Source organism: Tursiops truncatus, chromosome X (assembly GCF_011762595.2).
Source record: "Tursiops truncatus isolate mTurTru1 chromosome X, mTurTru1.mat.Y, whole genome shotgun sequence".
NCBI classification, from domain to species: domain Eukaryota; kingdom Metazoa; phylum Chordata; class Mammalia; order Artiodactyla; family Delphinidae; genus Tursiops; species Tursiops truncatus.
In genome coordinates, this window is record NC_047055.1 from 114,457,530 (window position 1) to 114,600,240 (window position 142,711).

General features: G+C 46.0%; 3 protein-coding genes and 2 long non-coding RNA genes across 23 annotated transcripts in view; 2 read left to right on the plus strand and 3 right to left on the minus strand.

Moving 5' to 3' along the window:
* Positions 1 to 24,626: 24,626 nt before the first annotated feature.
* Positions 24,627 to 84,952, plus strand: RAI2 (retinoic acid induced 2). 2 transcript variants are annotated; one of them, XM_073798766.1, is made up of 2 exons: positions 24,627 to 24,826; positions 82,990 to 84,952. In XM_073798766.1, the coding sequence occupies exon 2, from the start codon at positions 83,014 to 83,016 to the stop codon at positions 84,592 to 84,594; it is 1,581 nt and encodes a 526-aa protein (XP_073654867.1). In that variant the 5' UTR covers positions 24,627 to 24,826; positions 82,990 to 83,013; the 3' UTR covers positions 84,595 to 84,952. The 2 variants fall into 2 exon arrangements, with proteins under 2 accessions (XP_073654867.1, XP_033705673.1); XM_033849782.2 differs by lacking the exon at positions 24,627 to 24,826 and adding an exon at positions 25,020 to 25,421.
* An 11,058-nt stretch (positions 84,953 to 96,010) lies between these two features.
* On the minus strand, positions 96,011 to 97,673 carry LOC141277579 (uncharacterized). Its single transcript, XR_012329192.1, has 3 exons — positions 97,613 to 97,673; positions 96,817 to 97,409; positions 96,011 to 96,493 (listed from the first exon to the last, which is right to left on the minus strand). It is a non-coding gene; the product is annotated as an uncharacterized lncRNA (long non-coding RNA).
* Positions 97,674 to 108,761: 11,088 nt separating this feature from the next.
* Positions 108,762 to 121,851, minus strand: SCML1 (Scm polycomb group protein like 1). 13 transcript variants are annotated; one of them, XM_033849491.2, is made up of 8 exons: positions 121,722 to 121,851; positions 118,705 to 118,853; positions 117,626 to 117,706; positions 117,072 to 117,149; positions 113,836 to 113,940; positions 112,955 to 113,447; positions 111,523 to 111,674; positions 108,762 to 110,226 (listed from the first exon to the last, which is right to left on the minus strand). In XM_033849491.2, the coding sequence occupies exons 2-8, from the start codon at positions 118,732 to 118,734 to the stop codon at positions 110,074 to 110,076; spliced, it is 1,092 nt and encodes a 363-aa protein (XP_033705382.1). In that variant the 5' UTR covers positions 118,735 to 118,853; positions 121,722 to 121,851; the 3' UTR covers positions 108,762 to 110,073. The 13 variants fall into 13 exon arrangements, with proteins under 13 accessions (XP_033705382.1, XP_073655158.1, XP_073655162.1 ...); XM_073799057.1 differs by having other exon boundaries at positions 113,836 to 116,312; XM_073799061.1 differs by adding an exon at positions 115,842 to 116,312 and having other exon boundaries at positions 117,072 to 117,706.
* A 155-nt stretch (positions 121,852 to 122,006) lies between these two features.
* Positions 122,007 to 142,711, plus strand: part of LOC109548394 (uncharacterized) — a 111,857-nt gene continuing 91,152 nt past the window's right edge. For 3 of the 4 annotated variants that reach the window (XR_012329228.1, XR_002174473.3, XR_002174474.3), the window contains exons 1-3: positions 122,007 to 122,323; positions 122,547 to 122,635; positions 125,409 to 125,462. This is a non-coding gene — a long non-coding RNA (uncharacterized lncRNA). The remainder of the gene's footprint in view (positions 122,324 to 122,546; positions 122,636 to 125,408; positions 125,463 to 142,711) is intronic. The other variant, XR_012329229.1, reaches the window with a different exon arrangement.
* The window catches only part of NHS (NHS actin remodeling regulator), a 349,773-nt gene continuing 330,172 nt past the window's right edge, over positions 123,111 to 142,711 (minus strand). For all 3 annotated transcript variants that reach the window (XM_033849801.2, XM_019925649.3, XM_073799055.1), the window contains exons 4-9: positions 139,639 to 139,701; positions 137,444 to 137,636; positions 134,177 to 134,308; positions 130,195 to 133,179; positions 129,768 to 129,894; positions 123,111 to 127,195 (exon numbers count right to left, since the gene is read on the minus strand). In XM_033849801.2, coding sequence (XP_033705692.1) covers positions 126,586 to 127,195; positions 129,768 to 129,894; positions 130,195 to 133,179; positions 134,177 to 134,308; positions 137,444 to 137,636; positions 139,639 to 139,701 — 4,110 coding nt within the window. In that variant the 3' untranslated portion in view covers positions 123,111 to 126,585. The remainder of the gene's footprint in view (positions 127,196 to 129,767; positions 129,895 to 130,194; positions 133,180 to 134,176; positions 134,309 to 137,443; positions 137,637 to 139,638; positions 139,702 to 142,711) is intronic.

Consider the following 142,711-nt stretch of genomic DNA (forward strand, 5'->3'; position numbering starts at 1 on the left):
CCAAGTCTTCCCCCTTGTCTCCCATTTCCTCTTCCATCTACCTTTCCAAAGGTTCCCAACAGATGTTTCTCAGGTTCACTCATATTGATTTTGCTTCATGCAGAAATATGCCCGAGCATCTCTCTCAGAGCAGAGACCCGTCCAATGCTCAATGGTGTGTGTGTGTGTGTGTGTGTGTATCTCCTCAGAGCACAATTCTCTTGCTTAATTTAGTATCGGTGTCACACACATTGCATTTATCTTCACAGAGGAAAAAAAAGAAAATTTCAGCGTGATCTTATTATAAACCTTTTTTTTCCCGTTTTATTGACATAAATGACATATAGCATTTATAAGTTTAAGGTGTATAGCACAATGATATTTGACTTACATACATCACGAAATGATTATCACAATAAGTACAAACCATTTTTAAACACTGAAAATTCCCCCTTTGTGATGCACTCCCAGGGTGGGGCAAATTTGGACCTTTTTTGAGTCAAGACTATAAACAGAAAATTCCTCACTCCTGGGTTGAAGGCTACCACGGATCAACTTACTGCTTGAAAATCTGCAGATTCTCCCATCAAATTGGCTCAGGTTGAGAGCAGACTTGAAGATTTCCATGCTGTCACTTTTTAGGAAAACTTGAATAATGGAAGACCAAAGCTCCAATTTCATTTGTTTGCCTCTGTCTTCTTTTCTGAGAGGAATGCTGGCCCAAGCTTCTCACCAAACTTTAATTCCCCGAGAAGCACCTCTTTCCTCACCTCTGTTTGGAAAGAACACTATATAAAATAGACTTTTAAACAACTTAAATAAATTCACAAGCTCTTTCATGTACTTTCTGTGTTTATCTCTTCCTCTCCCCTGCTCCACACCATGGAATATCCTGCAACCAGATTAAATAGTCCTAAAATAAGGTTTCCATCATGTCCTGTCACCACTCAAACACATTCATTTACTCCCAGTTGCCTGCAGGATGAATTCCAAAATCTTCAGACAGACCTTTACATTCTTTTCTCCCAGTCTTCTTTTATACAATCTCTTCACTTCAGAATCCTCCTAAACACATCTTCCACTTTCCCAACCTTATTCCTCCTAACACTTCCTCATCTCAACCCTTGACATAGACCGTTGGTGTGTCAGCTACCAATGACGAAAGCAGGTCCCAGAAAACTCTTGATTTAGGAAAGTTTGTTGGCCCAGTTCTGGTTACTTAAGACAAAAGGTCTGTAAATGGTATCTCAGAAAGGTCAATCTGATCAACCACTAGGACCCAGTGCTCTTGCCCACCCCCATCCTACTCCCTGGGGAAGTGACCCTTCTCAACATGGAGGGCCTCATGGCCAAACATCATGAGAGGTAGCTCATCCTGTCTCAGAAGGTAAAGTGAGGGCCCCACCCTTTCAATACCATCTTCTTCTATAATTTTCTTCCCTTCTTGCCCACCATGAATCCTGCATTCTGATATTTTCATCTGCAAGACAACCTGCTCTTAAATTCCATGATGCCCAAAGAGAAGTTAACCAACTAAGTTGCGGGAGCTTTGTGAGAACAGAGGGAGAGAGTCCTTTGTAAGACACTTTGGGGCAAAAAAAAGGGGATTTATGATTTTTGTTCTGAGACTCTACTGTGGCCTGAGGTATTTCAACAGGATGTGTGGTTAGTGCTCATAAACCATTCTAAGATTCCAACCCCGCTTAGAGGAGTGAGCTCTGAAACTGTTTTGATCCAGGGCACCTGTATCAATAAAAATATTTTGTGCACGAACCGCCAATACAGACATATTTGTTTCTAAATTATATGTGTGTATTCCTGATCTAATGTACTATGTACGTAATAAGTCACATACACAAAAATATACTTTGAAAGAATGGGGAAAAGGTAATTGTGTTAGCTTCCTACTGTAATTTTCTAAAACGTCAAGAAATTATACACAGTCACAGAAAGGTTCGTTGTGGTTACAGGCACTGTCGGTGTCCAACCAAGATCCCCTTGGCCCTATCGGTCACCTGCAGAAGTTTCCTGTATAAGCAACAGCTTCCTGTGTCTCTCTTCATGAAAGCATTCTCTGACTATTAAAGCATGGTCAGTATGCACAGGAGAGGCTGGAAGTGCCAAGGACCTAACACACCCTAGGAATGACGCTTAACCAATGAGAGATGAGAGTCAATGGATAAATAGCCCAACTTCCTTAAACATCAGAGGGGCAATTTTGTTCCAAAAAGTCCCTCAGAGGGTCCCCAGTGGGACAGAGTCCTGGTTGCCCAAAGTCGTAATCCAGTCATCAACATATCCTTTAGTGGCTTTGCTGCCTTTTTTTTTTTTTTTTTTTTTTTTATAACAGCTGTGGCCTCTCCCGTTGCGGAGCACAGGCTCCGGACGCGCAGGCTCAGCGGCCATGGCTCACGGACCCAGCCGCTCCGCGGCATGCGGGATCCTCCCGGACCGGGGCACGAACCCGCATCCCCTGCATCGGCAGGCGGACTCTCAACCACTGCGCCACCAGGGAAGCCCCCTTTGCTGCCTTTTTATGTCACTTCCCCACTCCCTCACTGTACATCCTGGAATCACCTCCCAAGTAAGATACTTGCATCTAAATCCTGGTCTTAGAGTCTGTTTTGGGGGGACTCCAAATGAAGATAGTTGTTAATAACATATTTTTAAATGATCTCCTTGACAGTTTCTACTTTAAAGTGATCTGAAGGAATTTCCTGGCAGTCCTGTGGTTAGGACTCTGTGCTACCTCTGCAGGAGGCCAGGGTTTGATTCCTGGTCGGGGAACTAAGGTCTCTCAAGCCGTGAGTTGAGGCCTAAAAGCTAAATAAATAAAAACTCAAGTAATCTGATTAGAATTCCTTATTTTATGTAATATGCTGAGCTATTACTAGGATGGGAGGATTGGCAGCGCTGCCAATTTTCCTATACTTTTGTGAGCTTCAGTTAATGGTAGTATCTCGATCTATGGTTTCTTTGCAGGGATTTTTTAAAAGTTACTTGCCAGTTTTGAAAGAGTTATTAATTAAAACTGGATAGCATAATTTGTAATGCCGCCTGACCAGGAGCATGTAAACTGTAATACTTTGCAATATGCTGAAAGGCACAATCACGTGAGGGCTCCATTGTCAACCGTTCCCAGCGTGGAACATTCACTCCTTCCTCAGGACACCTTGTAAAACATGAAACATATGACCCTCTCATACAGACCAAGAGAGGGCACTGGTGACATTCTGTATATCAAATGGTGGTAAAACTGAGTCTGTCTGTCTATTCATGCTGACATTTGTTCCCTATACCGCAGTGTGTTATGTCACTCACTCCTGGGGTGTGATCACCCCATTTTGGAGACCACTGCTCTAGAGACTCTAAGGCCATGTCTAAACAGCCAAAGCGAAGTGGAGGACTGAGGCCAATGAAGAAGCCACTCTCTCACAGAGAATCGCCGCTCGGGGCACAGGGGGTATGGTAGAGTGGGCAGTATTTCTCTGAATTGATGTCCATGAGTCCTTGAGTTCTGTATCTGAAGGAAGAAAGAACAATTAGATGTATGAAGTGTGCAGGTAGAGAAGGGTGGAGAAATTAGAAATCAGTACAACAGATGAGAAGGCAAGATTTTTGTTCTTGCCTGGTTTGGTAGAGTGGTTTTGAGCCTTCATGGAGGAAGGTACTACTGAGATCCAACACGGAAGGAGCCATTTTCTGAGGCAGTCTGATGAGACTGAACACAGCGTCTTTGTTTGGGGCTCAGGTGACAAAGAATACCACACATGGACCATTTAGCGAGCATGGCAAGAGAGCACACTCGGTGAGGAAGTTGGAATTCTCACCAGCAGCAGCAGTAACACTGGGAAGAGATTCTCACTCCTCTTTTGAGCAAGTGAAACTGACACAGGGAAGCTGTGGCAGGAGAGGAGCAAAATTTGATCCTAGTGGATATGTGGGACTTGTAGCTGCCATACTGGTTCCTGAGCTCCCCGTGAAATCTCCCCAGGGACATCCCAGAATACTTGATTGGGAGGGGGCTTTTCCAGAAAGCAGTCTGTTTGGGCTGCTATAACAAAATATCATGCACTGGGTGGCTATGAACAATAGAAATTTATTTCCCACAGTTCTGGAGGCTGAGAAGTCCAATATTGGGGTGCCGACATGGTCAGGTTCTAGTGGAGGTCCACTTCTAGGTTGCAGACTGCTGACTCCTTGCTGTGTCCTCACATGGTGGAAGAGGTCAGGGAGCTCTCTGGGGTCTCTTTTATAAAGCACTAGTCCCAGTGATGAAAGCCCCGCCCTCATGGCCCATCACCTTCCAAAGGCTGCAGCTCCTAATGCCGTCAGCTTGGGGGCTAGGATTCAACATATGCATTTTGAGGGGGACAAAAATATTCAGACCTCAGCACTGGTGACTGAATTAGCAGGTGGAGTTAAGGGCCAGGAAGTTTGGATTAATTTGACCTCATTCATATCCCCCAGGAGACATTTGGTTCACAATAATAATTTGGGTTCTTTTTACTATCAAATAAGTAAATGATTATTTAACATCAAATAATCATTTCTTCACTTTGCTTTGGTACTGCAGAGCCAGCCACACTGCAGAGAAAATAACAGTGACTTTCTACCTGTTCACTTCACATGAGGGCAGTATTTGGTGCAGGAGAATATTGTGAAGCATCAGTTGATGATATGATATTGAAGAACAAATGAAGAAGAGAATTAATAATATTACTGCTTCATCCAAGCAGGTTTGCAAGGGCAGACTTGCTTCCTGCTGCCCTGAGTTGCAAAATTATAGGTGTAAGAACTTGCCCTATGAGTGAGTGTATCACTCCTCCTGGTGCACCACTTGTACATCATACGAGTGATATTTTGTGGCTCTGACCCTTAGATTCCTCCAGGTTGAGTAACAATTTATACTACTGGATGAATTGTTGCACCTGTAATTTATAAACTTGATCATTCTTACCCAGATCCTCGCCATCTCACCTCCTCATAGAGTCATGATTTAATAGCTCAGCTGTGAGGTAAGGTCTTAACAAAGCATTGTAACTTTTACCACAAATACTACAAGACATGCAGGAGGAAGTTAAGACCCCCCCAAATCAGTTACACCTCATATATAGGTGTCAGCTAACTGCATGTGGACACTTTGGGCAGCTCGGTTCACTTTGTGGGGATGCTGGGAAGCCATTTAATGCGCCAGAAGAAATTTGGGGGTGGGTGAGATGGCATCCTAACGTCTTAAAAGTTAAGAGATTTTCCAAACATACCTTAATCCATTTCCAGTGAGTAGTTTCCTGTGGCTCAGTATAACGAATACTCACACCCAGTCACACTGATCAAAATACATAAACCTGTTATACTGGGTAGTGAAGATCTAAATTTCATCCAGGATGCTATCTGCAGTTTGATTTCATTTGGAGGTAGTTTTCCTGGAGGATTTTGGGGGGAAGAAGGTCTCTTCTCTTGAGTTTCCTTTTTTTTTTTTAACATCTTTATTGGAGTATAATTGCTTTACAGTGGTGTGTTAGTTTCTGCCTTATAACAAAGTGAATCATTTATACATATACATATATCCCCATATCTCCTCCCTCTCGCGTCTCCCTCTCTCCCACCCTCCCTATCCCACCCCTCTAGGTGGTCACAAAGTACTGAGCTGATCTCCCTGTGCTATGCGGCTGCTTCCCACTAGCTATGTATTTTACATTTGGTAGTGTATATATGTCCATGCCAGTCTCTTACTTTGTCCCAGCTTACCCTTCTCCCTCCCCGTATCCTCAAGTCCATTCTCTAGTAGGTCTGTGTCTTTATTCCTGTCTTACCCCTAGGTTCTTCATGACCTTTTTTTTTTTCCTTAGATTCCATATATATGTGTTAGCATACGGGATTTGTTTTTCACTTTCTAACTTACTTCATTCTGTATGACAGACTCTAGGTCCATCCACCTCACTACAAATATCTAAATTTCATTTCTTTTTATGGCTGAGTAGTATTCCATTGTATATATGTGCCACATCTTCTTTACCCATTCATCCGATGATGGACACTTAGGTTGCTTCCATGTCCTGGCTATTGTAACTAGAGCTGCAGTGAACATTTTGGTACATGACTCTTTTTGAATTATGGTTTTCTCAGGGTATATGCCCAGTAGTGGGATTGCTGGGTCTTGAGTTTCTTTTAAAGACAATTTCTCTCTGGGAAAATCTAAATTTTATATATATAAAAATGTGTGTGAGTCTTTCATTAGATTTCTAAAAATTGACCCTGAAAAAGGCAGAAATATAGATACCATTATATAGAGAGAAAGACTCTAATGAAAGATCTAATGAAGCACATTTAATTGGGACATGGTCAGCTTTTATCTGAGATCCTGTATATACCATTGGGAACAAAGGTTTAGTTTATATGGAAGTGACCATGAGCAAATGAAACTCAGAAATGTGACATTTTAGAAGTTGTCAAGGATAAATTCTAGAAGTCAGAAGCTTAAAGAAGGATAAGATACAGTTTCACAAACTTATCCAAACGCCGATTATAATTTAATACTCTCCTTCTAGGAATAAGCACTCCATTGGTAATTATTATCTTGAAATGAATTCGTGAACATTAATTAAGCCCCCTCCAAGCAGGATGATTAAAAGACAGTTAATAAAAGACATTTAATACTTGTCAAATTTACTAAACATTTGTTGCTACTGAAATTTTGTGTTCTTTTGCCAGATAGGTAAAAGGTACTTGACTGTTGCCGTATATCTTCTAGCAAAGGTTATGTTTGGAGTTTGAAAGTGGCACCGTGGGAAACAGTGTGCTGTTACCATGGTCTTGGAATGTCATAATCCTGAATTCTGCAACCATCCTGTAGCCAAATGGCAGAGCAATTTGGGGCAAGCAACCTAATGCTTGAGCTCCTCTGGTTTCTAATCCCATAATAAAACAAATATAATAATAACCTCTCTCAGCTTCTTAACACTCTTTCTACCCTTGGCTTCAAGGCCCTTCTTCAAAACCTTTCTAATCTCTCCTTTTACTTTGCTCACTCTCAGTGGCAAAGCTAGTATATTTGACACCTGGACCAGATCATTTTTTTAAATGCCCTTTATTTCCATGCCAAAATTATTTCTGGTATCAGTCATATAATAATCACAATGATCATCTTCTTCCGTTATTCTTTGGTCTTAAAATAAACAATTAAAAGAAATTTTGGTCTGGGCAAGATGGCTCGGACCCATTTCTCCCTGATTCCCCCTGCTAAGTACAACTATAAACCCTGGAGAGAACTTAAAAGGCAACCAAAGGAGCACTCTGAAATGTGGAAAGAGGAGCTGTTTAGGGATCCCAGGAGAACAACACAGCAGCAGAATGTCTTACATCTGTACCTCCCCTCAATGGAAGAAGGCAACCCAGGCCTAGCATTTCTAGACTCCCAACCTAGTAACACAGGGTAGCCCAGGTAGGCTCATTCCTCCAGCAGATGAAATAGTAGGCCCTCTGACAACACCAGGTGAACCTGACAGCACGGGCAAGGGGGATGGGTCAGGAGCCCCACTAAAAACAAGCAGCTAAAGGAAGTGCTCCTTCCTTTTGCCAGACCCAAGACTCCTCTCTCTTGCTGAGAGACACCTAGTGACACACGTTGGCACTGGCAAGAGAGATTCTGCCACACACAACAAGCTGCCTGGCCCAGGAAACACGCGTCGTCCCTATGGGCCCCCTGACTCCCTTCCTCCACGTAGAGACATCAGATGACCCTGCCTGGAGCAACCCCTTTGGCCCTCTCAGGCAACACCGTCAGGGACCAGTGGGAGCCCCAGCAGCAGCAGATAAACCAAGCACGCCAAAAAAATACTGCAGGAGCTGTCATTCAAACCACAATCCACAAAAGTAGGTCAGAACCTGCATGCTAAACCTAAACAGGTGACTACCTGCTAAAATAAAAGATTTAAATAGGAGCTAGAGTCTTACAACATAACAGTAAAAATGTTTTTTAAATAAAATTTATTTATTTATTTACTTATTTTTGGCTGCGTTGGGTCTTCGTTGCTGCGTGCGGGCTTTCTCTAGCTGTGGTGAGCGGGGGCTACTCTTCTTTGCGGTGCACGGGCTTCTCATTGCGGTGGCTTCTCTTGTTGCGGAGCACGGGGTCTAGGTGCACAGGCTTCAGCAGTTGTGGCTCGTGGGTTCTAGAGCGCAGGCTCAGTAATTGTGGCGCACGGGCTTAGTTTCTCCATGGCATGTGGGATCTTCCCGGACCAGGGCTCGAACCCGTGTCCCCTGCATTGGCCGGTGGATTCTTAACCACTGCGCCACCTGGGAAGCCCCAGGATACTTTTGAAAATCACTCATCAGGGAATTTCCTGGTGGTCCAGTGGTTAGGACTCCGGCTTCCACTGCAGGGGGCACAGGTTCAATCCCTGGTCAGGCAACTAAGATCCCACATGCTGTGCGGTGCGGCCAGAAAAAAAAGAAAATCACCCATCATATCAAGAGCCAGGAAAATCACAATATGATGTTGGAATTATCTGACAAGGAGTTTAAAGTAGCCATAACAATAACAAAACAAAACTTCAACAAGCAATAACCAATTCTCTTGAAACAAATGAAAAAATAGAAAATCTCAGCAAAGAGCTATGTTATGGAAAAGAATTAAATGGAAATCTTCTAACTGAAAAATATACCAAAATTTTTAAAACTTGCTTGATGGGGTTTCCCTGGTGGCGCAGTGGTTAAGAATCCTCCTGCCAACTCAGGGGACATGGGTTCGAGCCCTGGTCCGGGAAGATCCCACATGCCACAGAGCAACTGAGCCCGTGCGCCACAACTACTGAGCCTGTGCTCTAGAGTCCACGAGCCACAAGTACTGAGCCTGCATGCCACAACTACTGAAGCCTGTGCGCCTAGAGCCCGTGCTCCACAACAAGAGAAGCCACTGCAATGAGAAGCCAACACACTGCAACGAAGAGTAGCTCCCACTCACCACAACTAGAGAAAGCCCACACGCAGCAGTGAAAACCCAATGCAGCCAAAAATAAATTAAAATAAATAAATTAAAAAAAAACTTGCTTGATGGACTCAATAGTAGAGTAAATATGCCAGCAGATATAATCAATGAACTTGAGGAAAAATTAATAAAATTTACCCAATCTGAAAAAGACAGAAAATAGATTAGAAAAAAATGAAGAGACTGTTGGGGACCTGTGGAACAATAAGAAAAGATCCAACATTCATGTCATTGGAGTCCCAGAAGAAGAGGAGAAAGAGAGTGGGGCTGAAAGAATATTAGAAGAAGTAATGATGTAAAACACCCCAAATTTAGCAAAAGAAAACATAAAGATACAAGAATCTGAGCAAACCCCAAACAAGATAAATTCAAAGAAATTCATATTCACACACCATAGTTAAACCTCTGAAAACTAAAGGCAAAGATAAAATCTTGAAAGCAGCCGGAGAGAAATGATGATTACCTATCATCAGGGAACACCAATTCGAATGACGGTGGATTTCTCATCTGAAACCATGGAGGACAGAAGGAAGAGGTACAATATATTTCAAATTCTGAAAGGAAGGAACTGCCAACCCAGAACATCCTTTAGGTGAGAAGGGGAATCAAGACATTCGAAGATGAAAAACATTAAGAGAATTTGTTGCTACCAGACCTACTCTTAAATATTGGCAAAAGGATGTCCTTCAAGCAGAAATGAGCTTATAAAAGAAGGAATCTTGAAGCATCAAGAAGGAAGAAAGTTCATTTTGTATGCTGAAACTTTACTGAATGTTTATTATTACTTCTAACAGTTTTTTTGTGGAGTGTGGGATTTTCTATATATAGGATTATGACATCTGCAAACAGAGACAATTATACTTCTTTTTTTCCAATGTAGATGCCTTTTATTTCTTTTTCTTGCCTAATTTCTCTGGCTAAGATTTCCAGTGCTTTCTTAAATAGAAGTGGTGAGAGTGGGCATCCTTTTCTTATTCCTGATCTTACAGGAATTGCATTTACCTTTTCACCCTTGAGTATGATGTTAGCTATGGGCTTGTCATATATGGTCTTTGTCATGTTGAGATACATTCCTTCTATACCTAATGTGTTGAGAGTTTTGATCATGAAAGGATGTTGAATTTTTTCAGATGCTTTCTCTATATACGTTGAGATGATGTGGTTTTTATCCTTCATTCTGTTATGTGATGTTTATCACACTTGTTGACTTGTGTGTGTTCAACTATCTTGTATCCAAGGGATAAACTCCACTTGATCGTGGTGAATGATCCTTTTAACATGCTGTTGAAGTCGGTTGCTAGTATTTTGTTGAAAACTTTTGCATTGTGTTCATCAAGAATATTGGCCTGTGATTTTCTTTTCTTGTAGTGTACTTGTCTGGCTTTGGTATCAGAGTAATGCTGGCATAATAAAATGAGTTTGGGAGTGTTCCTTCCTCCTCAACGTTTTGAAAGAGTTTAAGAAGGACTGACATAAATTCTTCTTTAAATGGTTGATAGAATTCACCAGTGAAGCCATCTGGTCCTGGGATTTTCTTTGTTGAGAAGTTTTTTTATTACTGATTCAAACACCTTAATCATTATTGGTCTGTTCAGATTTTCTATTCGTGATTCAGTCTTGGTAGGTTGTACGTTTCCAGAAACGTATCCATTTTTTTTCTAGGTTGTCCAATTCACTGGCACATAATTTTCATAGTAATCTCTTATGATCCTTTGTATTTCTGTGGTATCAGTTGTAATGTCTCCTCTTTCATTTATAATTTTGTTTGAGTCTTCTCTTTTTTTTCTTAGTCTAGGTAAAGGTTTTTCAATTTTACCTTCACAAAAAAACCTGTTTTATTGACCTTTTTATTGTTTTTTCTAGTCTTTATTTCATTTATTTCTGCTCTTATCTTTATTACTTACTTCCTTGAACAACAGAAAGAGCAGAATATGGGTGAATATGGATGAATACAATAGACTGTCCTCATGAATTTTATAAGTTATATTTTACAATTGAAACAAAAGTCATAACACCGTCTGATACTCAAGACAAAGATATTTGAAAGCAGTGAGAGTAAAAGGGACCTAATGGAAGTAAGATTTCCACACTTTACTTGAAGTGGCAAAATGCTGATCTTTGACAAAGAAGCAAACGCAATACAATGGAGTAAAGATAGTCTCTTCAACAAACGGTGCTGTCGCTATGCTTCCAGAGCCTAAACAGTGCCTGGCACATAATAGGTGCTCAACAAATATTTGTTAAATGAATAAATGAATGATTTAAAAAGTCAAAGAATGACCCTTACTCCAACGCCAGTGGACAATCCAGAACTCTAATGCCAGTCAGCAATCCAGTAGGCTTGAAAGATTATACTCCCTAATGGTGATTATTCTGTAATGAAATCATTTTTAAATTCTAAAGAAACCCCAAAAAACAAAAAAAACAAATGGTGCTGGAACAACTGAACATCACATGCAAAAAAAAAAAAAAAAATCACACAGACCTTACACCTTTCGCAAAAATTAACTTAAAATGGATCCTAGACCTAAATGTAAAATGCAAAACTATGAAACTCCCAGAAGATGACACAGGAGAAAACCTAGATGCCCTTGGAAATGGCAATGGCTTTTAGATACAACACCAAAGGCACGATTCATGAAAGAAATAATTGGTAAGCTTCATTATAAGTTAAAAGCTCTGCTTTGCAAAAGACAATGTCAGGAGAATTAGAAGATAAGCCACAGCCTGGGAGAAAAGGTCTACAAAAGGCACATCTGATAAAGGACAGTTATCCAAAATATACAAAGAACCCTTAAAATTCTACCATAAGAAAACAACCCAATTAAAAAATTGACCAAAGACCTTAACAGACACTTCACCAAAGAAGATATATAGATGGCAAATAAGCATATGAAAAGATGCTCCACATCGTATGTCATAAGGGAAATGAAAATTAGAACAACAATGAGATACCACTACACACCTATTAAAGTGGCCAAAATCTGGAACGCTAACAACACCAAATGCTGGTGAGGGTGTAGAACAACAGGAATTCTCATACACTGCTGGTGGGAATGCAACATGGTATAGCTACTTTGGAAGATAATTTGGTGGTTTCTTACAAAATTAAACATACTCTTACCATAGGATCCAGCAACCCTACTCCTTGGTATTTACCCAAAAGAGCTAAAAACTTATGTCTGCACAAAAACCTGCACATGGATGTTTATAGCAGCTTTATTCATAATTGCCCAAACTCTGAAGCAACCAAGATGCCCTTCAGTAGTTAAACAGATAAATAAACTGTGGTACATCCAAACAATGGAATATTATTCAGTGCTAAAATGAAGTGACCTGTAGGCCGTGAAAAGACATGGAGGAAACTTAAATGCCTATTATTAAGTGAAAGAAGCCAATCTGAAAAGGCTAAATATTGTATGATTCCAACTATATGACACTTTAGAAAAGGCAAAAACTATGGAGACGTTAAAAAAATCAGTGGTTGCCAAGAGGTGGGGGTCAGAGGAGAGATGAATGGGTGGAGCACAGAGGATTTTTAGGGCAGTGAGAATACTCGGTATGTTTATGACGATGGATACATGTCATTATACATTTGTCAAAATTCATAGAATGCACAACATCAAGAGTGAAATCTAAGGTAAATCATAGGCTTTGGGTGATTATGATATGTCAGTGTAGGTTCTCCAGTTGTAACAAATGGACCCCTCTTGTGGGTGATGTTGATAATGGCAGAGGCTACGCATGTGTGAGGGAAGGAGGTATATGGGAAATCTCTGTACCTTCCTCTCAATTTTGTTGTGAACCTAAAACTGCTCTTTAAAAAAGTAAGTCTTTTCACAGACCTACTAGAGAATGGACTTGAGGATACGGGGAGGGGGAAGGGTAAGCTGGGACGAAGTGAGAGTGGCATGGACATATATACACTACCAAACGTAAAATAGGTAGCTAGTGGGAAGCAGCCGCATGGCACAGGGAGATCAGCTCAGTGCTTTGTGACCTCCTGGAGGGGTGGGATAGGGAGAGTGGGAGGGAGGGAGACGCAAGAGGGAGGAGATATGGGGACATATGTATATGTATAACTGATTCACTTTGTTATAAAGCAGAAACTAACACACCACCGTAAAGCAATTATACTCCAATAAAGATGTTAAAAAAGTCTTTTAAAAAATAAATCAATGAAATCTATCATATCAATAGAATAAAGAAGAAAAACCAAATAATCAATATTAATTGATGGAGAAAATACATTTGACAAAATTTAATACTCATTCATGATACAAGCTCTCAGCTTTGTTCCTTCTCAAGATTGCTGTGGCTATTTGGGGTCTTTTGTGGTTCCATAAAATTTCAGAATTGTTTATTCCATTGCTGTGGAAAATGCCACCGGAATTTTGATGGGGATTGCATTGAATCTGTAGATCACTTTAGTTAGTGTGGACATTTTAACAATATCAATTCTTCCAATCCATGAACATGGGATATCTTTTCATTTATTTGTGTCTTCTTTAGTTTCTTTTCATCATTGTCTTATAGTTTCCCATATATAGATTGTTCACCTCCTTGGTTAAATTTATTCCTGGGAATTCCCAGGCGATCCAATGGTTAAGACTCCACATTTTCACTGATGAGGGCCCAGGTTTGGTCCTTGGTCGGAGAACTAAGATCCCACAAGCCTCGTGGCACAGCAAAAAAAAAAAAAAAATTATTCCTAAGTATTTTCTTCTTTTCGACTCTATTGTAACTGGGATTGTCTTCTTAATTTCTTTTTCAGATAGTTTGTTGTTAGTGTATAGAAACACAACTGATTTTTATACGTTGATTCTTTTATCTTGCAACTTTACTGAATTTATTAATTCTAACGGTGTTTTGGTGTAGTCTTTAGGGTTTGCTGTGTGTAAGGTCATGTTATCTGCAAACAGAGGCAATTTAATTTCTTCCTTTTGGATTTGGATGCCTTTTTTTTTTTACATCTTTATTGGAGTATAATTGCTTTACAATGGTGTGTTAGTTTCTGCTTTATAACAAAGTGAATCAGTTATACATATACATATGTTCCCATATCTCTTCCCTCTTGCGTCTCCCTCCCTCCCACCCTCCCTATCCCACCCCTCTAGGTGGTCACAAACCACCTAGCTGATCTCCCTGTGCTATGCGGCTGCTTCCCACTAGCTATCTGTTCTACGTTTGGTAGTGTATATATGTCCATGCCACTCTCTCACTTCGTCCCAGCTTACCCTCCCCCCTCCCCATATCCTCAAGTCCATGCTCTAGTAGGTCTGTGTCTTTATTCCCGTCTTACCCCTAGGTTCTTCATGACATTTTTTGGTTTTTTCTTAGATTCCATATATATGTGTTAGCATACGGTATTTGTCTTTCTCTTTCTGACTTACTTCACTCTGTATGACAGACTCTAGGTCCATTGGATGCCTTTTATTTCTTTTTCTTGTCTAATTGTTCTAGCTAGGACTTGCAGTACTATGTTAAATAGAAATAGTGAGAGTGGACACCGTTCTGTTATTCCTAATCTTAGAGGAAAAGCTTTTAGCTTTTCATTGTTGTGTATGATATTAACTGAAACACAGGGAAAAAGCTCCTTGACAGTGGTCTTGGCAGTGATTTTTTTTATATGACATCAAAAGCAAAAGCAATAAAAGCAAAAATAAACAAGCAGGAGTACATCAAACTAAAGAGCTTCTAGACAAAGGAAACAATCAACATAATGAAAAGGCAACCCGTGGAATGGGACAAAATATTTGCAAACCTTATATCTGAGGTATATAATATGAGAGGTTAATATCCAAAATATATAAGGATCTCACACAACTCAATAGCAAAAAAAAAAAAAAAAAAAAAACACAACCTGATTTAAAAATGGGCAAAGGATGTGAATAGACATTTTCCCAAGGAAGACATACAGATAGCCAACACATATATGAAATGATGCTCAACATCACTAATCGTCAGAGAAATGCACATCAAAACCACGAGATATTGCCTCACATCTGTTAAGACAGCTATGATAAAAAATACAGCAGGTAACAAATATAGGCAAGGGTGTGGAGACAAGGGAACCCTCGTGTACTGTTGGTGGGAATGGAAATTGGTGCAGCCATTATGGAGAACAGTATGGAGTTTCCTCAAAAAATTAAAAATAGAACTACCCTATGAACTCTCACTTCTGCGATTTGTTTGTCACTATTATGACATACATTTATTTTGTATTAAATAAAAGACACACACATAAATAAAATGCAAACATTATGATTTAATTAATAAGTGAGTGAAAGCAGTAAACTCACAATTCCCTTAGGTATACGAGGAGAGGGCACACAAATAAAAATGGCCCGTCTCCCTAGAATCAGTGAAATATAATTTAAAACAAAATGAGACAAATATTTTGGTGTAGCCCAGTGAGTACTCATAAGGCAAGTACTCTCAGAGCTCCTATTTGGGGTTGTAAGTGGAACATCCTTTTTTTTTTTTTTTTTTTTCTGTACGCGGGCCTCTCACTGTTGTGGCCTCTCCCGTTGCGGAGCACAGGCTCCGGACGCGCAGGCTCAGTGGCCATGGCTCACGGGCCCAGCGGCTCCGCGGCATGTGGGATCCTCCCAGACCGGGGCACGAACCCGTGTCCCCTGCATGGGCAGGCAGACTCTCAACCATTGCGCCACCAGGGGAGCCCTGGAACATCCTTTTTAAAATCAGTTTGGCAACATGTAAGTGTTTCTGTGTCTGCCCCAGAAATATTACAGCTGTGTTTTTATTCTGAGAAATAATTATTAATAGGAAACATTGATATACACAAAGATACTAATTGTAGGGTTCTTTACAACAGCAGAATTTGGAAATAACCTACACTTCCAAAGTAGGGCAAAAGCTAAGTATATGGTGATGAATCCACTTAATAAAATTATTCATTGAACCATTGAAAATGTTTATTTTGATTATGTAATATTATTAGAATGCTATTGGAAATACTTATTAGTTGAAGATATTAAGAGACAAAAGCAGGACTAAAATTATATACAATATTATTTCACTTGAGTAAGTGCTCTAAGGAGAAAAACTTGAAGGGAATATACAGATATTTGAGAGTGGGTGTGATTGAATGTTTATACTGAAGATAGAATAGCCTTTTACACTTATATTTAATTTTTAATGAATGTTATAATGAAAAATCGTTTTTAAAAGAATAAATTATATGTATTGTACAGTACTTCTACGTTAAACATGAATATTTTCTAAAGCAATAATGTATTTTTTAAAAGGTCGCCTCTATTTGCAAATAAAATGTTCGTTCTTCAAAAAAACAAAAACAACCACTATAAATCTCTAACGAGGACCCATCTAATAGGAGTGAAAGAGATAATCCAGGATGGTGGTAGTCTGCAATTTATGCAAATGCTCTTGTCATGTTTGGGGGCGGTCTCTTTAAGGCAGGATGTCAGTGAATGAGAAATCAGCTCTATCCTATACAGACAGCAATGTGGACCTCAGAGACTGATGGGGATGCTGGTGAGTGAGGTTTGGTGGTGGAGCTCCATTTCCCATGCAAGTCATGAGAGCTATGCAGAGAAACAGACCCAGAAGCCTAATCCTAGGGCTGGGGCCAATGTGGGGGAGGGTCGTGGAGAGGACGACCTGGTGAATGCTGTGACCTGGTGAATGTGGCTGAGCGATGCCTCAGGGGCACTGGGAGGAGCCAGCTTCATCTCAGATCCTCACACTGGTGGTCTGGCTCAGAAATGAGGCAGGGATAATCCTAGGAGTGAAGAGCATTGAGATTCACCTGGAGGGGCCAAGGTAGGCAGGGGCTGATGGAGAGTTATCTCGTGAGAGCACTTGGATGTTGACCCGGCAGAGAGGCCACAAATGCCAAGGACAGCGATGCAAACTGCTAGCCATCCTAGCCAGAGAGATTTTTACTCCTGCTCTCTTTGCCTCCTTCTATAAAATTGTTCTGTTCATAAAATTCTGTGATTTGAGAAATTTCCCAACTGAAGAAAAAAGAAATGATTGAAGTCCGTTCTGTATTATACATTGATGTCCTGTTCAAAATGAATGACCTTGCAACTCCTTTTACCCTTGAAATTATAGCAACAGAAACCTTGTCAGTTCTGTTGGAGAGACTTGCCACTCTTGAATCGGACAAACCTGACAGTCCATCCACACACTGGAGCTGCAGGAGGGTGCAGTGCATTTTGCGGCATAAACCATTTGTGAAATTGATGGCTGTGTTCTCGTTTGTTTATAAGCTGCGTGCTAGCTAGGTCAAATAGGGTGTATCTATGGGAGAGCTAGCTAATCACTCCCAACAGCCGATGGTTGGATGGCTGAGAAGGCCCTCAGTTACTCGAGACAACTGCAGAGATAGAATCTTGTCCTGACCACAGCCCCAGGCACAGGGGACTGTGGTTTTCAGTGACTGGGGATATTAAGGGGCCACTGTTTGTTGTCCCCTTTAACATGAACACTCATGCCTTGGAGTGTCTCAGCAGTTATTTTTTAGGATTGTTTTGGCTAATATTCTAATTGTCAGTGCTCAGTGACTCCAGGGTAACTTTGTCGATTTTTCCTTTCTTATTGGGAGATCAGTCTGGCTCATTTGTGAAAGGATCTTTAAGAAAGGAAAAGGTGAGTCTCACACCTGGAAAGAGAAGAGGAGTTGGCAGGTGTAAAGGGGTGTGTGTGTATGTGTGTAGTTCTCTGAGCATCATTTTCCCCATCGAAAGGCTGGGCGGTGTGGGACCATCTCTGAGCGAGCCTATCCTTGGTCCTTTGTGTGCCAGTGTTTCGACGACACTCATGTCATAGTTGGCATTGTTATCCCATCCAGCAAATTAAGTTGCCTCTCCAAAACCAAATCTGCGTCTGTTTTCCACTTAACCAAAATCCACTGCCTTATTGTTTCACGCCCCTGAGTCCAACTCTCTCTCCCAGCTCTAATTTTCGTTTCTGGTCCTTTCCTGGTGACGAATGTGCATGCTACTCTGTCTCATGCAACCTGGCTTCTCACTTGGCTTGTACAGGGCTCTCCGTTGATTTGGACAAACCCTGAAAGCCTCAGGTGATGATCACCTGGCTTCAACCCCCAAACTCACTCAGTCCACATCCTCCCACCACATGGAAAAAGAAAGTGCATTTGACAGTTGTAAGACTTGTACAAGATGGGGAATATTGATGCTCCTTAGTAATAAGACCAAAGCACTTACTGAGTGAGGGGAGATAATCATGGATTTAACCGTTACCTTTTTTTAGATTTATTTTTAATATATTTATTTTTATTGAAGTATACTTGATTTACAATGTTTCAGGTATACAGCAAAGTGATTCAGTTATACATATAACTATATTATATACACATAATATAACTATATATATATATTCTTTTCCAGATTCTTTTCCGTTGTAGGTTGTTACAAGATATTGAATATAGTTCCCTGTGCTATCCAGTAGTTCCTTATTTATTTTATACTTAGTAGCGTGTATCTGTTCATCCCAAACTCCTAGTTTATCCCTCCCCACCTTTCCCCTTTGGTAACTGTAAGTTTGTTTTCTGTGTGTCCGCGAGTCTATTTCTGTTTTGTAAATAAGCTCCTTTGTATCATTTTTTTAGATTCCACATATAAGTGATATCATATGGTATTTGTCTTTCTCTGACTTACTTCACTTAGTATGATCATCTCTAGGTCCATCCATGTTGCTGCAAATGGCATTATTTCATTCTTTTTTATGGCTGAGTAATATTCCATTGTATATATGTACCACATCTTCTTTATCCATTCCTCTGTCGATGGACGTTTAGGTTGCTTCCATGTCTTTAACAATTACTTGTCGAAGTCCTCCTACATAAAGAGAACTAAAGTAGGTTTTGTGGGAGATGTAAGCCATGGGTCCTCCCTTGATATTGACAGTCAAGTCAGAAAGACAAGACATAAGGGTGATAGCAGCTACTGCTGGTACAAGGGATCCAAGTCCAAAGAGAGAACCTTGCTGGCTCAAAGCCACTCAGAGCAGTGAGAGGACAGGAGATAGAAACAAATTCTCCTGACCCTGGGCGCAGGACTCTTAGCGCTCTGTCAGAGTCAGGAGAGTGCCTCCAAGATGCTGCTAGTGTGAGAGCCACCACGTGCACAGTGGGCTTCCAAATTCAGCAGAGCCATGTACTTCAACCACGTTCCAGTTCAGATCATTTTCTGCACTTGTCTTCAATCAAATTAAAATATCAATTACTGACCTACTTCCTCCCTCCACTTATTTTTGTTAGATCTCTTGATTTCAGAACAGCCCTTACCCCTTATCTGGGACTCAAGCAAAACAAAACAAAATAAAAACAATCCTGTAATCCTGCATGTACGTCTTATGACGCTTTCAGTTGCAAGCAGTAGAGACCTGACTCGAAGAAGAAGCTTTGAAGCAGTGTAATGATGTACGTAATAGGAAGTGCAAGTTCAGGTGGCCCCAGAGGTGGCTGGTTGTTCTAGCAAGTTCAGTAACATCCTCACAGTTCCAGGTTCTTTCTCTGTTTCTGTTGTGCTGCCTTGAGCATCAGCTCCCTCCTAGCATCATAGTGACCATCCATCCTGCTTTGCTGGGAAAACCCAGTTTATGCCTTTTGCCCTGACATAATTAGCAACAGCAACCCCTTTCATCCTCAGTAGTGTCCCTGTTTAGATGATCAATTATATGGTCACCTGCATCGTGTTCTTGCTGCCAGTTGCAACTATGGTTACATTGTCTTCACGTCCATTGGGAGAGGGTGGTACTCTCTCCTGGAATGGTAAGAACTTACCCATAAAGCCCCCAGCAGATCTCTCCTCTCATCTGTTTGGTCCAAGTTATAGCAGGAGGGATGCAATTAGCCTCAGATCAAACAGACCCCACCCTAAAGTTAGGATCAAATTTAAGCTACATGATTTCATAGGAGAGGGATGGATACCTGAACAGCATTAGGTTTCTGTTAGGAAAGAGGAATGGAGAATGCAGAATGGAGCAGCCACAAGCAATGCCCTTTCTAATAAGCCTCCTTCTTGCTCTTAACAATTTACCCAAATCCTCTGAAATCAAATGTCCCCTGATTGAGACTACACAGAGCTACAACTGGACTGTGAGAGACTTCAGTGCCTGGCAGGGACGGTACCTCATTACTCCGGGTATTGTAGCATGTAGCTTATTACTGTAAAGTAATAGCTGTTTGAGATACGCTTGTCGATTGCCTAACTGAAGGACCACTCACAAACCCTTTGATTCACTCTTTGCTAAAATTATCAAAGATTTCACATGGACTCTACTGTGGTCTTTGGATAAAATCAGAGCATAAGAAATTTCGTATGAAATCTCTGAATGAAGAATACTGAAGCCCCCATGCCGACCACATTAGAAGTCGCTGTTCTATCAAAATTGTCAAAGCCTTTCCCTTACCCTGTGGCTCTGTATATTCCTTAGGTTAAAATGTCATTGCAGCTGGACTGTCTCTCTCAATGCTCTTCGTCCTCTTTCCCGGAGCCTGGGTTGGATTTCAATCCTCTGTGATTTAATTACCCCTTGCATTTTTTTTACCAGTATTTGTCCCTTTTGCATTGTGACTATGTTTTCAAATGCCTGCCTCATTCAATCACTTAATCATCCAGTAAATATTCTTGACCACAGAAAAATTTTTAAAGAGTTTCAATTTTAAATACATTATTCAACTTCAGTAAAATATAGGCCCCTTAAGAATTTCTTTTAAGCAGTGGACCCTTTCCCCCAGTCACATTCATACCTATGAGCGTTAACTGACATCAACAACTTCATGGCTTCCAGGAACTCTTACAGAAATCCTCAACAGTGTTCATGCAGATCAGATCAAATCACGTTGGCATGGCCCAGGGTGATGGGCTCAGTCAACAACTCAAGTCACATGTGTCTTCTGCGGCGCTCGTCAACACCCACTGCTTCGACCAACACCCAGAGCCCAGTAACTCCCTAATCTAGGTCTGCAGCTTAGATTTTGAACTCCAAAATCTAGGCAAATGCCTGTTGGGCTTCTCTATGTGGCTACCCAACAAGTACTTCCAACTCAAGATGTCCTAACCAGAGCTCCCTGGAGCGCACACTGACCGTGCTCCAGCCCCCTCCCTGGGATGCTACCATTTTAACGTGCTTCACAGACGTCCAGCTGCCAGTATCTTCTCCCTGTACCCGAGAAGGACTCGCTGCCTACGCTGGGTAGCAGGTCAAAAGTGCCAGGAACTCAGCACCCCCTGGGCCCTTAACCAGCTTCCTCACCTCTTGATGGGACAATTCTGAAGTGAGTGTTTTTCATCGTGTCCAAGAGTTTGCCTGTGGGATTAAGCTGCAGCTGCCCATGGTAGAAATTGGCCTTGATAACATCCCCGCTATTGGCTGCCGCCCCTCTCTCTCCCTTCTCTACTCCCCTACCAGCGTTTCCTTCACTTTCACATTCAGGATCCGCTTCTGGGGGACCCTACAGCATTCATCATCTCCAGCCCCAAATCTGCCTCTCTTCCTAAGGACCTCTGTCTCAGTGATCACACCCTCACCCACTCTGTCACCCAATTCAGAAAGTCAGGCGTGAGTTACTCCAACTCCTGTTTCCTCCGGCACTAAGCCCCGTTGATTCTGTATCCCGAGCATCGCTTGACTCAAGTTCCGATCCTTCATCTCTGCTGGCACTGCTTTGACTCAAACTCCGATCATTGCTACAGTCTCTGTCACCTGGTCTCCCTGCTGCCAGTCTCACCCCCCTCCATTCAGCCCTTTACACTCAACACCAGAGTGATCATTCCTCAACCCACATCTTTCCTGGTCACTCCCTTGCTTAAAGTCCTTCAATGGCTCCCCACTGACTACAAGAAAAAGCTCCTTTACAGGACAGACCAGGGACCTCAACTGACCCCTAGCTTCCTCCACCCCTCTTTGCTGCTGTTCCTCACAGCCCCTGCTCCAGCCTCACAGAGTATTTGCAGCCTCCAGAACGTGCTTTGCATCCGAGCTTTGGTGCCTGCTGTTCACTTGTAATGACTTTTTCTTACTTTGAAAAACTCCCATTCATCTCTCACTGCTCTGCTCTTGTCACCATCTCTATGCCATCTTTTCTGACTGCCCTGCTCCATGCCACTCCCACACAGTGATGGGCCCACTCCTTCGGGGTTCGCCTAGCCCGTTTTACAACTCCTCATGTACATATAGTGTCGCACTGTATTGTTAATAGCTTATTTACTGGCCTGTGAGCTCCTTGAGCTCAGCAACGTATGTTGACCATCTCTCTCACCGCAGTCCTTAGCTCAGTGACTGGCATAGAGCAGATGCTTCATAGATGTCTATTGGACACGTGAATGAATCACTCGTCTGGCGAGTATGTGAAAACTAGATTATTAATAGATGCTGTATTAGAGAAGCAGGATATAGATCAAGAATCAGATCTGAAATGGGAACTTTCCTGAGTCCTTATTTAAAATCACCAAATATTTGAACTATAGATCTCAAAAATCACCCTGATCAACCCTGAAAGATTTTTTTGCTTCTTTCCTGCTGTTTGGGCATGTCCTTTCCTCCCTCCATTTTCTGTATGAATGCAGTTCTTCCATATTAATGTCCTATTTCTGTCCCCAAACATCTCCTCCCCGCAATCCAGACCCTCCTTTATGGACTCCTCTTTTCCCCTTCTCTCTGCAAGGGCAGCCACAGTGAAAATACAGAGGGGTGCCACTGCACATTTCTCTGGAAATGGGGGCCGTGATGCCTGTTTATTATGCATTAATCTGAATCAATATAGTCCTTCCTGAAAACACAAGCACCTCAAAGGGCAGCAAATATGAATCACAACTGCCAGTGAGGATCAAACATTAACCCAGGGCTGTGATGAGGCCAACAAAAGAAATAGGCTAGTAATTGCCTTCCAGGATATCAGTCCCTACCTTATACACACATACCCCCTCAACACACACAAAACCTTTATGGATCTTTCAGCCATGAACTTGCCCGATTATAATTGCCCGGCTGTGTCTTTAGTTGTATTCAGGCTCGGTCCTGGCAACCGAGACCTCACGCACCTGACCCAAAGACTCAGTTCTGAGATCTATAGAGGAAGTCTTTGGTTTCTGAAATGGTTGAAGACGAATTCACAGACAAATATTTCCACAGGTATCATTAATGACTTGGAGCTGACTTAAAACTCCCAGAGGCTGACTGAAACAAGTAGGAACTGGTACTTTTTGTTGATATTCATTTCTATCAGTTCTTAAGCTTGCATTGTGTGTCTTTCTGCCCTTAAGTCGATTGGGTACTCCTTAGTTGAACTCTTTTTTTTTTCAAAAGAGGAAATTCAGTATCAAGGAATGGTACCACCAGGGCTCACTTCTCCCTTAGGACCAGTAGGCACGGTGCCTGAGGCCCAAAATACTTTTCAGGGCCTCAGGGAAATGTTTTCATTTCTTTTAAAATCAGAAGAAAATGTGATCTTTGAGGTCGAAGAAGTTGTTTTAATATATGATATTAATTCATTCGTCTTCACACCAATGCAGTCGTAAAATGTAGTTTTTACTATTTTTTCTATGGAGGAAAGAGTCCACAAAGGCAAAGGGCCCACGAAAGGTATAACGTGGTCCTGGTTTCTACCACACTATGCTTGCAACACGACAGGGTTAGAGTAGAACCTTTCAAACACAAGTTCAGGTGCCCATACTAATCATGAACTTGCCAGACTGCTCTCTATGTACTGTACCCTCTGGCCACCCCAAATTCTACAAGAGGGAAGTCATAGCCACTACTCATGTGAGTGTTGAAACTCAAGGAGGTTTGAACACGCAAAGGACAGCTAGATTCAGACTGCTCTCAGCTCTGATTCAAGTAATTTCTTCTCTGCCCTTCTCTCTCAAATGTCTGCATCCTGTTTTGATTACCAGAAAAAAAATCTTTTCACCTTTCGGGATTAATTAAACCAGTGGAGTTGCTTCCTTTGCCCTCTTAAAACATTTATAGGATTTAGGTTTTTTACTTTGTTTTAAAATGATCAATACTGCTACTGACACCTATGATTTATTTACTGGTTAGCGACCACATAGTCATCATCTCTGTAACGCCAGTTCTTAGCCCAGTGTCTGGCAAACACTGGGTGCTTAATAAATGTTAACATTAACAGATGAATCACCTTAAAGGCAAGTATGCGGAAATGAGATTATGTCTGTAGGCTAATTTTGTCTTTAATAATCTCACCCCTTGTGAGAAGGATCTCCGACCTGTATCACAATTGGCATTTTAGGAGGTGGTCGCTGGGCCCTCACCACCTCTCCGGCCTCCATCCACCAGCCACTTCCTCCCTCCTGGGCTATGTTCTCTCTCCTCTGCATCCTGGGGTCTGAAATGGTCCCCAGCCCGCCGGGAGGCAGCAGGGTCCCCGCTCCGCCGGCTCTCCCCGGCGTCGGCCCCGCCCCCCGCGCCCCGGCACCCCTTCCACCCGCCACCCCGCGCCTCCGACAGCCACGCCCTCCCCGTGGGCGAGATCACCTGTCCCTCCTCCGCCGCCGCCTCCTCGGGTACCCTTTCGCCCCCCTCCTGCTCCCCCTCCTCCGCCACCTCCCCCAAGCCCTCCCCTTCCCCGCCTCCTCCCACCCCTCGGTGTATATAGTAAAGGCCGGGCGCCGCACGCAGACACACTCGTCTGGACACAGGCGCACACACGCTCACGCACGACCGGCAGCAGCGGCGGCGACAGCAGCTCGGTGACAGCGGCGACGGCAGCTCCCACCGCTGCGCACCCCCTTCAGGCGGCCGGCGGCGAGGCCAGACCGGAGAGTTCCCGCACCCGCGACCACCCCTTGGCTTCCTGGAGGCGGCGGCCGCGATTGCAAGGTAGCGGCCGCGACGCCCCCGTGCGGGCCGGGGTACCCCCCCCCCGTGCCCTCCCCGCGCGGACCTGCCACCGGGACGCAGGGGGCGCGCCGGGCTGGGCGCGCCTGGCGGGGCCCGGCGCCCGGGGAGGGGCCTGCTCCCGGAGGCAGGACGGCGCCCGGAGGCCGGGGCCAGCGGGGAGGGCCGGGCGGGGGCGGGGACGCGAGCCGAGGCCGCCACCCGCGCGGCGTCCCCGGGCCCCGCTCCTGCTCCCGGCGCCGCGCACTGGCTGGCGGGGCTGGGGCCGGCCGGGGAGGCGGCGCCGGGCGGCGGGGCGGGGGCCCCGAAGTGGGTTTCGGGCCGCCACCGGCGCTGGCACCGGGCGCAGAGGGCGGCGCGCGGCGGACTCCGCGCCCGGGCATCGCAGCCGGGCCGCCTTCGGCTCTGCCGCTCTGCCCTGGCCCGGAAAACCCGGCGCCTTCCAGGCCCTTCGAAAGATGGATTCTGTTGACGTATCTGGCGGCCCTGGCGAGCAGGGTGGAAAGTTGGGTTTTGCCAGATCTCACTGGGCTCGTCTTTGTGACGCTCGGCCAGCCCCGCATCCTTCCGGAGCTGGGTGAGTGTGCGTCGGCGCCCCGCGAGCCTTCGTGCCCCCCAATGCCCAGACCCGGGGTGGCCGCACCAGCTCGGGCTTTCTGCCATGTTAGGCACCGAGCAGCCTTCTCGCTGCATTTTTGCGTGCGTTTCAGCGGTGCCTTTTGCTGCGGAGGGAGTTCTTGCCTTCCTCCGCGTTGGCTTTTTCGGGGTTGGGGTTATGCTCTGTGTGTTTGCTTGTTTGCCGTTTAAAGCCCGACTATTGTTCAGGATAAGCTCCGCCTGGGTGGGGAAATGGCATCCCACCACAGTTGCCGGCGAGGGGGTAGAAATGTTGCCAAACAGCTGCTGCTTTGTTTTTCCCTGTCAGAAGTCCCTGGAGTGGGTTTGGGGCACGACGGATGGATGCAGAGAGGGATGGGGCACGGAAGAAGAAGGTGGCTGTGGAGGAGCGAATTGTCACCCACCCCAAGGCACGCAGTCAGCTTCCCTCTCTGCCTGCCAAACTTTTATGAATATTCCTTTTGTGATGGGGGAAGCTTAATGAATTCAGCCCAGTTTTCCAGGGAAAAGCAACCCGGCTTTAACAATGGTTTGAGAACTTAATCAATGAGAAAGGCAGGGGGAGGAGGAGGAGACGCTGACACCGTATCGGGGATGTGGCTGCTTCTTACAGAGTCAGGTAGGGGAGAGGTGGGCAGGGCAGGGCGCAGCGCCTGCGTGGCCGCGTTGCCGGAACTGTCAGCAGCTTTTACCTGTGCCCGCTGGAGCCACCCACCGTCGTTAGCCACCTCACGGTCTACCCAGAACTCGGCGACGGGGCTTGAGGGGCCGCTCGCGGCAGTGCGGGGGCGGCCCCCCTCATCTGGCGTTTTTAAGGATGTGTAAATATTTTGCTGAGGATAAGTGACATCAACAGAATGATATTCCGCAGAGCCCGGGTGTGCAGCGATGATAAATAGATACGGCCAAACAAAGTTTTGATAACCGCGGATTCTCAGGCTGGCTCTGTTTCATTTGGGTCTTTGTTTTTGTTGGTTTAGCATTATCTCTCATCCTCTAGTGCGAGCCCTTTATTTAGCTGATTCTTGGAAGCTGCTCTTTAGAACAGAGAGAAAAGCAGCCAGCAGGGAGAAAACAATTCTTAGCCTTGCGTGCATCGGGCAAGGTTTTGTGTGCTTTTCCCAAGGAATCTCCCACCGTTTTCTAGACGTCTCTCTTCCTCCTTTTGCGTCATCAGAATCGTTTGTTGATTGACCAAGAGACTTTTGATAACTTTGAAAATGTGTTGTGATATGCCTTTGTTCCAGTAGAGGGGTGGCAGCATGGGAGGAGGGCAGTGGGGCGCCTAGTGAATGGGAGCTGCTCACCCGAGCAGCATCATGTCCCTACCCACTGTTTTGTCCTCGGTGTTTTCTTCTCAAAGGGGAACACAGGGAGCTGTGCTACTTTCTGAAGGCGGGGTGGCTGGAAGGCTATAAGCCCGGTAGCATCCCGATTTCTCTGCCCCTTGGAAGCCCAGAGAAGCCACCTACCCCCCACCCCACACACAATATCCTGTGAATGGGCGCTTCCGCCTCATTCTGACAGATGCCCACTAGAGACGTCGACAAGGTGGCCAGGCACCACGAGCCAAGTCAGACTGGATCTTGGGGTACTGGCTGCTTTGGCACCAGCCCATGGTACCATTCGGCCCGCCAGAGAGGTCCTTTATCATGCAAAGAAGCCCCAGACCTCCACAGGTGAGTTTTGGCCCAGGAAAATCTGCCCGTCTCAGGAACAAATGAGAAAACAGCTTTCCAGGTGATGCCAATTGCCAATATGAGAACTCGGTTGATGGGCATTCTGGTCAAGAACTGTAAAATAAATGAATAAATGTCTTGTAGCCAGAAAACAGAGCCACCAAGACAGGACCCCTGAAATGGAAAAAAATAAGAAAAGAAAGAAAGAAAAAGGCTGGAAGGTGTGTGACGAGGTGTTGCTGGAAGCGCTATAGCACCAGAAGACCAATATAGCCCTAGCTATAATGACCTGAAAACTAGATAGGACTGGTCTTCCCAGAACCATCTGACCCAGAGTGGAGGTATTCTGTGTGTGCAGACATCCACACACAGTGTGCTCTGAATGTACAGGAAGAAAATAGCAAGTGTCTATTCTCTGGCTCCTCCTGTAACCTTAGATTCAGGGAAGGAGGGTAGTGGAGGGAAATAAGTCAAGAAGGAAATTAACATTTGTTGTTGCCCTCTGTCTGCCAGACACTTTACATGTGGGAAACCATGATGTAACAGAGGCATTATTTTACAGATAAGGAATCTGAGGCTCAGAGAAATTTCCAGTTGAGTGTCTGATTCCAGACTTCGGTGGTTATGACTTAAAGGGGCAACATGTTCCTCTACCCTTCCCCCAAGTCTCTTATTTATTTCTCCCGGAGACCGGAGTCCTCAGCCCCTACCAAATATAGTACCTAACTGGGGGAGGGGGGCACCAGTGAGGCAGCCCAGCCACCCAGGGTACATGCTTATGTGCCAAGTAGATAGACCCCAAATAGCCCTTAACTATTTCAGATGCAAAGACTGTGCCTTTTCGTCTTGGAATTCCCAACACCCAACCGTTGCTTAATGAATGAGCGTTGAGTGACTAAATGATGGAACTGATGGAGTGAATGGTGGTGGGAGGGAGCTGTAAGTTATTATCAAGGGAGACCAGCAGGGAGAAATCCAGAGATTTGTGTTTGGTTGGGGTCTCGGAGCGCCTGGTGTCATGCTGCAGTTCTAGCCCTGGGTAGTTCCAAGCCGACGAGCCCATGTGAGATGAGCGTTAGCGTTCCCACCTTATACACGAGGAAACTGAGGATGAGACAGATTAAGTAATTAGCCCGAGGTCTATGGTGGGCCCAGAGGGTAGGTAAGGTATTTCTGACTCTTAACCGTCTCAAATAAATAAACTCTAAATAAAGATAAGGTGGGTTCTTGCTCCGCAACTGCACCATCAAAGCAAGTCTTTTAGCCCCCTTCCAACCAGATGGTGGCCTTTAACCCCCTAGAAATTCTGGGGCCACTGGGAGAGCCAGGATTTGAATCCACATATGAGGTGTTTCTGACTCTGCTGCCTCCATGATCAGAATGTGAGGGGGACCTCAGAGAATGAGGCTCTTGAGGAAGGGGAAAGATGGCTAATTGCGCTCTCCCGTGCACAAAAGCCTGCGTGGGACCCTGAATTAAGCTTGATTTGGGGATCAGGGTGACATCCTTGCTGCAGAGTTGGCAGCGCTTGTCTCTGGAGAATGCCTCTGATTGCCGCTTCTCCCTCCCACCTGACCGTCTGCCCGGATGCCCATCATCTCATTTTTACCAGACTCAAGGCGTCTCCTTTGTGGCTCGCGATTTCTGATGAGCCTTTCAAGGCTGCCGCTCTGCTGTGTTCTGACGGCAGCTGCTGAGGAGGTGATTTGGGCGGCCACGTTAGTACTTCTGGATTTCGCACATGACCCTCCTTCTCTCTCCAGCCAAGAACACTCATAGGAACACACATGCACGCGCAGACGCAGGCGCACGTAATTGGATCATGTTTCTGTATCTGCTTCACCAAATTAGATTGCAAACCCAGAATTGTTATTGAAAGAACATACGTGACTTTGGTGATCTTCTGTCCCAGCCCCTGCCTTAAAGAGATCCGAAGAGCTAAGATACAGGCTGCTCAAGCAGCAGATGCCTTAAGTAATGATTGTACTCGCCGGCCTTGGGCAGCCCGCAGCCCCGCACCATGTCGGCATGGGCCCTGGGCCTTTCGTAAGAGCCCATTTTAATCTCCGCTTAGAGGTAGGGCTGGGCTCCTAGAACATCCCAATCCTTGCAGTTCCCATTTCTGCTGTAATTCTTATCGCCCATCCTGCTCTCACACGTCACTGTTCTTTCCACAGCTTTTTTGGTCTTTCAGCCCAGCACTGTCTAATAGAACTTTCTATGATGACGGAAATATACTATACCTGCACCATCCCGTATAGTGGCCACTAGTCTCATGTGGCTTTTCAGCAGGTGGAAAGGTGGCTAGTCCAAAGCAGGGTATGCTATGACGATAACATACGCACAGGATTTCCAAGACTTAGTACAAAGAAGGAATGCAAAATAGCTCATTAATAATTTGTATATTGATGACATGTTAAAATGATAATATTTTGAATATATTTGTTAAATAAGCTAGCGTTAAAATTAATGTCACCTGTTCCTTTTAATCTTTTTAACGGGCCCACTAGAAAGTTTAAAATTGCATACGTATTTCTATTAGGCAGCTCTGCTCTACCAGCCTGTGCCTTCAGCCTCATAGCACCTCCAGAAGTTTTGGGGGGCATAAACGCCCTCCATCCCCGTGGCAGGTGGGAGGCATGGGACTGACTCAAGAGCCACAACAGTCTGGCATCAGGCGACTTTGATTATCAGTAGCTAAGGTGCCATTTTGCGTGTTTGCTCAGTCACCTTCCGTGAGGAACGTGGGCTCCTGAAACTGAATGGAGATGAGAGAGCAAGACAGGGGTGGGGTGGGCAGGGCTGGCCGTCCTTTCCTCCAGCCCAGGCCAGTGTCCTTGCCCCCTGGAGAGCTGTCTCCCTCCTGAGCGACTGATTTCCTTGACACCTGCTCTAATAATATCCTTCCCGGGGATGTGTGTTTGGAGAACAGTGTCCCCAGTAGGCAGCCTTGTGCTGAGCGTGGGTTATTTGGGTCTGGGGCCAGTCTTAAAGATGAGAAAGGAAAAGAGGGGGACGCACATAGTCATTTCCTGACAGCTTGATGAAAACAAGAGCAAGGGAATAAATGCAGTTTCTGCGAGAGAGACAGGATGAACACCAGGAAGGCCAGTTTTACACACATGTGGTACCACCGATGAGGAGCCCTGAGCAAGGGGCAGCTCAGGAGGGCGGGGGAAGGCTCACAGCAGGCACTGCGGTCTTCCTGGGCCCTACCCTGGGCCCTGGGCATGGCCCGAGGAAACAGAAAGAGCTGGAATAATGAACTTGGGGCTTCGGTGATTTATAGGTCAGGCGCCTGTGGCTCTGGCTCCTGAGGGGGCTGCCCCCACAGGGGACCCTTGGCTGACCTCCTGGAGCTCCTCGGAAGGAGCTGGTTTTGTTTCCCATGGCAGAAGCAGACTGTTTACTGGAGCACAGGAAGAATCCGACATTCTGGCGAAAAATAATTCATTAACAGCCAGGGTATTACCAGTTCCCTGGAAAAGCTCCTCCAGCTGCACTGTAGCAACTGTTCTTTCTCAGCAGCGGAATTGGGCCTCACTGGCAGCCAAGGCTGGGTATGCTTTGGCGTTTTTGTCATTGCTGTTATTTTTGCCTTTGTGTGTTTGCCTACTTTGGCCTTATAATTCACGGAAAGGAACGGTGGCCTGGAAGGGTCGAAATGCTATAGCTGTCAGCCATTCTTCCCTCCACGGTTTTAGCCTGGAAGCTCTAGGCCAACTCTAGGAACACGCTTTTTTTCCTGCCCGAAGCCCATCCTCATGCTGGGGACACCACACAGCCACACAGAATGTTCTAGAACTAAAGGAATTTTAGAGAATCTCAGCACCTGCTCTTAAGACTTTATGGAAACAATTGACTGAAGGACTCCCACACCCACCTCACACACACACGCGCGTGCACACACACACACGCGCACACGCACACACACACACACACAGTGGGGCCACAAAGTGTGTGATTCATCATCCCAGTTTTGAGGGTATTTGGAAAGCCGTGCAGGCATAACCAACAGAATGGGCTGCATGTTTTGTTCACTAAAGAATGATTGAATCTATAGTAAATAAAATAGAATGATTCAGAAAGCTTTTTATGCTCTGGAAAAATCTGCTTAAAAAAAAGGGGGGCTTTGTCTGCTTGTTTGCTTTTTAATGCCTCATGCTCAGAAATGTGTACCCAGCTAGCAAGAAATGGGAAAGAATGGCATTTCCTTGGTTTAGTTCTTTAAAACACTAATTGCAGGTTAAGTAAGATGCAGTGTATTGATTTTGGTTTTGTATGGAATGTAACTAGATAATCATTTTATTTTATGAGATATTAATTTCCATCCATTTAGACTGATGAAATATGCATTTAAAATGCACCCTGCCTAGCTCCACCATCATCACAGTATTTCTTTAATGTTCCCAGATTCAGATTGAGAACCTGTTTCATTTATTTGGAAAGGAGTAAATATGTCCTTAGTAAACATATATGTAAGCCAACCTTAGATTTCAAGGAAAATGGGATTTTCCTCCTTTGATGACTGCCAAAGATACAAATATCGAAGGCCAAGCGTATTTGCCTTTATCTAGAGCATGGTTTCTCCACCTTGGCCCTGTTGACATTTTAGGCCAGGTCACTCTGCTGCGGGGCTGCCGTGTGCCCTGTAGGCTGTTTAGCAGTATCCCTGGCCTCCACCCACCAGATGCCAGAAGTGTTGCCCCCCTCCCCACCCCAGTTGTGGCAGCCAAAAATGTCTCCAGATCTTGCCAGATGTCCCCTCTGGGGCAAAATGGACCCTGGTTGAGAACCACTGGTCTAGACCAAGATTTAATAGGTAATTTGTGGCTTTTGGAAATTTTCAGTTTGAAATAATAAAAGACACAATTTCCCCCTCTGAATTACATGTACAATTCATGGGGGTGATTAATTAACAGTTGGAAGTGGGTCATGTGCCTGATTTAATTTTAAAGAGGGTGGAAGGGTCTATGAGATTGTATAAGAGATTATACAGAGATTTTTTTTTTTTTTTGCGGTACGTGGGCCTCTCACTGCTGTGGCCTCTCCCGTTGCGGAGCACAGGCTCCGGATGCGCAGGCTCAGCGGCCACGGCTCACGGGCCCAGCCGCTCCGCGGCATGTGGGATCTTCCCGGACCGGGGCATGAACCCGCGTCCCCTGCATCGGCAGGCGGACTCTCAACCACTGCGTCACCGGGGAAGCCCCAGAGATTTCTTTTTAAGTCAGGTGATCAAATAAGTCATAGGTAATTGGGGGGCACATTGTAACAACTAACAGCTTCTCTGTTTCTTCATGAAGAGAACAGGTTTATTTCTCCCCAATTTCTTTTTCATACGCACCTGATTCCAGGCATGCCTTCAAAGCCACCAGGCATCTTCCTCTACCCCACCCCCTCCCCCCACTGTCATTTCTCCTGTAGCATCTTAAGCCTGAGCCAATTAATTTAGCCCTTTAGTGTACTTGGGAGAGCTCTGCTCATAACACTGTAATAGACTCATTTCAGATCGTAGCAGCGCTTTACCCACCACTCATTTGTGTGTTTTCCAGCACTGTTGAGAGAGAAAGTCAATGGTGAGGAGATGGAGAATTTTTCAAAATTATTGGACGTTCAAATTCAGGTGGGCCTCACCACCCCTTCCGGTTTTCCCCCCTCTTACACACATTTATTTCCCTGCAGCAGTTCTGCTTGGGAAAGAGAACGGCAGCAGGGCTCCTTCAGCCAGCTCGGTCCTGGTAATGCCTGCAGTCAACAGTAACAGATGGAATGCTGCCGCTGGTTGAGCCCTCGGCCATCTTCTTACTGGTGGTCCCTGGAAAGGCTAGAAGGGGGGTGGTCACGCCTTCACGGGGAAGGTGTCATGGGGTTGAACCATTCCCTGCCCATCCGTGGAAATGGGATGGGCGTTTGGGGGACAGAGAGAGAACAGAGAGGTGGATTGCTCGTTCCACAGGACAGTGTCCCAGGACCAAGGCTGCCCTGACAGTCGTTGGAGGGGGATGGGTGTTGGCGGGTGCTCAAGGGTATGGCCAGGTGCTCAGTGCAGACATCACTGGGGGCCACTTCATTTTGCAGCCATCCAAGGCAGGCCGACCTTTTCTAAAGAGTGTCCGAAGGAGTTCCAAGTGTCGATTGTAGAGGGATTCCTTTGCAGGCGTAGCCAGTGAGGAAAGATGGAAAGGTGTGCATGGAGGGGTTGGCCAAGCCAGCAGTTAGACCCTCAGTGGTGAGTTCTAGCCTCCCTCGAAGAGTAGTTTGACTCTTCCTTGTCAGCGTGAAGGAAGAGGCAATGCGCTGGCAGACATCCACCGAGTGCTGGGTCCAGGCAGATAAATAATTGATATGCAGCACGTGACTCTTGGTCATTCTGAATTGCCCAGCCCTTGCAGGGTAGGATTTGGGTGATGGCTGCAACAGTGGGAGAGGAAGCAGGATCATAAATCTGGGCTTTGGAGGCCAGTTTTGTGGTGCAGAGCCCACTGGGGCCACCACTGTGTGCTGCAGAAGCCAACAGACAGGTCCGAGTGGTATGTTGTTCCTCAAAATAATGGCAATGGAAATGGCTGTGAAAAACATTTAGACCCTTGTCATAAAAATGCAAACAGTCTTCCTGCTATAGGGAAAAGCTAAATAAACTCTATTGCAGCTGTATTAAGTAGAAACAGATTTGAAAATCGGGTGTTTTTTTTTTTCCTGAGACACTTATTTATAGCAGGTTGGGCAAAGGCTGCCACTATCTTTCGCGACTCCGGAAGAGTGTTTTCCAGATGGTCCTTGCTGTTTTTCTCTTTATTAAGCTTAGCTGAACACAGCCTCTCTTGGAAAGGTTCAGAGAAACTGGTGTTATTTTTTTCAGATTACAGTGGCCGTTGATTGGCCAACAAATCAATGGATGGGGATGGATTGAGCCTGTGCCGATGAATTTCCTTTTGCATTTAAAAATAAGAAAAATGTCAAGGAAAGCTCAAAATAGAGGCGCTATTTCCACTGTGTACATTGAAGCTTTGAAAACCATTCAGGACTGCATTTTCTATTAATTTACATTTGCATTTTTTCTCAAATAATGCCCTCCTCTTTGCTAAAACTCTGCAGTGTTACCGTTTCCTTTCCAACATCTAAACAATGTCCAGATACATTTCAGATTGAGCAATTAGCTCTGGCTGCAATTTCCTTTTGTGAAAAAAAGAAATCACTAACCCGCTAGACTAAATATGAAATTATTGAATGTGAAAATATCAATATTTGTTCTAGGATCCTTTGTGGCTTACTTGCATTTTAAGAAGGCTAGAAGAGGCTGATTCTGCCTGGCCTTTCCATGTCAGACACACCCGCGCCAGAAACCTTAAGCCTTGTTTCTGCTCTTAGGAGCTGGGCAGTTGGGTTTGGGGTCATCAAGCCTGATTCTTACAGCCCAAACTGCACAGGGAACCGTTTTGGAAAGTCACATAAACCCGTGATCCCTACAGACCGGGCTTGAGGACTACCACGCCATGTGGGACAAAATTTCTACCCATGCACAGTTAAATGGAAGAAGAGTGAAAATGTACTCAGTCTCTTTTTTAAAGCTAAACCTTTTCCATTTTACAGAGCTTCCCTTTATTCTAAAATGGCCTTTCCCACTTTTCTTAGTGTTAAAGTCTCTTTTATGAATGATGACATTTGTAGTTTAACATCTTTTTTTGACAAAGTCGGAAGTTGTCCAACTCATGTTGGAGCCTCCTTTTTTTTTAATGTTACTCATCCAGAACATTAGAAAGTCTGGGATTCACCCAGGAGGCCTGAGTAGATCAGGAAAGGGAGGCTTTGTTATGATTTCTAAGCCAGAGAACCCAACCTGAGCAAGGGTCCTGCTGCCAGTCCCTTACCTGACTCTTCTGACCCATTACCCACAGAGCTGGCTTTGTCCAGAGTCCATGTGAAGAATGGAAATGCTTCTCCAGAGGAGTTGTTTTTCATTTTTTTTTTTTTTTTTGGCCACACTGCGCCGCTTGCAGGATTTTAGTTCCATGACCAGGGATCGAACCCGGGCTCCCTGCAGTGGAAGCGCAAAGTCCTAACCACTGGACTGCCAGGGAAGTCCCTCCAAAGGAGTTTGAAGGGGAAAACTGGCCTCTTGGACATGATGTCTGAGCATGCAGCCTCAATGCCGGGAGCCTGGACCCTTTATCCCTGGCTCCCCATGTCAACTCTGCTGCCAGTTCACATAGGCTCGACCCACCGTCCTCCTCTCCTCAGCCCTGCCCACCGCTGTCGGGAGCACAGGCCTCAGCATGGCTCACCTGGCAGGATCCTCAGTCTCCTTACTACTCTGCCCCACTCCTGTCTTGCTCCCCCAGCTGCTCTTCCTCTCGCTAAAGCAACCCTCTAACTTTGTCACTCTAGCTCAAGAACATTCAGTGACTCCCTATTTCCTAATTAGAATAAAACCCCATATGAAGTACTATTCCCATTTTCCCAGCCCATTCTCTCCCTCATGACTGCTCTTCAGCACAGAGGATGTTTCCGGGTTGTACAGTTGCTCTTCGCTGTGTGTGTGTGTGTGTGTGTGTGTGTGTGTGTGTGTGTTTTATTGAAGGATAGTTGATTTACAATGTTGTGTTAGTTTCAGGTGTACAGCAAAGTGATTCAGTTGTATATATATATTCTTTTTCAGATTCTTTTCCATTATAGATAATTACAAGATATTGAATATAGTTCCCTGTGCTATACGGTACGGCCTTGTTGTTTATCTGTTTTATATACAGTAGTATGTATCTGTTCATCCCAAACTCCTAATTTATCCCTCCTCCCCCTTTCCGCTTTGGTAATCATAAGTTTGTTTCCTATGTCTGGGAGTCTATTTCTGTTTTGCAAATAAGCTCCTTGTATCATTTTTTTAGATTCCACATATAAGTGATACCTTATGATACCTGTTTTTCTCTGGCTTACTTCACTTAGTGTGATAATCTCTGGGTCCATCCATGTTGCTGCAAATGGCATTATTTCATTCTTTTTTATGGCTGAGTAGTATTCCATTTTATATATATATATATGTGTGTGTGTGTGTGTGTGCGCGTGCGTGCATGTGTGTGTGTGTGTATGCATGACACATCTTTATCCGTTCATCTGTCGATGGACATTTAGGCTGTTTTCATGTCCTGGCTATTGGCAGTAGTGCTGCTGTGAACACAGGGGTGCATGTATGTTTTCAAATTATAGTTTTGTCTGAGTATGTGCCCAGGAATGGGATTACTGAGTCATATGGTAATTCTCTTTTTAGTTTTTTGAGGAACCTCCATACTGTTCTCCATAGTGGCTGTATCAATTTACATTCCCACCAACAGTGTAGGAGGGTTCCCTTTTCTCCACACCCTCTCCAGCTTTTATTATTTGTAGACTTTTTGATGATATCTCGGCTGTGTTTTGTTTGCTTTCTTTATGGGGGGAGGTTTGCAAGAAGGTTACAAGATCTCTCGGGCATCTTTCTAGATGAAGAACACTGAAGCCTTGAGTCTAATGTAATGGCCCCTTTCCATGGATTGTGACATTAGTGGTTTAAAAGGAAAAAGGAAAAATCTCCACACAAAATGAGGCTCTCCGACTTCAAGAATTGTAGCCTTCCTACAAGTCTTCTTCAGTGCTGCTTCTGGATTAGAATGCCCCATTTTTTGACCTGCCAGCAAATGGGTATTGCTTCAGGATGGCACTGCTGGCTTGTCCTGCTGAAAACAGAGCCACTCCCACAAGCTTCGAAATTTGCAGTCAAAACGTAGTGAAAGGAGTCCATCTTAGCCAATGCAGATTGTCCATTCTATTAGAAAATGTCTCTGATGGTTGCTTATAAAATCATAGTAGCAAGAGTATTACCTATTATTTATCAAGCTCCTGCTATAGCCTGGACAGTTGTACCAGGCGATTTACATTTATTATTTTAGTTCCAGCTCCATAGCGGCCATATGAGGTAGGTGGATGTTATGAGCTTTATTTCATAAAGGAGGAATCGGGGGCTCAGAGACGGTTAGTAACTTACACAAGGTCACACAGCTCAAAGGAGGTGGAACTGGGATTCTCTACAGTGTGGTTCAATAGAACTTTCTGCGATGATGGACATGTCCTACGCTGTCCGATATGGTAGCCACTAGCCGTAAGTCGCTATTGAGCACTAGAAATGTGACTGGTGTGGCTGAGGCCTGACTTTTTAATCTTTTTCTTAACCATTTTTAACTGTACAGTTCAGTGGTGTTAACTACATCCATACTATTGTGCAGCAATAACTACCATCCATCTCCAGAACCCTGAGTCTCTGTCCTCATTAAACACTAACTCGCTATTCACCCTCCTCCCAACAACCCCTGGCAACCATCCTTCTATTTTCTTTTTTCTTTCTTTCTTTTTCAGTCTCCCCTTTTCCCTCACATCCCAGCCTCTGGTAACCACCATTCTACTCTATGTTACTATAAATGTGGTTTTGTGGTTTTTTTCAAAATATTCTACATTTAAGTGAGATCATGCAATATTTGTCTTTCTGTTTTAAATGTAAATTACCACTTGTGGCTAGTGGCTACCATACTGGACAGCGCAGCTCTAGAGCGTGCCTGCTTCCCTGTGCCATTCTGCCCCTCTGCTCTCGCTTACGTGCACCTCTCCTGTAACACCCAGCCGCTTTGCGCCTCTCTTCCTCCCTCCCAGCCCGGCACAGCTCCTCCCTTTCTTGGAGGCCCGTAGACCAGTGGTTCTCAAGCTTTAGCGTGCATTAGAATCATCTGGAGGGCTTGTTAAAACACAGATTCCTAGGACCCGCTCCCCGTGCAGGCCTGGAGTGGGGCCCAAGAATTTGCATTTCTGACAAGTTCCCAGGTGCTCCGGGGCTGCTGGTGCTAGGATCTTTGGATGAACATTATCTATCGGGGCTTAAGGACTAATTCCTGCTTCTTAAAGTGGTGTGGCCTGGGGCTTAGCTGTTACCTCCCGGTCCCGCAAGGAGCAGTGGTTGCTGGCTCACATCAGCTGGGAGAATCCGCCTTCCTGCTCCTGTCCTGAGGACCTGGCCCTCTGTCAGTCCCAACTTTACTTGTACCACTGTTAGCTTGGGTCACTCCCTTGTCAGCTGTTCTGGAGTGCCTTCATTTTAACTAGGGGCTCCTTGGGAGGGGCTGGAAAGCCTGGCAGGGGGAAGGAAGAAGTATAATCTCTAGGAATTGCCTAACCACGTAGGGCAGGCCTGGTCGGAGAGGCCCATTTACTGGCCGAGCTGCTGTTCTCTGCAATTAAACGGTGGCAGAAAACTTAAACAGGAAAGAAAAAAAAAAAAGTGAAGCAGGTAAGGCAGACAGGTGACAAAGCTGAGTCCCCCATCCTTGTATCTTCACCCTAATTAAGGTCTTTGTCCATTTTGGAGGGCAAAGGACAAATGCCCTGGGGCAGGATTGGAGGTGAAGTGGTGGGAATGGCCAGGGGGCCAAGAGAGGTCCCTGGAAAGGGTGCTGTCGTGTTGGCCACCTTGATTCTTTTTTTTTTAAATATAAATTTATTTATTTATTTATTTTTGGCTGCATTGGGTCTTCACTGATGCACGCGGGCTTTCTCTAGTTGCCGAGAGCTGGGGCTGCTCTTCGTTGTGGTGCACAGGCTCCTTCTCACTGCGGTGGCTTCTCTTGTTGTGGAGCGCGGGCTCAGTAGTTGTGTCTCGTGGGCTCTAGAGCGCAGGCTCGGTAGCTGTGTCTCGCGGGCTCTAGAGCGCAGGCTCAGTAGTTGTGGCGCACGGGCTTAGTTGCTCCGCAGCATGTGGGATCTTCCCGGCCCAGGGCTCGAACCCGTGTCCTATGCATTGGCAGGCGAATTCTTAACCACTGTGCCACCGGGGAAGCCCTGGCCACCTTAATTCTTGATCTAGCTTTCATCGGTGCTGAGAATGTTGTTCTTGTTAAAAATAAATACACATGTAAAGAAGTAGCTGCTAGGCTGTTCTTCTTATGAATATTTGTAGAATAAAAAAATCATTTTTTTCCTAAGTGTACACATATCCATATTTTCTCCCACAGAACCTGAGCTTTTTTTCTTTTCTTTCTCTGTTTCCCCCTCTTTGTTTTGTTTTGTGTTTTGAGAGCAGGAATCATGTGTCTTTTTTTTTTTTTTTTTTTTTTTTGTGGCTTGGTCTCAAACCAGCATTCATTCTCTTGAGCCGGGCAGCACTTCCTAAAGTTCATTTTAATCACCATCTAGGACAACCAACCCTCCGTGGCTCCTGGCAGTATGCTCCGTAGTACTTAGATGCTGATAATATGTTTAATTAAAAAAAATTACAGCTAGGCAACTTTCCCCGTTTGTCCGTTTCCGAAAGCAAGTCTTCAAAGGCATGAACTCAAAGCCTCATTTCTCTTATTTACAGGGGTCTGTTCCCGTTAATCGGTGGTGAAATGTCAAATTGTTGTGCTTTCAGTACTTCCCTCTTGTTTTTAATCACCACCACTCATCCCACCTTCCTCTATTCAACTGGACCCACTCTCAGCTCCATCTCGGACGCTTGGAACACAAAGCTCTTAATCCCCCGACTGTATGGAAAGCTTCTTCCCTTCCTTCAGATCTGTTGCTTTCCCCCCTCTCTGGGATGGCCAGTGCCAAGTGCTCCATTCCTTTTTCCACTTCTGTGGGTGCGGTGGAGATTCCAAGTTCTCCAAACCCATGATGGAGCTGACAGGACAGCATCTGGACAGGAATTTAATTTACATGCTCTCACTTAAACTGCACAGTAATATTTAGAAACAGCTGTTTTCATTTGCAGATGAGGAAACTGAGGCGGCAGAAGGGCAGGTTACGGACGACGAGCAGAAAAGGTGGGCGGGGTCCGGATCATAATGGGTCTTGTAAGCCTTGGTAAAGAACTTGGACTTTATCCTAAGCAGTTTCACAGAAGCCAGTGACATTATTTACTTTACATGTTTTGTTTTTCTCCCTAGTGGAGAATGAACTGGGGCGGGAGGGAAGGTAGACCAAAAAGGCTCCTTTGCAGAAATCCAGGGAGACCAATGGCCTTGACCTTGAGCTGAAGCGGCATGGTGGCTGTGAATGGGGAAGCAAGTGGCGGGATTCCAGAAGCATCTAGGAGGCTGACTCTGTGAGACTTGGCAATGGCTGGTAGAGTAAATTGTGACAACAGCCTGGTTTCTCTCGTTTAGGCCCCTTGATGGGCCAGGAGCGGGGGGAGTTTGGGTACCTGGCTCCCACCCTCCCTTTGTAGCCAGGGATGGGGCGGCCCAGATATAGGCGAGTGGTCAGAAAACCTTGGCCCTGGCCCACGTAATCATATGAGCACCCAGTTCTGAAGGGAATATGATGAAAAGAGTGAATGAACCAGAAAATGGGGGAAGAAGGGAGACCTGACAGACACAGTCAACAGCAAGGAGCACCTTCAGTCAGCAGCTTTAAATACACTTTCCAAGTTCATATGCTTTAAATAGGTCAGAATTTGTAAGCACTGGGGGACATGGGTAATCCTGCTGGTTCAGGCTTTGACTGGGCCCAGCTGGTAGAGAGGAGTTTGGCTGGTGGCCTGCCACCAAGGTGACCAACTGTTCTGGTTGGCCTGGGATTGAGGGGGTTCCTGGGACATGGGACTTTCAGCTTTAAAACCCGGCAGTCCTGGGCAAACTGGGACAAGTTGGTCACCCCACCTGCCGGGGGAGGAGTTGCAGTCTGGACAGCCAGGCTGATCAGGGCCAAAGCAGTGGAGACTCAGTTCAGCCTGGGGACTCGGTATGGGGATGCCACCACAGAGCAGAAAGGGAGCTTGGGAATGGAAAAGGCAAGAACATATCCCGAGCCCTTTCAGATAGCTTCTCTGGGTCTGCATGAAAACGCTTCTCTTAAAATAGGAGGCTGAGCGCTCCATTCTGCTTTCCTGGAAACTAGCCTGTGCCTCGTGCTCCTTAAAATCCTGCCCATGTGGGGATTCAGCCGGGCATTTCCAGTGAACGTTAGGTGAGTGAACAAATTCTCTGGTCCTGCTGGCATCCTGGACTTGCAAGTCCTTAACCAGACGTGGGAAGAGTTAAACTGGGTCCTGGGTGAGCAGAACACTTTCTTTACATAATGTGTTCCTATGTCCAATATAGTTAGAAAGGCCTTTTTATGTTTTTAAAAGCAGCAAAATGCAGAATCATTTGTAGCAGTAGAACATTCAGATCTTCATTTGCAAAGCGACCATAGCCCTCCATTATTCATAACCCTTTTGAAACCAAATGACAATTTTTTTGTCCTCAAAACTTCCCTTCCCCACCCCCATCCCAACTATTTCTCTTCCAAAATAAACCTCAGTAAATAAGCCGACTGAGTGTCCCAAATGGTAGGACAGAGGAGCGCTTGGAATAGGAAACTAACGAAACAGCTCTTTCCTTTGAAGGCCTGGCCTGACACAAGCCTTCCACTCCATTCAGAAATGCAGAGAGAAATGGAGGGTGAGGTGACACTCATCTGCGGACACCAGTGATACCAGGGAAAGGTATCAGAGTCCATTCTTGTGGTGGACAGCAGCAGCAGGAATAAGGAGAAATTCCGTGCGGGGAAATAAAAGAGAAAGAGAAAAATAGAGGAAGATGTGAAAAAAGTAAGGATGAGATTCCTCAGGCCACAAGGCTCAGATAGCATAGGAGCGAGAAAGGACGCAAATGGGACGTGGGTCTGTGGAAGGAGCCTCCAACAATAGCCTGTCTTAAAATGAGTCGGAGAGTGAAAATGAGCTTTGTCGTTTCCCTGTGCCCTTCTGGATCACTTTCTGAGGAGTGGATATTAGTTGTAGCAAAATTGCCTACAGTATATTCTTTCCCAAGCATAAAGGACTTGGTGGGTAAAAGCTGAAATGATAGTATCAGCATTTTAAAAAGGTTTTCTATTTCACATACACTTTAAATAGGTCAGAATTTTTAAGCAGTGAGGGGATAGGGTTTATTCTTTTATTAGCAAAGTTTGACTTCTAAAGCCACTTAGGTGGATGGGAGAAGTCCTAAAAGTTATCCATCACAGATTTTTATTTTCAGATTTTCATCTGAACTCCTAACATACATACAGGAAAGTGCATGTATTATTAAGAGCAGTGCTTGAAGACTTTTCACAAACAGCACACTCACATCACCAGCATCCTGGTGGAGACAGGGGACCACACCAGCTCCCCAAAGCCCCCTGTGCCGTCTTCGTTACCCCTCACCAACAGTAACCACCATCTTCCCACAGCACAGGTGAGTTTTGTCTCACACAAGACTTTTTCAAGCAGAGCTTTGTGTATGAGTACCAAAAAAAAACCAAAACAAAAAAAAAAACCCAAAACTCCCCGTAATTTTTTTAGGGAGGAGGGCAGAAATTCTGTAACAGTTTCCTTTCTCTAGCTGCTCTGAGTTAGGCCTGTTAAACAGGAAGTTTCTGAGCTGGGGCCCTGATAGCGCAGGGCTTGGGGCAGACTGGTCTCTGCTGCCCAGAACGATGACCAGGCTGCAAGCCAGTTGCCTGCCCTTGGCACCACCTCTGCCAGAGGCAGCCACCGAGCTTGCCTTATCTGCCTCCTTAAAGCCTCTGTCAGATCTTGCCGTGACACGTGTCTGGAGGCACTGGGGACAGCACAGCAAAATGGCCGAAAGTTCCCCGAGCGTGTTGGCCTTCTGGAAAGGAAGGCCAGGCACCACTGAAACAGCTTACCCAACAGGCTCATTTTTCTCCGACTTCCAAATGAGAGTGTGATTGATTAATTTCGCTTCCTGGTAGGTTTCGATGTGCTTTCTGCCTCCTTTTCTTGTTGCTGCAGGAAGCAAACAGGATGAATGCAGGAATAAAGCTATGGAACATACATCGTAATGTTTCTGGAGCGGCATCAGAAAAGGACTTATTTGTTCTCCTGGGTTGTGTAGTGCCGAGTGATTGAATGCTCGCCAAGCTGTCAGTTTTATGAAACAAATTCCCTAACCCCCTTGGCCCAGAGCTTTGCTCAGCCTGAGATGGAAAAGAAATAACTTTTAATAGAAAACTCATTGCTAAAATCTAAGATAAGATTTCAGAGTTACTTCTCTCCTAAGAATAAAATGAAATATTGAAGAAAGCATTTGATGGGGGACTCTTAGGGAACGTTACTTCTCAGTTCTTGGTTAACAAACTATGTTAATAAAAATATTTAGAGCTTCGTGATGCATAATGCATATTTATTCCTAGTGAGCTGGCCTGTTTGTATACACAGATGTTTCCTGTGGTCCTTCTATCATTGCTTCTACTTTTTCTGAAACAATATTTCTAGCAGGAAACAGAATCTTATGTTAAGATCCTAAGTCCCTCACAGACCCTGTTAGTTCGAGCGAGGATATTTCCATTTCCATATTTGATATTGGTGGGGGAGGGGCGGTAGGAATCTTCTTTTATTCGAAAAACATGGAAGATAATGCATCGAATCTACCGTATTGAGACATTATTAGACAATTATTCCTTGGCTTCTAAATTAGACCTGGCCGATTTATCCGGGCACGTTCATTGCTGAAGGGCTGGATGGCTTTTCGGTCTCCGTTCTCACTGTCAGAGGCACCGTGAGTAATGCCTACCCTTTCATACAAACCTTAGGTGTGTTTGACTGGGTTTTGCAGATTTTCCAAGGCATTGTTCTCACAGAGCTGCAGTTTCCTTTCCAGCACCACGAATACTGTGGCAACACAGCTCACCAGCCCAGTTTCTCTGCCAGTCTACGCAGCACTTGGAAATCAATTAAAAATAAAATCCATAGGCCAGCGTGCTGAGGAAGAAAATGAGACTTTACACATCAGCACTTCTCAAAAAAAAAAAAAAAAAAAAGATGAACCTGTCTTAATAGAAAAATGGCACAATGCCCTAATGAAAAATTAAGCTTCAGGACTCAGTCCCTAATATCTCAGTGCTGAGCGTGTATTTCCTCCTGTGGCTGCCCCTGCGAGTGAATTCTGAAATAATCAGGCAGTGTGTTGAAATAAGATATCATTCCGCGTGACTATAGCGGTGAAGCATCAGCCTGTCTGGCTGACTTGTCAGTTACTGCCTGGATGCTCGCAGAGGAAGGTTCTGGTTCTTGTGAAGTTTATTTTTCTTTAACATTTTAGTAAATGTGTTTCTCTATGATTATAAAAGTAATAATACTTATTTTAGAAAAGTTACAAGTATAGAAAGGTGACAAGAAAAGAATAAGTATGATTGTTTTTGGTTCTTGTCCTTAAGAGTCTTTTTTTCCTGTGTGTATGTCCTTTATCTCCTCCAGGAGTTTGGAAGATATATTCCGCAATTCAAAGTGTTCTTGTGCTTGAATCGATTCCCACCCCCACCCCAAAACTCTGTTAACATACATTTCTCTAATTATCAATATTAAGAATGAAAAGCCATCTGTTTATTACCCCTCATGTGTGACAAAAAAATTTGGCCTTTTTACTCCCCGCTCTTCCACTGTCCCTTCCCACCTCACTTGTTCACTGCCGTATCCCAGCACCTAGAACAGCGCCTGGCACCTAGCCAGCTGTTGCCTGATAAATTTGTTGAATCAAATCAGTGAATGAGTGGTGAGAGTTTATCCTCACATTACTTCCAGGAGGTGAGCACTGACTCCTGAGGCTGACCTCCTTCCCCTCCTTCCTTTGCTGCCTCTCCCGACCAGTACACTTAAGCCATGGGTCCCACGGCTGTCTGTTGGGTCTGCTTTCCCTGGTCATCCACGTGGGGAGGCAGTGAGGGGTGGCAGTGAAAAGTGCCCAGCCTGTGGAGTCAAACAGACCAAATCCCCAGGTCTGCAGATTGCTACATAATGGGGCAAGAGTCTTAATCTCTGTGGGCCTCAGAGATGCCATCTGTAAAATAGGCAGTGATAATACTTTCCTGACAAAATCAGTGACAGGTATGCGTGATATTTGGTACCCAGGCTCCAAAATCTCTAGCTCCTCGGATTGTTCCCACTTCTTTTTCCAATGACAGCAGAAATAAAGAGCCCATGCGCCCCAGAACACTGCCTTTCTCCTTGCTTTTCCAGTCATTTCATCTAATGAGCATAGGAGACTTTCTGATGAGTTACCTTTTGCTTCTGTGCCAAGTAAATCGTCAATGGCAAAGAATCAAGTGGGCTTTCTGAGAATCTGTGCTTCCCCTGCAGCACGTGTCTTGGCGTGTTGTTATTGTGTGTCTACCTAGCTGACTCCCTCACTAGACAGTAGATGGGTGGGCCTTCCATCCTGGTATCCTCAACCTAGGACCCACAGTGCTGTAACTGAGGAATCACTCAATATGTATTTATTAAGTGAATGAATGAATGAATGACTAGTATCACGTTGTACACATCTTGCCATATCTCAACCACACCTGTGGGCTTTCTATAATCTCCTGGATGACAAAAGTAAACCGAACTATACAATTAAGTTTCTAGCCCTCTGGATCTCTAGTGTAAGCTTCTGACAGACAGACGCAATACTTACTGGTTCTGCAGAGAGCCAGCTTAAGGAAAAAAATTCTAGTTCCTCTTAGTTCCCGTGATTAAGTCCATGGATTCGCTGGCTGGCGTGGAATTCCTTTCGAAGAGGAGAGATGATACCGTGTGCACGGTAAAGCTCATGTCTGTAGCTTTTAGTTTGAGTTATGTGTGTTGGCATCTCCTTCACACGGAATCTGATGAGTTGGCATTTATTTTTGACAGCATCTCAAATCTTGTGAAAGTCAGAGCTGGGGGCTGATGATGTTTTTTAGTAATATCTCAGATGGTGGCAGAACAATCTTGATAATAAAAAAGAGACGTTTAAAAAGATATCCCCTTAGAGTTCTTCCGGAAAACTAAAAGTTCAGCAAAGAGCTTTGGAACTTTCCAGAACAAAGGCTTCCTGAGCATTGGAATTTTGCAGACTGGACACAAACACACACACACACACACACACACACACACACACACAGTCTCTGAGGTGTGTTTCCTCTAATTCACTGTGACAGCACTTGCTGGTTAGTCCCCCAAACGTGTTTTGTTCATCTTCCCAGGCACCCAACTAGACTACATTTCCCAGCCTCCCTTGCAGGTTTATGTGTGGCCATGTGACTAAGTTCTGACCAATAGGATGTGAGTGAAAATGATGTGTGCACCTCTAGTCCAATCATCAAAGCTTTCCAAGTTTTCCTCCGTACTCTTTTCTCATCCACTGGCTGTCTGGGATGGAGCAAAGTCCCAGGGTAACCGTGGAAGGAAGGTAGCTGAGCCTCCTCTGCCTGGAGAGGATCACTGTGTGAAATGGAAGTGCTTGAGCCAGAGCCCTCACCCTAGACTGTTCCATAAACAAGAAATAAGCTTCCGTTCGTGAGCCACTGCAAGTGTGGAGCGATTTGTCAGGCAGTTTATCCTACCTTAACTAAGTCATACTCTATGGATATTAAAAAAAAAAAGAATAGCCAGCAGTGTTCCAAGGCCTTTTATTTGCCAGGAATTGTTTACGTTAATAATAATCCTTTCATCAGGCTTGCAACGTTACCCTCATTTTACAGCCATAGGTACAACTCCAAGTGGGAAGGGGGTGAGGATTTTGTCCACAACGATGGTCCTCAGAGCTGGCACAGCAGGTGGCATTGAGTAGGCTCTCAGTGAGGCTTGTTGATGATGGAGGAAAAGAAGGCTCAGCGAGGCGGAGTCACACGCCCAGGGTGCACATCTGGAAAATGCTGGACTCACTATTTTATCCTGGTGTGCCTGGCTTCAAGGTCCAGCTCCCTCTGAGTATCTGTAACCCAAGACTTTAAAAAGAATGGGTGGGGAGCCAGCGATGGGCCCTTAGAAGAAAGGTTTTAGTCTCTCATCTTGTATTTCGGATGGGAAAAAGTAACATATTTTAAAAAAGAAAATATTATAGACATCTAAAACAAAGAAAGGAACACCCTCTTTAATCTTACCAGAGAAAACTGGTACAAGCTTGGTTTTATTCTTTACGTTCTGAACGTATACACACATTTAACAAAAGGAAATCCAGGTTCTCTCCCGCCACGTGACCTTTTCCCTTATTTTCCCCTTAAATAATTTCTTGGCCATTATTTCCATATCAGGACATACCAATCTGTATCATAGTTTGCAATGACTGGTAGTACTCTGTATTACCAGCAACAATCTGCGATAGTTAACCAGTTCCCTCTTGGTTATCATTTAGGTTGTTTCAGTCTTTATAACACAAAGGAGCTGTGACCAACATGCTTGTGCGTATCTCTCGGGTAGAATCCTAAGAGGGGAGTTGTGGGTACACCGACAGGCACGTCTCATTGCCTTCTGTGCGTGGAGACCTATTTCTGCAGAAGGTCCAGATGGTCAACAGATACTGAAATGGACTCGATGGGTTTAGTTCTTCAAGTGAAGGTAACAAAGAACAGTGGAAGAAAGGGTTTCTAGCATCTCAGAATGTGGCAGGTATGCTCCAAGCCCGTGACAGAGATTAACAGTGAGGAGGCCCTGGCATCCCATCTACCCATCTAGAGGCGGTGGCCCCTGCTGGGCATTGGCTGCTTTCCCTGCCACCTTCTGGCAATGAGGTCAGCATTGTCTGCAAGGCCAGGGCTGATCTGGGCCCCAGGGAAGATACTACCCTGCACAAAAGTGAAGCAAGGCTTCCTTTTGGGGGAGGGGGCAGTGGCCAGTAGGCCAGGGAGAAAGGGAGGAGGAGGGTGTATAGACATCGCCGCAAGGTTCCTGCCGGGGCTGAAGCTGGAGGTGACAGGACACTCATTCCTCAGGACCAGACGTAAACCTGATGTGCCTGGACAGCTTTCGGGGCGAGCAGGCAGCTCCAGGCAGATGTCTTTGTGGGCACAGCTGTGTATGCGCTGAGACGTCCTGTCCGTGAGGGATGTTCCCGGAACGATGGTGATGATGATAATGATGATGACAGTGGCCTTGGTTGGCAGCAGGAGGAGGAAGATGATTACCCGGACGGCGCTGGGGCCTTCAGAGCTGGACCTCTGAGAAGGGCTCCTCCCCTCTGTGTGTGTGTGTGTGTGTGTGTGTGTGTGATCCCGTGTGCTGTGAGCATCTGCTGTGTGTTGGGGGGGGGGGGTCTGTGCAGTGTGTTGTGTATGTGAGTGTGACGTGTATGTGTGATGTGTGCGGTGCTCTGGGTGTGTGTGACCGTGTGGGCTATGTGGGGTGTCCCAGTGGTCGTGTGTGAGTGGGCTGTGTGTTTGAGGGGGTGCCCATTAAGTCCCCCGAGGCATTAGTGTGGCCTACTGGAGACTCCACGCTTCTCACTTTGAGTTTTTCCTCCCGTCTCCCCTGTTTCCTGTGGCAAAGATGCCAGCTTCCCCCAAGAGAACCCTCTTGACCTTTCTGTCCCTTGGGAGGCCAAGCTCTAGGGAAGCACTAGTTCCTGCTCTTCCTGCTGGTCATTGCATCACCTGACAGAGTTAGAGAAAGGGACACAGTGTCCTCTAGAGCCGTCTCATTTTATTCTTTTTTGTACTTACTGTTCTCTTTTACCTCTTCACTGAGGTACATATAACATATAAAGTGCACAGAGTGCACAAATCTGATGGCTGTTTACATGTGTAGCCACCCCTCAGATCAAAACAGAATCCACCTCCAGCACCTCCTAAAGTCCCCTTGTGCCCTTTCCCAGTCAGTATCACCCAAAGGCAACCATGATTCTAACTCCTGTCTCCATAGATCCGTTTCATCTGTTCTAGAACCCCGTGGTGTTTTGTGCTTGGCCGCCTTCAGTTCACACAGTGCTCTTGAGACCCGTCCGTGCTGCCGCGTGCATCAGCGTTCACATCTTTTTATTGCCTTGTAGCATCTCATTGTATGGATGTATCACAGTTTGTTTATCTGTTCTCCTGCTGACGGACATCTGGGCGGTTTCCAGTTTGGGGCTATTGCAAATAAAGCTGCTACGAACATTCTTGAACATGTCTTTTGGTGGCCATATGTAGAGCTGTCTTAATGTTGCCTGTGAGAGCATTTGACAAAGATAGAGCTTGCAGAAATCAAACAACAACAACGAAAGCCCCAACTTACTCCAGCAGGTTTCCCAGGAAAAAGGAAGCAGTCGACTTGCTGGCCTTGACTCGGACCACTCCTCCGCCTTCGGGAGAGCGGCAGGCCGTCTGGGCTCAGACTCTGCTGCAAAACAGGATCACCTCTGAGGACAGCACTATTTCCGCAGCCGGGTTTCCCAGTGTAAAAGTTACTCCTTAGGGGTAGCTTGGGTAAACTTGGGTCTTTGAACGGGCCAATGGCTGCTGCAGGTTCTGTGGGCTGTGATTTGGGCTCCAACGCCAGGATTTTCCTACTGGGAGCCCTGTAAGGCTGGGTCCACACAACTTTGAACGATGCCCCAACTCACTCCGAGGGAGCTGGGACCTGGGCAGCAGCCGGCCTGCTGCCTGACCCCGGGGCACAGGGAGGGACTTCAGGGAGCGAAGAAAGGAACCAACCGGCCTGCACCTGCCCAGTGGCCCTTTCCGACGCTCTGGTTTCTGCAGCACCTACACTCTAGCCACGCTCTCCAATGGAAGCTCTGGGGTGACCCCTGCGTCCCTGGCACTCCATCCACCTGCCTGTCTGCACACCGCCACGCCCTTCCCCCAGGGCTCTCCGCAGCACACTTCAGGGGCCCCGGGAGCATGCTTGGCCCAGAGGCAGAGCAAGCAAGAGGTGCTGGAGTTTATGTCCCCAGGGGCAGCCCCCAACCAGTGGCACAGTGGAATTGGGAGGCAGACCCTATGGCTTCCCCATCTCAGCGGGGATGGCCCTGAGGTGAAATTAACTCCCAGAGGGACTGAGCCCCGCAGCCCACGGCGGGACCTGCTCATCAGAGCGCCTGGGACCAGCTGCATGCCTGCCCCAACTCCCCGCCCTGGGGCTACCTGGGACCCTTCCCACATCAGCTCTCTGCCCTTGAGTCTCTGTCTCAGGGTCTGCTCCGGGGGATCCCAAGCGAAGCAGTGCCTTTCCCCAAACCAAACACGCTCTCTGGCACATACATTCATTTTGTCTGGGGATTTTGCAAATTCCATGGTGCCTTTTGACCACCCACTCTGGGATTCAGCCAAGCCAGTGCCAGTTACCTTTGCTGTGGAGAAGGTTGAGATAGGTGGCTGACCCAGGGGAGAACAGCGATCAGTAGTATTTCATTTTCAAGCTACAGTGAAGACGGACAACCCTTCTTCCCATTACTCCCCATCAGTGTTGCTCCCAGTACTGTGCATGATGGGTGTGACATTGTGGAAAGTTGCGGTGAAATGAAATCATTTAAGACACCCACGGGGGGTGTGGGGAATACGGAGGTGTGAGGAGTAGGATGGGGGATGGGCGTTGCTATTTAAGGAGATTCCAAGCCACTCTGTAGCCCCCGAGGAAAACGGCTTATCATGAAACAGAGCGAGAAAGAAACGCCGAAAATTGTCTCTGCCACGATAGGTTGTTTCCTTAAAAATGAAAACAAAATCAAATGGTTTCGAGCTGTTGGGGGCATAAGACTCCTGAATGAATTTTTCCTTTTGTTTTTGTTTTTCCAAAATGCGGTTGTAATGTAGGTGTGAACATCTTCAAAGAATTCTAAGATGAATTGTTTGGGGGAGAAAAATCATAATGCACAAAGCAGCAGTTTCTTTCTAATGTTTTCTTGGAGAGGTATTCTTCCACATAACTGAAGAAGGGAAACAGAGGAGGAAGGTGGCGTTGGGGGCAGAGAGGTATAATTAGATAGAGCATTCGATGATTTGAGTTTGAGTTTGCCGTTCTGAAAGGATAAACACGCAGACCTCTCCTTGGGGCCGGGGTGATCGGTGGTCTGCAGCACTGAGGGAGGGCAGGGTGTGACGTTGCAGATACAGACGATAGTCCCTCTGTGTGGAGGGCACAGATAAACTCACCCTACAGGGACCAGGAGAGGGGCGGGTGTGTTCTGGGTTCTGAAGAACTCCCTTTGGCTTGGTTCTTTCTCCTCACCACCCGGGCATATTCAAATCCTTTTTTTTTTTTTTTTTTTTTTTTTTTGGCGGTACGCGGGCCTCTCACTGTTGTGGCCTCTCCCGTTGCGGAGCACAGGCTCCGGACGCGCAGGCTCAGCGGCCATGGCTCATGGGCCCAGCCGCTCCGCGGCATGTGGGACCTTCCCGGACCGGGGCACGAACCCGCGTCCCCAGCATCGTCAGGCGGATTCTCAACCACTGTACCACCGGGGAAGCCCACCCGGGCACATTTAGAAGCACGCAAGCCGTTGAAGCTACATTCTATTAACCTTTCCCCAGGGCTGTATTTGCCCGCGTTGATCCAGCACACCGCCACACACATTTCCTAAACGTTCTGCTGTTTCACTGATTGTGGAATTAGAAGCCTCCCCTGCCTGGTAAAAGTAGGTCAGGGAAGTTCCTGACTTTGGGATGCTGCTAATAGATTTCTGAATGGCAGCGTAAGGGCGCCTGGATGTGACATTTGAGCAGAGCAATGGTGATCACACACTGACGATTTTGAGCTTGAGTCACTTGTTTCTCCAAAGCAAATGGAGAAACCCACACAGGAGCACATGTGGGTGAGGTCCCACAGATTGCAGGTGCTGCTGAGAAGTAAACTGGCCCTGGACTGTTCATTTAGAAGCGAATAAGTGCTTTTATCTGCGCCTTATCTCTCCATGTCGCCTCTTCTGGGGGCTCTCTGCCATTTCCCTTTCCCATCAGCACTCCCCGCCCCGAACCACGGCCACAGGATCCTTTTCTGTAACTCTTCATCTGGGGTAGCGGTAGCCTCGTGCAGGATCCCACGCTATCGGCCCTCCGTCCCATCCTGTAAGCTCCCATGGCTTGGCCATCTCCCCTCTCTTACCTGGCCTTCTCCAGAGCTTCCTTCTTCTCTTGGTGTTTTATTCTCTTCTGATATTATCCTAGCTTTAGGATACTGTTGGCCACGCAGAACCCATAGAAAATGGCACTGCGTAGCCTTATGATACAATAGCTAAAAGCCTTTAGGTTGCCCTCAGGAAAAAAGTAAATTGAATCAAATTATTAAGACCTAGACATTGTCAAATTCACCATCTGGGCATTTCTACTGTGAAGTAATTATTTAGACAGGGCTTGCTGTGGGTGTCTCTCTCGCTTGCTCTCTCTCCTTCTTTTTAATTTTTAATGCGAACATTTTTTGTTTAAACCACTTCTTTCTTCTAGTAGACAACGGCGATCATAATCGTGTCCAGCTAAAACGTATTGCTCGTGTGTGTTCATGTTTAATTTGAAAAATGACAACAGTGATTTCTTTGAAGTCTAATACTCACCCAGAGCTAGCCCGCCATTGGTTGCTTTAGGATCCAGAATTTCCTAGAGGAGGAGAAAGAATAAATCAACATAAAATGATGTAATAAAATCCTCTTAAATAACAACCAGGTAGTAAATTAACATATACACGACCTTTGAAATGATCATGTACAGGGAAGTCAAATGCAGCAAACAGCTGGCTGGGTGCCTGTCCTTGACTAACAGGTTGAGAGATATAGCTGCCGGAAGGATTTTTTGAGAGTGAGTTCTAAATGCAGAAAGCTGTCTTTTATAAAAAAAAAAAATAGAAAAAATCAGATCTTTCATTTGACAGACCCTAATTTCATTGAGATTGACAGCACTGCCTTTGTCGAGCGTACATTTAACAAATGAGATTGAACAACCACACCACTCAGTTTCATCTAATTTAATTTGACAACCAAAGCAGGTAGGTAGAATAATGTACTTACGGGGGGGGTGAGAAAGCTTCCTGGGGTTCAATGACAGGGCTTGCTGGATCAGGCTGAAAGTGGAGAGCTCCTCCGTCGCTTTTGTATTTTTGTTGTTTTTGTTTCCCTTTACTTCTTTAATTGATGTATAAAAAGTACATCAAGTGAGTTTATCTTAAAGGTACAACTTAATAAATGTTTGTCAATGTGTACGTTTACATAGCCACCATCCAAATTAAGATATAGATCATGTCCATCCCTGCAAAAAGCTCACTTCCCAATCAATCTAACCCCTCTTGCTGCCCGCAAGGTAACCACTACCCTGACTTCTAACAGTTTCTCAAAACAGTCGCCTGTTTTTGAACTTCACATAAAGTGTATCAGGCAGTAATGTCCTTTTGTGTCTGTTTTCTTTCACTCAGTGTGAAATTCATCCACGTTGTTGTGCGTGTCAGTAATTCACTCCCTGCTGTTGCTCTGTAATATTCTGTTATGTGAATATAGCAGCGGAGTTTATGTATTATTGATGGACATTCGGGTTATTTCCAGTTTCCCCCTTGCCTTCAGGTTTAGCTTATTTTTCTAGATAGTCTATAGAAGGGCATCCAGAAATAAGCAAGCATGATATGCCCATGGGTGAACTTGTTGCAAACTGGTAGCAAAATCTACTCACCACCCCATAAGCAAGTGTCCTGTCTCCTGAATGAAAGGACAGTCTTGGGTTATCTTCCTCCTAAGAATCAAGCCAGCTTCACGTTCTCTCATCCCATCCCCCACAGAATTGTGGGGCGAGGAGGCTGCTTCATCGCCTTGCCTCCGTTATCCCTGAGATGGAGGAAGGGGAGGTGAGCAGGGCCTGCGGCCAGTTATGACGAGACAGCTTAGCAAACAGATGGGAGGGTGGGCCTTGGGGTGGGTTTGAAAGCAGCGAGGAAGGGAGAGGAGCAGCTTCTCATCTGGAGTGCCTGTGTATCTGGCACCATGCCCACCTTTGGGCAGACTCGGGGACGCAGCTTAAATTTGGGCATCCTTCCTGATCATTCTGACACCTTCCCATTCTCTGAATCTGGGAAATAAAGAAACCATTCTCATCTCTCATAAAGAAAGCGATCAGGGACTTCCCTGGTGGTGCAGTGGATAAGAATCCGCCTGCCAACACAGGGGACACGGGTTCAAGCCCTGGTCCAGGAAGATCCCACATGCCGCGGAGGAACTGAACCTGTGAGCCGCAACTGCTGAAGCCCGGTCACCTAGAGCCCGTGCTCCGCAACAAGAGAAGCCACCACAATGAGAAGCCCGCACACTGCAACGAAGAGTAGCCCCCGCTCAACGCAGCTCGAGACAAGCCTACGCGCAGCAATGAAGACCCAACGCAGCCTTAAATAAATAATTTAAAAAGGAAAAAAAAAGAAGAAGAAGAAGAAAGTGACCAGGCAGTAGGGCTAGGGTAGGCATTTGTCATTGGGCGGAAATGGAGCACAAAGGGTTGTCATCTTAGAAGGCCGCCCCCACCCTCCAGCTGATGGGTAAGGCCAGCAACTGTATATACAGGTGCGGCAGGGCCGGGACCTTCTGGGCAGGGCAGCTTTGCCAGCTGGACCTGGTGATGTGGAAACGAAGGGAAAGGGTAAGCCGTTTAACAGTCTCTTTTGCCTGGGCCTGTCTCAGGGTGAGCGCCGAAAATCCCAGGTCCTGAGAAGTCCCTCAGTCCAGGATGGTTGGTCGCCCTAAAAGAGGAAGACCTTTTCACTCACTTTTCTATGCATTCAGTTAACTAATAATATTGAACTTTTAGGACAGACCATGCACCTTGCAAGGTTTGGGGGTAGAGTGCTAATCAACAAGGCAGTAGTGATGCCGGCCCCCCTTCCAGAGTACTTCCTCTAGAGGGAAAGGTGGGATTTAAAGAAGTGATTACAATCCGGTGCAGTGCTTGCTCTGATAGGGATAATAAGGCAATACTTTTAATTGGGAAAATCCTGGACGCTACGGAAGCAGGTGGGGAAGACGGTGCACCACTGATCCTTTAGCTCCTTTGCATATCCACAAAGTTCTTGAGCTGCTCAGAAAAGCAATTTACAGCAAACCGATGCGTTCAGAATGGCCGTGGAGCAAAAAAAGGTGGGGCCGGGGGTTGACAAGGAAGTAGACTGATTTAGGTCTGCTTTGTGATCCTCCGAACCGCTCAGACCCCCAGGTGTGCCTCCCTGCATTTCTCCCGCTCAGAGGGCGCCTGTTGGGCGGTGCAGAGCAGGCAGTTGTGTGGCGAGATCTTGGAGTTGTCCATGCGCGTGAATCCACACTGATGAGCATGGCCTGGTAAACCTGCTGCCATCTTTTTGGGTCGTGTTGATAAAATATTGTGGGGAGGGGAGGGGGCAGGGATGATGTACTGGGGTTAATAATTCAGTATGTTTGGAAACAGGGCTCTAGGAGTGAAAAGTTAGTGCCAGAACAGAACAGCATGTACTTCTAAGTATGTAAAACTAATAGACATGTGTTCTTGCCTAAGAGGCCCAGTTATTGTTGGTTTAAAAAGAAAAACAGTTTAATGCATTGGAAATATATGGCAGCTGTTGTAAGATCTGAAAGGCTAGCCCAATGCAGGTTTGTTCATTTTCCATTCATTTCACAGATATCTATTGACATATATGCCCCTGAATATTTTACTTTCCACCCAGCCATCACGTAGCATCAACAAAAAAATCCCCCAGGGCTTCCCTGGTGGCGCAGTGGTTGAGAGTCCGCCTGCCGATGCAGGGGACACGGGTTCGTGCCCCGGTCCGGGAAGATCCCACATGCTGCGGAGCCTGCGCGTCCGGAGCCTGCGCTCCGCAACGGGAGAGGCCACGGCAGTGAGAGGCCCGCGTACCGAAAAAAAAAAAAAAAAAAAAAAAAAAATCCCCCAGACGAAAGCCCTTATCTCCATGAGAAGGTCCAAACATTTAGTCCATTGTCAAAGACATAGCCAAGCAGGATGGGTCTTGAATCTTAGAGTCTCTTTCTTATATTTCTCAGCCTAGACGGTGTCAGTGGTGTTTCTGTAAGGTGTGTCCTTTTATTGGTGTCTCTAGAAAAGATAGGGGTGGAGGATTTTTTCTAGAGGGGAACTTTCATCGTGTGTTAGCACAGATCTGTTGGGTGAGGGTTTGTTTTTTTCTTTTGTTTCATTTGTTTCACTTCTTGCCCTGCCTTTGCCACTGTGCAGTTAAAACAAGTCCTTCCAAACGATTTTTCTTTTCTATCACGTGGGAAGCAGTGTACCAGCCACCTGCTCTGAGTAGTGACCCTTGGGGGTTCCCAGTTATCATGCAGCCCTTTCCAGTCGAGCTGTGGCGGGTTAGGGAGGGACCATGACACCCTCCCCTAGATGACCTCCGAGCTTTCCTTCGAAAGGAAGCAATAATGGAGACTTAGCCATGAGGAACGAAGCGCCTCTTCCCTTTACAGTTTGACGATGCCTTCCTTTGTAGCTAGTTCAGCACACTTGTCCTGATTTATGAGTTTTTGCCATCTGGTTTATTTCTCTTGTTGTTTTGTATTGTTTTAAATACGCCCAAGGCCATCTTTGAGTCTTTTCTTTAAAAAATACAAATTGAAAAAGCAAATCATAGGAGTGTCATTTGAAGGTTAGGGATGAAAGAGAAGTTTAAATAGGACTCAGATCTTCCCTGTGAAGTTCAGTAGCTAAAAATAAAGTTCTTTTTACTTTGTTGATTATGTAATAGAACACATTCTCAGATGTGAACGCTATGGAATGTCTCAGTTGTTCAGAGAATTCTTGTCTCGCTTTTCTTAAACAGAGGTGCAAGAGTTCTATTAAACAATTGAATTCATTCACTTAGTGCTTGAGCACCTATTGGGTGGAAGCCACTGTCGAGGATCACTTTGTGATGCTGATGAGTTTTAACCAGAGGCAGGACTTGGTTTCTGCTTGGTCTAACCTCAGTTTTCATTCTCTTGAACTAGGTTACTCTCTCTAAAGAAAAACTTGTTCCAGGAGGGAGTAAGGAGGTAGACCTTTTGTAAGAGGAAAGGGTGCGATTGGGTGGGGGCCGTCTTCATTTTTAACAGAGGAGGTTCTCTGGGTGCTGTGTGCTGCGTTTTGGGGTGACCTGGATAACTATGTTTAAACCATGTTATTATTAAAAACAGCAGTTCTGGCTTTCCCAGACAAAGAAATTCTGAGACAATTTTGGAAATACATTCACAAGAGCAGAATTCATAAGTGGAACTGTACGGCCGTCAGCTGCACTGTTTAGACATAAAGTTGGATGAGCAAAGGGGGAATTTTACAAGTATGGATTCAAAGCTTTTAAATGAACTTGCCTAATTGGTAGTAGTGATGTAGAGCATCTTGCTGGAAGGAAAACAAATCCCGTATCTAAAAATGTTCTCTTTGATGTAAAAGCAAACGCGGCTTCAAACAATGCTTGGGAAGTATCTTGGTTAAGGATTTTGAAAGTGATTTAAGGATCATGGTTTGATGCCTGGCAGTCGGTCAGTTGCCTCACACCATTTAGAAACCTCATCAAGAGGTTCCTAAATCCAGTCGACTGACCTTAGAATCACCTGGCGGGAGTTTGGGACCTGCACGTTTCCGGACCCCGTCGGATGTATCGGGCCAGGCACTTGAGGGTCACATAGAGAATCCGTATGCTCAGATTTTGATGATTAGCCCAATTTGAGAACTGCTGGCCTAGTCCATTCCTCTGGACAGGATCCTATCCGTACCATCCCAGACAATTTTTTGCCACACAACTGGCCATGAAATAGCATCTCTGCAAATGCCATTGACCCTGGATTATACGTTTATTCATTAGCTGAAGCCCAATTTTAAAATCCAATGAACTATATGATTCCTTTAAATGACTTTGAATCAAGCCCCATACAGTGCTTCTCAAGGTTTATTTTTGTTTGTTATTATTCTGCTGAGTACTCAGGACATCTGACTGCTCCTGGGTTGGTGGGCTAGAGATATAAATGGCTTTTGGATCCCTCGGGTGTCGGGATGGTTAAAAGGATAAATGGTGATAGTTGGCGAGGGAGCGAACAAACGTTTGACGAGGCTCTACTCTCATCTGCATAGTGTGAGGCCCTTTACAGCATCCCCTGCTGACCCTCACAGCATCTTTCCGGGGATGTCGGGAACCCCACTTCACAAGGGGTTGAGGTGGAGTGATGATCCAGCGCTCAGGGGAACCGACGGCATTGAAGCCAGGCCTTCGGGATTTACCCCGACCTAGTTCCGCCCACTCTCTCCAAGCCCAAGTCTGCCGCTGCACTTTCTTCTTGCTGTCATCTATAAAGAGCATTTTAAGTAATCTGTGGTTCTGCCCCGGGGTCCAGCTTGGAGATCTTGTTCAGCCCCAGCTGGGCTCCTGAAGGTCCACTGGCTTCTCAAGAGACCGTCATCATTTCTTTGGAGGAACGGCACGTTCTGTTCTGATTTGGCATGTTTGAGAGCCATCGGGGGTAGGACTGTTCGTTTCTGAATTATACATAGGCTGCCCTTCAGCTCTAGAATGTAATTAAGAAAAAGGGCTCGAGGAATACCAGGTTCCAAGCCAAGAGTCTTACGAAGCTGCCAAAGGAAGTAGATATTAGCAGCCTCTGCTGTGTGCCGGGTGGGCCGGGCTGCTCTCAGCTTCTCAGCAGGAGGGAGCGGCTGCGGGGCCAGGAGACAGCAGAGAGGAGGGCCGGGGGGAGGTGCTGGCCTTCTGCCCTTCAGACTCGGTAGAGGTGAAGCAGGACCCAGGCGGCATTTCTCAGGGATTCCCAGACGGGCCTCCCCTTGCTGGCCTTGCCACCGTGTTCGTGAGTTTTCTGAAGGGTGGTCTCTGGATCGGCAGGGTTACTCCCCCTTGGCGCTGTGGCCATGGAGCAGGTCTGTCTTTGTCGTAGGGGCCCCGCCCCGTGCGCTGTAGGATGTTTTGGCAGCATCCGTGGCCTCCACTCCCCAGATGCCTTAGCGCCCTCCTCTCACAAGTTGTGACAACAGAAAATGTCTCCAGACATTGCCAGATGTCCCCTTGGCAGCAGGGACAGAATCACACCAGGTTGAGAATCGCTGGCCGAGACCTAGAGCAGAAATAGGAAAGGAGGAAGAGATCTGCTGTGGGGGGCAGGGGGCCCCCAAATTCCATCTCCCCACCTTCCCTCAGGCATATAAACCCTGCACCACCCAGGTTCCCTTAAGGGGTAGGTAAGCCTCCAACTTTCCCACTTCCCCTTTCTCCTTGCTGCCCTCCCTCCCACCTGTCCTTGGTACACAGTGCTGTGGCCCTAGTTCAAATCCCAGCTCTGCCACTGAGTAGCAAGTCCCCTGTTCTCTTCATGCCACTGTTTCCTCATCCCTAGTGATAATAACAGCGTCTCCCTTGTGGGGTTGTTGGTGAGGATTGGATACTTATAAGCATTTAGAAGAGTACCAGCACATAATGACCACTTTGTGTAAGTGTTCTGTAAATAAAACATAAATAATCTGGATGCAGAACCTCTGTTAAACACAGCCATTCAACATATGTTTATTCGGTGTTGAACAAGGCCCCACCCCTACCTTCCAGGTGCTCAGAGTTTGGCCATGAGCCAACAGTAACTTAGGTGTGTTAAGTCAGTAAGTAAATTAGTAAGAAGCACCGCCCTGGCCATGCTCTCCTATATAGTCCCCAAGGAAAGCCCTCAATATCCCAGTGGACACACCATCCGGCCTTAGCACCCCACGCGGTGCTTCTTGTTTATCATAAGTGGAACCCTACTTCACCTTGCCGTCGGCTCAACACTCCGTTTGACAGCGACTCAACTCTGTATAGCTTCAGCTACAGCCAAAATACATGGAACCCACTCTTCAAAATTTAGCGGCACCTCTCTGAAGAATTTGAGGTATTCCAGTCGTTAGGTGCGCTAGTTGGGAACACTGTCCTCCCTCCCTCCCTCTCTCCTTTCCTCTTTCTTCCCCTCCCTTCCTTCCTCCAAGTAGTCACTGAGCACTGTCTACAGACGGAGTGTTAGTCCACGTGCTGGGGATACTGCGATGAACGTGGCAGATGAGGAGCTCACCTTCCAGATGGAATGGAGGAGACAGACTATAAATAGTAAATCAAGGGGAAAAAAGATAACTTGCAAATGCTGAAGGAGAGACACATAGAAGTTGATGTGAGACAGAACAGCTGGGATGAAGTTGGGGGCTTACAGATGGTCATAGAATCTTCTCTAACGAGACTGGTTTTCAGACTTAAAGCCTGACCAGGAACCAGCTGTGAGAAGGACATTCCAAGCCGAGGAAATGGCCAGTGCAAAGGCCCTGAGGCAGGAAAGAGTGTGGTAGTTCTAAGAAGAGAAGTATTCTGATGGAGGAGGAAAGTGATAGGAGCGGAGGTTGGAAAGGGGTAAAGTGGGGCCAGTCTGATAGGGCTTTGTAAGACTCGGCTTTTCGTTTAAAGTCCAGCGAGAAGCCAGTGAGCTGAGTAAAGCACTCTGATCTATGTTTGAAAAGAAGGAAGGAATGGCCAACCGTGTGGAACGCTATAGAGATGAGTAACATGAGGGCTGACTCAGTGGATCTGGCCACGTGGTCAACATGACGTAATAAGAGCAATTGCAGCGGAGAAGTAGACAGCAGGTGCGCCCTCTGTCTTTTGGGTTTAGAACATACAGTCTCACCAAGGAATAGGCATTTGCATTGCAAGGCATCAATAATTTGATAACAGTCCTTAACACTGCTTTGGTCAGCTTTCACGGAGTTAATCTGGCTTCAACTCTCTCAACTAACAGCAATGGTCACAATGATGTTGGTGGTGGTGATGTCATCCTTGGTGTCCATGACATCACCAAGTGCCTGCCGTCAACCTCTTTGGTGTTTCCAGTTGCGGGACAGTGCAAGCCCAGCCACAAACAGCCTCTGGGCCTCTGGGCGATCCGTGACCCAAGTTCATTGCAGAATGGCTGCCCGAGGCTGGGGGCTGCCTGTGACATGGGAGAACTACGCAGGCCCCTCCTAGGTGGGCCACTCAGGGCTCAGAGTGGTGGCCTGAGCCTCCAGTGCCATGTTCTGACGGCTGTCCTCTGTACGGCCTTTCACTTCTAAAGTCCACCCACCTCTGTAACCTTGCCTGAACTTTTAAGCCCAAGAATTGTAGGAAATCCCTCAGGATAAGTCCTTAAAGAGGCATTTGAGAAAGCATATATAAACTTACACTTGCTGAAAAGTGACTGTAGAAAAAAGTATGTTTAGCCCAAGCTTAAATATGACCGTGCTTTTTCTGCGGTCTCCCGCAGCATTTTGGAACCCTGACATTTTTCCTGACTGATCGTTCCCTTTGATTTTTTTTTTTTTCCTCCACTGCTTTGATTTTGTAACACAAGAATAATATTTTTTCTGGACTAAACTTCTTATAAGTGGTCTTACCCGGGGAATGTTTTTAAATTTAAAGATGATTCTATTTTTTCTTAAGTACCAAGAAGTACATACACATACAAACACATTTAATGGCTTCAGATGGGATGGTTTGACTTTTTAAAGGCATATTTGCAGGAGTTCTTCTTGATTCCAGCTCCTAATTCACAGTTTCATTATTTTAATGTGTGTGTAGGAGATCCTGCGTGTATAGAAGATCCCTCATCACCTGCCCGGTACAGGTTCCGTCCTGAGGGGCAGACCTTGGTTCTGGACAAACGGATTCACCCTCATGTATAGCGCCTTCAAGACGAACTCAAAGGCGAACCCATCCTGTCTTCGGAGGGGGAAGGTTTTTGACTTCCTCAAGGCCAATACCCATCTTCACCTTTGTCCTTACCGCCTGGCAGGACTGGGGCCCGTCAGTAACCACTTGGGGGCACATTTTGTAGTTAACCCGTCCTGGGGTTGGGGAGGGGCTGAGAGGGGGCCGCTCTGCTCACAGTCTAACATTGGGCCCTGCCTTCCTGTGATTTTTTGTTTTTAATAGCCTAGGTGACTAGCTGCTGGGTTTCTGTAATCTCTCTCCTATCTGGGAGAACCTCTCTTGTGCTTACTCCTCTGAGCTCTGGGGGTCTAGGCTGAGTTCTTATCTGAAAGTCTGTGCAAATCTCAATCCCTCATGAAAGTAAAACAAACATTGGCCTTGCCCGAGGATGCCCTTTTCCCACCTTCCCACGGAAGTGGAATTTCAAGAGCATGGGCACCCTGCACTCTCCACTCTTCCTGGTCTGTTGCCCACGGATCTCTCTTTAATCAGAACTGCAGGCCCTTGGGAGAAAATCCAGCCAGGGCCTTCGTTGCCTTGGGGTGATGCCAAGAAGTAGATTTTCTGGGTCAGTGGGTATGAATGCTTTTAAATTGCCCTCCAGAAAGGTTTTAACCAAGATTTCTTCCATATCAGCAGACATTTGCTATGGTGCAGTATTCACTCATTCATTCATTCATCCATCCATGTGTCTGTTCACTCAGGGATTCCGCACCAAGACGGTGTCCCAGGCACTGTGGACTCATACACAAATACTAATCGGCTCCTGCCCTGGACGGGCTGGTGGGTTTTCTCTGTCTCTGTGATGAGAATTGAGACTGTGTGTCTGGGCCTCCTGAGGACTGACCAGGAAAAGCGCTCGTTCATGTTGGGGCGTGGGTGGGCAGCCCTGAAGGTGGGGTCCTCGCCCCTGACTGCACATTCTCATCACCTAAGGGACTCTAACAGATCCTGACACCCGGGCCGACCGTGGAAGATACTGATTTCATTGGTCTGGGATGTGGCCTGGGTATCCGGATCTTTCAAAGCTCCCCAGCCGAGCCTCGTGTGCAGCCCGAGTCGATTCCTCCTCCACACTCTTCATCCCGGAGAGTCTGGCCTAACGAAAGCCCTCCGTCAGGTCCCTACTGCCTCTGCTCTTGACCTTGCACTTGTCACTTCAGACTTAACGGCAGTTACCGTTCCCTTGCACACCTTGCCCACCGTGGCCAGCGCCATGCCAGGCTTAAAACTGCCGAGAAGCAAAATCGCCTTCTTTTCATCTCATTTATTGCTTACTTATAGTTTAACACGAAATTCTCACCTCATTTATTTAGTGTTCCACGGTGAGGGTCCTTTGGCTCCCTGTCCTTATTATAATAATAGCTCCCCCCTATTGAGCGCTCACTGTGTGCCAGGAACTGTTCTAAGTGTTTTGCATGGTAACCCGCTCACTCCCTTTCACAACCCTGCAACACAGGTACTGCTCTGACCCCCATTGTACAGATGAGTACACTGAGGCGTAGAGAGGCTCAGGAACCTGCTGCTGTACCCACAGCCGGTCTGTGGCTGAGCTGGGCATCCCAACCCATTTCATTAAGTGAGGCTCTTCTCTGCCAGTCGGAAGGGATTGTCTTGGATTACTTATGCTTCAGCATTGTATTTTCTTTCTCCAGTTGGAGCTTCGGGGTGTGAGTGAGGGTACACCTGTGAGGTCTCCTAGCGTCCCGATTCTTCCACAGTGGCAAAGAGTGGCTTAGCACAGAGAGCTTAGCAAGGGAATCATTCAACAGCTTCTCAGCCAAAAGTCTGAGTCACTTTAGTTGCGTCCACCCTGGAGACACAGCTTAAGTAACTAAAAGCAGACGGTCCTTACCTGCGCCAAAAGATGTCAGGCCCTTCTGCCATTAGCGCCCTCACATCTGTGTACTTTCAGGATCGTCCTCACAAGAAAAATGAGAGGCAGAGAAAAGCCTGGGCATGATTCCGAAACAGGCTGAATTTGTCTCTTTGAAAATACGTAGCGCTTCTCATCTGCTTATTCTCCCGGGAGAAGTCAGAGGCTCTCGGAAGTCAGTAATTGTGATCTCTTGAGTCATAATTTCTGCAGTTGTATTGGAGCTCAGTGTGGGGACACAGGATGGAAACAGCACGTGGGTCTGTTGCCACAGATGAGTCGCAGAGTGGAGGGGCTGAAATCTCCTCCTAGAAGGGAGGGATTAGCGGGTCAACGAGGAAAACAGATTTGAGAAATCCATTTACCCTGAAGCTTTAATAGGGAATGCAGGTCAGACTGACTCCAGTGTCTTTAGTCACGGCGCTCCGTCCCGGTTTTATCTTGTACCCGGCTCCGACTTTCAAAAGAAAAGGGTAGGTGAGCCTTTAAACCCTCTGACCTTAATATTACCATCCATATTTTAGGAGTAAGAATTTTTATGTGTTGAACTGAAGGGATGGCATTAAAACACATGTAAAAGTATTAATCGACTACTTGTATATTTCTCACTTATTTGTAGATTATTAAGAAAAATTCTTTGTCCTGCTTATGTGGTCATAGCACCCACCTCAAATTTCAAAGAACATCACCAGCGTATCCTTGATTTTTCCCTTGAGAATATCACCCATGATAAGAAAATACCTTGGAAATATTCACATGGATTTTGACATGGCCCTAAGGCCATTAAAAAATGTCAGAATCCTAATAATCGTTTTTGCAATAAAGAACTTCTGGTTGGAAGAACACCATTTCAATATGCTACTTGTCAGCTCATTACCTGAAAGCCGCTTGGAGGCATTTGAGGGCCCAGAGGAACAGTGCGTTGCCAGGAACATCTTGCCAGGAACCATCGCCTTGAACAGAGGGGACTTTGAATTCGAGCCATAATCTTGTCCCCGGATGTGTGGCCTGGGGCAAGTCACCTTTTCTCTACCTTTGTTTCCTCATCTGCAAAATGGCTTATACTAGGTAGTCTTTGTGAAATGAAAAGTAGGTGGCCAGGCATGATCTAGTCCCTTGCCTTTCTTTTCTATCACTCGGGAACTTGCTCACTCCCCTCCTCTGTCTCCCTATCTCTGTCTGTCTCTGTCTCTCTGTGTCTCCCTCTCTCCTCTCTCTCCCCCACCCCATTCCCCTGTGTCACTAACCCTGATTTACTTTCTTCTTAGCACTAAGCCCCATCAGAAAGTATAATAAGACACTCTGGTGCTGGTGCAGGGGTAAACAAAGGAACTGAGAGAATAAAAAGTCCAGAAACAGACCCACATGTTGTTGAGTGGACCATGCCTTCATGAGTGTTTATTTTGTTATTTTAAATGTCATAATATTAAAAATAAAACAAATGAAAAAAAAGGGAAGCCGTGCATGGAACAGTGTTATGAACCAAAGACCATGACTGCACAAATTCTGTGCACCTGCGGTCCAGAGATTTAAAAATGAATGCTAATTCGTCTGGAGGAGGTCTCTACTCCAGTCGAGAGTTTGGCAGAGATGACCGGGAAAGACCTTTGGAGCCCAGACACAATTCTACATTGAGCAATTACTGGGCACCAGGCAATTTCTACCTCACCAGCAGTAGGCGTTATTTTCCCCATTTCACAGGCAGGGAAACTGCAGCTCAGAGAGGCTGAGTCACTTGCCCAAGGCCACACAGTTCTGAAGCGGCAGAGCCAGAGGTCGGCTGGCAGGCCTGATTCACAAGCTCATGCCTGTGCCAGTGTGTCAAAAAGCCGCCCTGGGCTATTTGAGGGCTGAACACCACGGTGAATGGGCGAGACTGCTGTGGTCTCTTACTAGGGAAATAGAAGATGCCTCTCCCCCATGCAAAATAGATCTTTGCCCTTAATGAACTTCCGACTTTACCGCTCCTGCCCAGGATTTTCTGGGTGCCCCACCCCAGAGACCCTTGGAGGCGATCTCGGTAGCAGCACTTTGAAGCTTCTCCCACAGGGCCCCTCAGTCGCGCAGCAGTTGTTGTGCAAAGACCAACACGTTTTGGCTTTTGCTTGCCTTAATACTCCCTCCCTTTCCCAAACACAAAAATATTGGCATTTCCTGGAAAGTGGTTTTGGCTCAAAGCCTGATAGCTATCCCACACTCTTGGGCCAGCTTCCTTCGGGGCCTCTGTTCTTTTATTTCATTGAGCATTTGTTTGGAGGCCGAGGCTGCCTCCTTCGATTGTACCTGGGATAAAGGGCCCCTGGCAGGTGCCCTGGGGGTAACCTACTCTCCCTTACTAGCAGAATCCCCTGCTCCATCTTACCTCCCTCCACTATGCTCACAATTGGTCAAAACTCACCATGTGCGCACACAGAACCATTTTGGGTGGTTTTTTTCTTTTTTGCAGTTTGATAGTATTTTCGGTGTCTAGTTTCTTAAATCAAGGGACAATTAACATAAAATCAGATGATTCTCAAGTGGTCAGATACATCAGTGTTGACTATTGTGTGCATCTGTGTAACCACCGCCTGAAAAAGGCTATAAAAATTTCCATCACCCCAGAAAAGTCCTTCCCCCTCCCCCCTCCCCAGAGCAACCACTTTCTGATTCCTATCACGATACATCTTTTGGCTTGCTTTTGAATCGTGTCAATGAAATCTTATAGCATGTACACTTTTGTATCTGGCTTCTTTTGCTCAACACGGTGTTTTCGAAACACCGATGTCATTGCTCGTGGCAGGAGTTCTCTGCTTTTTATTGCCAAGTAGAGGTCCACCGTGTGGGTGTTGCCCATTGTGTTTATCCATTCACCTGTTGACAGACATCTGGGTTGTTTCCAGTTTGTGGCTCTTATGGCCAGACTGCTATGAACATCTGTACACAAGTCTCTTGTGAATATATGTTTTCATTTCTCTTGGGAGGAGACCTCAGGGTGGAATTGCTCAGCCTGAGGACGGGCAGCTGTTTAACCTCATTAGAAACTGCCGGACAGTTCTCCACAGTGGCTGTGCCGTCTTACCAGCAGTGTAGGAGCGTTCCGGTTGCTCCATGTCCTTACCAACTTTTGGTGTTACAGTCTTTCTCATTTTAGTCATTCTAATGGATGTGATATGATCCTTTAGGTTTTTCTTTTAAAGGACATTTTTAAGAATTTTCAAGCATGTCAGTCAGTGCCAGCTCAGACACTGAAAAGGTCCTGTGGAGGGGAAGCGAAGTGTTACATTTTTATGGTGCAGAGGTTTCTGCTTATCATCCCTGTCCGTGAAGCGGAGTCTTTCCAGCCCTGAGGGCTGTCTACAGACTGCCGCAGGGCAAGCTCAAGGCCAGAGCCCCGGGGGGGGGGGGGGGGGGGGGAGGCAGGCCAGGAGTCAGAGTGGAGGAGGGAGGGGCTCCCGCGAGGGGAGCTCAGAATGCCACCATGACAACCGCAGGGGGACAGATCGTGCCCCACGCGCGCACTCACACAGACGCTGAGAATCTAAGCCTTAAGTAGCCAGCAGGCCCAGGCCAGTTCACAATCCTGCTGTCCCTTCAGCTTCTGTGATCACACATGGTATGAAAGCTCCACGCAACGGGGATATGACATTTCCAATTTCTTACCTTGTAGTTGGCCTGGGCAACTGGAAATCCTCCAAAACCGGTTGCCAGGCATGGGACCACTTAGGTGGCGAGCGTCGGAACCATCCCTGTGGGTGCTGGCTACAGCCTTCCTGACTTCTCCAACCCTACGAGGGTGGGGAGCGCCTCTCAAACACTTTAGTTAATCTGTGTATCTTGACTATCACTAATGTTACCCATTTCTAACACTCATCACGCTAATTAGCAAGCCACCCATTTTACCACCAAAAGAACATTTCTAATATCCCCTGTGCTCTGCTAGCCAAGCTTCGAGTATTGCTAGAGACGAAGGGATAGCTAGAACTCCGGTAGCAGCCCAGGGTTGGGCCTCCCTGGTCTGAACTTGAGCTGACACCTCCCCACAACCCGGGGGGAGTGTGTTGATGACAACGCTGGCTGACTGACTGCGTTAGGGCTTCACTTCAGTTAAGTCACGGGCAGGAAATGTCCCAGTGTAGGTGAGGGTGCCCGTACTGTGTAGAAAGTTTGCTCCAGTGTGGCAATGTCCCAGAGGCTTTAGACGGATGCGTACTTTGGAGAGAAACCCAGAAAGAGGGCAGTAATGTCAAACATCACACGAGAGCTTGCGAGTAGTGAAACGTCAGTGTTTGGTGGAGGGGAGGGCACTTTCGAAAGGGCAGCCTTTGCCTGGACAATCAGTGATGTAGGGAACCAAGGGCAAGCTGGCCGAGCCCCTTGAAGCGTGGATGGTGGACCCGCCCGAAAGGAAAATCCCCAGGGACCTTTCCTAGAATGAATCCCGTGTGGCTGGGGAAAGGGCAGAAGTCCCAGGCCTCCCTGCTCTTCAAACCAGCAAAGCATCAAAGGGTACAAAGAGAGAAGGGGGTGTTGTGGTCCTAGCAGCTTCCTCTGGCCAAATGCCGGGCCCGCCAGCTTCCTGGGTCTGTGTGTCTGCGTTGAGCCAGGGCCCCGCTGCTTCTCCCTCCCACACCCCTACCCACTCGCACGGGTGGGCCCCTGGGGGTCTCCAGGCGGAAGGATGCTAAAAGTCTGGCCTTCTCTGCTCTCTGATGGCAGCTCCACTCCCCCTGCCTCTCCCGACCCCGCCGGCTCTGTGAATGCCAAGGAAATGGACCCTTTCAGTGGAGACTTATGCAGGAACCAAGCAAAGAATGGTCCCGAACCCATGTTCATAAATCGATTGAAGTCAGGAAGAACAGCCACGGGAGTCGGTGCTTTCAGTGCAGGAACGTTTGCACGTGGAGGCTCCGAACTGGGCTCTGAGCACTTGGGCGGCTCCGGCCGTTCTGGTTTGCAGCCAGTGGGGCTCGAGTTGCTTGGAGGCTGCAAGTCCGCCTGCCCCCAGCACCCGCTGTGTACAGAGCCGTCCCGGGAAGCGCAGTGTCGGGAAAGGTGACGCTAGCTGCCGTGCTGAACAAGTCGAATGTGTATTGCGGCTCAAGTGCAGCAGAAGTTTGTTCCTTCCTCACATAAAGCCCGAAGTGGGTGTTCCCAATGGCCGGTCGCCCTCCACCGAGCCGTGAGTCGGGTGTGCAGATTCCACCTTGTGGCTCCACTGTCTCCGTCAGGTGGCTTCCAGGAGGTCCCTGTGCATCAAGCTGAGGGGAGGAGAGAGAGGTTGGAGCATCGTGTATGGAAGGTTTGTAGGAGCCAGTCCTGGAAGTGCTGTACATCACTTCCACCCACATTCTGTTTGCTAGAACTCAGGTGCGTGGCCACACCAAACTACCAGGGAGGCTGGGAAGCGTAGTCCAGGCAGATGAAGAGAGGGGTATGGCGAACAGCTGGCCAGTTGGCCGCAGATGACATCCTTTTCTGGGAAGGGTGGGAATGAACCCTTACCTGGGATTCGTTGAGGTTTAGGAAGAGAGAGCTGTCCTTCAGGGGCCAGGGGTGGCTGGTGAGGGGCAGTGGTGGAGCGGGGAGCTCAGGTTGAGGCCTGCTGCAGGGGCAGAAGCAGGCCCGGGAGTTCTAAGCTCTGGTCAGAGGCAAGAAGACACTCCCCCTTCGCCACCCTCAGCAGCCCCCCCACATGGGGCCCTCTCCTCCCCTCTCCCATCCCCCAGACCTACCTTCCCTGCAATGTGTCCTTCACATTCTTGGAAAGCTCTGTCCCTTCCTCCCATCGGAACAACCATTCCCTGGGGCTTCACAGCTCAGTTTGTGGGGGAAAAAGAAAAGGGAACAAACCAATTCAAACCAAGGTGGTACTGATGTGCTGGGGCTGCTGAGAAAGCGGACGAGAAAATGAATGTGAAATGCCTAGCAGGGCACCTGGCACATAATAAGCGAATGCTTAGTAAATAGCTTATTATTCTCATCTTGTGAGTGTGAGTGTGTGTATGGGCGGGGGGGAGAGCTAGCCAAGTCCCGCAAATTAATCTACTCACTCTTTTCCTCCCTATCTAATGGTCTCATGACTGAATCATGACCTTCTGTTCAGCAGGGCCTGTGGAAACATCAAAATTGTGTTGGTTGAGTCAGCAATCCTTTGGCGCATGGGTTCATTTCCGAAGGGCAACTTTTAACCCCCTTTGGAGGAGCCAGACACGCCTCTCATGTTCACAGCACCCTGTCTCTCCCTCAGGCCCTCCCCAGGCCCGGGCCCCGGGCTCCACACCTTTCCTCTGGTGCCTTTCCTCCTGCTTCTGGACCGCCTGCCCCGCTCATTCCACCATCTCCTCTACTGAAATCCTGCCCCGTGGCAAGACCCGGTTCACATTGTCACTTCTGGGAGTAAAGGTTGAGTGACTGGAACTCAGGGGTGGAGCAGGTGAGGACAAAGGAGAATTAGCACGGATCCTGGGTTTGGGGACCACCTTGAGTGTTAGAGGGACGACAGGCGGACTCATTCGAATCTGCTTGCCCACCGTGGGGTGTATGCATGTGTGTATGTGTGAACGCACATTCCAGAACTCTTCCCTGGAAGAAAATAGGAAATAACACCTATAATCTTCATCGTCGACTAGCCAGATGTTACACTGCAGCTTCTCCTCCCCATACAGTACCCTTGCATTGTTTATGCTATAGCTGCAACCACGAGACTTGCTTTAAGATAAATATAGTGCATTTCTAGAATTTCCAAAGACTCACCACCCCAAAGATTCTGCAGTGTCTTGTTCTGTTCTTGAGAGAGCTTGACTCCGGACAGAGGGGTGCTTCTGACAAAACAGAATTCCAGAAAGAAGGCTCCCTGTTGAAAAGACGAGCACTCTCCGCCCTCTTCCTGCATTGTCTGTGTACTTCTCGGGTCGAGGTTGCTATATTATTATTTTGAGGCGGTGCGCAGCTGATGAAGTGAAGTGGTATTTGTTTATTTATTGTTTTTTGGGCCCCGAGTTGGAACACAAGATCACTAGAAGAGAAACTCCCTCTATGACTCATCCCAGGAACATCTTGCGTTCCAGCCAGCACAAATATGATTAAAAGAACCTTCTTGAGGGCCCAAATTATATTCTAGCGAAGGAGCACATTAGCCAAGCTGAGCATCTCTGGAACATTTTGCTTTTGGAAAGGGAGCTGTCTCTGGCCTCGTCATGTGCCTGACTCTTTATGAGATCTCAAGGCACACTTCTAGCAGATCCCTCTGTGGCTTGGAGATTGTTACCATAACAGAGTGTCTTCTTCACAGGGGTCACAGAAAGCGCCAGCAGTTGGGGAAACACCTGGTCGTGGTGGCCTGAGTTGGTGACATTTGAGTCGTCACATAATAAGCACTAGAACTTTCCAGGGCATGGCTGGTGTAGCAGACATGGTTGACATCCTGTCCCCATGCCCTCTCAGAGTGACCCCTGTACTCCAAAGGCTGCTCGCTGAAAATACCTGTGGTTTTCCCTCAGGCTTTTTTCCCTTAGTCTCAGGAGTGCCCTAGGCCCGCGTGCTGGGCTGGCTGGAAGTGCCAAGGAATTAACACATCGCCCAGGAGCAGCCCTTGACGTCTGGTGGTTGGGGCTTGGTGAATAAGTGCCCCACCGCCCAGGCAGGTGTTCTCCACTGTCTCCCAGTGTTACCTGTGCAGCTGAGCCCCAGTCGCCCGCGGTGGTAACTAACTTGATAAGTTGGCTTCTTTCCTTTCCCAGTCTCACTGCTTCACTTCTCTGCTGGTGTTTTCTAGATCTTCTGCCAAAGAAACTTCTTGCAGTCAAGCCAGTCTGTGGAGGAGCCCAAACTAAGATAAGGAGCCAGTTGGGATCATCAAAACCCAACAGCTTTCCCCCCACCCCCCCGCCGCTTACCGTGTCTGCCACAGTTGGTCGTTAGGCTTCCACCGTGGCTGTGACATTGCAGTAGCATGTGTGCGTGGGGGTGCAGTCCTTTGAGACCCCTAACCTCTGCAGAGAAACCTGGTGAGACAGAGACCAGAGCTGGAGGAGGTAGCCAGTTCAGTAACAGGGCCCTGTGAAGACAGTTCCAGATATTGCTAAAACCTCTGGACCTGGGAGCCACATACTCATGTGGTTCTTGGTATGTGAACAGCAAGTGTTTGTTGATTGAGTCTAGGAAGGAATGAAGAATTGACTCGCATTCACTTCCTCTGTAAGCTCTGAAGGCTTAAAGGTTGAGGCCATGTCCCATCCCCTTTTTGCACGTCAAGTGCCTTTTAATGGAGCCAGCAAACTTGGTCGTAGCTGTAGGCTCTCGTCTCTGTGGAGGGATTTCAAGATAAGTAAGATTCCTCCCTTTGGTTGGTATCTGAAATCGCTCAGTTAGGATTTCATTTCTTCGTCCATAACATTATCACTGACTGAATTCAGTTTATTATACCAATAAAGGAAACATAATTCTTGAACCTATTAGTCATAGAGCTCATTGAGAATGAGTTTATCAGCTCCATTCTGGAACACCCAATTCTGATAGAGGAAACCCAATTCTGACTGCCCAAGGAGGGGCTGAGAGGTAAGCAAAGACAAAGGTCAGGCACCAAAAGAAGACTAATCTATGTTGTTTTCTACGACTGCCAAGTCAAGTCATAAGTGAATGTGCTTGGTGGTTTTAAAAGCATGGGAGAAGCTTTCCCCGAATTCGGATCACCTTTCTCGTGTACCTCTAGTGCTGGTGAACAATTTCCTATTTTCCCTCATTCTGCTGGGAAGCTCCACTCCCGCCTCTCCCTCCACCACCCTGCACAGCAACCATGTGGTTGTAGCTCAACAGCGATCCCTTTTGGGCAGCTGAGTAAAGGTCATTCAGCGCTTTTCTCACCGCTTTCCTCAGTTTCTGGGTTTTCTCTCTTCCAGCCGAGCAACCTTCTTTCCTTCAACTCTTGCCCAGTTATCTCAGAAAATTCTTCTGCTTTCTCTCTCCCTCCTGTCCTTACCCAGTTCCTCTCCTCTTCCACCCCTCCCTTGTTTTTGAGAAAATGCCCCTAATCTTGCAGCTAGGCAGGAGAGGAGAGAGCTATTTAGGCCCTTCTGTCACGGAGAAAGAAAACTGTAGGATCTGAAGTGAAATGACGCATCACAGCCAATCAGCTATAACTTTGGAACTTTACAAATGCTCATGAGTCCATATTCCAGATACAAAAGGCTCTGGCCACCTCTTCTTTCTCCCCCAGCCTCCCAGCCTGAATGAGAAGTAGATTTTTGTATTTATTGAATTGTTTTCCCATTGTCTTTCATTTCCTGTAGGGCAACAGTGTTGTTTTCTATTTTCACCGCAAATGTTCAATATTTCAGCTATGCTGGGGGTTAAGTGAGTTTTTGTGGAAACCTCACCATCAGATGTAATATTAATTCTATGGTAAATGCCTTCCCAGTTCCTAGCAGCTGATTTTAAAACGAACCTCTGAACAAACAGGGGTTTAACTCAGAAACTGAATGTACAAACCCATTGGGAGCGTTTGTAATGCTACTTAAGACACTGAGAGGAAATATAGGCAGTGGATCTGATAATGATGACAGTGATGCTAGTGACAAGGTGACAGTAATGATGGTGATGATGTGATGGCTATGACAGTGAGACTGATGATGAAGCTGAAGACAGTGACAGTGGTGACGACGATGGTGACAGTAGTGGTGATGATGATGTTAGCCATGTTATTTTCAACATTATCACCAACTTTTTTTTTTTGTGGCTGCGTTGGGTCTTCGTTGCTGCACGCAGGCTTTCTCTAGTTGCGGTGAGCGGGCTTCTCATTGCGGTGGCTTCTCTTGTTGCGGAGCACGGGCTCTAGATGTGCGGGCTCAGTAGTTGTGGCTCGTGGGCTCTAGAGCACAGGCTCGGTAGTTGTGGCGCACAGGCTCAGTTGCTCCGCGGCATGTGGCATCTTCCCGGCCCGGGGCTCGAACCCGTGTCCCCTGCATCGGCAGGTGGATTCTTAACCGCTGCACCACCAGGGAAGCAGCCCTAGCCATGTTTTATCGGGAACTTTCTAAGTGCCGGGCCCTGTGCCAGCTACTTGACACTGATTATTTCCTTTCATCCTTACAACAGTCCAGCTCTTCCCCCCACCCCAGGTCTCTTTTAACCTCCATTTTGCACAGAGGGAAACTGAGGCTTAGAAGTAACTTGCCCAAGGTCACACAGGTAGCAAAGTTAGGCAGAGCTGAAATTTGAACCTAGGCCTGTCTGAGTTCGAAGCCTGTACTTCTGACCCCTCTCGGGAGTGGGGGGCAGGGGGCAGTGCCCAGGTGAGGCTGGCACAGTTTTCATGCCGAGAGTTGGTGAGCGGCTCATGTGCGTTAGGATAAAGGGAAAATCGGAACTCCAGTCCTTTGCGCCTCGCAGATCTGCACCCCTTCCTTCCAGTGACCCCTCGGAGGGCCTATTTCTGGCACACCAGTCTCTGGAAAATGTCCTGCTAATGACACGGGATTATAAACAGTCCTTTTCCCAGAACAAAAATTTAACCTTTGTATCTCAATCTAATTAGAAGTATTTTCTCTTCCAGGAGCAGGTTTTTTTCCCTCTTTGTTCCTTATTTAAGAGGTTTCTTTATTGCCAGAAAAATCTCCAAACACCATAGCTTTTTAAGATGATAGACCCTGGCCAGAGATCTTGAACATGACCTGTGCTCCTGCACGAGATGGCCACTCCGGCACCGGCACCCGAGGGTGTTCGGGTGCTGTGTGTCCGGCTTAAGGCTCTGGGACCTTGGCCGAGTGCAGGGGTGGACACTCCTGGGCTCTCACAGCCCACATCCAGGTGGGTGTCCCCTGCCACCAGCAGCAGTTCTTTATGATTTTCTCTGGTGATTCTGATCTGTGTCTCTCCCCTTCCCCTGGGCTCACCAAGACTTGAGGAGGGTGCTTCCTTCCTCTTAGTTTCAGGGGCAACCCTCCCTGAACAGTAAGCATTTCTCCTCTACCTTAGAGGGGTCCCCGCACTGACATCTCTTCCCATTGCTGTCTAGGGACTGGCATCCTTTTAGAGACTTACTCCTTTACCTCTGCAAGAACTGTGCACCTTGAGGGAGCCCTGTTAGAAGCAGGTCGCCCTGGGAGAGTATCAGTTGGTGAATCCTTGGGGAATTGAGCTGAGAGAGAAGGCAATGAGCATGTGGAGAAAACAGCATCAGGGTGGAGGGCTAGGAGATGCACGCCTGGCATGCAGTGAAGGCACTCAGGTAGTTTTTGAAAGAATACATACATGAGTGGACGTGAACCTAGTTCTCTATTCCGGCCCCGCACCCAGGCCTGCAGCCCGAGGGCCGCCATAGGTCCTCTGTGGGCAGGCTGGAGGTACCTGGGAGTCTAAAATGAGATCGGAAATGCAAAGACATCTGACAGTCTCTTCCTGGGCCAGAAAGGAACCAGGGCCACTGCGTGGCACCCTCCACAGCCAGACCCCAGATCCCTCCTGTGCTCTGGTGGAATCCTACCACGTCGTAGGGACGTTTGGCACATCGTGGGTTCCCGACTGCGCTGTGATGTCTTCACCCCACAGACCCTGCCCTGCTCTGGAAGTGGAGTCCCAAGAGAGATAAGCCATGCTCTGACTGGAGCCAAAGGGTCTTCTTACCTTCTCCCCTCCTTTTGGCCTTCTCTTCTCCCCTGGCCTGGTTTAAAGATGAACCAGAACTCCCAAAAGAGCCTGCCTCCTTTCTCTAACCTTTCCCTCTTCACCATTCCTGGTCCCTCCCTCCAAGCTGCTCCCCTCACCCACGCTGTGGGCTTTGGAGTTGGGAGGATAGGGACTGGCGTCTTCTCTTCTCGGGGGTCATGGGCGTGGCCCAGAAAGACCCGCCCCCATTCTGCCCTTCCCCCACCCCCTTGTGCCCTTTCCCTCTTCCATCCAAGTCTCTTGAATTCCCACACGTCCCCATTCCTCAGGACCCGCAGCAATTCCTAGAAGGCCGGGTTTGACTCCTTCCCGCAGACACCACTCACTCGTGGGAGGCCTGAGTTAACTTTCCACCCCACCATGAGAGGGGGGCAGTACCCCACGTTACAGAAGAGGAAACTGGGTCCCAGGGACACAAAATGACTTTACCCCAGTCACAAAGAGCTCGTGTGTGTGTGTGTGTGTGTGTGTGTGTGTGTGTGTCTTGAATCTCATCTTTTACTTCTATTTCAATTTCTTATCCATTAGATACCATGCACTCGAGGGTGTATTTCATCTTTTTTTTATCAAGCTCCTCACCCATCAGACTCTGTTTGACAGTCTGATGGTTGAATCAGACCATCCCACATACTTTGGTGTTGGACTCTGGTTAAGGATACAGACGTAGCAGGGGACAGACCCCTTTGACTCAAGTGAAATTTGAACCCAAGGCAATGGCTGAGGAACTGCTTTTGAAGGAGCACGGGTCTGAGTCTTGCACGCTACAACCTCTGAGCCTCACTCAACCAGTGAACCTCAGCTTCCTGCTCTGCAGAATGTGAGGGGTGGCCTGGGCCAGTGACCCCAAGACTCGTTCAGGCAGGGGCGGACCCTTGGAAGTCTCGCTGGGCCTTGGAAGCTCTGTCTCTCCTGCCGAGTTCCACCTTTTTCATGCTTGCACTCCTACCAGAAACAAAAGAAAGAATTGAACACCCCCTCAGCACATACACATTGTTAAATTATATATGTCTTCCTGTATTTATTTATTACATTTGCCATAAAATAGGAAAATGGGAATAAAAAGGATGAGACGGTAAAATGACGACTTTACCCTGCTCCCGGGAGGCCTGGGGGTGCCCTGGCGTCAGTGGCCAGTCTACTGTGCTCAGGCTCGCGGCTTCCTCCTGCCCGACGGTCTCACAGCTCCCATCTTTCACCGATATCACATCACATCACAGCTAAGATCTGCACTCAGTCCTCTCTGGCAGAACTCCCCACGGCCGCTGCCCACCTTCACGAAGGTGAGACTCGTCACGAGCTGCATGGCCACCACCGTTTTAATAAATGAAGCAACGTGTTGGGGACTCGTTCCCAAAGCTAGCTTGGGTTGTCCTAGTCCTTTCGGAGGGCCGTGGAGATCTCTGCGTGGAAAAGGCAATCGGCTGTAAGCCAGGTGACTATTTCGTGTACTCGCCGTATCGTAGCCAATTTGGGAATCCATTCATGTGATAATTATGTTCACAGCTTCAGTAGAAACGCCCTGTGCTGATGTCTGAAGCTCAGAAAATTTAATCACTGGGGCAAGTAATTGACAATCATTACGCCCTATGGGGAGAGCAAAACCATTTTTTACCCAGTTGGAATTACTTCTTAGATATTTAGTGCATATCAGGTCCTGAATGGTGAAACCATATCTACGTTGTATTAAAGGATGCGAGTCATGCTTTGCTCGTTTCACTCATAGTAAGTGGCTGGTGACTTTTATACACCATTAGGTTGATCATTGAGGCCGTAGTTTTAAGTGCTGGATCGAAAGCAAGAAATAGATTTAGAATAAGGTGCAGTTGGGAGGGGGAGGATACTTACAGAGGTCTCTGGGAAGTCAGCCTTGCAAGAAGGAGTGACACCTCACTTTTTCCCGGGGGCGGGGGCACATGGGAAGACTCTGTGACGGCCAGGGTGGAAGTTGAGGGAATTCCGGACTTGATGGCTTTAGTCTTTTCTGTGAAGTAAGAAGCAAGATCAGCCACTAAGAAGAAGGTTGGCTGACCAGGTGCCTTGTTCTCTGGCCTTTGGATTAAGGCCATTCTGACTGCACAGTAGAGCCACCTGGGGTATTTTTCACAACCCCAATGCCCCGGCTGTACCCCAGACCAATTAAGTCAGAGTCTTGGTGGTGGGACCCAGGCATCAGTATTTTTTAAAGCTTCCGGGTGATTCTAACGTGTAGCCAAGTTGAGAACCGGAGCTAAGCCAGCACCTGTCAGATGTGAACGTGCGCGCAGATCATCCCGGGAGCTTGTCGAGATGCAGGTGCTGATTCAGGTGGTCTGGGGTGGGGCTCGAGACTCTGCATTTTTAGCAGGCTCTCAGGTAGTGCTGCTGCTCCACGGACATGGACGATCCAATTCTGACCTGAAAAAATGATGGCTGCCCACAGGCTCCATAAAGACCAAAGCTGTTGATATTTTACAGTTGGAAAACACGTAGTATCGGGATATATTTTTAGAAAATGAATGTCTTTTTTAAAATAAATTTATTTATTTTTATTTATTTATTTTTGGCTGCATTGGGTCTTCGTTGCTGCGCGTGGGCTTTCTCTAGTTGCGGCGAGCGGGGGCTGCTCTTCGTTGCGGTGCGCGGGCTTCTCGTTGCGGTGGCTTCTCTCGTTGCGGAGCTCGGGCTCTAGGCACACGGGCTTCAGTAGTTATGGCTCATGGGCTCAGGAGTTGTGGCTCGCGGGCTCTAGAGCGCAGGCTCAGTAGTTGTGGAGCACCGTCTCTAGGCACGAGGGCTCAGTAGTTATGGCTCACGGGCTCAGTAGTTGTGGCTCACGGGCTCAGTAGTTATGGCTCACAGGCTCAGTAGTTGTGGTGCACGGGCTTAGTTGCCCCGCGGCATGTGGGGTCTTCCCAGACCAGGGCTCGAACGCGTGTCTCCTGTGTTGGCAGGCGGATTCTTAACCACTGCGCCACCAGGGAAGTCCTGAAAATGAATGTCTTAAAGGAAGAAATTTATCTTGATAAAATATCTAGGTGAGGCTGACTTCAGGGGAAGAGGAGGGCAGGTCACATCTGCAGGTTGTTCGGGCTGAAGGGGGTGTCCCCAGGATCGGGACCAGGGGACTCCAGAATGGCCCGCCCTAGATCATCCAGGTCCTGGAGGTGGAATCTACCCAGATCACTAAGACTGCTTCCCGTGAGGCTGAGCTCACTTCCACGTGACCTCACTCCAGTGGTCCCAGGGTCCTCACAGGGCTCCCAGGCAGCCAGTGGCCCCTGGCTTGCGTTACCACGAGGTGACCCTGCCCACCAGACCTAGGAACCCAGTCCTCAAGCATTTCCTCAGGGGCGCTTGGTGCTGCAGACCAGGAGCCTTGCGGTCGTCTTGATAGTTGTTTCTGTGGTGAAAATGCTCTCAATTCACGGTACAAAATCAGGCCCCTCTCTAGAAGGTGATATAGGGCTCCTGGCATGCCCACAGGGCTTTTGTCCAAATTCCCAGCTCAGAAATCAAGCTCTGCGTGAGGCGGTCTCGGGGATCCTGTCCTGGGTTAGAGTGGGGTTCACAGTCACATTCTGAACTTCCTTCAGTTGGAGTCGGTGCAGGCTCCTCAGGGGGTCCCCATGGGATCATTTAGGATGTAGCTGAGGGTATTAAGTTGAGTGTGTGAGTGTGTGTGTGTGTGTGTGTGTGTGTGTGTGTGGAGAGAGAGAGAGAGAGAGGGAGAGAGAGATTAGGTGTTAAATGCCCACAACAGGGAAATAGATGGACTCTACGACCTAGAGAGTAGTCTAAATTATCTGAGTGGTCAACTGTTTTCACTTTTGAAATTAAGCTATAAATGAATCCTTGTCAAAAAAATGTCAACCTGTCTGGAAGCCTGTAAGGTAAATTGAGTCCTTTGTGCGATGCTCTGGAGGCAGGAGGCCTGAGAGGCAGGCTCGGCTTGCAGGGCGCCCGGTGGGGTGCAGATGTGGGGCGGGTCACTGACCTACCGCCTGGGAGTTGGGCCCCAGGTTGGCTTCTTCACGAATGTAACTCCTTATCAGGAAAACGGCACACGTGTCGCTTTGCTTTGGTTTTCTTTGTCCGTGTGTGTCAGAGAAACACGGGACCCTAGGATGAATCCATTCACAGGTCACCGTGTCAGACTCTTCACTGTCCACAAAGTGCTTTCGCATCTACTGTCTCGTCATTGGAGTCTCCCCCTGGCTGGTGAAGGTGGGTGACTGCCATGTTCCCCTCCGTGGCACCTGTGGGCCTGACCCTCTGCTCTCTCCACACCAAGAGCAGGGTGACCTCTGTGATAACTGGCCTCTGGCGAGTTTTATTTAGCCTTTCTGGGTCACGGTTTCCTCATCTGTAAAAAAGATCGGGAAGAGGACAGAGATGTAAGCTTTAATGTCCCTGCCAGTCTTGATATGCCATGATTCTATAAATGTGACAAGACGCTGGGTATGAGAACGCCAGGCTGCGAAAGGCCTAGATACTCATTCATGCCCTCCTTTCTGAAAGGATTCACCAGCTACGGTTATAAAGATGAGCGGGTGAGAAAGTGGTTTCTCATACTGGCAATGCCAGTATGAGGGGGAGGTTCAGGACTTGCCAAGGTAAGTTGGGGTCCTGTGGGAGCTCAGTGGGGTTGGGGGAGATCTCAGAGGATGAGAGTCCAGCGTCTGACAGGTGAGCAGGAGTTGGCTGGGTGAAGGTCAAGGCCCGAGAGGACTCCAAGCTGAGGGGCAGATCCTGGGGACAACGTGCCTCTGGTATCCTTAGATCTTCGTGATACTTAGACAAGGGGTTCAGGTGGCAATTTTGTGACCCCACAGGTCTCTGAGCCCAATTACTGCCCCAGACAGTCCTTCCTCACCTCCCCAGCTGCTCTGTGCCCTGAGGCTTCTCCGCAGGGTCTCCATCTGGGGGGCGCGTAGGCAACTGGCCACGCGCCAAGAGAGCGAGGGTCTCCAGCACCCGCGGATCCAGATCGCCCACTTCCCTCCCTTTACGCCCCGCCCCATACCCCCGGGGGTAATGGGTGCAGGCCGAATGATGGCCGATCTCATTTAAATCCATTTAATATTTTGAAAAACCCAAACGAAAGGCTCCCAGCCACCTCTGAAGAAACGGCACTCCCTCAGCATGAGCATTACGGGGTTTCTGTGACACGACCTCTCCAGTCGGCATCTGGCTTCTGGCTTGTCCTCAGGGACACAGACTTGCGCTGTGAACCCTCATCTCAGGAGCTGGTTGTTTTCCTCAGGGCATCCCTGGGGCTTCCAGCACTGGCTCCTACCACAGTGACAGCCGCTCCGGCCCCCCAGCTGCTGACCCAGAGTCGGGGGGCGTGCTGTCAGGGTGAATGAGGGGAGGAGGAGCGGGGCGGAAGAGGGGAAGAGCCCCCTGGGAGGCGGGAGGGTGCTTGACGAAGGCAGTGTAGCCCTGGGCCCCGCGTGCTACGCGACGCGGAGCGGGTGCTCAGTGCCCGGTGGGGAGCGGCGGGCGTCGTCTCAGCAGGCCTCTAGGTGAGCGACTGCGGCTGCTCCCCGGGCCTGCTTGGCTCAGTCATCAGGCAGGTGCAAAGCTGTCACGTGGGAGGAGGCAGGGGTGGCAGCCCCGCCCTTGGCCCCCCGAGATGCCGCACACTGCCACCTGCATCCTGGCCCGTCCCGCAGCGCATCTGGCCCCGGCCCTGTCCCCAGAGGCTTGAGGCCCCGGCAAGGGGCCCGATGGCGAGAGTTTAAAGGCACTGAGCGCCCCCTGTGGGCGGCACCCTCACCTCTGGCAGGACGGCCTCGTACTCTGAGCGGGAAGGTTCTGGAGGCTTAGCAGTCCTAGGGCCAGGGCCAGGCCGGGAGAGGAGTGAGGCTGCGCGGGGAGAGATGCGAGCCGCCGCCGGAGCCGAAGGTATGTGCCGGGAGCCGGTCGGGGAGGCGCCGAGAACGTGTAGCCTGTCATGAGAAAGCAGCCTCACAGCCGGGTAGTCCCGAGGCCGCGGGAAACACGGGCCGGACGGGTGGCCGCGGTACCTCCTCTGACCGCTGCTGTCCTTGTCCGCACCAGCCCCGCGCAAGCTTCCCTTCAGCCTTCTGCCACCCCGCCCTGAGCTCTGGCCACTGTGAGGGACAGGGTGGCCCTTCTGGAGGAGGCCTTCGAAGGGCTGTCCGTGAGTGGCCGACAGAGCTCTGTCCCGCCGAGGCTGATGCCCCTCCTGGCTTCACGCTGCCGCCTTCTCATGCTAGCCAGTCTCTGTCCGATCAACGGCGTGCAGCCCCGGTAGACTCTAATCCCCATGAAAGCAGGAGCATCTGCAAGATCATGACAGCATCTCCGGCCCCCAGCAAAGCGCTGGGCAGGCAGTAGGCGCTCGGCAAATTGATTGGTTGGGTGGGTGAATGAATGCATGGAAGAATGAATGAATGGTGTACTGGAGGCACGGCATTTTCTGGGCTGAATCAGGGAGCACTCCTCTCAGGAAAAACCAGGCCCTTCAGCTGGGGCAAGCCCCCTCAGGCTCCCTGGGGACGGGCTTCCTCAGAGGCTCCGCAGTGTGCCCTGCCGAGGGCGTCACTCACCATTCCTTCTCCATAGGATTCTCTGCACAGCATCCTTCCCCTTGTCCTCCCCTCCTCCTGCTTCAGAGAAACTCCTTGTTCTGTGCACTTGACACGTTGTGGTTGTCTGGAAATATCACAAAGTTGTTCATTTCTTAAAGCTGCCTTCCTGTAGTGAGGCCTCGTTTGTTCACTTCTATTCCCATGGTGTGCTGGGCCGCCTCTCTTGTTTTGGAGGTTGTGTTGGTAATTTCGGGGTGAGGAGAGAAGGACAAGTTGACCCCAGGACGAAAGTCTAGACCGCTCAGACAGGTGAGGTCAAGAATCGGAGTTGCCCAAGGCCTGCCCGGCAAGACTGAGGATTATTGAATTATTATTGAGCCCAACCAGACTCCAGGGCTGCACAGATCCCCAAGTTAGACATGGTGCCTGCCTTCTCCATGGTAACAAGGCTAAATATGGACGCGTTTCCATGGAGAGCCATATCGCAGCTGCAGCCCTGCTTCCTCCAGGAAGCACCAGCGCTGGGCTTCTTTGGCTTCTCAGGAGGTGGCCAGTGGTGCCGCGGACATCAAGAAAGTATATCTCACCTCTGAGGATGTTTATTTCCAACAAGGGTTCCGTTTCCCCGGCCCTAGATTCGTCAACATCTGTTCCTCTTGACAGCTAGAAGTTAGGAGAGAGAGGTCACAGGTCAGACAGACGGAATGGGGACAGTGACGCTGGACCCAATGAGCATTCGTGCAAGTTATCCTGTCTTCACTCCTTGGAGTGGCTTTTCCTATTACTGGAGGAAAGGGGGTGTCACTGGTTGGAGGGAGACAGCTGTAATGAGCCTCGTATAAATACACTGCTGTTCCTCTCATCAAGCCTCTTTTGGAAGAATTATTGCTGCTACAAAGAGTTTTTTAAATGCTTTCCATAACTGGGATGGCCCCCTTCCAATTTCATACAATATTCTAACGTGACAGGGTTCTATTTTTTTTCTTAAAGGAAAGTAAGTCTTTGCTGCATATTTGAATTTGAACAAGTCCAATCCCCGCATATCTTAACTGTCCGATAGAACGATGTGGAATGAAACTTTGTGTTTGTCGCAGGCTAAACGTATAAGCTGAGGGAGTGTTCGGCCTCACAATACTCTGTTTAACCGCACTTGGCTATTTAGTCATTACATCATCTGTGTTTATAGTTTAATCGTCTGTTAAATTGGGGCTGTCCACGCACAGCTGATCGTATGGGTGTGTTCGTATATGTTAGGAAATATCTGTAACATGTATGTATACACAGAGAGATGGGTGTGCTCCCCGGTTAACTAAGATGTGGAAACTTTTAAAAGATGTAGAGAGAGCTCTCAAGGCAATTATAGTCTCAGAAGGAAGATTCATATGGTGTGTTCTGTGTTGCAGGCCGAGTGGCATCAGAGCTGAGTGATGGACGATCTGCAGTCCCAGAACCTCTCCATGGACATGACCGACTCCTCCCCTGCCTTGGCCAATAACAGACTGGAGAACGGCATGGCCCAGCTGATCACCACTGAGGCCTGGAACATCAACTCCACCGACCTGGTAAAGAAGGCCCTGGTGACCGTGCCGGCCCCGTCCATTCTGAACCCCCCGGCTGAGTCCCAGAGCGGCATGGCTCTGAAGGTAGCGGCCACCGTGCTTCAGCCCCTGTGCCTCGGGGAGAGCCCGGTGGTGATGCCCATTCACATGCAGGTGGAGGGCAGCCCCGCGCCTGAGCTCAACCCTAACGGCAACGCCACTTACGTCATGACCACACAGGGCCCCGTGCAGCTGCCGGTGGTGCTGGAGCAGCACGTCTTCCAGCACCTCAACTCCCCTCTGGTCCTGCCACAGGAGGCCCCGTGCTCCTCCAGCGCCATCCACAGCAACCTCTTCCAGGGAGCCGAGGACCCCGAGGCCCAGCCCCAGCTCCTGGACCTCAGGATCCCCAGCCAGCCGCAGGAGCCCACGTTGCCCTTCGAAGCCGTGCTCCAGAATTTGTTTCCTTCGCAGGGCGCTCTCGGCCCTCCACCCTGTCAGCCTCCGCCGGGATACGCCCCTGTGCCCCCCCAGCCCTTTAACTCCCCCTTGTCCCCCCTGGTCCCGCCAGCCACCCTCTTGGTTCCCTACCCTGTGATCGTCCCCTTGCCTGTGCCGGTCCCCATTCCCATCCCCATCCCAGTGCCTCAGAGTTCTGAATCCAAGTTCAGCCCCAGCTTCCGAAAGCCGCCATCTTCCTTCGGCCTACACCCGTTTAAAGGCACCCAGACCCCTCTCCAGAAGGAGGAACTGAAGCCCTTCGACCTCCTCCCGCCGAGGGAGTACTTCCAGCTCGGCCGCCACACCGTCATCAAGATGGGGAGTGAGAACGAGGCCCTGGATCTCTCCATGAAGTCGGTGCCCTGGCTCAAGGCTGGCGAAGTCAGTCCCCCGATGTGCCAGGAAGATGCAGCCCTAGACCTGTCACTGGCAGCCCACCGGAAATCTGAGCCCCCCCCTGAGACATTGTATGACAGCAGCGGGTCAGCGGACAGCCCAGGTCACACTGTGATGGAGAAACTTCCCAGTGGCACGGAAGTGCCCTTTGCCCCTGCCACGCCCCACGAGGCCTCAGCCGCGATGGATAGTCACATGGGCAGCAGCGTTGCCGCCGAGCCACCCAGCCAGCCCAGCAGTGAGGTCAAGGCTGAAAATAACATTGAGATTGTGAGCGAGTCCCAGGCGGCCAAGGTGATCGTCTCCGTGGAAGACACTGTGCCTACCATCTTCTGTGGCAAGATCAAAGGCCTCTCGGGGGTGTCCACCAAAAACTTCTCCTTCAAAAGAGAAGACTCCATGCTTCAGGGCTATGACATCAACAGCCCAGGAGAAGAGTCCATGGGAAACGCGGAGCCCCTTAGGAAACCCGTCAAAAACCGGAGCATAAAGTTAAAGAAAGTGAACTCCCAGGAAATACACATGCTCCCAATCAAAAAACAACGGCTGGCCACCTTTTTTCCAAGGAAGTAAATAACGGCTTTTTAAAATTTTTATGATTATAATATGGGGAAAGGTGCATTGGTTTTATAAAAAGGCATTTAAAACAAATTATCTTTGTTAATTATTTTGGGGAGTAGCTGGGAAGCGGGAAGGCAAATTGGCTCTAAGCAAGTTTCATTTTCTTTTTTAATTTTTGACTTTTCACAAATGAGTAAATAAGAGCAACCTATTTTTCAAGCAGATTGCACATTTTTTTGCAGCTTTAATGGAGTATTGGGTGAATCAGAGGGGTAAAAAAGCTATTTTCATTGCCACAAAGTGCTTTGATGATGTAATACCTAATAAAGGGTAGGATGAATATTTCACAATAAATGTTTGTTTGCACTAACTGGTTGCAGTATTCTATCATTTATAAAATCTGCATTCCTGAACTGGCAGGGTTTGGCCAAAGCTGTCGCTTGTGAAGCACTGCAAGCTATCCGTGTTTAGAGACCGAAGCTCTTCGGGCATATTGGGCAAAGAAGGATCATATTGGCCTATGTCCTCAGAAAAGGAGGATTAGGGGCAGGACAGGAATAAAGATGCAGACGTAGAGAATGGACTTGAGGACACGGGGAGGGGGAAGGGTAAGCTGGGACGAAATGAGAGAGTGGCATGGACATATATATACACGCGACCAAATGTAAAATAGCTAGCTAGTGGGAAGCAGCCGCATAGCACAGGGAGATCACCTCGGCGCTTTGTGTCCATCCACCTAGAGGGGTGGGACAGGGAGGGGGGGAGGGAGGCGCAAAAGGGAGGGGATGTGGGGATGTATGTATATGTATAGCTGATTCACTTTGTTATATACAGCAGCAACTAACACACCATTGTAAAGCAATTATACTCCAATAAAGATGTTTAAAAAAAAAAAGAAAAGGAGGATTAGGAATATGTATGACCTTGAGCAAGTCATTTCCCCTTCTGGCCCCTTTCTTCATTTGTAGAAATGTGGCAAAGGCAGGGGGTGGGGAGGTGAGTTTCAAGTACCCAATCCCCCCTCTCATGTTCACAGAGACCCTGGATGTGCAGAATTCTGTCTGAAACCTTCCATAGACTAAAACAGACAAATGTCTCTAAAGGGAAATTTACCTGCTTCTTTTCCTCCCTCCTCCCAAAATTTAGCTGAAAGGACTTTCTCTTCAAGGGTAGTAGGAGCACTGTTCTGAATGACTAATAGTCTTGCAAGTCAAAAGTATTACCGAAGGCCACTCAGAACAAGAGGGCAGTCCAGTGGATTAGGAGGTGTCTCACGCAAGTTCCCGGCCCTGGGTAGAGATGTTTGGGAGTGGGGTCGAGGAGGGAAGAGAAAGCCGTTCCTTATTAGTTTATCTCAGTGATTCCCAACTGGGGGTGATCATGCCCTCCAGGGAACATCTGGCAATGCCTGGAGACGCTTTTGGTTGCCATGGCTTGGGGCTGGGGGGTGCTCCTGGCACCTGGTGGGCAGAGACCCGGATGCTAAGCATCCCACAGGGCGGCCCCCAGGGCAGAGAGTGATCCAATCCCCATGTCCACAGCACTGAGGCTGAGAACCCGCCGTTAAACCACCTCTCGACGGACAGAAGTGATGCACCTGGAAGGAGAGAACAGCACGAAGCCATCCATACCAACGAGGAACCGTGAGTGTGCGTTTAAAATAGACCTGCTAGGCGGCGCAGCACACTTGGGTCTGAAATTGTGCTGGTGAGAGACTGATTGCAGCATGCCTGCTTTTAAAGCTCAGCCTCTTTCTTTCACTTCTTGCAATTAGTATGTATCCAGCTGTTACTGTGAACACGAACAGGAGGGAAAGCAGTTGCGAGTCTGTTCTTTTATTACCAGGCCCTCCGTGTATAGGGTTACAGTTGTAGCTGGTCCTGTATCATACCCCTATAATGGATTTTCTTTTTCCTGCTCTCTGCCTGTGTTGTTAAAATTTCTCTTTCAAAGTGTGACACGATGAGAAATAACCAAATAGTTGCTTCTCGTGAGGCTGACTAGTCCCGTTCTCTTACGCCAGCCAGACTCCATCCTTTAAGCTTCTGCATGGAGCCATGTTTTCCAGTTTTACTCCCATTGTGGGCTTCTGGCCATGCTTCCTGAGCATGGCGTGCGCATTCCAGTTTCATATACAACCAACAGAGATGTGCCTAGGCACTAGCGTTTCCCATTCACCTGCTGGCCTTTTCTCACCATGTTTGTGGTAGTTTCTGTTGCCCCTGCAGTGCTAGGCGGCCTTTCTGCACCAGCCAGCAGGGCCCCTGTCTTCACAATGTACTGGGAAAAGCTGCGCTCATCTGTCTCTGAGGGAACAGAATTCTCAATTTGCCCTTTAGAAGCAAGTGTTTAAAGCTGACTGAGTGACATCTAGGTGGAAAGGAAGGCATCTGTAACCTGTAATCACGTTATAAACATGAGGCTGCGAATTCCTCTTTGTTGTATCTGGAGATGCCCGTTTCTCTTCAGATGTCAGCTCTGGTTGGGTGAGAAATGCTGGCTTCACCGCCAACCGTGGGTGTTGAGCCAGCGTGGGCCATCCCCCAGCCCTGGAACAGGCCTCTGCTCCCACCCCAGCCGTGCCCATCCATGGGCCTTGCCAGTCATTACTGGGGTCTTTGGAGAGAGGCCTTTGTGGTGGGGATTGGCTGTCGAGTTGGGAGACCTGCTCAATGAGATCTGTGAACCCTAGACACAAGAGTGTTGTGTTGGGACCAGGGTTGTGCTACAGGGGCCGTGACACCCTCTGCCTGCCCCCCTCTCAGCCTTTGGTGGAAACCAGAATCTTCTTCGCTAGGGAATCAAGAGAAGGGCGAAGGGCCTGCTGTCGCACCGGAGTGAGCCTACGGTTCATCCCTGGTGGCTCAATTCCACTCTCCCTTCCTAGTCAGAAGTTTGCAGCCTTCCACACAAACCTTAAGTAAGAACCATCATCCTGGACCCATGCTTCCTGGTCTGAGACATGTGATTCCCACAGGGCGCATAGAGGAGGCCACTGGCAAAATCAGGCCCCATCATGGTTCTTCTTGATTTGGCCAGCTATGGTCACTCTAAGTGCCCCACGCCTCACAACCGTCTCCAGCTAACCTACTTTCAGGTTTCAGCCATGCAGGATTTCCATCAGGGTTTTTCTCATGACTTAATTTCCCATCTCTTCTCAAAAAAATGTTTTGGCCAACTAGCCTAAAGAACAGCTTTTCAGAGTCTTTCAGGAAACATGATTAGTCCCCAGGAATGTTGACATTTGCTCAGACTTGTCAAGATGGCTTCAGTTGGCTTCAGTTCAGAAATGAAAAAAAATTGGAACAAGTTACTAACATTCATATTTGGTGGTAGTGATCCTCCTGGTAAAGTAAAAACTAGTTGATCTAGAGGGAAAAAAAAAGAAAGATTTAAAGAGGATACAGTTACTATCCTAACCAAGGAAGTCCTTGACAGTGAGTAGAGAATTCGAAAGTGAGGTCAAACATTTGTTTAGATTCAAAGGCAAAACTCTCACACTTTAAGCATGAAAACAATATGTCTGCAATGGTAAAAACTCCCAAGTCCAAGAAGAAGGAAGGGAGGAAGAAGGTTGCCGATTACTGAGAGAGTATGTCAGTTTAGTCATTATCTTTTTAAATAGCCTAATTAATAAAGCAGGAAAGGATTTAGATTTCATTTTACAAGTGAGAAAATTGAGGCTCAGAAGAGCCTCCTGCCTCAGTTGTTAAGCATCACCGACTGAAAACTACGTACTTTGCAATGATTCTTAAATATTGGGTTTGAAGCCCCATGAACCCACAGGAATTTGGATCCTTTGGGGGCAAAAACCAGTATGAATTAATGACGAGTCTGAATTACAGATTTTTTTTCAATTATTTTCAAGACCATTCCAGTTAACTGGAACGCCCAGAGCACTTGGCACAACGGTAAAGGGGAGATTTCAAGCTGAAGGGTGCGGATGCCAAGCCTCTAGAGGCCACACTCAAAAGCTGCTAAGCTGAAAACTTTACCGGGGGTGGGGGGGGGGGGGAGCGTTAGAGGTCGTTCTGGCCGACTTTACTCCTCATTAAATAGAAAAGGCAATTTTCCAGAACAGCCCACTACCTGCCACCAGGTCAAATAACTGACCTCCCACATCAGTGAAACAAAATAGGGTGTATTTGAGGTCTTCAGGGTGCCGTTTTAATAAATTGAGATTTTATTTTAATTACCATATTGGGTATTTGATAGTAAGTAGTATGAATGAGCACTTGAAAGAACTAGTTCCAAAATATTGCAAATAATCCATCTGCAGCTGTTATTAGGCCAGGGGGTTTTTCAGCAAAGTGAGATTTTAGCCGTGCTCTGCCAAAATTATGAACAAGTTCAAGTTAAAGGGGGTGAACTGTTGAGGTTTACTACGTTAACGCAACGTGTAGCTTATTTTCCATCCAACTGTATTCTGTATAGACACTCAAAAGCATAGGCTCGTGCTGCTGGTAACGATGGTAGAGGCCACCTGGATCCTGTCCTCCCTCTGCGAAATCATTTTTTAAAATCTAAGGTTTGATAACCCAGTCCATTGGTAAGAATGCGATGAGCCCTTTTACATTGATAGTACCATGCTGTCAGTCCCCAATGGTGTCAGGAATTCAGTTTTATTTCTAACTCTTCAAATAAGGAACTTGAAGAGTTTCTTCAGTGCAGAAATTTTCATTAGGACACACTTCAAGCCATATTAAGAAGCACCACAACGAACAGACCAAATTCTTTGCAAGCGGGGACCGAAGCTTATGTATCTCAAGGTTTCTCCACCTCGGCACCTTTGGCATCTGAGACTGGATGGTTCTCTGTCGTGAGGCTGTCCTGCGGGATGTTTGCAGCACCTCTGGTCTCTAGCCACGAGCTACCCATATCACCCCTCCCCCTGCCCCAACTGTGACAACACCAACATCTGCAGACATTGGCACAAGTACCCTGGGGGCGAAGTCACCCCTGGTTGAGAACCACTCTAGGATCTGTCTAACACCTGGCCCACAGCAGGAGCTCAAAAATTCTTTGAAGAATGAATTTAATCAGGAGACAAGCAGAAAGAGAGATCTGTAGCTCCAATCTCTGGGGCCCCGTTCATATTTTCTGGTTTACTACCTCAGGGCTGATCTGACCAGGAAACTGTTATTGGGAACTTCCATTCATCCATCCAAAGGGCCATCACTCATCCAGCATGTAACACGGTCCTCTAGAAGCTTCTCCCTAGTCAACGGGGTTCAGCAAGACTACTCCCTGTCACAAAAAGGGCAGGCACTCACTCAGCCGGTTCTGAAGGGATGCCTCATTACTTTACCAACACCGTGAAACTGCAAGGACTCCGTGATGGCTGTTCCTCAGTCTTGTTTCCAAGGGCAGCATAACCCAGGAATTTACAAACATTGCCAGGAAGCTGGGTGTGTTTTTTTCCCCTTAGGTTTTACCTAAATCCTTCTTGCTGTGATCCAGCCAGTTTTTTGTTTGTCCTTAATGGAAACAAAGGCCAAATCTCCTCCTTTGAGTAGTTTCCTATTTAAACACCAGATCTTTTCTCAGCGTCCTTCCCTTGAACTCAGAAGTCCCATTTCCTCTCACACTCCCTGAGCTCCAACTTCATACTCCTTTTGTCGTCTTGGTTGCTCTTTCCCCAATTTCTCCATCTACTTTGTAGAGTCAGAACTCCAAGTAGGTGGTGAAAACGTTCTAAAATTGATTGTGGTGATGACTGCACGAGTCTGTGAATATGCTAAAAAAACAGAACAAAACATTGAATTGTACACTTTTAATGCTGGAATTGTATGGCATGTGAATTCTATCTCAATAAAGCTGTTATCTTTTTTCAAATAGTAAAAGAACCCCAGATAGAGATTGGGAAGTGCCTGTGGGTCGCAGCAAAGCCTCCTAGAACTGAATGGTTACTGCCCATCTTTGATCAGTTATATGCCTGTAATACGTCCTCACTTCCCTTTGGGTCCCACCCAGCTGACTTTCCCAGGTTTTGCTTTACAGTCAGAACTTTGCTGGAACGTCATCCACCATGTCTCATTTCTTGAAATCTGGAATCCCTTCCTCCACGTGGTCCGCCTGGAGCAGGCCTTCCCGGTCCTTTAGTTTGGTCCTCACCATTTCTCTACCAGGGTTCAAACTATATTTGGCCACAGACCTCTTACTTCAGAGGAAATCACATGTAGAAGACCTGTGTATTAAAAAATCACAGAGCAGGGCTTCCCTGGTGGCGCAGTGGTTGAGGGTCCGCCTGCCGATGCAGGGGACACAGGTTCGTGCCCCGGTCCGGGAAGATCCCACATGCCGCGGAGCGGCTGGTCTGATGAGCCATGGCCGCTGGGCCTGCGCGTCCGGAGCCTGTGCTCCGCAAAGGGAGAGAACATAACAGTGAGAGGCCCACGTACCGCAAAAAAAAAAAAAAAAAAAAAAATCACAGAGCAGCAGCTGTGCTGGTCTGGGGTCCCACCTGACTGGCCCTGGCCCTGCAGGGCCTGCCCACGTGGCTGAGGAAAACTGCTACGCGATGGCGGAGCCGGCGTGCCCTGGTGCGGCAGCTTTCCCATCCCCCTCAGCACCTGCTCCATCGGGACTCGAGATACATCCTGTAATCACGGGGTGAGTTTTTGTTTTGCAAGGACAGCACCTGGATCCTTGGGTACTTGCCTGTTTCTCTGGTCTGGAACCCAGCTCCCCTTCCAGGGCAGGGAATGATGGCTGGGAACCTGGTCCCTGCCCTGGAAGGGGAGCTGGGTTCCAGACCAGAGAAACAGGCAAGTATCCAAGGATCCAGGTGCTGTCCTTGCAAACCAAAAACTCACCCCGTGCTTACAGGATGTCGGCAGGTGTCAGCCCCCAAGGTGGCCACACGCTGGAGACAACCAAAATGCCCTCAGGAATTCAGTCTTCCTTGAGGCAAGGCCAGCACTTGGAGTTAATGGTTTTTTGATAACAAGTGATTTTTTTTTTATGCAGCTTTATGACTGCAAGTACTGCACGAATGCAAACCAGCTAACAAGGTCTTGCCTGGCAGAAGTCCTTGGGGGGATCATCTTAACACAGGGATAACATTATTTGTAAAGAGGGTATCAACTCTCTGTAAGTGAATGGTGCTCCTAAGGTACTTGAGAGTGGGTGCGAGCTGTCTGTTTTCTTTGTGTGGCTGGGGAATGCCACTAGCAGGCAGTGGGCGAGCCAGATAATGAAGGGCTAATTCTTTAAGCTCTGAGACTTTTTATTGCAACTGTTTTCAATGGGAATCTTTTCAAAATGCATCAAGTATCTGTCAGAGGAAGGCCTTCCTTGACTCAGTCATTGTTCTGCCCTTGGTGCCTGGCCTGGGCTGGAAGGCCACGATGCCCTCCAGGGAAGGGAGGCTGTTTGTCTCCAACAGCGTTGGCCCCCCTGTCCCCAGTGCCCGCTCCACACTGGTGCCTCTCTTCTTTTTCATTAAAAAAAAATCTCTTCCAATTGTGTCCCTTCTCAGCGTCCAGGACAGCAGAGCATGCCTGGACAACTGCTGCTGGCCAACTGGCTCTCGTCCACAAGCTGACCCACAGCATGAAACGGTCCCCACTCTCCAGGCAAGTGTCTCCTCACCGCCCTGCAAGGCCTGGCCCCAGTGCTACCTCTGGGAACATCTTCCCCAGCTCCTTTCTTCGCATGCTTCTCTGAGACCCACTGCGGGGGACTGACACTGCTGGGGAAGGCCTCTCCCGCCTTACCTAGCGAGTCTCCAGGCCTCAGGCCGCAGGCTCCCTGAGACAGGCTCTTGACATGGAAACGATCGCTGGGTCCTCAGCTTCTGGCCCACAGTGCAGAGTAGCTGGGAAAGCCTCCACAATTGCTTTTTGAAGTGAAACACAGAGTGCCTTCTTTACTTTCTTATTTATCACTTGATGGCTCTACTGGCCCCTGCCCTGGGCTTGGCCACTGTCAGGCCCTTCTGCTTTGGGCCTGTTCTGGATCTTGATCAAGGACAGTCAGTGCAAGCACCAGACAGACAGGACACTGTGTTTTAGACACTCCCCTTACAGCCCACCTGTCCTATTTGTTTACTCTTTAGACCCTTCCCTTGTTGCCACCATGAAGGTTAAAATCCAGTAGAGCCCACTTGAGACATTGCAAATTTCTAAATTAATAAAGTTTGAATTAGTGTTTTACTGAAGCTCCTTCTTTCTCCCCTTCCTTCCCTCCTTCCTCCTTCCCTCTCCCTCTTTTCTTCTTTCCTTCTTTCCTCCCTCCTTCCCTCTCTCTCTCTTTTCTTTCTTTCTCCTTCCCTCTCTCTCTCTTTTTCTTTCTTTCTCCTTCCCTCTCTTTCTTTATTTCCCTTTTTAAAATAACGCCCAGAAGTGCTGCTTCTGTTGAATTTTACAAGCGACAGTAATTACCCAGGGACCCCCTAGTTGCCTCTCAGGTCTCATCTTCCTGACCCTTAAGAGGTATGGGATGCTCTTACCCCTCTCTCCCTCCTTAGCTTTCCAGGCACATCTCTCTCTGCATCTTCTCGCCTCTCTGATTGTCTCTTCCTTTGGCCTCTCCTCGTCTTTCTCTTTCTCCCTCCATCGCAGGCTCTGTCCCGGGCCCACAGCTCCCATTCCCGTGCTCTCCTACGGGGACCTCATCCGCTCCCCTAGTCATTTCTAACATCTTTATTGTGTTTATTCCTCCCTATCTCTAGTCTAGCCCTGACTTCTCCCTCCTTCTACCCCTTTCTCATCCTCTCTCCCTCTCTCTCCCTCTCTCTCTCTCTCTCTCTCTCCAGATTCAAATACCCAAGGTCCAACCCACCATCTTCACAGGGTGGTCCTAGAGGTACCTCAGACTCATCATCCCTAAAACTTAACTCAGCTTCTGTCTTTCCCGCCCCGGCCCAGATCCCAGCGCATCGCCTGTGCTCTGCTGCCGCCCCCTTCCTGGTGCCCAAGTGGGAAACACGGCAGCCTCCTCCACGGCTGCTCTTTCGCTTTACCTCCCATACGCCCTGTCGTGCTGACTTCGCCTCCTTGATGCTCCTCAGGCCCATCATTCCTTTCCTCTACACTTCCTGTCCTTGACTCAACCCACATGATCCTCTGACCAGATGAAACTTAGGCAAAGGCCATTTTGAAATGGCCTCCGAACTGGGTGGGCCTTTGCCTCCATTTTTAGCCCCCCCAAAATCTCCTATACCTTCACCAGAATAGTTTTGGTAAAAAACAATACTCACCATATCATTCTGCTGCCTAAAAGCGTTTGCTGTTAGATGCACCCTCATACCCCGCAGAGGCCTCCCGCGCCAGGCCTCCTGAGAGCAGGCCCCAGACCACCTACCTCTGTGGCTGGAGCTCCCCGCGTGCCCCCTCCCCCACGTATAAGCTCCAAGAACACAGGGGGTTGACAGTTCCCAGCACAGGCCTCTGTAGTTCTACTCTTGAGTGGCCTGACACTCCCTCCCCACCTTCTTACTCTGTCTAATCCTTCAAGATTTAGCTCCAAACAACACCTCCTCCCGAAAACTTGCCAGGGCTTAGGCTCCAGCTCCCCGCAGCACCGTGTGCGTGCTTGCATCGTCTTGTCCACCTCGTTGCACTGAAAGCATGTCTCTGTCCACCCCGCTACACCATAAACTCCTCTAGGGCCAAGGTCAAGTACCCTGTATCTCACATGCCTAGCGCAGTGCTTGGCATGTAGGGGGCCCTCAATAAATGTGTGTGGACTGAACTGAACCCACAGGGATAGCACAAGTATGCCCTTCTGAACTAGCATGTGGAAATCCAGGCATACAACATAGAAATATCTGGAATCTGTAATTCACTTTGCAAAAAAAAGATGTACTGATTGATTCTTTTAAATCATCTGGTTCACTATGCTTCAAAACAAGGTGGCTTCTTCAAACGTGCTTTCTACACTCTTCTAGAAATATATTTAGAACATAACGCGAGCCATTGTCAGAATCTCATCAGTGGTGTACAAAGAAAACGTTTCGGCATTCACCTCCTCAGAGTTTGTGTATTTACTTATAAGTTACAGGCAGGGACTACAAATGCATGGATTATAAAATAGGGGCAAAAATAAAAATTTTGAGAGAATGAAACACGTATAAGGAGGTTCAATATTTTCTTTCTGTGCCCCAGTTCATCATCTTATGTACCCCCCTGGGTTACAATATAATGAGAATATTCTAAATCTTTCAACTGAATGAGTGAAGCTTTAAATCCAGGCATCACTCTGTCTTGAAATGTGGAAAATACCCAAGCACAAGATGTTTCTGTATCAGCACCGGGAACAGTTTGTGTCACTACACCTAAGCGACAGGGTGGCTGAGGACCCTGGGCGGAAGTTAGGAGTACTAGCTTTAGAGCTACGGAGTCTGGATTCAGTTCCCACCTCCACTGTCTCCTAGCTGTGTGACTTTGGGCAAGTCACTTAACCTCTCTGCCCCCATTTCCCAGTCTGTCAAATGGGAGTAATACAATATCTGCAAGCACCCAGGTTAGCACTTTCGGGGCACCAAGGACAGAGTGCCCAATGAGTTCCTATTATACTTGTTTACGGATAGTAACAGAGAGCAAGGCCATCAAAGGTCATGGAAATGCCTAATTTTACAAAGACTTGCATTGCAGCTGTCATATTTTTAAGTTCCCCTTTGCTCCACAGAGGGGGGTCTCTAGCCAGGCACTTTCATGCCTTCCTCCAGAATACGGACTAATAGTTGAAACAGCATAAATGTCATCTCATTGTCCTTCCTTTGGGTTTGAGAGAGGGGTTGATCACTTGGCCATCAGCAGGAAAATGGATTAGTTAGAAAAGGAGAAAAAGAGACACGGGCTGGGAGAGAAAATCTCAAGGGCAAGACTGGCCACAGAGTCAGTGGTTTGTGTTCTCAGGCCTCACTCTGCTTTGGGTTCCTCGTCTGTAAAACCATGACTCGGCTGCCTTTCGCGTGGTGATTGACGACATAAGGCACAGGCCTGTAAGTAGGAGGCGCACACGGGCCACCTTTCCGTTCCTCTTCCTCAGCGGATAGGCCCCCAGGGTGGGAATGGGGCTCAGGGAAGGGTGTGGGGAGGGTGCAAGGACAGGCCCAGGGACTGTCCAGGGGAGGGTGCCGCCTGAGGGGCGTCGCTCTGCACTCCACGTGGTGCTGGCACAGGATCCTTGCCCAGCTTCTGTTCTCTTTGTAAAGCCAGGAAGGGGAGGGTGCCGCCCAGCCCCAGGGCCCATTGAAGGCCATGCCCCAGGGGCAGCTCCGTAGTGGCCCCATGGGACTGTGCAGCCCCCCAAAGCCTGCAGGCCTGGTGAGCAGGGCGATGGGACCTTCCCCCAGGTAAACATACAGAGCTGTACTCCCTTTTATCAACCCCTCCCTATAAATTTCTGATGTCTCAGAGAAGAGAAATCTTTTATTTGAATTAGAAATACAAATTTACAAGAGATAACAGAAGTTTCTTTTTTCAGTGAGAGAGCTTTCTTGAGTGCCCTTTAAGCACAGTCTAGCGGGGCAACCTCTCACCAGACAAATTTGGGGCAACTGTATTTGAAATAACTACAGAAAAGCGTTTGTGAGGTGAGTATAGAAACGGAATCCCTTGCTCATCCTGTGTAAGAGCTGCTGATCTCTCCGCCACAGGAAGAGGAGCCTTTGCAGCAAAGGAACTGTCAAAAAGTCAGAACAGCGGCTGCTTCTCTGCGGGCCTGCTGGGGAGAAACCCCCGGTCCCCACTCCGCCGGCGCTGGGAGGACAGCGCCCTCTGCCGGCAGCCGCGGCGACAACCACGGGGCCCCGCCGCGCAGAAGTGGTCCTGACACAGGCACCAGGCTAGCGACCTGGGTCCTCTGGAGGAAGCTGGTCTGGGGGCATCCGAGGACATCCGTGGGAAGGATCCAGACTGAAAGTCCTCGACGGCTCAGGTTTTCAGGAAGGAGGCTCCTCACCCTTTAGTAACGGAAAGCTGTGTTCCAGCCAAGCCAGCGAGAGAGGCTCGCGGGCCCTACAGGCGAAAATACAAGCTGAGGGACGCCGCCCGCTGCACAGTGTATGGAGCTGAAGCCACGACCTCAGCGTTTGCGGGGGTGCGAAAAATAGAGCAGGGAAAGGTCGGCGGGGCTCTTGGGATGCAACAGAGAGGAGGACGGAAAGCATGGTCCCCAAGGGAGCTGGAGAAGCAACGGTGGGCGACCTGGGGAGCACGGGGCCCAGACTCCAGCCCTTGCTCCCAAGGGAGGGCAGCCAGCACACTGGTCACCGTCCTCACTCACTGTTCCCGACGCTGGCTGCGCCCGGCATCGTCAGGGGATCTGTAACAACTCCTGAGGGGCGTCGCTCTGCAATCCCTGTGGTGCCGGCACAGGATCCTTGCCCAGCTTCTGTTCTCTTTGTAGAGACAGGGAAAGGCCCAGAAGCGGCACAGAGCACGGCCTGCGTCCCAGCGGTTGTGAAACTGCATCCCATTGGGTCATTAACGCCGAGATGTGTGTGTGTGCGCATGCGTATACGTGCACGTCGGGGGGGGATGTGCGTGAGAGAGATTGGGGGGAAGATGGGGCTACGATGGGGGCTGAGAATAGGAGACTCTCGAGGGAGGACACAGGGGTAAATAAGAGCCAACCCCACTGCTGTGTGACCTACAAAGAGGTGGTGGCGTCGGGCGAGGAAAGTGTGACAACAGCTTGTGTGCCTCCCAGGCTGAGCCTGGGCCTGGGACCCCGGCTCCGGGCAGCAGTGTGGCGCACCCCCCTCCCCCGCCCCAGGTGGCGGCACAGGACTCGGGACCTCTCCTCACGTGCCTTCTTTCTGGCGGCGACTCGAGCCCCACGTGGCTTCCTGGCCGCAGTGCGTGGCTCCTGGGCGCCTGGGTGGGGTGGGGAGACCCGTCCACACCCCATCACACTTTCGTGCCAAGAAGCGGCCGCAGCGCCCGCCGCCCTCCCCGTCGGGCCCGGAACTTTCTGCTCCTGAGGGTGGTGCGTCCGGGTCGGCTGCGTGGAACCCAGCTGGCCGGCGGTCGAGGCTTCTGGTTGCCTTCCTGGGTTCTTCCCCGACCCAAAAGCTCACCTAAGACCCCTGCTACAAGCTGGCCTTCCCAGACCTCGGGCGTTCTGGAAAGTAACTGCAAGTATCATTTGAAAGGAAAAGGTGGTTGGGCTGGACCGTCTGCGGGCTGTGCTGAACCCAACAAACAACTCGGGCCGCCCTCAGAGGGACGCCTACGCCTCTGAGAAGAGCTCAGAAAAGGTGGAATGAAATCGCTGGAGTCGCCCCCAAGGACAATACGTGGATGGGATGACATGGAGGGCACAGCGCACCGTGGACGATCAGTTCCCTTTGCTGAGAGCTCTCCTCCCTGCCCCCGAGAGCTGCAGGTCTGTGTGACCCCTCCCCCATTTATAATCTTTTAATTGCCTCCCACAGCCCTTGAGATGCGTCTGAAACTGACATACGGGCCCTCCTGTTCCACCTTCATAACGGCTCCGCAACACCCATCCCTGTTTCATTCTTTCTCAACACTTTGTGGTTTCCCAAATGCCTGAAGATTACATAGCCTGGCAATGACCGGAATGCAAGGAATCTGTTGTCCTTTAAGTGTGGCTCCAAGTGCCCCAGCGGTCAGCTGAGCTTGTGCAAGGACGAAGGATTTGAACCTTGACCCAGGGTGGGCTGAGGGAATGCTCACAGGCAGAGCCAGATTCTTAGAAATGTAGCCCTACCTCACAGATAAATAAAGGGCCAGTCAAGATCCCAAGTTTGTAGGCCAGAGAGCTAATTAAGATCGTAACGTTGGTGGCACATGGGTCCGATGAGACCTGCAAGCACGTTTTGTTTGGCCTGTGTTTTCATATACTTCAGCCTACATTTTGAAATCGGGAGATTTCACATTAAAATCTGCTTTTCCACTTGCTTTTGAAAAATTGGAAGAACCTGTAACATAAGACTCAAAGTCTTGCATGGCATCGGTTGGGCTCCCGCTAGACGCAGCCCCTTCCATTCACCTGTGCACACCTATGCACTACACCCAACCAGCTTCTCCCAGTTAGGCCACCAACCTGGCCCAGCCCCAAAGCATGTCTGCAATCATTTTAGCCTGAAAAAAATGTTTAAACCCTTGTGGTAGAAACAATGTTATGTGTTTACCAAATCTTCCGTTTTCTTCTCCCTCTTCTTGAGAAAGCCACTCTACCCAACTCTCTTGCACTTAAGCAGGGCCACGTAACTAGTTCTAACAGTGGGCTCCAAGTAGAAGTACCACGTGTCAGCTCTGGGCAACAGAAATATTCTTGGAGGCCATGTGTTACATGGGCAGAGTCACAAAAGAAGCGGTAGCTCTCAGGACTTCCCTGGCTTAGACTCCACACTTCCACTGCAGGGGGGCACAGGTTCGATCCATGGTCGGGGAGCTAAGATCCCACGTGCCACGTGGCAAGGCCAAAAAAAAGAAGAGAAAAAAAAGCAGTAGCTCTGGAGAGTCAGACTTTGCCTGGGAGAAAAGCAAAGCCACTGAGATTTCAGGGTTGGTTTGTTACTGCAGCAAAGCACAGTTTATCCTGGCTGATATAAGCGTAGTCACCAAAACCACACTTAATCAGGCAGTTTACTTATTACATAATAATAAAGCTTCAAATTGTTCGCACAATTGTCATGAGTATATCCATTTAGCAGGTACTATAAACATTGGCAATGTCTGGAGTGGAACTGGGTGCTAATTGCCGCCATTGCCCACCCTGACCAGGGCCTGTTCATAGTGCCCAGATGGGGGGAGGTTCATATGTCACTGACTAACTCAAGCATTTCAGGAAAGGATTATATCAGGACACTCTTTTCCAACCAGAGTCATTCCTTACGTTCTTGCACTTTTTCTAACAGCAACGTTGCTATTGATTTTGCCAGCATCCATGCTAACTTCTGAAATATACTGATACAAAAATTAATAAAGGGCTTCCCTGGTGGCGCAGTGGTTGAGAGTCCACCTGCCGATGCAGGGGACACGGGTTCGTGCCCTGGTCCGGGAAGATCCCACATGCCGCGGAGCGGCTAGGCCCGTGAGCCGTGGCCACTGAGCCTGCGCGTCCGGAGCCTGTGCTCCGCAACAGGAGAGGCCACAACAGTGAGAGGCCTGCGTACCGAAAAAAAAAAAATTAATAAAGCCAGATGCAACATTGGAAACCAGTAAGCCTCACTTAATGAACACTTCTAAATGGTGACACTCATATGCTGATAGTACATTATAGATCAGTTTTCCACATAGAAACGAGATATATACTCCTGTGTGGGGAAAGCAAGCAACAACAAAATATTTTTAAAGGAAGAAAAGGCAAAGAAGAAAAAGTAGAAATCAATCTACATGGACATACATAACTTCCCCTTAAAGCATATGCCGTAACTCCTTCTTTCTGGGAGTTGACATTCAGTCACACACAAACATTGAAACACAAGTGAAAACAAGACCCAGGCACTCATCAGAGATGAGATCTAAAAATAACTACTGGAGCAGGTTGCACATATCAAATATTTCATGCACCAAGAAGAAACTTTGCATATTTTCCTTTTCAAGGAAGAGCAGTCACTCCCTCAAAATCTCACTGGGACTTTTGGCGAAGATTTTCACACTTCAGATTTGAGAGATCGGGACTTTAAACAGAACATCGCATGAATGTAGGATGATAGAGGGGAATTGCTAAATTTTTTAATAAACTTTTAATTTTAGAACAGTTTTAATTTACAGAAAAGTTATTAAGGTAGTGGAGACAGTACCCACACCCATTTTCATCCATTATTAGTATTTTATATTGTGGTACATTTACCACAACTAATGAATCAATATTTGTACATTATTATTAACTAAAGCCTACACTGTATTCACATTTCCTTTTCACCTTTCTCTGTTCCAGGATCCCGTATTATGTTTACTCATCATGTCTCCTTGGGCTCCTCTAGACTGTGACAACAGATTCTCAGACTTTCCTTGTTTTTGATGACCTACACAGTTTGGAGGAGGACTGGTTAGGTATGTTGCAGAATGTTCCCCAATTGGGATTTGTCTGATGATTTTCTTCGTGATGAAACTGGTGTCGTGGGTTTTGGGGAGGAAAACCTCAGCGATAAGGGGCCATTCTCATGCTATCATATCAAGGGTACATACTATGAACAGGACTTCTCGCTGTTGATGTTGACCTTGACCACCTGGATGAGGGTGTTTGTCAGGTCTCTGCCCTGGAGAGTTCCTCTTTCCCCCCCTTTCCATACTGCCCTCTTTGGAAGGAAGCACATACTTCTCTGCACAGCACACACTTAAGGAGTGGGGAGTAATGCTCCACCTCCTTGAGGGTGAGTGTCTACATAATTTGGGATTCTTCTGCACAGATTTCTCTCTTCTCCCCTATTTACTGATTCAATCGTTGATTTACAGCAGTATGGACTCAGGGATATTTGTTATACTTTGGGTTATAATCCAATACTGCTTTATTTTGTTGCTCAAACCGTTCCAGACTCCCTGGCCACTGGAAGCTCTTTCAGTTCGCTCCTGTGTCCCTTTGACATTCCTCATTGTTGTGCTTTCTTGGAGCACATCCTTCGACACTTCCAAGATGCTCCAGGTTCAACTTGTATATTCCCCGTCCCAGTCCTAGAATCGGTCATTTCTCCAAGGAGCCCTGGTTCCTCTCATTACAGCATGGTGTTAGAAATGAATTATTAATTTTTAAAGTATGATAATGGTATGGTCACTTTTTTAAAAGTTTATCTTTTAGATATACATACTGACCTATTTATACATTAAATGATCTATCAGATTTGCTTCAAAACAACGTGGAAATGGGAGATGTGAGTGGGAGTGTGGATGAAACAAGATGGGTTATGAGCTGATAATTATTGGAGCTGGGTGGTGTCCCTTCACTCTCCTTATTTTCACATGTACTTGAAATGTACTACAATGAAGCTTTTTTTAAAAGTAGCTGATAGAGCTAATATTTGCTCATTGAGTCAGGTGTTTTACAGGAGCTATCAACAGCGAGCACAACTTTGACCTTCTATATTTATATTTTTAAATTCCAACTCCAAAGCATGCAAAAGGTGGCCCCAAATAGGAGAGAAAAATATTAGCCTGGCTCAATCAAAATGGAACCACCCAGCCAACTGGTTTGCAGACATAAGATATAAATTGTCAGTAGGACATGGGACAGCTCTGTTAAACTTAAGGGTTTACAGCTCACAGTTACATCTTCAAATCCTAGTTAAACAAACACACACACACACGCGCGCGCATGCAAAACACCAACAGATTTATTGAAAGCACTTCGTTTGTGTCTCTGACAAATCTTTCAGTATATTCATAAAGATGAGGGATTTTTTCAGTTCTCCTACAACAAGCCCCAAATCTCTGGGCCTAACTGCCTTTGCCCTGAGAGTCCTCTGGATCGGCCATCTCCCATTACTGTTCAGACACATCTGAGCTGCTCCATGGTGGTGGCGGGGAGCCACACTGCATTAATGAAGTACAAGCATCAATAAAAATGATTTTCTTGTAAACTGGGAGAGGTACTGGAAACGGCCGTGTTTTTAAGAAGAAAATTTGCTTTTGTGTTTTTTTCCGTCAACCAACATCTAAGTATCTATTATGTAGGAGATAGTATGCTAAATCCTGGGAATACAATAATAAAAGTATCAGCTCTGGAAGTGCTCATAGGAAAGAAACTTAGCATTTCTGAAGTGGCATCTGGCAGCAAACTCGGGAAACAACAGACTGGGGGGCCCAGACGAGAGAGAGCTGTGAGAGGTAGGATGCCTGGGACCAGGTGACGTCAGGGCTGCGGTGGGCTGTGGACGATGAGGAGTTGAGGCCAACACTGGCAGGCACTCTGTCAGGTGCCCGGATGCATCAGTGGGTGAGGCGCTGTTAAGGCAGGGACTGGAGAGGGGCACATCAGCAAAGGAAGGTGGGGAAAGATTCAGGTGTGATGAGGAGGAGATGCTGTGGGCTTGCAGGTGGAGACATCAGTAGACAGTGACATACCCAGGCCTAGAACTCAAGGAGAAAGTTCAGGAAAGAAGCTGTGGCTACAAAGGTAGGGGTGCTTATTGTTTTTCTTGTTAGCATTTCAGAAGTATCTCATTAACTTCTGAATTTTATGTCCCAGACTGTAGCCTGTACTAACTTTGTTTCCTGTGATTCAGAGTGTTCTATGTAGCTTAGTATGTATTCAGTTTTGTGAAAGCTCCAAGGATTCTTTTTTTTTTTAATGGTAACACTTATTTATTTATTTACTTATATATATATATTTTGACTGTGTTGGGTCTTCGTTTCAGTGCGAGGGCTTTCTCTAGTTGCGGCGAGCGGGGGCCGCTCTTCATCGCGGTGTGCGGGCCTCTCACTACCGTAGCCTCTTTTGTTGCGGAGCACGGGCTGCAGACGCGCAGCCTCAGTAGTTGTGGCTCACGGGCCTAGTTGCTCCGCGGCATGTGGGATCTTCCCGGACCGGGGCTCGAACCCGTGTGCCCTGCATTGGCAGGCAGATTCTCAACCACTGCGCCACCAGGGAAGCCCTCCAAGGATTCTTTTTTTTTTTTTTTTTTTTTTTTTTTTTTTAACATCTTTATTGGGGTATAATTACTTTACAATGGTGTGTTAGTTTCTGCTTTATAACAAAGTGAATCAGTTATACATATACATATGTTCCCATATCTCTTCCCTCTTGCGTCTCCCTCCCTCCCACCCTCCCTATCCCACCCCTCCAGGCTGTCACAGAGCACCGAGCCAATATCCCTGTGCCATGCGGCTGCTTCCCACTAGCTATCTACCTTACTACGTTTGTTAGTGTGTATATGTCCATGACTCTCTCTCGCCCCGTCACAGCTCACCCTTCCCCCTCCCCATAACCTCAAGTCCGTTCTCTAGGAGGTCTGCGTCTCTATTCCTGCCTTACCCCTAGGTTCTTCATGACATTTTTTTTTTTCTTAAATTCCATATATATGTGTTAGCATACTGTATTTGTCTTTTTCTTTCTGACTTACTTCACTGTGTATGACAGACTCTAGGTCTATCCATCCAAGGATTCTTAACAGTGAATTCTCTTTTGGAATCTAATGTCTATCAGTAATGCCTTTTTAATTATACCAGTATCTGCCCTTTAATTTTGCTTCCTTATGTCAAAGACTAAAAGATACAATAAAGTTTTTTTTTTTCTACTGCAATTTTATTAAATTATGCACATGGACTATCTGGTTTTGAGTCTGTGTAATTGGTTAAACACAAGTTCATGATCTGTCGTCCCTGTACTTGAACCTCTCACCAACATAAGGACTCCTGATGCATTGACTGCTTTTTGCCTGTAATTCTACCTTGCCGGGATCAATAGTATCATTGTGGCCTATTTTTTGTTTATTTGCAGATGAATTTCTGTCCAGTGCTTTATTTTTTAATGTTTAAAGCAAATGACAAGGTAGGTAAAAGCATATAGTTGTTAAGATCCACCCTTGAATCTTTTTTAATATGGGCGTTTAATCTATTTATACATGATATTAAATTAAGTTGGTCTTCTGACACATTATGCTTTTTTCTTAGGTTTTGCTCTTTCTGCCTCCCGCTAAATGGCAATGTGGTATTTCCTTTTATCTTCCACAGTGATGTAAACATGATATGGCCTGTGTTTTTGTAATTAAACAAGTATTATAAAAGCAATACACTGCAGACAAATCAGAAAGATAAGGAAAATGAAATGAAACATATTCAGAATCCTACCTACCCATAGATGCCCTCTGTAAACATGTTTGTATCTATCTTCCCAAATGTCTTCCCAATATGTAAGCACATCTGTATACAAACACACAATAGAATCCTCTAGAGATGTCATGCTTCTCATGGCTACTTCACCTTTGCCGCATTTTATACACTCATCAATTACCCAAATATTTGTGTTTTCTAACGCTGTCTTCCCAGATAGATAGGAAGCAGTCTAAGGTAAGGGGTTTCACCTATTTTGTTTACTCTTATATGCCGAGCTGCCCGTCGTTTAGGGCCTTTCTGGGTGTACTTTCTCCTAACTCAACTTTTAAAAATACATTAAAAAAACCACACAACCATTCCCAGCATGTGCTCCTAGCAGGGCTCTTCTCGCCTCAGCTTCCACCTACAGTGCTGTGCCTGCGACCCACAGGCTCGCCTCCATGGACGGCATCAGTCTTCTCTGCCTCCTTCCCTATGGTTTGCTGGGGGTTTTGGAACTGATGTCACCGAAGGAAAAAGCAAGAGGTAGAGCTTGGCCAAGCCACGAATGACCATACCTCATGGGGATCAGGGTATACTGGCAAAAACGAACCCCGGGGGGCTTTTTCCGGTATATGTGAGAGAGACTTGCTTATATTTATAAGTGCTCCGAGGCTGATCCAGGGAATGGGGAGGGCTCTAGGGTAGGGAGGACATGCAGACCAGGGCCCACCTTTGGAATGCAGGGCGGACAGTTTGCTTCCGCTCCCTCGCAATGTGATGTTTCCCCTGTTTTGTCCAGCAGCTTGGATGGAATTGAACCTTTTCAGACAAAGGGATTTATTTCCTTTTCCCCTTATATCTTAAACCTCTCCCCTCAGTGCTGATAGCACCCCTAAAGCCAGAGAACGTGGCCCTGTAACACCAGAGTTGCCTCTAGTATAGCAGTGAGAGTGGGCAAGCTCGTCTGAGGATGTGCTCACTGTGGAGAGCTGCTTTCAGGGTTCAACTTCACCAAGGTAAAACAGGGGAAACATCGGGAGTCCTCAACCTCGGAGGACTTATAAATATAAGCAAGTCCCAGCACCACGCTGTAGAAACAGCCCCAGAAACTTAAACACACCTCATTTATTCAGCCAACTGTGACTACAGTTCCTTATGCAGCTTGAAAAAGCAGCACTTTTCCTCCCATCATCACTGTTCCTAGTCATGATGTTTAATTTTTAATTTCTAATATTATTACAGAAGGGCATGGCTTTTTCATGCTTACAGAGGGAGTCTGTATGGTCAGGCCACCCAAGATGGCTGTTCTCTTGCTCTCTGTACATCTCCCTGCTGGGCCAGTGCCTGCTTCATCTAATCTTTAGCAAACATCTCCACCTGATAGCTCATCAAAGGGGAGGTGAGGGGCGTGCCCCTCGGCTGGTTTCCCTGGTAACTGATGAGCCAACCTGATGTCAATTTCCACTATAACTGGGAACCTCCCCCTCTCCTGGGGAGCGAAGCCTGCCGCCATGTCCTGCCCGCCGGCCGCCGCACACAGTGGGGTGTTGCTCCAGGGCCTCGCTTCAGACAGGTAAGCTCCCCCGCCCATTAAACCATGATGTCTCCGTCGCCGACTCTGGGCCCTTTCTTTGGTCTTGTAGCTGGGCAAGTACAGGCCTTGTAGGCCTGCGGGGTGCATCCCAGTTGGTAGAGCCAGCGGGGAGACCGAGGAAGCTCCTGTGAGCGCCGAGACGTCAGGAAATAAGGACGCGCAACGGAAAGTTGCAGGGGCGTCACCTAGCATGAGGGGCCTGAAAGTTCCAGGGGTGATCCTGAAAGTTGCAGAGGAAATCCCGGGGTGGCCGTCCGCTAGTATGTGGGGCCCTAGGGTGGCTGGCCTTGATGAATGGGGCTGCCAAGACAGTACCGAGGACTCATAGTCACCCCAAGGCCATGGCGGAGATATTGGCGCCATTACGGTGGGAAAACGAAGTGGCCGCAGCTGTGGGCTGGCAGGTGCGTTTTATACCGAGAAAGGCCACGGAGGCTGGGCTAACAGCTGAGGTGAAGGTTAACTTGAACGCCGGTTGTTTCTCCTCTGAAAGTGAGGCATGTGAATGTGAGTGACTGATACGTGTTATTATTGCCTCTTACTGTTGTTTAAACTAAATTGGCTTTTTAGAAACTGAAAAAAAATCCCTGAAAATATCCACGGTGGGACTCTTTTGACATTCTAAAACTGGTTTTTGCATATGCCCTTAGAGGAAGTTAGCTTTCTAGAAGGAATTGGTATTTCTCTTCCTGTGCCTTTGCGATGTAAATGATCTACCTGGGCTCTCTGGAACTTTAATCACCTTTTATCTTTTTTTTTAAAAAATTGAAGTAGAGTTGATTTACAATGCTGTGTTAGTTTCAGGTTTACAGCGAAGTGATTCAGGTATACATTTACCTATTCCTTTTCAGAGTCTTTCCCACTAGTTTATTGTAAGACGCTGAATATAGTTCCCTGTGCTATACAGTAGGACCTTGTTGTTTATCTGTTTTATGTAGAGTAGCTTGTGTCTGCTAATCCCAAACTCCTAATTTATCCCTCCTCCCCGCCTTTCCCCTTCGGGACCCATAAGTTTGTTTTCTATGTCTGTGAGTCTGTTTGTTCATTTGAACCTTTTTTTGGGATTCCACACTGAGTGATATCATACGATATGTCTTTCTGCGTCTTACTTCACCTAGTATGATGATCTCAACATGGGTCCACCCATGTTGCTGCAGATGGCATTATTTCATTCAAAAAGAGGCCTTTTAAAATTTTAGCAGGAAAACTGTGAGATCTCTTTGTCTATATATGTAAATGTATGTCTCTGCGTACCTTATAAATATGAAGTGTCTGCTTCCAAATGGCATTGCCAAGATTGGTTTGTGGATGAGCTGTTTAATTGGCTTAAAAGAAATTAAACGCTTATGTAAATTCTCAGAAATATAAAAAAGACTGGCTTGAATGAATTTCAGGTTCACGTGGCCTGGGAAATATTCAGTACTGAATTGGTATCTGGTATTGAAGCTAGCTTAAGCTTTTTGGTTTGATTAACATAGACATGTCTTTAGAATCATCAATATTAAGTATAACACTTCTGTTGTACCTAGGTTTACTAGAGATCAAATAACACCTTACTGTATCTGTTGCAAATACGTCAGCAAGGAAAATAACTTGATATGATGAAACTTTAGGTAAACATAAATAAGAGCTTTTAGGTAAACTCTATAGGAATAATTACATTTTGGGAAGGTCTATCTAAAATAGTCTTTCCAGATTTTGGTAACTTGAAACTAAACCAAGTTAAGAGAATTCACTGACTACCTGCGTCATTTCAAACAGGATAAAATACTGGAACATTAATTGCTGGGCAGATCTAAATTTACCTCCCTTTGCTTTCTTAGGAGAGGAAGACTAGAGCATAAGTTTTCCAATCAGGAAATGCTGGTATGACAAACAGTTCACGGTTACTTGCTTCTTGGTTTTTGCTGGTGATTAAGGTTTTCAAGGGTTGAGATTATCATTGGTCATAATTCTAGTTATTGTAACCAAGTTTCTTTATGGATTACATTGTAGTCAGATGTTTAACCGTGCCTTTTAAAGTCTTCTGTCATTTATAGGAAGTTACTGTTGTACTCTGATGCTTTTGCAAAAGAGTTTCATCTTCAAGATGATCCACAGGAAGGCCCTTTTGACAAGTACAGGTCTCTGATCAATTTCAGATCATACTATACTGAACTGGGAGAGATATTAAAAAATCCTAATGGAAAACTTGAGGCTTCATAAAAAGTTAATGGATCGGTTACTGAGTGAACTGGTGAATATGGTTATAATTTTTATGGTTTTTGTCTGGAATATTACTGGTTTTGATCTGTGTTTTCCAGATATAGGGAAGTCCTTCCCCTCAAGTTAGTTTTGGGTAGAATGGAAACATTTTTCTCTTCTCTCTGCCTGGTCTCTCCAGACACTGGAGACTCTTGGGTTCTGAGCAGCCTTATCAGGTGAATGGGAAAGACTGTCTCCTGGCATGTGCAGGAATCACGATGTTTTAGGGATTCTCTAGAAGAGAGAAATCCACTGAGGTGCAGGCTAATGGCAGGCCTTTGGCATGGCTTTCCTGGCTTTGAGAGGCCTTTTGGGAATTCATTCTGAGACTACTTCTGAATTCCACCACAGCCAGTTAGGAGGACCCTATGTGGTCAATTGACCAGACTTAATTCTGTAAACAAATTTAGTCTTGATCTGGCTGTGTTTCATGGAGATGAGGGTAATTTTAGAGAGGAAAATTTGTTTCAGTGGATGTTAAATTCTAGTTCTGCTAATTGTCTGCATTAATGAAAGTTATTGTGTTAGCCATACTTTTGCCTTGATATTCAGGATGGAGAGAGAATTCTCTAGTGAAGTTGTCACAGAGTATAACTACTCACGACATGTATCACTGCTTGCTCTAAGTCTTCAAGCAAGTAAAATCAAATCTGAGGCTCTGACATTAATGGTTGCGGTTATTAAACTTTATTATATTTTAAAATCTAAAAACTGTAAAACATAGTATTTATACAAACACCTGAGGACTGTTGAAGTGGCACAGCATCTTCACACTGACAGTTTGAAAGGACAAGTTTAAATTAGAATCTTGTCTTATAAGACAAAAGAAATAACACGGACGAAAAAGCCCTTTAAATCATATACGCCCAGTAAATAGTTGCATTTGCTTATAAAGTACACTTGGTTTTCTAAAAAGAAAACGTACAATCTTACCCCTGGTGAACATCTTACTGGCATTTATAACAAATGGCTAATACAATTAGCACCATTTCTCATAGCTTATAACATTACACTAAATATTATACAATATAATGATGTAATAAATAAAACAACAATGAACATGTTCCATGTGAAAGTTCTGATTTTTAAAATTAAAATGACAAATCAGAACTGATGCACCTTCCAAAGTTTAGTAGGATAAATGGCTCAGAAAGGAAATTAACTAGAAACATTGCACAAGACAGAACTTCCCTGTATGGAAACCCTGAAGTGTGAGCTGAGAGGTACCAGTGATGTCAAACGATGTGCATATGTTTTACAGAATAAAAAAACTCACTATATGTAGAGTTGATCTTCACCTCTGTGGAAGTGTAAAGTGCCATTTTAAATTAAAAAAGAAAAGATTTACTTGTGTGTATACTTCAGATACAGAACAAAATATAAATATGAAACAGTACCCATATGAGGAATAAACAGATAATAAAACACATGTTTAAAAAACTTGGACATAGGCATCTTCGTGGAGAGCTGTGAACAATGAATGCCTAGTTAAATGTTGAAGCTTAGACAAAATAAGGAAGTTTAAAAATAAAACATATTAATTGAAAAGAATATAGTCAGACTCCATCCAACCCACCCTTGTAGTGTAATATCTCTTGCATAAAATGACTATCTACCTTATAATTTTTTTCATTAGAGAACCCGTCAATCCCTCCCTGACTACTTTCCCCTTTGGGATTTGGCTGTTTTGGTTTTACATATAAACATTAACCAAAATCAAAGGTGTTTCTCTGTTTCCTGCATGAAGTGTAACTAACTATCTGTAAACTATGCAAGGAAAATAATGAAAAGATACAAAGAACAAAGCACCAGTTTGACTCTGCTAGTGCTAACATGTTAAATGGCTTCTAAAGGAGTAGCCTGGACTGTCCCAGGGTTCTGTGATTTTGGATACACTGTATTTTAGAGGAACCTTCTACACAACAAAAACTAAGGGCAGAGAGAAAAGGTGGCATTGGTCTCCCTAGAATTAAGTCCAATCTAATCTACACACTTTTTAAATTGTTGAGGTATCTTTCTGTCTTTAAGCATTTCAATGTAGTGGCGCAGCTTCAGAGCTGTCCCCAGCTTAAGCCCCATGTACTTCATCATCATGTCATTCTTGAGCAGTAGCAGAGCTTTCCCATCAATGTCCTACAGAGAGAAGGAAATTAAAATAATTAATAAAGCTTTCATACTTTATCAGAATGGTTCTTCCTTTCTATGTAAGAACATGTAACACCAATTAGAGGGCAGCTCAGTCCAGATGTATATTCTCTGAATATGCAACTGCTTGATGGAAACTATTAAAAATCTAATTTGTACAGTGAAGCATCACTTAATCATCTGTAAATTTGCTTCAAATTTTAAGAAAAAGGAAATTTAACCTAATATCTTAAAAACGTCCTAAGCATCAAACTACCTAATTTTAAATATCGTGTGTTGAACAAAATACTGCATAGCTGTGACAAAAAGTAAAAACTATGAATGGTAAAAATGAATTTCAGATGGTCATTAACTTTCTTAGAAGGGCTGGGAACATGAGTATGTCAGCTATAAGTGTGCTAGCTATACAGTGCTGTCTTAACACTGAAAGCTAATCAGTTGTCGGAAGCTAATTAGATGCTAAAAACTAATTACTGATTTTCTTACCATATTGAAAAGGGTACATCAGATATGTGGGCACTAATTTTATTCATTAGGAAACCCTATAAAAAACATTACTTGATAGTCACAAGGTATCCTCCAAATGTAAAAAAGAATTAATTGACCAAATGATGCTGCTGAAGCATATTATTTGGTTTTCACAAGTTCTGGTTTAAAAATAAAACTGTACTGAATCATACGTCACTGGCTGAAGGGACCTGAAATCCCTCACAGTACTGCCTTTGTCAGGTACCATCTATATATTTTCTACTAAGTAAAACTAGAAATTAAAGAAATTAGAATTTAAAATTTAGCCCATGATGTTACTTTGTAAATGGCATAAGGGTATCAGCATTCCAAATCATCAATAACCATATAAGGTCAACAGAACTGAGCCAAATGGAATCAGTTGCTGGATTCATCGGGCATCGTAACAAGGAGGACAACCTGTCACAGCTGTGGTCACCCCTCCTACTCACGGTCCTGGGGCCGAGCAGGGAGCAGGTGGGGAGGAGGATCCTTGTAGCTGTTGTTAGAAAGGAGAGTGTGGCCATGCTGAATCATCTTCTCTTGAGAACTTGAAGACTTGTAGTATTTTAGGTACCCGGGTACCCATTTAAAGCACAGATCCAGCCTCCACCCTTTAAGGCTCTAACTTCGGGCAAAGTAAACTTTCTCGCATATGGAATAATCAGTTGATAGGGTTCCCCCACCATCCACACTAATCAGTATCCAACTGAAGGGCCTGCACAGAGGTCATTCAAAGTCATTACGGCAGGAAAACCGGATCAAAAGATACATTACATGTTGCATGAAGAGGTCGACGAGGGCACTTGATAACTGAGGATCTACGTATTTCAGAAACAGGATCACTTCATCCACAGACCAGGTTGAAGGGTCATCAGGGAGGCTCTGTTTGAGGATACCCGGGTCACTTCCAACTGGTGAACTTCGACCTTCAATGGGGGAAAAAAGACAAATCATACTTGACCTGATCATTATCCTGAAAGAAGAGATGTTAGGTAGGGAAGAAGTGTCTCATTCCTGGAACCTTGTGTGAAGTACCCCGGCACGGACCCAAGACTCCAAGGTAAAATCCAGGGAAAGCCTAGACAAAGATGACCTGAGGATGGCTACTCAAGAATGTCCCACCTGACCTCCCCCAAACAACAAAAGCAGCTTCGGAAGACACCTTAAAGCTTCAAAGATCATAAAACAGACTGAGCAATCTGAGGCCTCTTGGGCCACAGGCAAAATACAGCAAAAGATCTGTTACTTGGGTTAAATTAGGTTAATCTAAGATAACCTATTGCTCTCTTACTTTGAGAGAAATTCTTTGAAATGCTTAATCTCTGTCCTCTTGGTCTCTCCAGATGAGGTTTATTTTACTAGCTAATTGCAATGGAAATCCCCAGAATTTAGTTTTATAATTGCTTAAATTATTCACTTTAATCAGTGAATTTCAGTAACCCCCATTATCTTTGAGAACCAAATCAGTTCTTTACTGAATCTCTTCCATGGCTTTAAAATTAACATCTCTCAAGGCTTAAAGGTGTATCTGAATTTTGAAAACAACAAGACTTCTGCTCAGCTAGGTCAGAAGTAACTTTAACATTACACTGAATACCTCTTTCAAGTTTCACTGCATGGTAATAGATATTTTGGTTGAAGGTTTATGTTTAAAAAAGAAATAACGTGAGGCATGAAACAATTTAGGTGCTCATACCTCAAAACGTTTTAGGTGTGCCGTTCACTACGTTGTACTGAAACTTCTTTGTGTCCAGACAGGTACTCATTTACTCAGCCAGAGTGCTCGACTCCCTAGAGTTAGCGTGTGGTAACGGAAGCGGCTTTTGTAATTCGCCGGACCGTCAACACAAATTTGACCTTAGTTCCTGTGAATTAGCCTAAAGTGTACCTTTTCTCTCCTGTCATCTGGGCTCTGGCCATTTTAGGAGCATTTTAATTATTTACACAGGGAAAGGGTAAAGAAACACAGAAGATAAAAAACTCACAATGGGATCATTATGAGTATTAGTGGAAAAGAGGCCTGTCCATTGACTGGCACAGTGCAGGCACATCACAGACACTCAAGAAGTCTTAGTCATCGTTCAGAGTGCTGCCCCAAGCTAGCCCTCAAGATGGGAAACAAACAGCTTCCACAAGCTTGCATCAAGGGTGTTGAGGAATATAGGGTAAATAATGCTACTTGTAACATGTGTCAGTTCACACTCACCGAAGCTGGTCGGGACATAGAGAGGTGAGCCAGCACGGCTGAATCTACTGTTTTCCAGTAAAGCTGGGTAGGTCATCATGTCAGGGCTATGTGCTGGACTGCGTTCACTCTGGGTCAGCACGGTTGCAGGCTCGACCGCAGTGGACTGGGTGTCTAAGAAAAGACTGCGGGTGTTGTGGGCCTCTGGACTGGAGGAGCCCTGCGTGGGGTCCTGGGGCGAGTAGTACTCCTCGTAGGAACGCCTGCAGTAGGTGGAGGGGACCGTCGGGCTCAGGCTAAGGGATCGCTCCAGATCCAGAGGCACCGGGGACCCAAAAGGTGCTTCTAGAGGGTTGCTCTGGGAATCCTTTTCTGGCCTTTGTACTGGAATAGTGGGGCTATAACTTTTAGGGTAAGGCGATGGACAGAGACACCGCTTCTTCCTCATTTTCTGGTATCTGATCTTTTTAGAAAGCAGGTAATTATAATCTTTAAATGCATATCCGAGTGGCTTCTGAAATGACACAAACCCAGCATAAACCAACTGTGAGTGAGTGAAAGAAAAAAATAGTAAATACATCCATAATTACTTTCCATGGAAGATTGCTTTATATTATTAAAGATAAATGCTCTATTTTGATTACATGATTTCCTCTTCAACCCTACATTTTAATTGCACTTTATGTATTACGGTTACAAACATAAAAATACCCATTGTCGTACATTTCTCAAACCTAAACTTCAGCATTTTTCCGGCAGAGGTTTAGTCTCCCATCTGCTGCTACAGCAGGTATAGATCAGCCTTGCTTATCTCACAGTTATTAGTTCTCTCTCACTTCTGACTGGCATCTTTAGAAACCAGAGGTTTATTATAGTTTTGAAAATATTTTTATAACACTTACACGACTTTGCAACCATGACTTCACACGAAAATGCTTGATTTTTCTAACCTTTGCGTGCATGACATCAAGCTTCTTATCCAGTTTTTGAATAGCATCATAGATGACCTATTATAATACAGACTATTAGTAGTTTCTACTTCAAAAGGAAAGGAACATAAAAAATACCATTAAGCCAAAGTCAAAGTCTGAAAGTTTTCAAGCCGTCAGAAATCTCTTGTTTCCCACTTGATGCCTGGCTGTTGGGGACCCAGAGCCGAGCTGGCTGAGATAAGGCGCGCCAACCTCCCACTCAACTACTCCATGTCACACAGGCATTTTACGAAGCTTGAATACTGGGAAGTAAATGGACCACAATTCCTATAAGCCATCACATTTATGATGGAGTCATTTTACATCAAGGAAGGTGCTACTTTAGGAAAGAAATTTTCAAATCTTGGAAAGAGCCTCTTTCCATATAATGATGGTATAACCTAATAGGCAGTGAGGGGTCCACTCTGGAAAGAACAGTGAGCCAAATACAACAGATGTGACCTTTGGTTCAGAGTACTTTAAAGTCATGCAATTAACAATTAACCTTACAAAACCTTTGAGTACGCGACCCCTGTGTGCCAATCAAGTATGTGACTGATAAAACCGGAGAATTCTTGAAATACACAGAAATTTCATTCGGGCAAAAATACACTTAAAAGGCCAGAACCACTAATTACATCATTCATTCAAAGAAACATTTATTGAAGGCCTACCACCTGTGAGAACTACTTCGCTAGATGCTGGGAATGTGGACATTAAAAAGAAAAAAAAAGAAAAAGGAAGAAAAAAACAGCTCCTACCCTAAGGAACTCCCATTTTAGCTGGAGAGAGACAAGTAAAGAGACATGGTCAACAGAGAAAGTGATCGGCCGCCTGGAGCAGTGGATTTCAGTGTGCTCCATGGACCAGCAGCATCAACACCGTCCACGAGCTTGTTGGAAATGAAAAATCTCCCACCTCAGATCTACTGAATTGGGAACTCTGAGATCGAGGGCAGTGATCTGTGTTTTCACAAGCCCTCTAGGTGATTCTGATGCACGATGAAGCATGAGACCCACTGGCTCTCAGCCCTGAATAACTAGCACAGGCTCTAGGGGAACACAGTTGGGTTCAAGTTACTTAACTTCTCTGTTGTTCAATTTCCTTATAAATAGAATCGGGATGAAATCCTCTCTCAGTTCTGTTGAGGACAAAACAACGTGCTACAGTATTAATACCAACATAATAATAATAGTACATGATGACTGGTCTGATAGTGCTCAGTCATCTATTAGTATTATTATTGCCACGATACAGATAAGAACAAGAGGCTAAGCGTGCACAGAAGAGCAAGACCTAATCCAGCCTGACAGTCGTGGCAGGATTTTCGAAGAAGGAGGTATCTGCGTTGAGAATGAAAAGATGAGAAGGTGTTCACTAGGTAGAGATGTACAGAGGAGCATACAGGGCAGAAGGAACAGTATATTCTAAAATACCCAACAAATTAGGAGTATGGGATTAACTGATATAAACTACTATACATAAAACAGATAAACAAGGATTTACGGTAGAGCACAGGGAATTATACCCCAAATCTTATAATAACCTATAATGGAATATAATCAGCAAAAACCCCGAATTACTATGCTCTACACCCGGAACTAACACAATATTACAAATCAGCTATACTTCAATAAAAAATAGTAAAACAGAAATTAAAAACACCCAAACAGAAAACAGGAAGTCAAATGTTTAGAAAGTGAACATAAATGACGATCGAAGAGCTGGGTTATGATGGGAAGGAGAGAGAGAGGATGACAGCTATAGAGGGATGGGAGGCAAAAAGAAGTGGTTTTTTTTAAACCTGTGGGAGAATGACTACGCTGAGAGTGATGGAGACAGAGGCTGAAGACACAAGAGACAGAGGGATGAAGGGAGGTGTCTGAGCACAAGGAAAGAGGGTCAGATGCAGAAACCGGCAGAGGTGTTAGCCTTACAGAGGAAACACTTTTCCCACTCCAGTGGTCAGGAAGGAGGTCGTCAGAGATGGATCCAGGCAAGTGTGAGGGCTGTGGGGAGAGGAATCAGGACTTGGAGGGGATTTCTGCTCCACACCCTCCATTTTCTCCACGAAATAAGAGAACAGGATCGGGGTTGTCTGAGGATCACCAGTCCCCAGTGGAGGTCCTCCCCTCTGCTTCCCAGCCTGGACAGGGCTGGGGTTTTACTAAAGGGGGTGCTGGGCGAGGATTAAAAAATCTGGAAGTGCTGCACCGTGTGGTCTAGACTGGTAAGGGAAGGCGCCGAAGAAAGGAGGGAGCTAGCACATTAGGAGAAATGGAGCGCATCCCTTAGCTGTGACTTTGGAACCTGGGCACGTCTTAGCGGAGATACTCTATCCCAACACATCTTGCACAATCGCTCAGAAGGCCCTGGCAGAGCAGTGTCAACCCAGTTCATCGTGGATGCTGATGTAAAGCAAGCAGGGGAGAGCACTGCTCAAAAATCAGAACTCCCTACGTCGTCCCTGCATTCCCACTCTCTGTACATCCTTCCCCGGAAGACAAGACACGTTCCCTTTAAGTATTCCACTGCTGTTCTCTATAATGATAAAGACTCCCATAAACATTTTTTACTTTTCAAAGTATGTTCATTATATTCAAGAAACTTTTTTATATGTTAAGAAACATGTATTTGTTTATAAATGTTCATTGCTTCTAGGGTATGCCGCTCACAAAATCCTTGATAATTACATACTTCTATCAATCTCCACCAACACGTCAATTTTTACAAAATCCCCTCAAAACTATGGAAGATAAACTCTTTAAAAAATGGTGGGCTGCCATTTTGTTTCAATTGAGATATCTTGACATGCATTTAGGCACATACTAAGTTTTATCCAAATCAGCCAATTTCCTTTAAAGATTTTGTAGGGGAAATTAATTCAGTATTGAGCAATTTAGATGAAGGAGACATAACTATTATACATTTCATCAGTTAAGGGCTTTTACAAAAGGCTATGAAACCTCCATATTGCTATTTCAAAACTTTCACCTGAACATGCTATTCTAACTAGAAATTGTTTAAAAAAATCATCACAATGAGAGCGATAATCATAAGCAATTTGATACAGCAAAATTTCAATTGTCCACCTCTTTATATGATATAAAGAGAATTTAAGCTTAATATTTTAGAAAACTACATTTGAGAGATAGAACTTTTTGTACCTGGCAGTGAGTAAGGACATTCAGAATTGTTTTTTGTTGCTCTTCGTTGCAGGATGTGTTAGACACGACACTTCCCTGCTGATATTTTAAAAATTGAGTAGTTAATACTTCACTTCTATGAAAGTTAAACTGAACAGTAAGTGGGGAAAAAACACTATTTATTTAACTTGCTTTTATTTTTCACCAGCTTTTCAAAGAGTTTCAGAAATATTAATCTAAAGCAGAGACAAAATAAAAAAACTCATGTTATTATGAGAATGAAGATGATCACTGCTAATTAAGAAAGGGATTAAGCAAAGAATTTATTATATCAGAAGGACGGAGGTTTAGAATTTTGCACTGAAAAAAATGAGTAAAAACTGCTCTGAATTTTCTACAAGGAAAAGAGGGAAGTGAAATGGTTAATTGCTCATTGTCTAATGAAAGGAATCAGACAAATTCAGGAGAGACTAATATTTTCTTGAGTGTGAGTTTACAGGAAGTCTATGAAGAATTTTTTCTTTAAAGTGGTTAAGTGTTAATATATTTGGCAAATGGCAATTAACATTACTTACATTATTGAAATATGCAGTATTTGGTTCATATGCATAAAGAACAGTGTTATCATCATCATAAGTAGAGATTCGTGTTCTTATCTAAGGAAAATTTATTAATAAATTAAAAGGAAGGATGATAGAACTTAAAAACTGAGGACTTCAATTTCACTTTCGAGAAGCTCCAAAAGCCAATTTGTGATATCAAGGGACCTTTGTAAATACTATGACTATAGGAAAAGATGTCCTTGCAAAACTGTTTTCTCATTAACTTAACCACACTTAAGACATCGTTTTCCTCTTGTGTACCTCAGGGTAGAAAGACTATTCTTCTAGTAATTTGGCAGCAGAACTGCTGTAAAAGCAAGTATTTCTAACTACAAAGAATCCTGTTCATGGCTTTTGATTTTTAAATAGACCAACAGTACCACTCTGTGGACAAAATAGGAAACACTTAAGCACCTATCTTTTTTTTTTTTTTTTTTTCCCTGTACTTGGAGGCTTGTGGGATCTTAGTTCCTCCACCAGGGATAGAATGTTGGAGTCCGAAGCACTGAACCACCAGGGAATTCCCCACACCTATGTTTCTTGATAAATTAATCTCTAAATCACCTAAAACATTTTGGGGGGAATAAGACAGTGCATAAATAAGTAAATAGACAGTAAACAGCCATTACATTTCACTTAATAACTCTTTATTCTAAGAATGGATTATGAACTATAGGAATAATTTTAAACCTACATAGAAGTATGTATGTCTGTTTCAAAAGACAAAATAATGTGGAATTGGGCTATATATTAATACTTATAAAAATATACCATGTTACCTTTGTATAGCTATGCTTTGTATAGGTATGCTTTGCAAAGTGCTTTCACATAATTATGTGAAAAGAGTCAGAAAAAAAAGGACTCTTGGTAGGTAGTTAAAATTTAAAAACTTGCACACAAATGTTCATAGCAGCTTTATACATCAGTGTCCAAAACTCATGAACTGTATATTTACAACCTCTGCATTTCACTGTACAAAATTCAATTCAATTTAGAAAAAAATAGAACACAATGAAAAGAACAAAGACAGATTTTCAATTTGAAATACAAACCACATCGACTTCACTGGAGCAGCTAGACATCTTTTTTGTGCAACCAGAGCAACTCCGCTTTCTCTGAGTTGGGCCTAATTATTTTTAAACTTGCTGGAGGGTTATTTGCGAAACTCCTTGGTCCCGTAGGACTGGTAAATCTTCAATTCCTGAAAAGCAACGCATAAAAAAGTTACTTCACCCACTTACTGCCTTAATAAACTTAACATGGATATGTTCTCAGAATACCAACTCAAGTTGAATTGGAGTCCTGGCTGAAGTTTAGAGAGCGACAAAATGAGAATTCTTCCGTTAGTGATTTAGAATAAACCTTTAAAAAGTGAAGGGTTTTATTGCCCACGCGTAGGAATAAGAATCCAGATCGAACACATTTCCAAATTGTGAAGCGGATGCTCCACAACCTAAAGGCTACAGAGTAAGTGCTGGAGACAAATGAACAACAGAGCATGAGTCCTAACTGCTTTGGTCAAGGAGCTCCGAAGCTTTTTACTCAGGGAGACTGCGGGCCTCCAAATGTGAGTCAGGAGTCTCTTGTGGCTTGGGCCGCCCACCACGGTGCGGCCTGGAGAGACCACTAAAGACATCGCCACCTCCCCTGCTCGGTGAAAACTGGGTGAGATTACGTCTAAGGTCATTTCAGTGCTAAGATTATGATTGCTTCCGTAGTTAAATTTTAAATTAAACTTAAAGGACTGTATGTGAAAAATAAGCCAAAAACTCTTCTAGAATTATGTAGGCTCGGTTATGGTTCTGAGTCATTCATCTCTGCCACCAGGAGGACGTTGAGTGCAATGCTGTCATATCATATCTCGTAGTAGATTTGAACGCTGGCATCACAGTACTGGGAGGGGCGTTAATGAGAGAGCTAGGTTCCCTTTATCCATCCTGAGCCAGGGCAGGAATGAGAGGCAGAATGAAGGGAAAAGTAACTCTCAAGTTAGACAAATGCAGTCTAATAATGTGGAATAAATTCAAGTTATTAAATACCTCCAATTTGAGCTGTAACTTGAACCAAATTTTACTTTTTTAGACTATGTTTATTTTTTCTGATTATACAACTAATACAAGTTATGAATACTTAAACTGGTGTTTTCATACAAAGGAAGACTACACAGCTATGAGAATAAACCAATTATTGCTACACACAACGAGGAGGACGCATCTCAGGAATCTCAAAACTACAACCTTGAGTAAAAGCCAGACCCAGAAAAGAATACAGTGTATGAGCTCAAAAAGAGGCAAAAGTAAAAGAAGTCTTTCTAAATTAATAACTTTAGATATACCATAGTCACTTCAACTTCTTCGTTTCCTATCTTGCAAATAGGCCATGATTTATTTAACTAGTCTCAAGTCATGGATATTCAAAAGTCACTCCTCAAGTCTTGCTCTTACAAAGAACAGTGCAGAGCAGGCTCCCACCTCTACCTGAACTCACACAGAAAGAGAATAGTGAGTTAAAGTTTCCCAACTCTAGGGACCATTTCTTATACTCTGACTGTATTTCTAACAACTTTGTTTTAGAGATTTAAATATATAATTTTTCTTTAAATTTGAACTATGCCACAAAGTATAGATAATAGCATCTAACAGATTTTACTGCTTACTCTGTGTCAGGCAATGTTCTAAGCACGTGATGTATGTTAATTCATTTGGCATTCCTGACAACCCTACAGGGCAGGCTCTATTATCATACCCATTTTCCTTAAGAGAAAACTGAGGCAAAGAGACTTTAAGTAACCTACCCAGGTCTCATAGTAAGTAGTGCAGTACGACTCCAGAGCCTATGCGCTTTACTTCTTCATTATTAAAATCACCTGGAATCCCTTTTCGACCAAGAACAAAAGAAAATCCAGAACTCCCACCATGGCCTACAAGGTCTTTACAGTCAGGTGCCTCCACACTGCTCAGAGGTCACCTCTTATCACTTGTCCCTTTGCTCTAAGCCTAAGATACTTACTAGCTGGCCTTTTATATACAAAGTTTGCCAACCATTGTTAGAGACTCTGACAGACAGTTCCCTAATGGCTTAATTACAATGCTGCTAAAACTCGGCAAGAACCACTACTCGGCAAAACAGGGCAGATTGCAGTAGCCAGACCCCTCCGCATTTTTTTTTTTTAAACAAGACCGTGTCAATACACGGATCACTTTCTAAAAATCCTGTCAGGACTCTCAAAAGCATCCGTATCAAACTTCAGCGGCTACAGAGTCGGTCAGACCGGGGGGGGGGGGGGGGGGGCGGGGGGGGGATAATGCCGTCCAAACTGCATCCCCATCACCCATCAGGGAATCGAGCCCATGCCGTGCTTTATAAAACACCGTGCAGAAAAGTTGCTCGTTAAATCACGATTTGTAAACATTAAGCCAGTTTAAAACTCTAGAGCAGTTCGACTTCAGGGAGAGCCAGGTAAAGGGGAGGCAGCGATCCCCAAGAGACGAAGATACCAACTACCGTGCTCAATCCACGTCTTTACTTCGTTTAGCCTCGCGTACGTATTTACAACCGTGAAGCTGCACTCTCTTAGATCAATCGCGGTTACCAGCAAAGCCTCAGAATCAACGTTTGCACCTCAAAAAATGTTACAACGAACCAACTCGCTAGTTGATAGATTTTCCAAACTCAAAATTCTGACAAGTCTGAGAGCCTTGGTCGTTCGTCGCCCCCTCACCCACCAAGGAAGAGAAAGGACGAAAAAGGATCAGCTCTTAGAAAGTCGGCACAAACCACTCAATAAGGGGCCACATCTCAAGCGCCTACGCGCTGGCATCCCGGGAGGGGCGGTGGGAACCACTCCGAATCATCCCAAGCCACCCCAACTGCACTGCGGCTGAAACTCCAGAGTAGACTCGGTCTTTCCGAAAAGGCAAACCCTTTCTCTTCCCTCAGGCAAACCCTCCTCCCCCGCCACCCCGCTCCGGAGCGCCACAGCCGTGAAGTAAAATCCCTCCCCACCTGCTTCAGGCGCACATCTAAGACAAGAAAGTTCAAAGGGAAGAAAAAGTGTCACCTGACAGACCTTTGCTGGCGCAGAGCCCGCCAAATCGGCCTCCGGAGGGCGCCGGACGCAGGTAGCAACGGACGACGGTGCCTCCGCCCGGGCGGCAACCACTGTAATGGTTACCAATGCCTCAAACGTTCCTCGCGCCGGAAGTACGGCGCGCTCCCGTGACGCGCCGGCCGCGAGCCCCACGGAAGCTGAGGCGCAACGCTCGTACCTGTGAGCACCCGAATGCTTAGGTTCCCACGCGCGCAGCCGGTCGCTGACCAATCAGCGGCCGCTACAAGACACGCCTGGGCCGTCAGCCGACCAATCCAGCGGACCTCTGAGCCGTTGCAGGGGAGCGGGCGTCGCTAGAGCGACTGCCAAGGGGAGAGTCTTTGGTTTCCTCGGGGCGGCCGCACTTCCGGCCTCCGAGCCCCTGTAGCTTGGCGTTGTTCGCGGGGGCCGGTGGGATCGGAACCCCGTGCTAGACTGAAAGCACGAGCCTCTAAGGCTGAGAGGGGTTTAGTGCGGTTGTGCAGGAGCGCCGGCGCGCGCGACTTTTTCTGTGTTGGAGCGGGTTTAAGGAGGCGGCTCTGGGGGGTGAGGCGTTTAGGTGCGTGGCCTCCCCACTCTCGGTTAGTTCTTTGAAGCTTTTTTTTTTTTAATTGTAATTCCCCCCTTTTCCTCCTCCTTCCCCGTCCCTCTGTGACGCACCCCAGACGTCGACATTGACTCAATTCTAGGCGTGCACGTCAGTGCTGGAGTTCGAAGGGGGAGGGAGCGGGAGCGGGGCTTTAGCAATTGTGGTTTGGTACATACCGGGAAAAGTTATTTTAAAAAGTTGTTATCTCTCCACAGGGTGAGGTAACACAGACCTTGGAGCCAGATTTGCTGGGTTTGTACCCCAGCCCCAACAGTTAAGCGCTCTGTGGCTTTGGGCAACTCAGGTAAATGGCTCTGTGCTTCAGTTTCCCCATCTGTAAAATGGGCACAACGTGGGGGGGTGCTTCATGAGTTAGAGTAGGCAAAGCACTTAGAACAGTATCTGGCACCTAAGTTTGCGTAATAAAGGGTACATGACATTACTTAGTGGCACATCGAGGTTGTTCATCTGAGGAAGGAGGCACAGTCTGAGTAATTATCAGAAGCAAAGCAGGTAACTTAAAAGTAAAGCCATAAATATTTTTCTGGCCTGGAGAGGTACAGGAAAGTATACTGGACACTGGAAATGTATTCTTTCTTCTCTCAAATACAAAGCGAGATCGGAGCCGGTTACAGAGATAGTATTCATTATTATCGTTATTATTTTGCTCATACTTTTGCCATAGCAGTTCCCCTCCCATATGTCCAGACCGCTATAAAACACTTGCCGTTTGTTAAACCCCAGGAGTGCAATTACATAGCAATGAAGAGAGCAGCCAGTTGTTTAATTGCAGTCACGTTTATTTGCAGTTTCTATACACACTTTCTAGGTAATCAAACTTTTCTGGTACATTTTTTTTGAGAGGGGTTCACAATGAAACTGTCACCATTTTTACTAAAAATAAATACAAGACTTAAAGTGTTGCACAGCTCTAAAATATACAAAGGCTTGAATTGAATGTAAACGTTGAAAACATCTTACAAAAGAAACCGTTTTTGCAACGATTTAAAAAGTTCATATTTACAGATATTACAAAAATACAAAATGGAGGCAAGTCCATAAACCATTGTCTTTCGGCCAGCATGAACTGGTTCTAGTACCAAAAGAGTTACACTGTAACCTTCCTCATAGTTGTAAATCTTTGTCATGATCTAGTTCTTTCAGTCTGCCACCACTGCAGCAAATGTACTCACTGAACTTTGGCAAGAGCAAACAGTGTGTTTTGTTTGCTGCAACTGGTCCGTGTCCTCTACTTAGCCAAAAAAAATTAAAAAATCAGGAAAAAAAATTTCCCCCACACAACATAGACATGTTGTATAAACACAAAAGAAGAAAAAATTAGCATCAGTGCAAACAACAGAAGAAAAGTTTGGGTTGATGTTGTTCACAATACCTAATGTGTGTACTCTGCTTTAAGACGGCAGTGATGTTGAAGACAACCCTCTAAATCTTGGTCTTATGTGCTACGTGATAAAGCCATGTAGAATTACTAAGGAATTTCTTGCCTTTTTTTTTTAACTCAGTTTGTTACTCAATACTCTTTTGCACAGTGAATTTTAAATCCATCTTTATCTGGGTTTTTTTTTTAAATCTATGAAATATAAAATAGAGAAACTCTGCTATAAATTTTTAGAGTAAACAAAATAAGTAAAACTATATTCTAAGGGTTAGTTCTGTGATCATTACATATAGAAGGTCTCTTATTGCCTCACAATTCAAGTCAATATGTATTTTAAAATATATATAGTACCATTACTTAAATTAATGTCAATAATAAGGTGACATATTTGTTAAAGCCAATTTGTGTGTTTTCTGTTCAAGATTTAGAATCACTTTTAAAGCCTACATACCTTTCTTTACGCTTAAAAAACCCCTAACTACACAAAAGCCGTACTGCAAACGAGCTGCTTTTATGAGAATTACAAAAAATCACCTATTGTGACTGGAAATGACTTTTTTTTATTGCATTTGTCTAAAAACCTTACTTTTAGAAGTTTGCCAAGTGTACTTTTCAAAGTATGAGAAAAAGTTATTCATGTTCCCATGTGGTGTCAAACCATGCTGGTTTTCTTAACTAATGGGTTCCAATGAGAAATGATGGTCCATTTTTTTCAAACCCCCAAACATTTTTCTTTTAGTAAAAAGTATAACGCTTCGTAAATGTTCAAATGTACGCTTCACCAGGTAGCTTATCTATCCCTGCACGCGCGCGCGCGCGCACACACACACACACACACACACACATTCTCCCTCCTCTACCCCGCCACCCCCAGCACCCATTTTACATACGAGGATGGCAAGAAATTAAGAAACACAACTTGATAGTGAAAACAAATAGGAGAATAAACCAGACATTTTTTTTTCTTTCCAAAGAAACAAACAAAAACCCAACAGCAATCAGATTCTGTAATTCTCACTCTGTAACATCTTAAAAAGTGTTTCTATTGAAAGATAGCATCTTCTTAGACCAGGCTTTCTCCTTCATATTGCATGAACTAAACCAAAACCACAAACCCCCTTTCACACATCCTACTTTCCCAAATACCACTTGCATAAGCTTAAAGCCAGCTGCTTATCAATTTCTTGGTAACTCTGGTATGTTCTATCACTCTAATCACATTCTATTCTTTTATATAGGCCGTATTCCTTCTTAGTTCTCTACTTTCTACCTTCTCCCATTCAAAACATTCCAAGTACATAGCTGCTCATATTTCCGACATATCATTTCATACAGTATCAGTTCATGTCAAAATCACAGGTGTAAAACCCATTTGCAGATTTCAACTTGTAACTACATTTTTTTTTCAGTTTTAAGACAAGAAAATTCAAGTAATTCAGCTTGTTTCCCTGCCTTCATTTTATCAGAGCACTTGCCCTGACATTTCCTTTCCCACCCACCACCCTCCCCTTTTGCCATCAAGCAGATAGAGTAAAATCAGACAAAAACTCAGTTATATGTAGCATTGTGAACCAGAGCTGCTCCCCATTCCCATTTTAACAGTGAATTTAAATAATGCATATACACATACCTATTTCCCAACTACGTTGTTCACAGTGTCATTTCTGTTAATTTTTAGGTAGCATGGATCTCATCAGCACAGAGAGAAAGCTTCACTGAAAACTCATTGCAGGTACTTACTGATAAATCCACAGCTCTGTGGCATGCTTATGTTTTATTTTCGTTCGTTAAAGAACCTGGAGCTAATTGCTCAACTGTTTAAGGAGTTTAAAGATTCTAGTCCTCAGATTAGGACTGTTTATGTCCCCAGTAGTGTAATAGAAAACATAACCTAAAATTAACTACTGTTTTCCCTACTCATTCTCTTTAAAGCAATCCACTGAAAAATTGAAGTTTAAAGGACACTGTCAAGTGCTGTTGTTCAGGGCTTTATGTTGAGAATGATGATTTCTCTCACTGATTTTTTTTTTTTAAATCAAAAGCATGCTTTTCATTCTGTCCAAATTGCCACATGGCAAATCACAGCCACGTGTTACCAGTAGTTTGTTTGGTGCTGCAGTTTGTCACAAAAATGGTTAAGTCTGAATTCATTATTTTAAATTAATCACATTTCACTATATGACCTCAAGATTTCCTTTATTTCACCAGTTTAAAATTCATATTTTGAGGTTTATCACTCAGAAATCATATTGGTGGACATTTAAATATGGTATTTGATACGAAAATGGTATTCACGGAATACAGTTATTACACTTTATTTGTTGTGTTCTATAAGCAGTTGGTGTGGTAGATAATTGGCCACATGTCCACTCGTCATCCATAAATCTATTTACACATTTTTATCAAAAATATGGTATTTACATGTGTGTAGTTCTTCTAAATTTTGCTTTAGTTCATTTTAATGTAAAAATATACCGAACCTCCAGAGTATTTCATCCTCTTAAGAATTATGACAGTGAGGGCTTTGTTTTCTGAATAGGCAGCTCTGGGAAAACTTTTTCTAGGTTTCATGAAAAGCAGACATTTTCAAATTCTCTATTATCAAAAGGAATGAGATTGGGTAAATCAAACTACCCTAAAGAAAAATATGAAAGACAGTGCAGCTACTTAAAAATATGGAAAATAATCAAGAAAGACCAAACCACCTTCCATTTCCCCAGCAAATATTTAGGAACTTGTTGGTAAGCGTGATGGTACCCCACCATGTGCTGACTTCTCCCCAGTCTTCCGTTCTGTTCCTCCATCCTCATACGACTAAGGTTTTGGCCTTTGACAGCCAGCCTGGCGTGGACCACCTATGTTGAGCTCTGGGAGGATCGGTCATCATGTGGGCTCCCATCGGAATTTTCTGTCTCGCCTTCGGAGATGGCCTGCATGGGCGCGTTGTACAGCCTGCAGCGGACACTGTAGCGGCTGCTGCTGGCCGCAGGGGGAGCCCGGGAACGTCCAACCCTTGCCGATGCCGGGGTGGCAAAGTTCTTTGAGGAGAAACCTTCTGCATTAACCCGTGGGGAGCACGGAGAGAGGGGGGACAGCGCTTCAGTTCCCGGTGCCCCCTGATGGGCCTCATGGGTGCTTTGGGGGGACTCGGCTGTGAGTTCCCCAGGAGGTTTGGGCAGGATGGGACTCTTCAGGATCTCAGTAGCAGACATGCGGTAACTGGAATCCGAGCGGCTGCCTTTCTTGAGGAGTAGTAGCTTAAACTCTTCATTCGATGTGTTGGACTTTTTGGCATTTCGGTAGATGAGGCCAGGAGACCTCTGGCTGTTTGGGGTGGTCACATTGCTGTTGGTTGAGGTGACAGAACCAGCACTGTTGCTGCTACTGCTGCCCAGGGAAGCTCTAGATTTACTTCGAACAGACATGTCCCCAGAATCTTTTCTTCCAAGTACTTTCCTCTTGGACCTTTCAAGAAAAGGAACAATCTCAGTCCACATACACTTTAATGAAACTAAAAGTGTTACGTCACACTCAGCCATCTCCTTAAAGAGCAGTTTGTTGTACCCTGTCTGATGGGATCCTAAGCATTAGGGCTGTAGGGGTGAGGATTAAGATACATTGCTTGCCCTCGCAGCACTCACAGCCTGAGGGAAATTCTCCAGTAACCAGCGGATATGAATTAGGTTTTGGAAATGACCATTTCAAATAATGACTAATGTGGAGGCTAGAGGTTCTAGGGGAGGGCTTACTGGGAAGTTTCACAAGAGTACAAGAAAATACTGCTCTCTGACTCGTGGTTAGAGTGTAGGTGGTGAAGGACGGTCACTTTTATTCAACCTGTCTCTGCAATACAGATGAAATCCTCTGATGCCTGGGATTGGCTTCCAGTGAATACCAGGAGAGCAAAGTGGAAGGAGGTGTGGATGGGACAGGACTGGCCATAGGCTGACGGTCGATAGGCTTGGGTGATGGATATGTCTGTGTGTGTGTTTGGCTGGGGGTGGGGGCAGGCAGTGGTGCGTTACACTACTCTGTCTACTCTTAAAATTCCTCCATATAAAGAAATTTCTTACATGACTTCTTGAGTAAGTCAATCCATTTTGGCTGCAGATACCATTTGCCATAGCTGCCCAGGAATATCTGTGTACAGTGTATTAATCAGGAAGCCAACTTTCTGGAGGAGCTGGAAACCTAGACCACCTCTGGAGCTCTGAAAGCTCTGTGCACTATAAACTCTCAAGAAAAGAAAATTTTTATTGTCACTGTGCTGCACGTAAATAAATAAAGAAACAAACAAATTCTGCATAAATGTAAATCTAAGATTACCAAACGCTGTAAGTCTACCAAACCTAGGCACCCAGCCATCATTATTATATTATTTCTTTTGATAAATAAACAGGCATAAATTTCGTGAACTTAGTCACTGAGTCAGCATGACCCAGTTCATTGCTACGTACTGGCAGCATGCTTTCTCACCAGCCTAAAAACCTGTAGGTTAGAGAAAATGTCAGTTGTGCAGTTGGACTCCAGCCTGATTATGGTGCACTGAAAGCTTCGTGGTTGCTATCTCGTGTATGCCAGTGTCTGGCACTCTAATAGGGTAGGGATTTCAAACTAATGTCTGCTTTTAGCATCTACCATATTCTAGACACAGACATGATATTTTATCATCAAAACTGAATATGTGAGCTATAGGTATCCCCAGTTACAGCAAGGGAAATAGGTACACAGGTTTTAACTGACTCAAGACTGGACAGGAAGTGGCAGCATTGGGATTCAATTCCAGGTCTTTCTGACTCTACTCCTTCCATTCTGTCCACTCTTCAAGACACTAGCATTTGGTTTTTTAACTTCACAGCATTTAATAACTTGTCCTAAGGTTGGGGATAAAAGGGGGTGAGGAGAATATAATCAGGGACAAAGAAAAATAATGATTCTACACTCTCCAAGTGGAGAGGTGAGCCTGCCAAGGTCTACACAGAACGTGTTTGTGATTGGCTCGTTTAAAAGAAAAGTTGTTGAAGGGCAGTGTTCCTTCTTTGTGAGAGAACCACATCAACAGAAAACACAAGTTCCCCTAAAAAGTAGGATCCTGGGAAAAACAGTGGTAAGCTGCTTGTAAAGAGCTTGCTTCAAAGAGTATAACTTCATGAGGTAGACAGGACAGTCCCCAGGCTTTGTCCCTTGGGAGTCGCATCTAGGTCACCAAGGCCTAGTGAAGTAGGCAGTGGCAGCTGTGAAAGGAGTAGCTGTGTTATGACTGGATAGCTCAGTCTGATATGGGTTCAGTTTCCGAGGGCTAGTTCCTGTTTCGTTCTTCGATCACAGGTTGTGAGGAGTATTCGTGCAAATAGGGGCCTCGATCACAGGGGTCCAGGGGTCAGATGAGAGAATATGAATGGTCAGCATGGATGCAACACTATCCTGGAAAAGCAGCCTAGAGGACATCCCCTCTTCATGGGATATGGAGCATTACAGTTAGAGAAGGGCAGTGTTAACTACAGAAATGGAAGTTTTAGGAAGAGAGGGAAGAAAGGGAGCAGTGATTAGTTGTTGTGAGCTATGAAATGGGCAGGTTTATATACTGTTTTGTCTCAAACTTGGGGCTGTGTTTAGTGAGTCACCTTACATTTACCCCTGATAGTGTAGGATTATAGCTTTGAGCATGTGTTTTTAGGTTAAGGAACTATTTAAATGTCAGAGATTACACTAGAGTTTGAGCTTTCACCCTTAAGTTACTTGACCACAAATTGTTTTCAAATTAAAAACTTGTTTCAGAATGTCTTTCCTAGGGGAAAAAACAACAGCTTCCCTCAGCAGTTCTTAGGAAAGTCTCTCAATTGAGGTCTACCTAACTGTATATAAGGCCACATATTTCCCAACTTGAATATAAGTCTATCAGTTTGATTTGGAAAAATAATTTTACTTTGCTTGCTTATGTTTTTTGCTGAATGTATTACAAGTACCCAAGGCTTTTCCATATTTGCATTTGATGAGAAGCACGTAAGAAGCAAAACCTTTGTTATTGTTGCCTCACCTGTGAATGACTGCAAATAAATCCTCCGTTGTTCGAGGTTTATTTGGAGACACAAACACACTTTCTGCTTCAGCCTGAGAGTCTTCACTTAGTGGTGAAATCACAGAGTCATCACTCGGTGACGATTCTTAAATTAAGAACAAAAGCATCTTTAGGAAGAAGTCACCCAGCACGCTGCTGGGCTTCACTGACTCAGGGAACAACTAAGCAACAGTTACCTGACCGCCATTTTTAAAAGGAAGGAGCTGTCTGTCACACTTAGTCCCTCCATGATAAAAGCTTTTATCTTAATTGTTTTAATAAGTGAAAAGAAAGAGGGAAACCAATATCCAGGGCTGTACTGTATTATGGGGAAGGTAAGAAAGAAAAAACTTCAGGAGGTGCCACGAGACACCTTCCCATCGTGACAAAGGTGTCAACAACTGACCTTTCAGCGAAACCTCGTCCACACTTCCTTGGGTCTCCTCTGCTGCTCCGCTGTTATCAGAGGCACTTTTGGCTGAAATACCTGAAGCAATATTTTCCTGCTCAGAACATTTTTCAGGGCATGGATTTACAGTTGATATCTCTGCTTCATAGCTGATATTCCCAGGCACTTTGTCATGGTGGCGGCTCATCCCAAGTTGATGCTTAAGTTGATTGCTTATGTCTGTGACTCTAGTTGGTGAGTTGGACTGAGATGTGAGCACGTCCACAGACACAGGGTATGCAGCTTCCTCCCGGTCTACAGGAGATACCTTCTGGACCTGCGCTAGGGCTCCATCTGGACCAGCTCCACATTGTAGCATTTTACAATCCAAATCATTTGGGCGAGCAGCAGAGACCCTCTGAAATCCTTCTGCGGGAAAGTCACAACTTTCACTTGGTGTGTTTTCTGGAATAGGCTCACTGTCCATATGTATTTGGTCTTTTGTGCCACTTGAATCTAGAAGGTTGGTACCAGCTGAGGTTACCATTTCTGGATCACAATGATTCTTCACATCAAAAGAACGTTTTTTTTCTAATTGTAGTTTATCTGATTCCATCTCAACTGCAGAGGAGTCTAAAAAGGACAATATGGTGTCTTCAGTGGAGTACTGACGTGATAGTGATTTCTTAGTCATATGTGGCCTAATCTTACCTGGAGACAGGGCAGCCATGGTGAGAGTGCTTTCCTCTAAGTAGGGGAGATCTGTGTTGTTGCCTTCTTTTTGCTTAACTTCTTCAGACCTACTGATGGACCTAAGGTTGACAGATTTCAGGACTGTTGGTGTAATCGCAAGAGACGGTGGAGGATTTGACCTCAGTGTTTCTCCTACTGCATTTTGCTTATTATGACTGAAAACATGCAATGGGTGACGGTGGTGGAATGGTTTATTTAAGACATTATGAAGAGCACTTAGGTCAAGATGGGTAGGAGGTATAATTGGAAGTTCAAGGTCTTTACCCAGTGATAGAACTGCGTCTTTTAAAGAGGGTTGCTGTAGTGAGGATTTCCTTTCTGGGACTTTTGGTTTTCTTTTGCTACCTCCAGGAGACAATGGGCCAGAAAAGAAAGCTGTAGGGAAAGAGGACGTTGGCGTTTCAGACTGGCTGGAGTAGCCACTTGACGGAGATGCCAAGCCAGCCAGCTTTTCTGGTGAAGCCAGTTTAAACTCATTGTCAACAGAAGGAAGGGAGGGGGTGGTGGCTCTAGATTCCGACTGGGATGTTTGGGATTCCGAGCTCTCTGGAGATTTGATGCATTCGATAACTGTGGTACCCGTAGCAGTGCTTGAATTAGATAAAGATCTGTAAGGATCATTTGTTTTCAAGTCATTTAGAAGCCAGAGGTCTGCATAGTGAGTTGATTCAGCACCTTCATCTTTGAATGGTGGAACATCTGGAGTGTCTAACTGAGGTTCCTTAATGCCATGTTCACTCTGGTTCATCCAAGAAGGTTCCTGCTTGGTGGGCAGACTGGCATTTTCCATTCGAGAAGGCGTGTTGGAGAAATCAAGAGGCAGCTTCATTTCCCTGGAACTGTGAGGCGGGAGCTGGCCACTGCTTATCTTTGGTTCTTTCTTCTCAGAAATGTCTGCATTTCCATCAGACTTCCTCAATGATGAGCTACGTTTAGGTGGAGTCGGCTTTGCCTTTGGTTTCCTGAAAGAGATGCTTGGTCTCCCCTGTCTCCTGTGGTCTAAGTAGTCCTGCCAGGCACAGTCTGGAAGAGTAGGAGGAACCCCGACACCCTGGCCATTCTCTGGGCCCAGGGCTGCATAGTGACAGACGTAACTCTTACTACCTTTGAGACCACAGTCAAAGTGCATGGAGGTGTAGTATCCTTCTGTGTCCACCGAAAAGTGAGAGCTAGTGTCTGCTTTGTCCGATGGAGACTTTTCCAGAAAGCTGTCATAAGTGGCCATGCTCGTGAAGCTTGGGCAGCCCAGGCTGTCTGCCTTGGGACGCTCAGGGCTAAAATCCTGGCGGCAGGAGGCATCGTGATGGTGGTGTAGGTAATTCCACTCGCTGTCACTCGTGTTGCTATTGTTGGGGTCATCCAACAGATCTGCCACAGTGGAGGTAAAGGAGTTTGCTCGGTGGCCCCTCGCTTTATCCAGGTGGTCGTTGTACTGCTCAGTCACGAAGACACTGGCGTCCTCATTAGCGTGAGGGGCTGTGTTTAGTGACAACTCCGAGTCACAGTGTGAAGAGCCAGTGAGGGGAGGAGAGGCTGCAGGAGGGATTGTCTCTGAGGTCTGTGAGGGGCATGTGGAGCTGCTCCCACTCCAGTTGCCACTGGATGACTGGTGGTCATCTTTCTGGTCCATGTGGCTGCTGAGGAGGACGCCAGCCGTGGAGATGCAGTGGATGGGGCTCCCAAAGGTGTCCGAGTTGGAGGAGATGTCACAGCTGCCAGAGTCGGCAGCCATCCGGGGCAGGCGTGACCTCCCTCTCTCACTTAACTTGTGCTGGGGGCTGTGAAGATGTTGAGAACAGGCCAGGCTCAAAGCAGGCTGGTGCTCCTGAGCACTCGGGCTGCTGGGGGCCTCGCTGCAATCGTTAAGGGTTCTTTCTTGGTCTCCCACGAAAGGCTCCCCCTCTTCATATGCTGAGGGTTTAGCACCAGCTTTGGGCTCAGCATCCCCACCTCTATTGCCCTCCCTGGGAAGGCTCCGAGATCTTGTGCGGCTGCTCACTGCAGGAGTAAACATGGTGTCCCCTTTGTCTGCCAATGCGGAAATGTTGCCAGCAGAATGAGAAAGGGAAGCTGCAATGCTTTGACCCCTCTGAGCTCTGATTCTCCTTCTGGATGGAGCAGCGATCAGAATGTCCTCAGTTTGGCACTCCGAGTCCCTGGTTCCAGACCTCCTATTGACAGCGTTGGAAGGATCTGGATTTGTGTGCACAATCACATTCCTTTCCCTGGCCACGGGCGATTCATCAGAATCTAGGGCACATGGAAAGCACAGTGAGATACTTCATACATCAGCAGATAAACAGACATTCTGAGAGATGTCCACAATTCTGGGTGCCGGCATGTTGGAGTTTTTTCTTACAGAAAAAAAAAAATCAGCATATAAAATTAGGAGCAAGTTAAAATGCTTTGGGCGGTCTCTCTCTGTCCCTTTACCTTTCTGACTCTCTCTCTCTCTCTCTGTATATATACACAGATACACACACACTATATGTATGTGTGTATGTATACTAAGGGAAGATAAGCTCTTAGATCTTTTGTGAATTCTCTCTCTCTTCACGATCAAATTACTTTGCCCCAGTAAGTGTCTACTATTTTTTTTTTAACCAAAATACATCTTATTTTCTTGGCCACTATACACTTTTATTTCTCAGTATAAACATAATGAAATAAAAATCATAGAATGCATTATATGAAGTAAAAATCTTAATTACAAGAGATGCTATCATCATAATAATTTTAAAAACCATAGGAAGAGATATCTTAAACACATTGAACAGAAAAAAATAGAAAAAACGTCACCAAGGGTATCATATTATGAATAGTCAATATTTAATTGAGTATGCTTAAAGTTTACCTTTTAAAATAATTAATGCCATAAAAGTATATCTCTCTCCAGATAAATGTATATTTCTCTAAAAGAATCTTTCATTGCATCTTGTTAATTTTTACTTAATTTCTGCCTTAATAATACTTTTTAAAAATAGCAAAATATTATATTTCAGCCATAAAATCTGAATGTATATGGCTAAATCCATAAGGTCGAGCCTTCACAGCCTGGAAGAATGGAGATTTAAAAAGTAATACCACCTGGCTTACTGAACACAAAACAAGTACACATCATTTCAAAACCTCTACGAGTTACAACGTTGACTATTTTTAAGGAAGCTGGTTAAAGGCTGGCTTCCATTTCGTCTCCTTATAATCGGCACCCGACAGAACGTTAACCATTAATAGTTTTATACCACACCTATTTCTTGTTGGACTCTTCTGGGGATACCCGAGATGGTTTTCCTCCTTCTCAGTTTTCGTCTCCGCTGTAGTACGGATTGTGAATGAACAAGAGAGCAGCGTATACTAGCCTCTCTGTCAAAACCAACTCCTGCAACCCACAAATAGGTCTCATTAGCCTCTAGAAATGGCAAACAAATTTTCATTTGCTTGGAACACAGTGATATTTATTGATTGGAACTAAAGGAAGAGTTTGGATTAAGCCTGTGAACAAATATAAGGGAGCCCTTATTCAGCTCTTATTTAAATTATGCTGCAGTACATTAAACTTTACTTCTAAATGCAGCTCTCCACAACAGCTTGCACTGCCAAAAGTAAGAAGCAAAGAAGGAAAATCAAAAGAAAGAGGAGAGAAAAATAACATCAAAGAATCACTCTCACACAGAAATGGCTCCTTAAGGACTTACAACCTTTAGTTACTACTCTTTGCTGGTCTCTTTCTGGGCTCTCTGAAGCTGATATCTTTGCATAGTAGGTACATAGCCAAGATGTTAATCTGAATTAGTTCAGCTAACATATCCTGACCCATTTCTGCATTAAAAGTGTCATTGTGAGGGTTTTTTTCCCCTCTACCTACTCTGCACTCTGCCCAAGCCCTACACACACACACACACACACACACACACACACACACACACACACACACACACACACACACACTCTCTCTCTCTCTCTCTCACACACACTCACACACTCTCTCTCTCCCTCCCTCCCCCTCTCTCCCTCCCCCTCTCCCCCTCCCCCTCTCCCTCTCTCCCTCTCCCTCCCTCTCTCTCTCCCTCTCTCTCTCCCCCTCTCTCTCCCCCTCTCTCTCCCCCTCTCTCTCTCTCTCTGTCTCTCCCTCTCTCTCCCTCTCTGTCTCTCCCTCTCTCTCTCCCTCTCTGTCTCTCCCTCTCTCCCTCTCTCCCTCTCTCCCACCCTCTCTCCCTCCCTCCCCCCCGCCCTCTCTCTCTCTCCCTCCCTCCTTCCCTCCCTCTCTCTCCCTCTCTCTCCCTCTCTCTCCCTCTCTCCCCCTCTCTCCCCCTCTCTCTCCCTCTGTCTCTCTCTCCCTCTCTCCCTCTCTCCCTCCCCCCCTCCCTCCCTCCCTCCCCCCTCCTCTCTCCTCTCTCTCTCTCTGGAAACAACAGCCTAGAGATGTATTTTTAAAATCATCATGTAACTGTCTACTTTCCTCTGCTGACTAAATTGGGCACATTTTGGTTTAGCAGCAGTGTCTTATCAATATAAAATAAAAATAAAAGGCAGTCCTCAGTTCTTCACTTAAGTGGATCTATCTTCTGTACCAATTGTAAGTAAAGCTGGAATTCCCAGTCTTTACACGTGTCTGTTTTCTTTTGTAAATACACGGGGGAAACCATGATGCTTGTTAGTTTCTCTTTCCATAATTACATTATTGACACACTACATGCAGTCCTATCAAAACTAGAATGATGAAGGAGGAGGTGAGGAACTTGAACTCCTGCCTGGCACAGGCATGTACCAGGAACTTTTCATAGTGAGCACTGCTTCAGAAAGCCATAAGCCAAAAGTGCTTTGGGATCTGGTTGCTTCCTCGTGTATCCTGACTGTTAAACATGGGGCAGGACGGCATGTTAAACTTTGGTTCAGCTATACAGTAAAGCAGTTTGAGTTCTGCTTAGCTTTACAGTGACAACAGTTTGTAGAACTCATGTTGAAAAATCTGTATGAGATGTCATATGTTGAATACTTTCAGTACCATCAGAATTCCTCCTAATGAAATTTTCCTTTTTTAGTTCTAACCAAAGATTAAAATCCTTCCTTTTGATCATAATAATTATGTTACAGGCACAGGTATTTTGTGTCATGTGGACATAGTTAACAACTTTCTCATTAAAGCTCTTGAAATCAACATATAATCTAGGCTTTAGTCTGAGAGTTCCTGAAATAAAGCAGGAGAGAGCTTCCCTTTTCCTGAATTACAAGACCCATACTCGAAGGACTAAATTTGAAAACAAGACTTTACTTACAGTGCCATGAAGAAAGCAGGTGCTGCTAATAATCAGATGTTCCCAGAACTGAAAGTTAGTTTAAGCGGAGCCAAAATGATTCATTCTGACAGCTGAACTCCCCTAAGCCATCTCAGTTAGATTACGGAGATCAGATAAAGTGCACATCTTTAGAATACTTTATCCTACAAGTTGAATAGGTCATCAGGAAAATTAAGTCCCAGCTCACAACCAGCCGATCACCTAGAACTCCTTTTGTCAGGAAGAAAATAATATTTACCCTGATACCTGGTCACCATTTGCTCCCCACTTTATATGAGACAAATTTGAGTGACGTTAATAATAGCCATGTCCAAAATGCATCTCGAGCAACATACAATCTTTAGTTACAAGGCACCAGGATGGAAATCAGTCATAAAGTGGCCATTCTGAGATTTTCAATATAAGAATAAGTTAGAATTTAACTATTAGAGATGCTTAAAGAAAGCCCAATGGGTACATCATTTAATTCCTATCTTTGAAAGTTAGAATATTTTATAGCATTATTTTACTTACAACTAAGGTTACCACATTCTAAGATCACCAATTCTGGATTTTACAATTGCTGCCAGTAGACTTTTCAAGAAAAGTCCACACAGGCTTGCCTTCGACCTAGACTAATAGCCAAACTCTCAATACACAGGAGGAGGAAAGCAGAGGGTGAATGGAAGCCAGGCTTGCTGCGTTTAGAGTAGAATTCAGCCTTCACCTATGAATCCATGTATTTTTTAGGTCAAAACCCCCCCAAATCAATGCAGAAGTGTAGACGATCTCTGAAACAAGCCTACCTCCATCCAGGAAGCATGAAAACAGATTTTATAGTTGGTCTACAGGATCACTAGTTGCGGTTTTGGAAACCTGGGGCTTGCTGTTTTCTCTCTTGCAGTGCCACGCATCATTATCATGTGATTAATCACTGCCGTTTTCTCCATTATTTCAGTCAGCTATGGCCAGAGAGCTATTTGGTGACTTTTTTTTTTTCCAAAAAGAAACTGTCCATCATTTACATAACAAGCAGCCCAGCGGAACATATGCAAATTGATGTTCAAAACCTGATAAAAGCATATTGAACATCTTCTGGGTCGTATTCTGATGAAAAGGGTATCATGTGTTTACAAAACGTATTCTTAACTGGTACACCAAGCAGCACAGATTTTGACCATATTTAATACATGGAATATTCTGACCCCACTGCCCCTAAGAAAAAAACAGAACGATACCAGTGACATTGATGGGAATAATGCAAGAAGAAATCACTTGGGCATCTTGTTTCATCTTCTCCTCCGGCGTCGGGAGAGGTAGTGCTTTGCTCCAGTTGGTCTGCTTGTCCAGTGTGGAAGGGATATTGTGTACTGGGTTTTTCGGCCTCTGCCCTAGCATGACATCTGTATCTTCGTCCTCCGGGGGATGGGACTGCAAACGAAGTACATTCAGATTCAGACTCAGCCATCAGGGTTTATACGTAAGCACATATATATTTCAGAGTTAAGAAAAATGAGGTCAGAAATAAGCTTTCAGGTCAAAGGAAGAATTCCTAGACGTAGTTAGTAAGTACAACTAACTGAAAGTTACGATTTCAGTAGTCAAGCAACACAAAAGAAAAAAAATAGGCTAAACATGCTTTTCGGGTCAAAGGGAATTAAGCGGAGAGACAAGGTAGCCAGAAATCCCCAAACTTCAAACTGAAGAAAGATGTGAGTCTCTAATCCGCTGAGAGGTAGATTCACTTTCTGGATAGCTGTCTCACCATAAATTCCTACTCAAACTCTTGAAAGCTCTAGGTGACTAGGATCAAAGGGAGAAGATGATTTAGATGCCTATGAAAAGGTTTGGAAAACTGGCCAGAAAGCCTGGAGTCAGGAGACATTCCAGAACACATAACCAGAAGGACAAGCCGACCTAATCTGAGAGGCCAGATTCAAATACACGGAGTTAATTTTACTGCAGGATGATGGCATTTGTGAATGACGTTTTAAAATGCAATTTTGTCAACACTGTGCATGTGGAAAAGCAAAAGTGAAGAATCTCCTCCCACCGACGATAGTGGAAAATACAAATACTGTTACTGGGGGAAAAGATTCAAGTGGGTTTCATTTTCAAATTCCGAAGAGTAAAATAGTCCTAGTTTATTTTCTTTCAGCTTCGCAGTGCGAAGCTTTTCTTCCAGCTGTCTATTTAAAGACCTTGACTTCTATGTGCTATTTGCAAATTCTCCATCCAAACCTTTGATCGATTTTAATACTGTCTAACTTTGATTTCAGGGTTGGGCTCCTAGCCCAGATTATTAAAAAGGCTCCATCCCAAGTTTGATTTCAGGGCTGGGTTTCTAAACCAGATTATTAAAAGACTTAGTTTTTGCTGCTGAACCTAGTTTTATTTCTTCCCACAATTTGTTGGGAGGTGGCTGTTAGTGTAAAATAAGCATTTTTCCCTCTTATTCCAGTTAGGTTTTAATAATATTGTCCTAAAATCAGGATCATTAAAAAAAATTCTCATTCTTACATTTGGAAGCATCGTGCCCTGTTGACTCAGGATTTCACGTATTGTCAAAGTCCCCTTAAAGAGAAGATTCCAGAGCCACTTGTTTTAAACTAACCCCCAGCATTTGCTTACCTTGTCAGAGGTACCTGCAAAGCCCCCCAGCACACCCAACAGGATATGATTACCCCCCTTGAGAAAAAGGTGTTCGCCATGAACATTTTTAGTACAACATTGCAACCTTCTTTCTCTCTTCAGCTTTTGTGCAGATTCCCAGCAAAGCAAATAGCTCAAATAAAGTTGGAGCACAAAAGACTTTGTTTCCTAGGTAACTTCCAAAAAGGAAACAAAAAGGTTTGGTGTGTGCCGAGAGACAGAGAGGGGGAGAGAGCAGGAGCTGGAGAGAACCCCCTGCCCCCCGACACACACCACAGTCCACATTTTGTCAGCGATTCCTTCCTTGAATAACAATGGACTGGGAAACAAAGAAAGAATAGTGACCTGACTGCAGGCTCTGGCCGGCAGCCAAAAGCACTTTTTATTTAATGGTGACAGGGACAATTGGCTGACGGCGAATCCTTTTGTCCTGTTCTCTTTTGCTTTGAGAAGCTGAACCTTTACAGTTCTAACAAATATAGGGCAAGTTGAAATTTCTTTTCTCCAAACTGCAGAGTCCAGGGATGGTGTTAGGTGACGCCTTGAACAAAGCCTTAATTGCAGCTTGGAGGAGGGGGGGATGTAAAAGCCAATGATATTACTGTCTACTTTATATTTTATTTAATTCAAGTTAGGAAAATACCGCTCTTTAAATTGATTTAAAAGAATACCTGTTAGTTAGTTAGAAACAACACAGTTTGCCATAAAGAAAGAGAGAAGAAAGTGAAAGTGTATAGAGAGAATGGGATAGGCTGTGACGGAACGTTCTCAGAACCAGTACCTTTCTACTCCATGGGGTCATGTGGCAACATTCAGTGGGGGAGGGCGAACGGGTGCTGTTAAACTATGAACATGAAATGCAAAAAAAGAAAAAATTAAAAACATGCACACAACACACAGTATCTGGTTAAGTCAAATCTATGATATTAATGAATGAATATATTGGGGTCACTCCCTTCCTTCCTTCAGAATGCGTCTTGGTTTTATGAGAAGTAGCATAAATAGTGGTTATGGTTAAGAGCACAGATTCTGGAGCTAGACTGAGTTTGAATCCTGCTTCTACCACTTATTTGCTGTGTGACCAGGGGCTCTAAGGTCAGTTTTCTTGTCCTTAAGATAGGAAAAGAATAGTATCTACCTTCCAGGGCCATTTTGAGGATTAAATGAGTAAATATAAATAATAGGCTTAGAAGAATCTGGGCACTTAAGAAGCTCTGTGGGTTAGTGTCAGCTACTGTTCCTATTACTATTATCCTTACCATGTAGCTGTAAAATATCTGTGAAATTGTCTTTGTAAATTGTAACTTTATATCTTTTAGATCCCAGTGCCATTTGCTAATTTGGGAAAGACCAAATTATCTTCTTAGAGTGAGTTTATTTTCCTCTGAACTCTTCGGAAGAAAATTTCTTGTGTATTATTTCCTCCCCTGGACTGCTCCAAATGTGCCCCTTCCTCATATTCATAGTCTGTACTTGAAGACAGGGCCGGTTTCATGGGCATGTGGCCTGTGTAGCCACACAGGGCGCCACGCTCAGAAGGGCTCCGTGCTTGGTTAGATGCTGTCACCGTCTTGAAATGCTTCGTTGTTGAGTAATGGGTCCTGCATTTTCATTTTGCACTGGGCCCCACAAACCATGTAGCCAATCCTGTTAGGAGACTAATCTAGTAACCAGAATCCCCTTTGCAGGATCTACTTGAGAAGGACAGTGAAACTCTTTTAAACTCTAAACCATGTCAGCTTTGGATTCAGTTAGCCCTCTAGTACAGCACTTTCCATATAGCATTGCTTTACTGTAACATGAATTATCCCTGGATGTGTCTTTTCATCTATTAGATTATGAATTCCTAGAGGTCAGGGGCCATATTTAATTCTCCTTTCAGTCTTCCATGATGTCAGCAAAATGCCTCCTCATTGCAAGAACTCAACAAATTATTTGTGCACTTGAATGATACCAGCTCTGTGTGTCTTAACAGTGATGGGAAACCCAAATAAAGTAAGGGTCATGCTCAAGATCTCAGGAGGAAGCAGACACCACGGACTTCAAGGGTACTTACCATCTTAGTGCAAATAGGTGAAAACAAATAGAGGAAACCACAAGGAATGCTCGGTTCCATCAGAGGCTTAGCATTGGTGTATGCAGTTCTAGTTCTTCTTAAGCCTATGGCAGGGGAGGAACACTCAAGGTCTAATTCTGTTCTACGTTTCTAAATTTTAACTGACAGGGTTGCTCATTAACTTTTAAGCAAAGCAAATGCCATCTCCTCAGGCCCAGTTAACTTTGATCTAGATCGTATTTAAGAAGATAATTTCATAGGGTCTGTGGCTCCCACGTTGAAAGCGATCATTTTGACAGATGTGGTATATGTGGCCAGAGACTAACTTGGCTCTGTCATAAGAATCAGTCATAGGTAGTGATGTGCAGGTCTCGAGTAAGACGCTATAGTGTGCAAAATAGAGAACTCATGGAAGTAGGAAAAGGAACCTGAATGCAAAGCCTACATGGAAATCGAACCTGTTTCCAAGAAACAAAAGGTGTCTCATGAAAGGATTTCAAAAAATTACACAGGAGGAAACTGCAAGGCAGAAAATATATTAGTGATGTTAATATAGTAATTTTGGTAGTTTGTCTTAAATCTCCTTAGTCAGCTTTCCTGTTGAGTATTTTTTCCAGGAGTGAGGGATGAGGCATGGTTTTTATTTCTCATCTGTTTGAGAAACGCCCCCATCCCATTAAACAAACATGAGGTAACACCTGGAAATGACTAAGGACGGCAAGTCCAGAGAGAGAGCTCAGACCATTCAGTTTTGGTCACCATCATTAAATCAAGGTCTGCGTGGGTTACACTCCACAGAAGATTCCTTCTCAGCTAATCAGCGTCTCCACTCTTCTTTAAAATTTAATTTTTAAATGGAAGTATTTACAATATTGTGTTAGTTTTCAGGTGTACAATCCACTCTTTTGATAGTAGCTCCAACCTCCAGCTTGTGAGGGCTGAAACTAGGTACTCTTGAGCTCGTGTGTGGAAGGATTGTGTTCTTTGGTTCCACCACCTAGACACAAGCACTCAAGCCCCTGCAGATGGTCTGTCTGTGTAGAGTATTTAAGTTTATAATATTCACGTGAGCTATGGTTTTATTCTTGCCATGAATTAGTAACTGCCTTAGTGTAGTGTTTTTTTAATATACATTTATTTTTATTTATTTGTTCATTTATTTATTTATTTTTGGCTGCATTGGGTCTTCGTTGCTGCGCGCAGGCTTTCTCTAGTTGCGGCAAGCGGGGGCTGCTCTTCGTTGCAGTGTGCGGGCTTCTCATTGCGGTGGCTTCTCTTGTTGCGGAGCACGGGCTCTAGGTGTGTGGGCTTCAGTAGTTGTGGCGCATGGGCTTAGTTGCTCTGCGGCATGTGGGATCTTCCGGGACCAGGGCTCGAACCGGTGTCCCCTGCATTGGCAGGCGGATTCTTAACCACTGCACCACAAGGGAAGTCCCTAGCGAAGTGTTTTAAAGCATCCTCTTTCCTGGGTATTTGGTCAAAGGAAATAAAATCATTCTGATTATTTCTGATTAGGTTTTTATATGGCAAATACAATAGTCAGTTCATACAGTTTTTTCTTAAATTATCTAAGAAATAAAACTGCAAGAGAACTGCTACCTTGGGGTACCTCTGCATGGCCCAGCATGCTATTCCTTAACGTAGATGGATAAGGTTAGGAAAAGCTACATGCTGATCAAACTTGTGTGAACTAAATTATTCTTTAAAGGCTCTATTTAAATTAATCCTGTTGCTTATTTCAGACTAAGACTTGTAAGGGCAGGAACCATTTCTTGTTCATAACTGTATTCCTACTGCC

Excerpts from the sequence above, each read along its gene's own strand:
- RAI2 (XM_073798766.1), top strand. The coding sequence starts at position 83,014 with ATGGACGATCTGCAGTCCCAGAACCTCTCCATGGACATGACCGACTCC.
- SCML1 (XM_033849491.2), bottom strand. The coding sequence starts at position 118,734 with ATGTCTAGCTGCTCCAGTGAAGTCGATGTG. Across the intron at positions 117,150-117,625 it reads ATACTGCATATTTCAATAAT|CAGGGAAGTGTCGTGTCTAA; the intron begins GTAAGTAATGTT and ends TTAAAATATCAG. Across the intron at positions 113,448-113,835 it reads AGTCATGGTTGCAAAGTCGT|AAGCCACTCGGATATGCATT; the intron begins GTAAGTGTTATA and ends GTGTCATTTCAG.